The sequence below is a fragment of the Urocitellus parryii genome, chromosome 7, assembly GCF_045843805.1.
Source record: "Urocitellus parryii isolate mUroPar1 chromosome 7, mUroPar1.hap1, whole genome shotgun sequence".
Classification (NCBI taxonomy): domain Eukaryota; kingdom Metazoa; phylum Chordata; class Mammalia; order Rodentia; family Sciuridae; genus Urocitellus; species Urocitellus parryii.
Window position 1 is genome coordinate 152,816,128 of NC_135537.1, and position 143,668 is coordinate 152,959,795.

The following is a 143,668-nucleotide window of genomic DNA, read 5'->3' on the forward strand; positions in this document are numbered from 1 at the left end:
ACCGAGAGTCCTGTGGAAGAGGCGGAGAGGCTAGTGATGGACAGCACCCCCACACACACCCACTTGCATCGGGGCTTTAGCTTCCCGGTAACTAATGTAACGTTGTAATGCATAATTCGGTGGTCATTAATAATTGCTCAGTAAGTGTGCACTGGTGGTACCCGGTGCCACGCGAGTGCAACTTTTTGGCCCATTTTCGCAACTTGGTGATATCGAAGTGAAATACTTTCCTCCAAATGGGTTCGGTTTTTGGAATGATTCCGGCGAAGTGACGGTCACCGTGAGTCATTCCCTCCTCCAGGAACTTAGAAAAAGAAATTCCCTCCAGACAATTGGCAGGGTGGGGTTTGCGGCTGGCCAGCCCTGCTCCGATCCTTAAGACGTAGGGACTTTGAGCATTTGTTGAGACAAAATAAAAGATCTTGCTAAGAACGTTACCATTGCTTGGAGAAATAATCTTTATTAGCGATCAAGTGCAAATTCAAATGACAATGAGATAAGTTTGCCTGTTGAGTTTAAATTCATGCATATGTGAATCCCAAGTGCATGGTGGGATGGGTGCCTTGAGGGAAACAAGAGGAAGCTGACAAAAAGAGAAATAACAAGGCTTCTTTTAGTTCCTGCAGTAAGGAAAGGCCCAAGGTGAAATTCAAACACATCTACTGGGAGAGAAGCTGCCCTCCTTGGAGACTGAATCTGTGCATAAGGGGTGGAGGAATACTGTGCAGAGGCATAACAAGGAAAAGCAAGAAACAGTTTCTGGTGAACTGGAAGATAAAGGGGGGGGGGAGGAAGCGATAGGACAAAGGTCAAGGTTGAGGGAGGGGTTGTTTCTTGGTTGTGGGTTTGTTTCTTGGGGGTGTTACTGTTTTTCAGGGGTGGGGGCGATTAGACCGTCTTATAACCCACAGTCAAGCTTGGATTTTATTCTACTCAGCCCCAAAGGCAGTCATAATTTCACCTCTGGGCCTTTGCTCTTCAATCTCTTCCACCTGAAATCTTAAGGGAACTGCAGAGGTTATCCCATCGTCTCTTACTCAAGGAACTGGGGGTGTGGTTTAGTGGCAAAGGTTTTGCCTGGCATTCCTGAAATCATGGGTTCAATCTTCAACACACCACAAAAAATCATAAATCATCTCTTTCTCAAGTATCACCTCTATAAAAAATAAAATTGTCAACAATAAACACACAATTCCTCTTCCCTTGCCCCTTCCTTCTTTTTTTTTTTTTTTTAAATAGGCTTTACCACCATCTACTATCTACATTTACTTACGAGGCAGGGATTATTTAGGTCCTGGCACCTAGGGGCTGCTCAGTAAAAAATGTTTAGTGAATGAATAGGAAGCTACTAACGAAGGTTGAGAGTGACACAATATTAGTTCTGTTTTAAAGAGCAAGCTGTATCTGCTATAAGAAGAATGGATGAGAGAGAGGCCAGGATAGAAACAGAGAGCAGGCAGGAGGTTAGAGCAAGTGGGTCAGGTGGGCAATGAGGCTGGCCTGAACTAAGAGCCTAGGGCTAAGTGGCCCTGGGGATGAAGAGTCTGTTTTATTCTCAAGATATATTTTAAGAGTAGAGTAATAAGATCACTGGTGTTGCAGTTAAGGAGAGGGGAACAATGAGTGAGGATTCCTCTGGCTCGAGTTACTATATGAACTGAGAAGGGAGAAGATGGGAGCAGAGAAACATTTGTTTCATTTTGGATCTACTTAGTTTATGCTGTTTTTATGACATTCAAGTGCAAATTGCAGTTAAGTTGGATATGCAAGGCTGTAGCTCAGAGGAATAGTCTGAATGGGAAATACAAATATGTATCAAAAATCATGTAAAAAGGGGTATTTTAAAGATAGGTAATGCTTAGTGGTAGTGGAGGTAGGAAAGGGAAGAAACTGAGAAAAGGATATTCAAGGAATTAAGCCCTGGGAACACTGGCAGAAAAGAACAGGCAGAGGGAGGAAGTTAAAAAAGGGAGACAATGTTATGAATATGGTTATGAGAAAAACAGGTTGAATGAGATCAATATGTCAATCAAAGCCAATGTATGAGGACATGGGCAAGGCCTGCCAAGAAAAAGGATGAGGGAAGAAAGGAGTGGGTTAACTGGATTCAGAGGGAAAGTGCAAGCTACAAGTCAAAGCAGAAACAAGACCAAGATAGTGGCCACAAGGTCAAGGCAGTGTAGAGGGCAGAAAGAAGGTCTTACTATAAAATTAGAGGAAAGAAAATGAAGGTGACAATGTAAGGTGATCCTAAGAACTTGACCAAGAGGAAAAGATTGCGTGGTTAGCTTTCAACTTTAACTTCAGCTCAAGATAGGCAAGGTCTGTTTAAGGCAAGATATTTTTTTTGTTGGGGTAAGTGCTGGGGATGGAACCCAGGGTTTCTTGCATGCCAGGCAAGTACTCTATCACTGAGCCCCAAGGCAGGAATTTTAGGATGCATAAAACAGCTTCAAGGAGGTCTATGAACCCTCCTGAAGTTGTTCACATGGTATTTTAAGTATCATATGACATTTTTCTGCAGAGATTACTATGGATAGCTTCTCTCAGATTCTCTGATTCTGACCTTAAAAAAAGAAGAAACCCGTGAAGAGAACAAAACACTTTATCCAAAAAGGGAATGTGCTGATCAGAGGGAGGAGGTTTTAAAAAAAAAAAATGGAAGCATTAAAGGAGATATTGAAAGAGGAGGAGGAAGAAGAGACAGAGCCCAAGGGGCCTGTGTGCCTCTCTGATATGTCAGAATGGTCAATTAAGAACCTAATGCTATTATTCATTTAATGCTGTGTCTTGAGCCTTTCAGTCTGACTCTACACCCACCAAGCAGCCTTCTGATGATTCTGAGAGAGGCCGTGATTGGAACTACAAAGGCACTAGTACACCGGTGACTTTTTTGTCATTGTAAATTATATAAAGTGTCCTTTCATTTTCTACATCTGGTACATCTTGCAAATGTTTTTAGTGTGAGTCAGCTTGCAGTTCTGGGACTAGAACATGGGAAATTCTCTGAACCTGTTGTAAAGCTGAATGAGAGTTTGATGCAGGACCATGGGGAAAATTCTCCAAGGTGGACATCCCCTTGTAAGGCTGTTTACATAGTCAGCAGTTTATTTTTTTTTCTTTTCTAAACAGTCCTTCCAACTTCAGGATTGTGCATTTGAGAAATGTCCTACTTTTTCTATTGGAAAAATCTATGAAGAAACTTTTGAAATGCTAGTAAACTATCTCCTATCTGGCTATACACTAAAGGAGTCCCTCCCACTCACACCCCTCCACTGCACTCCTAATTTCCTTATTAAAATGAAGAAGCGGGGCTGGGGACGTGGCTCAAGCGGTAGCGCGCTAGCCTGGCATGCGTGCGGCCCGGGTTCGATCCTCAGCACCACATACCAACAAAGATGTTGTGTCCGCCGAGAACTAAAAAATAAATATTAAAAATTCTCTCTCTCTCTCTCCTCTCTCACTCTCTCTTAAATAAATAAATAAATAAATAAATAAATAAATAAAATGAAGAAGCAGTTGGCATAGTGAAACACTCCTGTTAATCTCAGGAGGAGGATCACAAGTTCGAGGCCAGCCTCAGCAATATAGTGAGTCTTTGTCTCGAAATAAAAAATTAAAAGAACTGGGGATGAACTTCAGTGGTAGAGCCCATCCTGGGTTCAATTCCCAGTACCGGGTGCGGGTGGGGTAAGGATACATTTGGTGAGGCCTGAGGTCCATGTGTGTGTGCAGGGGAGAATAAATGAACTGCTACTAGGAAAGTTAATGGGAAGAGTTGGGGGTGGGAGGTCGATAACAACATTAATGTCACTTAAGTAACTAATATTCAATGAGCACTTAATGCCCAGCACTATGCAAAGTACTTACCTTAATCCTCTACCAACCTCAAAAAGGTCTTACTATAATGTATTCCTGTCTCATAATCCTTAGTCACACAGCAACAAAGACAAGATTTTAACCAGAGCAAACAAACTCAGAACCCATGGATTAACCAGATCACTTTACTGTGGCTTAAGGCAGACTGAGAGATTCAGGAAGTTGGTTTTTTTTTTTAAATTTCATTTTATTTGGGGAGTGGGGTACCAGGGATTAAACCCAGGGGCACTTAACCACTGAGCAACATCCCCAGCCCATTTTTTTGTTTGTTTGTTTTTGAGACAGGATCTTGCTAAGTTTCTGAGGCTGGCTTTGAATTTGTGATCCTCCTGCTTCATCCTCTTTAGCTGCTGGGATTATAGGTATGCACTACTACACCCAGCTAGGAAGTAGTTTTCTATACAGAAATATGTCTGCTATGGGGAAAATGGTGTTCCCTAAAACAGATATGTTGAAGTCCTAACCCTTGTTCCCTCAGAATGTGTCCTTATGTAAATGCAGGGCGGTCACAGATGTTGAGGCATGGTGGAGTAGACTGGACCTCTACTTCAATATAACTAAGGTCCTTATAAGAAGAGACCCCACTCTAATACAGCCACCATGACTGAAGGAAGGCAGAGAGACACAGAGAGAACCTCAGGTGAAGAAAGAATTGGACTGAGGTCTCTACAAGCCAAGGAACCTCAAGACTGTCAGCAAACCATCTGGAGTTAAGAAGAGGCAAGGGAGCCTTCCCCTACAGGTTGCTGGGAGCATGGCCCTGCAGACGCCTTGATTTTGGACATCTTTTCTCCAGAACTGTGAGACAATAATTAAGTTGGTTGTTGTAAACCACCTATTTCTAGCACCAAACTTTGTTATAGAGGCACCTGGAAATGAATATAGTGCCCTTGTTTCTTGAACCATGGACACCATTTAGTTAAAGGGAATGTGCTATCAGTGGGTGGGGACAGTTGTCTGCTTTCCCTTTGAATTCACAGATCAGGGGCCCCACCCAAGTGGCTTTGATGAAGAGACCTCAGATAACTCCTACATAGGCTCTGGCACCATCACCACCACATACTTTTTGGGCATTTGTCAACTATATATTTGTGATCTTAATTCTAGCTCTGTTCCATGGCTGGCTGGCAGGGGTATGGTTGGCTATTTCCCAGGGCCCCTCTACTCTTCCCAGCTTCTTCCAATGGCAGTTCAGCTTGGAACTGGAGCATACGAAACTTTGTAAACTTCTTCATGCCAGGCAAAGTCCACTCAAAGCCAATCCAGGACCTTCAGTGACAGCAAAGCTCATCCAAGTAGAGAAGCAATTAAATGTGGGAGATTGTTACCTATTGTATTTGATTCTGTGGGAGATATCTTCTTCTGGTCCAATAGTTGGGATCCTCCCAAGGCCACCTGAGCATGCTGGATGCCTGTGTATGAATGTGGGGAACGTGTGAATCTATAAGAAATCTGCAATGAGCCTTCTCTAGGTGAAGTTTGTAATCTCTGTACTGTGTTTACTTTGGTAGTTTGAACACCTTTCTGTACACAGCAATCCAGAAATCTCAGATAATGTCAAGGAAATAGGAACTTCCTTGGAGATGAGACATTTAACCCACTCCCAGGAGCGATGGGCAGAGTACATTGCAAAATGGAAGCTCTAACCCTGCACCTAAATTCTCCGTTGTCTCCAACTTCCACATACCCATTGCCATCTCTCTGGAACCATTTATGGCTCATTTTAAAAGTGGCTAAGTTTCTTAGTAACCTCTGTCTCCTGTTTGATCAGCTAACAGGTCTCTACAACAGACTTGTCAGTTTCCCACTCAGGATGGCCACTAGCCCCTTATGCAAATTAGACAGCAGATACCCCATTTCCCAAACATGCACAGCCCTGTGGCAGGTGGAGTGTGGTAGGACAGTCTAGATAGCAGCCCCTGCTTGCCCTTGGGTTAGATGCCCATGTGTCCAATCCTCTGTATTCCTGCACTGGGACTGAATCCTAACAGGAAATAGTACTATCTACTGCCAACCAACCAGACCTCTTGAAGGTTTTGTTTGTTTATACTGAGGATGCTTTACCACCGAGGTGCTTTACCATTGAATTATATTCCCAGGACTTTTTATTTGTATTTTCTTTTTAATTTTGAAACAAGGTCTTGGTAAGTTGCTGAGGCTTGCCTCAAACTTGTGATCCTCTTACCTCAGCCTCCCAAGTTGCTGGGATTACAGGTGTGCACCACCACACCCAGGTGAGACCTCTTAAGGTTTTGTGCACCATGTTGCAACAGCTTCATTAATTGCTGCCAAAGACTTACAAAACACTGAAACTAATATCAAAACTAAAACATGTTTAAGAGAGTGGAATCTAGAAGTGAAAATCAGTACCACTTTGCATGGCAATTTGGCAAAATCTAGTAGAATAAAAGATTATATATATATATGCTATAACGGGGTAAGTGCTTCCCTGGGTGGAAACCCTTGCAGATCTATACAAATGTCCATTGAAATATTGTAATAACAATATATTGTGGGGCTGGGGATGTGGCTCAAGCGGTAGTGCGCTCGCCTGGCATGCGTGCGGCCCGGGTTCGATCCTCAGCACCACATACCAACAAAGATGTTATGTCTGCCGAAAACTAAGAAATAAATATTGAAAATTCTCTCTCTCTCTCTCTCTCTCTCTCTCTCTCTCTCTCTCTCTCTCTCTTAAAAAAAAAACAATATATTGTGATAAATAAGTAAATACATATATATTTCCATCAGCAAAAAAATGATTAATTATGGCATGCTTCTTTAATGAAATACTAAATAGCATTTAAAAAGCTACAAGTTTATAACATGGATGAATCTCAAAAACCATATTTATTGAGTGAGAAAAAGATGTTTCTGGTACAGAAAGGTGCAAACATTATGATTCCTTTTGTGTAAAGTTTTAAAGAATCCATGATACATTACTTATGAATATATGCATATGTTGAAAAACATAAAAACAAGCACAGACTTGGGCAAGTAGTTGTCTTAGGATCTTGGGATCGAGGATAAGGAAGAAAGGGAAGGACATACAGTCAACCCTCCATATCTTTAGGATCTGTATCCATGGCGTCAACCAAACAAGGATAGAAAACATTTTTTGAAGAGTGTGTCTATAACCAAACATGTTTGGACTTTTCCCTGGTCATTGTTTCCTAAACAATACAGTGTAACAATTATTTACACAGTATTTACACAGAATTCATTATTATAAACAATTTACAGATCATTAAAAGTGTGATGGAAGATGTAAGTTCTATGTAAATACTACATCGTTTTATATAAGAGAGTTGCGCATCCATAGATCTTGATATCTATGGGGGTCTTGGAATGAACCCCCTGAAGATCTTGAGGGCTGACCCCCCTCATTTCATGTGTTTTAGTTTGCTTTTTCCACTGCTGTGACTAAAGGATCTGACCAGAACAATTTTAAAGGAGGAAAAGTTGATTAGAGGGCTCACAGTTTCAGATGTTTTAGTCCATAGAAGGTTGGCTCCATTTAGAATGAGGCTGAACATCATGGCAGGAGAGGGTGGCAGAGAGAAGCAGCTCACATCATGGTGACCAGGAGGCAGAGAGAGAAATTTCACTCACCAGATAATACCCAAAGCCACGCCCCAATTCCCACCTCCTTCAGCCACACCCTGCCATTTCAGTTACCACTCAGTTACTCCCTATCAGGGGATTAAATCACTGACTGGGTCAAGACTCTTACAACACAATTGTTTCTCTGAACATTCTTACATGGTCTCACACGTGAGCTTTTGGGGGACACCTCCCATCCAAACCATAACACCATGCTATTGGAAAAGTATGAAGGGGACTTTAACTGAATCTTCTTAGTATTTTATTTCCTTAAAAGCATGATAAATATTTGAAGCAAATAAAGTTAAGGCTTCAGGGAAATAGACATATGTTTCTGTAGTCTCTACAGTCAAGTTGTATGATTGAAATGTTTCATGAAAAAATTTTCTCTTTGCAAAGTGAGATCCCTGGCATAAGGTGGCCCACATTTAAATCTGTGCAGCTCCACAGGAGTGTAACCTCAAACAAGCCCTATAACCTCAGCCTACTTCATGGGGTTGTTGTGAAGATTAAGTGAGATAATACATGTAAATAGTTGGCACAGTGCAAAGCACAATATATAAAACCATTATTCTTTTCCAAGGGCTCTTATCAATTAGTCAAGAGGGAGTCAAAATTAATTTAACAAATAAGCATTAAAGAACTATTTTATGCCAGGCCTTGGCTGAGAGACTGTGGTTACCAAAGTGAATTGTGGCCAGTCTGGTAGGGAAGGCCAGTGTGTGTGTAAGTTAAGGTCACATGCAGTGGGGTCAGAGTTGTGATAGAGGTGAGTGCTAGGTGGCATGACAGGTGGCCAATGTCAGTGAGTTTCACTCAGCCGAGTGAGGGTTAGGAAGACTGAACATTTTGCTGTTACTCTTTATTTAAATTTGACATTCACCAAAATAAGCCCTATTGCTTCTGTTGTCTTTATTGTAAAATAAACCACATCAACACTTAATGTGTTTTAAAACAACAACAGGGACAGTTTGTTTCTGCTCCACATGTCAACTGGGTGATTCTACTGGGGATGGATATCTAAGATGATGACTCTCCCTATCTAGTGTCCCAGCTGTACCATGGGGGGGTCGGGGTGGGGGGAAGGCTGGGCTGGCCAGGAATTTCCTTCTTTCTGTAGTCTCTCCAGAAAGGGAACCTCTTTACATATTGAGTCTCCAAGAGGGGGAAAGCTGATTCTGCTAGGTCTTAACAGGGGTGGGGGTGGAGTTCAGCAGCAGAGTGCTTACCTAAGCCCTGGGTTCAATCCCTAGTGCGGCAAAAATAAATGAATGATTCTGTAAAGCAGCTCAGTGTTCATAGCAGCTCAATTCACAATAGCTTAGCTATGGAACCAATCTAGGTGCCCTTCAACAGATGAGTGGATTAAGAAAATGTGGTACATATACTCAATGGAATATTACTCAGCCTCAAAGAAGAATGAAATTATGGCATTTGCCAATAAATAGCTGGAACTGGAGACTATCATGCTAAGTGAAATAAGCCAATCCCCCAAAACCAAAGGCCAAATGTTCTCTCTCGTATGTGAATGCTGACACACAATAAGTGGGGGATGGAGGAGAATAGAAATTCATTGGATTAGACAGAGGGGAATGAAGGGAGGGGAGGGGAGATGGGAACAGGAAAGACAGTAGAATGAATCAGACATAACTTTCCTATGTTCACGTATGAACACATGACCAGTGTAACTTCATATCATGTGCAACCTCAAAAAAATGGGATCCTAATTAGAATTATTTAATATGTATAATATGTCAAAATGCAGTCATGTATATCAATAAGAACAATTAAAAAACATTTTTTTAAAGTTACCAGGCCACCTCAGATTCAAGGGGAGGCTCAGTAAATTCCACCTCTTGATGAAAGAAACAACAAAGCACTCTGGGGCTCTTTAATCTACCACATCCATTGTATCAAACTTCATTTCCAGCCAATTTATGATTTAGAAGGAATCTAGGAAGATTCTAGAACTGCTTTAGGAATCAATGGTGTAAAATGTAGCAAGAACAGCACTGTTCAGACACAGGGTTCAGTAGCCCAGCATAGTGGCACATGCCTGTGATCCCAGCAACTTGGGAGCTGAGGTGGGAGGATTGCAAGTTTGAGGCCAGCCTCAGCAACTTAGTGAGGCCCATCTCAAAATAAAAATAAATAAAGAGCTTGGGGTGTGTCTCAGTGGTTAAGTGCCCTTTGGTTCAATTCCCTGTACCAGAAACAAACAAAAACCCTACAGGGTTCGAATTCATGTCTTAGTACTAACTCCCTTGGGCAAGTTATTAGACCTCTCTTTCCATTCTTTGCTCATCTGTAAGATGAGGGCCAGTAAGATTTAACCTCCCAGAATTCTTCTAGAAGTAGAAAGGATGTAGGAAAAATGCTAGTGGTGGTAGGAGAAATGGTCAGGCAGCACTATGATCTGCCCTCTTGTTATTATTAGGTTTCTTGCCTATTCTTTAAAAAAAAATTTTTTGAAGTTGTCGACCGACAGCACGCCTTTCTTTTATTTGCTTATTTTTGTATGCAGTGCTGAGGATAAAACCCAGTGCCTCACATGTGTTAGGCAAGTGCTCTGCTACTGAGCCCCAGCCCCAGCCCTCTTGCCTATTTTTTTGAGTGAGATAACGTGAGTGTTACATTTGAAGTCATGTTTTCTGTCTGTCCTGGGAAAACTCAGCATATCTCTGGTGCTGCCAGCGTCTCCCTGAATCCTCAGCAATCATGCCAAGGAGTAGGGCATGGCTCTGAGGATTTGTACAACCTTTTGGGAGGCAATTTAGTAATCATTAACAAGAGCCATAAAAACATTCATATCCTTTGACCCAATAACTAGATTTCCAGAAAAATGTTCCTAAGGGACACTGATTCAAAAGGAAAGCAAAATCCATATACATTAAACTCCTCATTGCCATTTTCTCTATGGCAACTAAAAATAAACTCACAGCTTAAATGTACAATAGCAAGAGGGAGGCTAACTAAATTATGATACAAATAAATATTTATTAGAATATTATATGATCACTGAAATGACTATTATCACTATATGGTAGTATGAATTTTTTTAAAAAATAAAAGGCTGACAAATTTAAAATTCAAAAATATCTGTACATATGAACAAAGATCAGAGTCCACATTATTGGAATATTTGTTTGGACTTAAATATTTTTCTTTAAAAAAATTCTTTGGCCAGGCCATGCAATGTAGTGCATATCTATAATCCCAGTAGCTTGGGAAGCTGAGTCGGGAGGATTCCAAGTTCAAAGCCAGCCTCAGCAATTTAGTGGGGGTCCAAAACAAATTAGTGAGACTCCATTTCAAAATAAAAAAATTTAAAAAGGGCTGGGGATTTGGCTCAATGGTCAATTGTCCCTGGGTTCAATCCTTGGTACCCTTGAAGCAGAAGAATCAGAAGTTCAAGGCCAGCCTGGGCAACTTAGCAAGATCCTGTCTCAGAAATTTTGAAAAGTGGTGGGGATGTAGATTAGTGATAGGGCATCCCTGTGTTATATCCCCAGTTGTACACATACACACATATACTGTTAAGGTCTGTAAATAAGTCAAAAATAACACCTGGTATTTTGCCAGAGGAATGTTAGAGTTCGTAAACAAGTCTGGATGGTGCCTGGCAAAATGTCAGAGGGAGTGGTTTGAGAAGTAACAAAAGTGAGCCATTAAGTGTGGAGATTCCTTATTGGTTGACTGATGTATCTAGTTTATGCTAATTAAGATAAGCTGTGCAAAATGTATAAATAGCTCTGTTGCCCTACAATAAAGGGCTCCCATTCCTGCTGTATCAACGTGCACAAGTTATTCGTCACCCCCCGGTTATTTTGCTGCAGCCGGCCTGCGGCAATATACAACACACACACAAACACACACATCTTCTGTGTTATTATTTTTTTAAAGAGAGAATTTTTTAATATTTATTTTTTAGTTTTCGGTGGACACAACATCTTTATTTTATTATTTTTTTAAATAATTTATTTTTCAGTTTTCAGTGAACACAACATCTTTATTTTATTTTATGTGGTGCTGAGGATCGAACCCAGCGCCCCCGCATGTCAGGTGAGCCCGCTACCACTTGAGCCACATCCCCAGCCCTTCTGTGTTATTTTTAAACTAAAATCAGAAAAGAAATTTAGGCAAGGGTGTATTGAAAAATGATTGATTAGGGTTGGGAATGTAGCTCAGTGCCAAGTGTGTAAAAATCCCAACAATGAAAAATTTATTTTCTTCATTAAAAAAAATTTATTTTCTTCATTAAAAAAAGACCATATAAGCCAGGCACAGTGGAGCATGCCTGTAATCGCAGCAGCTTGGGAAGCTGAGACATGAGGATTATGAGTTCAAAGCCAGCCTCATCAAAAACGAGGCACTAAGCAACTTGGTGAGAGCCTATTTCTAAATAAAATACAAAATAGGGCTGGGGATATGGCTCAGTAGGCAAGTGCCCCTGAGTTCAATTCCGTACCCTCCTCGCAGAAAAGACCATGTAAGAAATGCCAGAGAATAAATTGCAAAACTTAAAAAACTACTCCTGTTTGAGCCTCTCTATGGAACTTGTAATTTGGAAGGCCCCAAGTAGAGGAAAACCCACATTTTTTTTTTCTGAGCTCCAGAAACAAGTTTGATATACACCAGGGTGAGACTCACTGAAGACCTTCATCATTGTCCTTTCAATTAATCTAGTAAACATACTGTCTGATCAGAAATGGCAATAGAAGGGAAACTAACACAACCCGAACTTTACCCCCACGTGAAACATGCCCCTCGGTAGAGCTTTCACCTTTCCATTTATTTAGTTGTCCTCTAATTCATAGCCTGGGTACACAGTCCGGAATGCAGAAAAGACAGTTTTCAATAAACACTGTGGTTCTGTACAATGTAAGGAGAATAACATGGCATAAGAGCTGATGGCCTGAAGTTTAGCAGGAGGAGAAACAGAAGCAGAAAAAAAATGACATCTCCATCTTAGTCAAAAGATACTGATGGGGGCTGGAGTTGTGGCTCAGTGGTAGAGCGCTTGCCTGGCACGCGTGAGGCACTGGGTTCAGTTCTCAGGACCACATATAAACAAATAAATAAATAAGGGCCCATCAATAACTAATAAAAATTTGGGGAAAAAAAAAAGATACTGATGGGAGTGGGACACAGTGGCACATGCCTGTAATCCCAGAGGCTCGGAAGGTTGAGGCAGGAGGATCCTGAGTTCAAAGCCAGCCTCAGCAATGTCGAGGCACTAAAATACAAAATAGAGCTGGGGAGGTGGCTCAGCGGTCGAGTGCCCCTGAGTTCAACCCCTGATACCAAAAAAGATACTGATGGGAATCAAAAACTATTTCCCACTGTGACTAGTGTGGAACTGGTGTGAATACAGGAACTGGATGGGACTGTTATATATGGTCCTTCTTTTTTTTTAATAATGCTGGAATTAACTCACAGGAAGTTATTGTATTTTATTTAACTGATTGCTAAATTGTGTATATTGGGCTGAGGATGCAGCTCCATGATAAAGCACTTGCCTAGCATATATAAGACCCTGGGTTGGAGCCTCAACACCCCCAAATGCACACTAATGGGCTACCATGTAGTTCCATGATGAAATAAGCTTGAGATAAGTTTATCCAAGTTTGAGGGGTTTCTTTGCAGGATTTCTCAGGGCCTTTGTGAAATCTACAGAAAAAGAATGTGGCATACAGTATGAAAAGCTTCTCTTGGCTGCTGGGGTACTCTTTCAAAACACTTGCATACACCATTATGCTTTCCAATAAGAGCTAGATAAATACTAGTTATTAAAGCTCAGAAAATAAAGGTTATCATAGTCTTAGGTTTACATTACTTAATTTGTTTTTTTTTTAACCTAAGGAAAATTAACTTTCTTGTGAAAATTAATTCTATATTTCTACAGTATAGAAAATTCGAGTCTCCTCAGATTAACACTTAGAACTAATGAGAAAGTTCACTCAAGTTTCTGAACTCATATGCTTTCAAAAAAATTGCCTTCTGGCCTAGTGTAGTGGTACACACCTGTGATCCCAGTGGCTCAGGAGGCTGAGGCAGGAGGATCGTGAGTTCAAAGCCAGCCTCAGCAAATCTGCAAGACTGTAAGCAACTCAGTGATAATCCAGTCTCTAGGTTAAATATTTTAAAAGGGCTGAGGATGTGGCTCAGTGTTTAAGTGCCCTGGGTTCAAACCCTGGTTGGAAAAAAAAAAATTCAGGCATAGTGGCACATGTCTGTAATCCCAGCAACTTGGAAGGGAGGCTGAATCAGGAGGATTGAAAGCTGGAAGCCAGAGCATGCTACAGGGATGCTGCCACATCGATGTTCATAGCAGCACAATTCACAATAGCTAGACTGTGGAACCAACCCAGATGCCCTTCAAGAGATGAATGGATAAAAAAAATGTGGCATCTATACACAATGGAGTACTATGCAGCAATAAAAAATGACAAAATCATAGAATTTGCAGGGAAATGGATGGCACTAGAGCAGATTATGCTTAGTGAAGCTAGTCAATCCCTAAAAAACAAATACCAAATGTCTTCTTTGATATAATGAGAGCAACTATGAACAGAGCAGGGAGGAAGAGCAGGAAGAAAAGATTAACATTAAACAGAGACATGAGATGGGAGGGAAAGGGAGAGAAAAGGGAAATTGCATGGAAATGAAGGGAGACCCTCAATGCTATACAATATTACATATAAGAGGTTGTGAGGGGAATGGGAAAATTAACAAGGAGAGAAATGAATTACAATAGATGGGGTAGAGAGAGAAGATGGGAGGGGAGGGGAGGGGGGACAGTAGGGGATAGGAAAAGTAGCAGAATACAACAAATACTAATTGGGCATTATGTAAAATTGTGGATGTGTAACCGACGTGATTCTGCAATCTGAATTTGGGGTAAAATTGGGAGTTCATAACCCACTTCAATCTAATGTATGAAATATGATACGTCATGAGCTTTGTAATGTTGTGAACAACCAATAAAAAAAAAAAGATCTAAAAATAAATAAATAAATAAATAAATAAATAAATAAAAAAGAAAGCTGGAAGCCAGACTCAGCAATTTAGCAAGACTCTGTCTCAACTTTTTTTTTTTTTTTTTTTTTTAAGGCCTGGGAATGTAGCTCAGAGGTAATGTGCCCCTGGGTTCAATCCTCAGTACAAATAACAATAATAATAATAATTACCTGGTGTTTGTCAGGATTCCAGTAAAGTACAAAAAGCTCTCAAAGTATGTTAGTATAATATCAGGTTCTCTGAAGGGCCCGTGCAACTTATTTGTGTCTTTGAACCACTAGATCTCTTTGGATAACTAAGCTAGAAAGGGCTTTTGTTATGCTCAAAATTGCCCAATTTATTTTTTTAAATATGTTTTTTTAGTTGTAGATGGACACATATCTTTATTTTTTATTTGTTTATTTTTATGTGGTGCCAGGGACTGAAGCCAGTGCCTCACACGTGCTAGGCAAGTGCTTTACCACTGAGCCACAACTCTGGCCCCCTCAATTTAATTTTACTAAATGAATCATAGTAGATAGAAATGGCGGCCTCTTCCTTGCTTACAACAAGTCTCCCAATGACCACTTCTATGCTACTGTCTTTTTTCTTTTTGGTACTGGCCATTAAACCCAGGGCGCTTAACCATTGAGCCACATCCTCAGCCTATTTTATATTTTATTTTGAGACAGGGTCTCCATAAATTGCTCAGGGTTTTGCTAAATTGCTGAGGCTGGCTTTGAACTCATGATCCTCCTGCACCACCACACCTGGCTGTTTATTTTTTCTTTAAATAATAAAATCAACCATGAGGGCAAGAGACCCAGGCTAGGCCAATGACTGGCAATGGACAATAATAATAATGACTCAATATTCTGGCTTGTGATTGGTCCTGGCAATGGACCCATGAGCCAAGCTGGGTCATCCTTTCCCCATGTAGGGAAGAATAAAGCTCACAGGAAAAGAGCAACAGAGACAGGAAACCCAGAGCTTTGAACCCCTGGTTCTAGTTGCTCCTGCACTTTCCTGGTTGAGTATAGAAGCCAAAGGCAGTCCCCACACCCCTCTCTCTGTCTTTTTTTCCTCTTGGCTTTCTGTCTTGAAACCAAAATGTCTTACCCTAAGTAAGCAGGTAGAAGCTTCCTATGTGTGGATTCCCCAGGGGTCTATACAGACTCCACAGTAGTATAGTCAGAAGTTATTCAGGAAAAGCAGAATCACTGCATTTTATGGGATAATGAACTTATTACAGGAAAGGAGACACTACACATTTGCAGGGAGATCTGGGAGAAGGGAGGATGAAAAGAGGGATCTGCGAAGCTCTCACTATTGGGTCAATCTGAGGAGCTAAGCACATCCAGCCAATTTTAGCCAACACACCACATCCTTGCCTCCCAAAGGCAAGGCTTATGGGAGGTGGTGGGGGACCACCCCACTGTGTGGTTACTGCCTTTGTGAATCACTGTGAGCATCTGGCCCCCATTGATACATAGGACCAAGATAAATTAGCAAAAAGAGGTGGATCAGGAGCACAGAGCAAGGTCAAGCTGGAATCCATGGGTACCTCTGCACCTATCTATAAACCACTTCTAATCGTGTCAACATGCAGAGGGTCATGGCTGCAGTTTCTCCTCTACTTCCCAAATCTCACGCAAATTCCTCTTTTGCTCCACTCCTACCTGGCACCATACAGGGAAGGACATTCTGGGAAATGTAGACCTCCAGTTAAGTTGATGTACAAATTACTCTCGCCTTTATCCAGGCAATCACACACCAAGAACTTCATACAAAGTTTCTCTAGTTAAGAAGAACCAGTGTGGCTGGGGCTATAGCTCTGTTGGTAGAGTGCTTACCTCAAATGCACAAGGCCCTGGGTTCATTCCCCAGCACCACACACACAATAAGAAGAGTTGGTTGTGATACATTTGACTTTCTCACGGCTTCTGCAGCAGTCTGACTTTATACCTCCAGTGGGTTTTCTTACTGGGAAATTTTTCTCACACCCTTTTGATTCCTAGCCTCTGAAGCCCCCTTCTCTATACTTTATATTTTATTTTGAGACAGGGTCTCGATAAATTGCTGAGGCTGGCTTTGAACTCATGATCCTCCTTCACCACCACACCTGGCTCTTTGTTTTTTCTTTAAAGAATAAACTCAACCATAAGGGCAAGAGATCCAGGCTAGGCCAAACCGGTAGGCTCAGGGCCGATCTTGATTTCAGAAAGGAAGGTCAAGGATGTTTAGCCTGTGCACATGCATAGAGCTGGCTCTAGAGCCAGCTTTGACTTCTTGCGCCTGTCCTAGGTTCTGTTGGCTGGCTTCTGCCTCACTCCTCACTAAATAAAATATTTTATTTATTTTTTTTTTTAAGAAAGAGGAGAGGGAGAGAGAGAGAGAGAGAGAGAGAGAGAGAGAGAGAGAGAGAGAGAGAGAAATTTTTTAAATATTTATTTTTCAGTTATCGGCAGACACAACATCTTTGTTGGTATGTGGTGCTGAGGATCGAACCTGGGCCGCACACATGCCAGGCGAGCGCGCTACCACTTGAGCCACATCCCCAGCCCAATAAAATATTTTAAAAAGGGCTAAGGATGTGGCTCAGAAATTTTTCCTGGAGCAAAAATTTCCCTTTTGATGATCTGTTGAGCATTTCCTCCAGGTATTCCAGGATGAGGCTCCTGTCCTGCTTTGCCCCTCTCCATCCCCACCCAAGCCCTGCCTCTGAACTGCATCCAAGAGCAATGACACTGCTGCTACCGGCTGACCTCCTTTCTAATACCAGTGCCCACAAATTTGATTTCCAATTATAGCCAACACACCACATGCTTCAGCAACACTCTTCCTAGCTGTGTTCAATCCTACATTGTGTGTACAACTGACTCTTGTTCTTCAGAACCAAGAGGTCACCTTCCTCTAGTGCCTAGCCTCATATCACATATTAACTTCCTTCTTGACTTTCACTAAAGTTTAACTTTCCCCCCATGGCCAGGTTATTGCCATCTTAAACAGCTCTGTCAATCTTTCTTTCCCTTCCTCCCCCCCTGCTCCTTCTTCTTGTCTAGAGTACAAATGGGATTGTTTATCCCTTTAAGCTTCACAGCTGGATTTGACATTCAGTTGTATTTTATTTTCTCACTGAATTTCTTTTGAGTTTAATACTGAGAGCAGCAGCTGACTTTATTTTCCAACGAAGAAAATCATTGTGGCTTATTGTCATTTCTTAATTATGAAGGAAAATAGCTGCATTCCCAACCATGAACAAAGATCAACAAAGCTGGGGCTAGGGTTATTGATACCTGTGGTGTAGTCCCCAGAACCACCAAAAAAAAAAAAAAAAAAAATCCACAATACTGGTCATTCATTCAATTCATCTGTACCCTGTTGATACATAGGACCAAGATAAGATATTTAAGATACTGGTTCTGGCAAGATGGCAAACGACTGGATCTTTGGGGTCATTCAAAAGTGTTTTAAATGGAGCTGGGTGTGGCGGCCAGCACATGCCTGTAATTCCAGTGACTCTGGAGGCTGAGGTAGGAGGATCCTGAGTTCAAAGATAGCTTCAGCAATTTAGCAAGGCACTTGAAACTTAGTGAGACCCTGTCTCTAAATAAAATATTTTAAAAAGGGCTAAGGATATGGCTCAGAAAAAAAAAAAAGTTTTAAATGTGACAGTGCTAACAATGCCAAGGATTTTAATTTAAGGATTTTAATTTAATACCTGATCTGTTGCTACCCTCTGTGTACCTCTGGATATACAGGATGTCTACTTAATTGTCCTGCTCCCCAGATTCCATGTTCTGCCTGCCTAACTAGACCACACTGGGTGCCTTCCCAGGGCATATCCAGCCCTGCTGGGTGTGTCAAGTGCCAGATCCTCACCCCTCCCAGGGTGCCTTGTTTCTTCAGTGCTCTGGACTAGGTTGGCTAGGATGACCATGACCATCATTAGCAATAGCACATTAAGTACCAGATGTATTGACTCATGAAAATCACTTTAAAATACCTCTGCTTGCTCCAGGGAAATATATCAAGAGGTAATAAAGGTACAGATGAAATATTCTTGGATCATTAAATCATCTCGTATGAGCCATGCTAAACCCTAGCCAGTCAAGCAAGAGTATCATTGACCACATTTATAGCCATGGATTAGGCTTTAGTTCAAATGTATGAGCCAATGATACTTTCATGTGCTCTACAGTTCACTGGACTCCCTGGATAATCACAGGTATTACAGTACATTGAAATCTGTTTTATGGAAGCTGGAACTGCATATTTTTATTGCTGCAGGTGATTGCAAATTTTATAATCTTTTTTCTTAGGAGGTGTTTTTTACCTATTTAGAGCTGAGTCCTTGGTCAGGAACATACTGTCTCATTTTAATAGTAGACCCAAGAAAATGCAAAAATATTTGTTTATTTTATTCAATGAATAATTCAATGTTTAAATGACTCAAACTCTACCACTAAGAACATCATCAGAGTTCAGCTTCTTCTTCTTCTTCTTCTTTTTTTTTTTTTGAGAATTTTAATATTTATTTTTTAATTTTCGGCGGACACAACATCTTTGTTGGTATGTGGTGCTGAGGATTGAACCCGGGGCGCACGCATGCCAGGCGAGCGTGCTACCGCTTGAGCCACATCCCCAGCCCCCCCCCTTTTTTTTTAAATTGTTGTTTATTTTATTTATTTAGGTTTTTTTTTAATATTTTTTTTTATTTGTAGTTGGACACAATACCTTTATTTTATTTACTTATTTTTATGTGGTGCTAGGGCCTCACCTACCTCAGTGGTAGGCAAGCACTCTACCCACTGAGCCATAAGCCCAGCCCCAGAGTTCAGCTTCTTGTTTGCACTCTGAGGTTTTGGGCAAATGCCTATTACAGAGAACAGTGGGGAAGGACCTGAAACTGTGGAATGGAAATGATCTTTGGAGAAAAAGCTCCGTTTAGGGACTATGGGGTGGGGGAAGGAGCTTGCTGGTTGAGATGACCCTGAGCCAGGTTTGCCCCCTAGGACTTAACACCTTCAATTTGCTCTAGTTTTTCTCCTGTGGAATTTCAGTGTATTCTTGTCTCTTACTCTGGACGAGATGGAGTCATTCTCTTTTTCCCAGGCCCAACTTTGACTAGAGCCCCTGAAACCTCAGATCCTCCTTAGGACCTGTGGTAGGCCAAATGATGATGTCTGCATGGTACTCCCCAGGTCCTGTAAGTAGTAAAGAGGGCTTTGTAGGAGTCACCAAATTATGGATCTAGAGATGGGGAAGTTGTTCTGGATTACTGAACGGGTCCAATATGATAACAAAAGTCCTTAGAAGAGGTATGTAGGGGAGTCTATGTATGAGAAGGAGAGGTCAGAGTGGTGTAGGACCATGAGCCAAGGAAAGTGGGCATCCTCTGGAAAGTGGAAAAGGCAGGGCATGTTTCTCCAGAAGAAATGCAACCTGATCTTTGTTTTAACCCAGTGAGACCTACTTGGGGTTTTGATTTCCTGAACTGTAAGAAAATAAATTTTGTGTTGTATTATGCTATCAACTTGGGGTGATTTGTTACAGCATCTGTAGGAAACTAATACAGCTTCCCAGCCAGTACTGACTGGAAGATAGAGACCAAGCTTATCTAGAGCTGAGTCACCCAATATTGTCACCATTAGCCCCAAGTAGCAGTTGAAATGGGGCTGGTCTGGTGCCTTCAGTGTAAAATACACACCTATTGTAAAGACTTAGATAATATTTTAGACACATTGGTTTCAATAAATTACATTATTAGAATGACCTTCATTTCTTTATTTTTTACTTATGTGTTAAGGTGACCATTAGAACATTTTAAATGCTACATGTAACTTGCATTCTATTTCTATTGATTAGTGCTATTCTAGAGAATCAGATAATTCTCACGACTGGTATCACTGGGAAACCCCACTTGGTTGGTCCAGGCCTTCTGCAACCAGCTCAAATGGCTTTGGTTCCTTTTGAGGACACTGCCAGAAGGGGATACTGCCCTGAATAACTTGAACCTGTTTGGAATGGTCCCCAACACCTCGCCCTAAGTTTTTCTAACTTAAGTTTTGTGGGTTGGGGGCCAAGCTCAAGAAGAAGAGTGTAGAATTAAATTAGTCCTGGGGCTTGGCAATCTGCACAAATGAGGGACCTTGAACAACTTTCATTAGCCTCATGGTCAATGTGCCTCTGCCCTTTTCCCCAAATCTCACCTAGGGTGGCTCTTTTTCCCCACTCCCTAGCTTGCCAGGGATCTTACTCTCCACAAACCTCTTCTTAGGTCCTAAGACAGCATCCAAAGTGACCTCTGCCCTTAACCCAGGGAAGCAGGACCCTTGAGCTTCAAAGGACCCCACATATAACAAACACAAAAGATTAGAATTAACCTCTTAACAGGTATGTCAGGGTGCCGATCACTAGGGATTTGGCACAGCAGTCCTGGGCACATCAACATCCATGAATTAAACACTTGTTCTCATGGCTTATGCCATTCACATCCAAGAAATCGCTTCCCTGCATTCTAGCCCTGTGTTCTGGAAACAAAGAGGAATAAGCCTGGATGCCAGGAAGACTCAAAGTTGTGCTGCTACTGAGAGAGCTAGGCACTGCTTCAGAGCACAGGGAGGAGGAGGCATTTAAGAAAAAAGAAAAAAAAAGATGAAATAATTAGGTTGTCAAATCCTTCCTCCTGGATAACATGAATGCAACAGATTCTTGCATAACAAGGTATCATTCCTCAGTGGTGCAGGGTTCTGATATTTGCAACAGTTGCAAAAGACAGCTGAGGAATATTTTGTAACATTAAATAATTCATATGACTGTTAAGTTTCTGCACATGCAGGCCTAGATGCCACATTCATGAAGCATTTTCTGAATTGACAACTAGATGGACAAACACAATGCAACCAGATGCACATTGAATACTAAAATTATAATTTGGTGGGTACTGGGGCTGCTGAGGATTGAACCCAGGACCTCAAACATGCTAGGCAAGTGCTGTACCACTGAGCAACACTCCCAGCCCACTTGATAATTTTTTGAAAATATATTTAAATTGAAATATAGTAATTGTACATAATTATAGAATACAGTGTGGCTTTTTTAAATTTTAGCTGTAGATGGACACAATACCTTTACCCTATTTATTTATTTTTAATGTGGTGCTGAGAATCAATCGAACCCAGTGCCTCACACATGCAAGGCAAGTGCTCTACCACTGAGCTACAACCCCAGCCCCCAGTTTCACATTTTAATACACATATATAATGTGTAATGATCCAATCAGGGTAATTGGCATGTCTATCACTTCAGACATTTATCATTTCTTTGTGTTGAGAACATTCAGAATTCTCTGTACAAGCTATTTTGCAATAGTCATTGATTGTCAACTGCAGTTACCCTAAGGTGCTAGAGAACTTCAGGGATTATTTCCCCTACGCAGCTGCATCCGGGTATCCATAGCCATCCTTTCTCCAACTCCCCTCTCCCACACCCTTCCCACACTGTAGTAACCACTGCAGAATTATACATTTTTTACGAAATCTTTCAGATGGAATTTAAATTCACAAATTTAAATATAAATTTAAGCTTTGTTTAAAAACGTTTGAAAATGAGTGCCAGTCATCCTATCATCATGGAGATAGAAAATAGAGCTCAGAGAAGAAAAGGAGAAGAGGAGCAGACTGCTTACGTTTCTAAAAACAGGAAACCAGGAAAGTGAGGAGGTTTTTGCTGAGTATGACCCACTTAAAATCTGCAAACAGGGCTTTATGAGTTCTTTATTTAATGAAGATTTAATTACTAATTGTATGAAAATGAACAAAAGAAATCTTCAAACCCACAATTTGAAAAGATCAGATGAAATCCCTGAGACTTCATATTCTTTATTAAATGGAGACTTAATTACTGATCAAAACAATGAGAAGGGAACAAAGAGAATTATGCATAAGAAATTTATAATTCAGAAAGCCAAATGCAACTCTGATCTGTCCACTAATATATGAAGAGAAATTGCATTTATAAAAGCTGCAATTGAATTCGAACATCAAGTTTTACTCTGCTTATTGGATATTGAACCTGAAAAATGACTATCTCATCCTTCTGACAGCAGAAATAGATTTCTAGCAAAATGCAATCTGATTCAAATTAATAATTACAATTTTCCATTGCATGAACACAGCAAAAAAATTAGCATTTAATTTTATACCAAAATTATTTTACATAAAGAAATTATTTTTAAAAAATAGTTTTTATGTTTTTTAATATTGTGAGTACTGAACTACATATTTTTTTTCCTATTATCAGAGTTTTACAACAGATCTTACAAGATCTGCTTTGGCCAAATAAGGCATTTGTGTCTGGAAATAATTATGGTCTTGATATATATTTTTAAAAAGGGAAACATCATTTGCATACAAACAACATTTATGCAGTTACTAAAATTACTTTTTAAGAGATTAATAAACTACAAAACAAAAATAGTACTGAACAAAGGCAAATAACGTTATCATGTGATAGATGATACTCTTATAAATTAATATTAGTGACCAATATTTAATCAAGCATAATGATGTTTCTCATAGTAATGGCTGCTCTATACTTACGGAAAACAATGAAAAAATTCCAGTTTTCATAGCCATTACATGATACAAAAATGTTCAACTTGTAATGTGGGTTTTTTAAATGAATTACAGGACTGGGCACAGTGCCACATGCTTATAATCCCAGTGGCTCAGGAGACCGAGGCAGGAGGATCACAATTTCAAAGCCAGCTTTAGCAATTTAGCAGGGTTCATTTAGCAGGGTCCTAAGCCACTTAGTGAGGCCCTATCTCAAAGTAGAATAAAAAACAGCTGGAGGCCTGGGGTTGTGGCTCAGTGATAGAGTGCATGCCTTGAATGTGTGAGACACTGGGTTCGATTCTCAGCACCATATATAAATAAAAAATAAAGATCCATCAACAACTAAAATGAATAAAATAAATATTTTTTTAAAGAGCTGGGAATATGGTGCAGTGTTTAAGCATCCCTGGATTCAATCCCCTATCCCAAAAATAAATAAATAAATATCTTAAAAATGCATCATAGGGCTGGGGATGCAGCTCAATGATTAGCATGTTTTAGGCCCTGAGTTCAAGCCCCAGTGCTGCCAAATGAGACTCAAAATGAGACTTGGATTTAAAGAAAGAGAAGAATTCATATACAGCATATTTAGTTGGTATAAATCTCACTTAGTTGCTAAATTTAGCTAGATTATATTATAGATAAGTTATGGGAAACAAGTAATGTACATTATACCTGTTGATGAACTACCAAGGGGGAGCGGATAAGGAAATTAAAATAATTAGTATTTCATTGGTTTTACATGTATAGTAATAATTACATTCAGTTACCTTTGCATTTTTCTGGCTTTCAGACATACAAAACCACAGCTTTTTTAATGTTTTAAAATGTTTGTTTAAAGGAAGTTTGTTTTGTTTTTATGAAGCATGCAAAAGTAAGAAATGAGACCATATTTTATTTATTTGTCCATCTATTTATTTATTTGGTGGTGTTGGGGATTGAGTCTAGCTCTACCACTGAGCTACCTTCCCAGCCCTATTTATTTTTTATTTTGAGACAGGTTTTTTTTTTTTTTTTTTTTTGGTGGTGCTGGGGATCGAACCCAGGGCCTTGTGCATGCAAGGCAAGTAGTCTACCAACTGAGCCTTATCCCCAGCAGGTTGCCAAGCCTGGTCTCAAACTTGTGATTCTCCTTCCTCCACCTCCAGAGTCATTGGGTTTGCAGGCATGCACCACTGTACCCAACTATACAGTTTTATTAAACCGTTTGTTAGTTTTATTGTGAACGTCTAATTATTTAGACATTCAGAACCTGGATCTCCATTTGCACTCTTTCCCTGGCTTTACAAATACTGTGAATAGGCCCCACTGCCGCCCAGATCTGACTCTCTGAGATACTGAGGCTCAATTCAATGGGCCCTTTTTGAGTTTCCCATTCAGCAGAAGCCCAAACTACAGCCACATTAGTTTGCCAACTCCCAGTCACGTCAATTCCTGCTTCTTCCTCAACCTACCCAGGCAGTACAAGACACCAACAGATCATAGGATCAAACAATAAAAATCCCAGACTTGCCGGGTACAGTGGAACATGCCTATCATCCTAGCTACCCAAGAGACTGAGATAGGAGGATGGCATGGTCAAGGCCACCCTGGGCAACTTAGCAAGGCCCTGTTTCAAAATAAAAATTTAAAAGGACTGCAGTGTAGATCACACTTTCCTGAATACTGGAAGTCCTGGGCTCAATATTGGTGGCTCAGTATGCAGCTCAATGATTAGCATGTTTTAGGCCCTGAGTTCAAGCCCCAGCGGGGATTCCCAAAGGGGTAAGTCACAGCCTCCCACAAGGACTCAGAATACTCAGAGTACCTTACTGTCTTGGGAAATGGTCCTTAATGGTCCTTTTCTCCCACTTTGCCCAATCTTAGATAATCAGTATTTAGTATGCATTTGAGAATTGGTTACATGAGTCCTGTGGCAAGGAGAGGGAGATTTAGGTTTACACTAGTCTTTCTCCCTAAATCCTAATTGATAGATGAATGGATAAAGAAATTGTTATACACACATACACACCATATTCAAGCTTTTTTTTTTTTTTTTTTTTTTTTTTTGTGTGTGTGTGTGTGTGTGTGTGCTGGGGATTGAACCCAGGGTCTTGTGCAGGCAAGACAAGCACTCTACCAACTAAGCTATATCCCCAGCCCCCATATTCAGCTTTTAAAATGAAGGAAATCCTGCCATTTGAGACAACATGAATGTGGAGGACCTTGTGCTAAGGGAAAGAGGCCAGGCTTAGCAAGACAAATACTATATGATTCTGTTTACATGTAGAATCTAAAAAAGTCAAACTAGGAGGCAGAAAGTATGATAGTTGCCAGAGATTGGAGTAGAGAAAATGGGGAGATGTTAGTCAAAAGGTACAAAGTTTCAGTTGTAAGGTGAATCAATTCTGGGGGTGTTAATACTTAGCATAGTCACTATATTTAGTGATACTATATTGTTTACTTGAAATTTGACAAGAGCAGATTTTACTTGTCCTCCCCCTCCATCACCCCCCCACACACAACATAGTAACTATGGGTGGTAATAGAAGTGTTAATTAATTTGATTGAAGGATACATTACTTAATTTGATTGTGGTGTTCATTATATAATGCATATGTCCAACAAACCATATGGTATATATTGGATGGACACAATTTGGTCAATTAAATATTACTTACTTTAAAAAAAAATCAACTTTTTGGCTGACCAGGTGACTCATGCCTGTGATCCCAGAGAATTAGGAAGCCGAAGCAGGAGAATCGCAAGTTGGAGGTCACCCTCAGCACTTTGGTGATCCCCTCAGCAATTTGGGGAGAACGTGTCTCAAAATAAAAAAGGATGGGGCGAGGCGTGGTGGCGAACGCCTGTAATCCCAGCAGCTCTGGAAGCTGAGGCAAGAGGATCGAAAGGTCAAAGCCAGCCTTAGCAAAAAAACAAGGTTCTAAGCAACTCAATGAGACCCTTTCTCTAAATAAAATACAAAACAGGGCTGGGGATGTGGCTCAGTGGTTGAGTGTCCCCGAGTTCAATCCCTGGTTAAAAAAAAAAAAAAAAAAAAGCTGGGGATGTAGAGTGGTAGAGTGCTCCTGTATTTGATCCCCAGTAGCCCCTCCCCTTCAGCCTCCCCCCCCCCGCAAAAAAAAAAAAAAAATTCGACTTCTGCAAGCTCAAGAAACTAGAAGGAAAAGAAAAAGGGTTGCTCTGTCGTAGACTTCTCCAAGTTCTCCACGTACCTACAGTTTGGCTCACACTTCTCCAATCCCCCTGCAGAGACTATTGCTAGTCCACAGCCGCTTGGGAGCACCCTCGAGTTAGGGTTGACCTGTTCTTCCTGCTGCCAGGTGTTTCAGATCCAGCCTCAGGGACCTTTCACTTTCACTAACCCCAGCCAGGGAACTGGGCGTGTCCTCCAGGATTGGCAGGAAGCTGGCACCCAACGGTTAAGAAGCGAAACCGTGGCTACTCCTTCAAGGACAAGGTTGCTAACGTTGCGCAGCGCGCCAGCCTCCGTGGAGGCAGCTCCTAGGTGGAGAGGCCGTGTTCCTAAGGGCGGCTGGATCCTTATTTCACTCTTCCGGAACTCCCATCATGTTTCCTGGGTCCTCCCTTCACACCCCACCTTTGCAACTGTCGCCCTGCTGCAGAACAAGAAAACAAAGGCAGCAAGTGATGGTGACCTGCAAAAGCTAGATGGGTAGACTGAAGGGCACATTAACGTGATGGTGTATTTATTTATTTATTTTTGGAACCAGGGATTGAACTCAGGGGCGCTCCAACACTGATCCACACCTCCAGCCCTATTTTGTATTTTATTTAGTTATTATTATATTATTATATATTATATATCATTTATCATATATATTATGTTATTATATATTTTATTATTTTGTATTTTATTTAGAGATAGGGTCTCACTGAGTTGCCCAGCACCTCGCTTTTGCTGAAGAAGGCTTTGAACTTGCGATCCTCCTGCCCCAGCCTCCGGAGCTGTTGGGATTACAGGCCTGCGCCACCTCTCAGTCAGCGATGGTGTATTTTTGTGTTTCTCTAATTTTGTGTGTCTCCTTTTCTTTCTTTCGTTCTTTCTTTTTTTTTCCTTAATGTGCAATGAGAACTTCGGAGTCATTTAGAGAAATTCTCAATGTAGAGTCCTTCTAGATGGTAACAATTTTATTCCAAAGTCCGCCAACGCTCCCTCCTTTCGGTGCCGGAGATTGGCAAGGACTCTGTACCGCTGAGCCTCACCCCAGGTCCATTTAAAGTTGTCTTAATCAAATCTAACTTTGATGATGTATTTCAACAACTCTCCCTTTTTGAGAAATTCTGAAATGTCTAAAGTGGATTTGTCTTTCCTCCTCCTCCTCCTCCTCCTTCTTCTTCTAATAAATAGATTTTATTTTTATTTTTTGAGCAGTTTTGGGTTTAGAGAAAAATTAAGCAGAAAGTTCATAGGGTTCCCATACAACCCTGTCCTATGCAGTTTTCCTGTTATTAACATCTTGCCTTAGTGGGCTACTTTTGTTTCAATGGATGAATCAACGTTGATACACTATCATTAACCGAGATCTATAGTTTACATTAGGGTTCACTTTTTGGGTTGTGCGATTTTATTAGTTTTGACAAATACATAATATCATGTGCCCTTTCAAAATAGTTTTTTTTTTAAAGAGAGAGTGAGAGAGGAGAGAGAGAGAGAGAGAATTTTTAATATTTATTTTGTAGTTCCCGGCGGACACAACATCTTTGTTGGTATGTGGTGCTGAGGCTCGAACCCGGGTCGCACGCATGCCAGGAGAGCGCGCTACCGCTTGAGCCACATCCCCAGCCCCCGTCAAAATAGTTTCACTGCCCTAAAAATCCCCTTTCCACCTGTTCCTCCCACCTTCCCTCAGTCCCTGGTGATCACTGATCTTACTTCTGCCTTTCCCACAATGTCCAGGAGATCATATAGTGAAAAATCAAACAATATTATCATTTGCAGACTTGCTCCTTTCAGTCCTTAAGTTTCCTTCATGTGTTTTCCTGACTTGGCTCTTTTCTTTCTTCCCTCTTTTTCTTTTTTCTTCCTTCCTTCCTTCCTTCCTTCCTTCCTTCCTTCCTTCCTTCCTTCCTTCCTTCGGTTTATTCTTTTGCACTGGAGTTGAACCCAGGGGTGTTTAACCACTGAGCCACATCCCCAGTCCTTTTTTAAATATATATTTTATTTAGAGTCAGGGTCTCACTGAGTTGCTAAGTGCCTCATTGAGTTGCTAAATGCCTCACTAAGTTGCTAAGGCTGGCTTTGAACTCAGGATCCTCCTGTCTCAGCCTCCCAAGCTGCTGGGATTACAGGCAGGCGTGCACCATCAAATCTGGCTCTCTGCCCCCCCACCACCCTTTTATTTTAAATATTTTTTTAATGTGGTGCTGAGGATCAAACCCAGTGGCTTACACATGATAGGCAAGTGCTCTACCACTGAGCTACAACCCTAGCCCTCCCTTTTGTTTTAGTTGTAAAATATACTTAACCTAAAATTTACCATTTTAACTTTTTTTTTTTTTTAAATCATCACTTTGTTATTTTTTGTTTTTACAATGCTGGAAATCAAACTCAGGGCTTCACCCATACCAGGCAAGCACTCTAGCCCTGAGCCACATCCCCAACACCCCCTCCTTTTCCTTTTTTGAGACAGTGTTATGTTGTTCAGACTGTCCTCAGACTCCTGGGCTCGACTGATCCTCGAACCACAGCCTCCTGCTAGCTGGAACTACAGGTGCACACCACCATGCTCAGTCTTAACCATTTTTTTATTTTTTATTTTTTGGTGGTGCTGGGGATTGAACCCAGGGCCTTGTGCATGCTAGGCAAGCACTCTACCAACTGAGCTATGTCCCCAGCCCATCTTAACCATTTTTTAAAAAAAAATTTTGTAGCTTTAGATAGACAGCATGCCTTTATTTTATTTGTTTATTTTTATGTGATGCTGAGGATCGAACCCAGTACCCTACATGTGCAAGGCAAGTGCCCTGCCACTGAGCCACAGCCCCAGCCCAGTCTTGACCATTTTTAAGGGTAGAGTTCAGTGGTATTAAACACATGATATCACTCAAAAATCTTTTCCTTTGGTGAAAGCTTAAAGTCTATTCTCATTAAATAATAACTTCCCTCTCCCTTTTCCCCAACTCCTGGAAACCACCATCTACTTTCTCTTTAATGACTCCTCTGAGTTCCTCGACTTGAGGTGAATCCTGTGTGTAAGAGCCATGGTTTGCTCAACCCTTGTCTTATGGACATTCAGCTTGCTTTCACATTTTAGTTCCTGTGAATTGTGCTGTTAATGAACATGGGTGTGCCATCATCGTTTCCCCAGAAGTGGAATTGTTGAGTCATATGGTGATTCTATTTTTAATTTTTTTAAGGAACCTCCATTCTACTTTCCACAGTGGCTGCACCATGTTACATTTCCACCAACCCTGCACAGAGTTCCCATTTCTTTCTCTGTATCCTTACTAACAATGGTTTTCTCTCTCTCTCTCTCTCTCTCTCTCTCTCTCTCTCTCTCTCTCTCTCTCTCTATATATATATATATATATATATATATATATATATTTATGTAATATTCAGTCTCATGGGTCTGTGGTGGTACCTCATGTATTTCCCTCATGACTGGTGAGGTTGAGCATCTTTTCCTGTGTTTATGTCTTCTTTGGAGAAATGTCTACTCAAATCCTTTGTCCTTTTTTTTTTGTGTGTGTGTGTGGTGGTGGTGGGGGGTGCCAGGGATTGAACTCAGGGGCATGCAACCACTGAGCCACCTCCCCAGCCCTATTTTGTATTCTATTTAGAGACAGGGACTCACTGAGTTGCTTAGTACCTCACTTTTGCTGAGGCTGGCTTTGAACTCACGATGCTCCTGCCTCAATATCCAAGCTGCTGGAGTTATAGGAGTGCATCCCCACGCCCGGCTCTTTGTCCATTTTTGAGTCAGGTTATTTGTTGTTGAGTTTTAGAAGTTCTCCAGAAAAATCTGGATATTCTGGATGTGAACTCTTTTTTAATATGTGACTTGTAATTGTTTATTCTTTTCTTTTTTTTTTTTTTTTTTTGTCGTTGGAGACCAAACACAGGGCCTCATGCTAGGCTGGTGCTCTATACCACTGAGTCACATCCCCAGTCCAACACATTTCTTGAAGTCCAATATGTTTATTTTTTTCCTTTTTGACTATACCTTTAGTGTCATATCTCAAAATAAAAAATAAAAAGGGCTGGGGATGTAGTCAATGGTCGAGTGCCTCTGGACTTAATCCTAATACTACAAAAATAATGATAAATAAATTAATTAATTAATGGGAGTCCTTTATCTAGCAGCCTGCCTCTCCCACCCCATCTCCACGGAGAGAAGAAGGGTGCTTTCTCTGGGCCCTAAAGCCCACCTCAACCCCTGTGTGAACCTGGCTGTCACCCAGGTAACCACCTGGCCAAGTGCAGATCAGAACATGATCATGGGCCTGGGGCATCTAGAGGGCCAGTACTTCAGAAAGCAAAGTTCCACCTTGACTAAAGCAGCACTGGATAGAACCAACTCGAAATCCCCCAAAGAGCCCTGCCACGCTGGAATCCTCCTCCCGTCCCACCTTCACCTCCCCCCCCAAGGCCACCCCACAGACAAAATCTGATTCTGAATCCCTCCCATGTATTTCCAGTGGAGGCGTCACAGAAGCAAAGAGAGCTCACCCTAAAATTCCTCTTTGCTTGTCAAAGTTCTGAAAGGAACTCATTAAAGCTTTGTTAATGGGAGGTATCTAGGAGTGAGATTCTCTCAGGCTTCTGACCGAAGCTGCTCTAGCTTGGTGGAGATCTGAGTGGCTGTTGTTACAGTGCGAATCAAGTTTCATTCCTCAGCAGCCTTTTCAGCAACAGGAAAAACCCACTTGCTCAGACAAATTGTATCAAATGGCAAGATGATCTAGCAAGCTGTGTCCTCCTCCGTTTACTTGGGATGCAACACACATTGAGGACCAATAGCCAGACCGGGCTCCGTGGTGCATGCCCATATTCCAGGGGCTCCGGAGGCTGAGGCAGGAGGATAGTGAGTTCAAAGCCAGCCTCAGTAAAAGCAAGGTGCTAAGCAACTCAGTGAGACCCTGTCTCTAAATAAAATACAAAATAGGGCTGGGGGTGTGGCTCAGGGTCGAGTGTCCCTGAGTTCAATCCTTGGTACCAAAAACCAAACAAACAAGAAAAGAACTAACAGCCAGGCTGCAAATCACCTGTGTGGAAGACAGCCCAGACCTGGAAGATTTAATGTCTGTGAGTCTTTGAAAATGCCCTTCACCTGCCATCACAGATGCCTGCACCTGGCAAATAGTTTCCCACCCAACACAATAGTTCTTGTTGAGATTTTATGTATTGTGAGCTATGAGATGTGTGTGTGTAGTTTAAAGTGTTGCTATAAATTGAACACCCATATATTCACTACCAGATCTAGAACACCATGCAACTCCCCAGAAGCCCCTGTGTGCCCCCTTTCACATCCCTTCCCTCCGAGGAGTCCACTGTCCTAACTTAGGGAAATCACTTCCTTGCTTTTTTCTTTGCTGTTATGCTGTGTGTGCCCCACCAAACCAGAACCTGCTTCTGAACTTCATGTAAATGGAACCGTTGGGTTATTTCTTTCTCCAAACTCTTTTTAGACAAGGCGTTGAGGAGGCCTCTTGAGTGAATTGTGATGTTTTCCAGGCTTATGGATTCAGGAGTATGCTGTTGTCACAAAAATGACGGGCCTCAAGTCATATGGGCCAGCTTTCAGCCTCTTAGCTCAGCCATTTGGGGCAAGACCTTTCTTTTCATTATCCCACTGGACACGAGCACTTCAAGAATAAGAAGTGGGTCCTGGGGCTGGGGCTCAATGGTGGAGCTCTTGCCTAGCTTGCCAGTGAGGCAGTGGGTTCAATCCTCAGCACCACATAAAAATACATAAATAAAATTAAGGCATCTGTCCATCTACAACTAAAAAAAAAATTAAAAATAAAAATAAAAAAGAATAAGAAGTGCGCTTCATCTGTTATTCTGTCCTCAGAAGCTCCCAGGCTGGAGATGTGTGGAATCCCAAGCATATGAAGAAGTTGTGGTAGGATGAAGTGAGGCTCACAGCAAGCACTCAATACATGGTAGCTAGTCTTATCCCTGTCACCAGTGCTGTTTATTTGAAGATGTGCCTACCCCTCGTAGGGCTGCCAATGTTCCCCACTCCTGGTATTTTTTTTTTTTTTGTGTGTGTGTGTGTGCAGGGGATTGAACTCAGGGGCACTCAATCACTGAGCCCCTACCCCAGCCCTATTTTGTATTTTATTTAGAGACAGGGTCTCACTGAGTTGCTCAGGGCCTCCATAAATTGCTGAGGCTGGCTTTGGACTTGCAATCCTCCTGCCTCAGCCTCCCAAGCCGCTGGTATTACAGGCATGCGCCACTGCCCCCGGCTACAGTAGACTTTTACCATTCATGAGGCTTATTCCCATTACCTTCCTGAAATCCCCAATACTACCACAGCATATATTCACTCATGAAATAAAGTACAACTCAAAATTATATGACTCCTGGGCTGGGGTTGCAGCTCAGTGGTAGAGCGCTTGCCTAGCATGTGTGAGGCACTGGGTTCGATCCTAGCATCACATAAAAATAAATGAGTAAAATTAAGATATTGTGTTCATCTACAACTAAAATTTTTTTTTAAATTATATGACTCCTTAAGCCCTTAACAGTTTCATAAATAAGAAACACAGGCTTTATAAAGCTGTTAAAGTAAATATGGCTGAGCCAGGTGCCATGGAACACATCTGTAATCCCAGTGATTTGGGAGGCTGAGGCAGGAGGATTGCAAGTTTGAGGCCAGTCTCAGCCACTTAGTGAGACACTGTCTTGAAATAAAAAATAAAAAGGGCTGGGGATGTGGCTCAGAGTGTCTCTGGGTTCAATCCCAGTACAAAGAAAATTAAAAAAAAGTATGGCTGGACTAAAGCCAAAGCAATTTCATGGTTGTTTCTCTTGTTTGCATTGTACTCAATCACATTAGAAGGCTGAGCCATGCTGAGTATCACCCTTTTAATAAACCTGGAAGTTTGCAAGTTAAGAGTCCCGAACCTGTTCCTCCCACTATCTGCCCTACCTTGATAGCTAATTTCAAGCCAGAAAATGGAAAACCACCTGAGGTTGCTCCCTCTCTCTCAATCCCCACCTCCAAGCCAACATTGTTTCAGAAAGATCCTTGTAGCCTTAATGTAGAGGCTGTCTGCAGTGTTGGGTGGGGAGAAGATAAGAGGTAGAGCCATTTGCTACCTTGTGGATCAAAAGAAAAGGCGGGGTTGGAGGACAAAATAGGAAAAATAATTAAGCTTCTCTCGTTAGAAATATTGAGTTAGTGGTGCCTCTGAGCTATCCAAGAAAGATTTTTCATAGGCAATGAAAATGTCTCAAAAAAAAAAAAAAAAAAAAGCTGGGGGGTGGGTTCGGAATGTAGCTGAGTTGGTAGAGTGCTTGCCTTGCATGCATAAGACCCTGGGTTCAATCCCCAGCAAAACACACACACACACACACACACACACACACACACACAAGTAATGACTGTCAAAATATAATGCTGCTATCCATTGTTAATAAAACTTTTAGTCCATTTTCTATTGCTATAACAGATTATTGGAGACTAGGTAATTAATAAATAAAAGAGGTTTATTCTGGCTCACAGTTCTAGATGCTGAGAAGCCCAAGAGTGTACAATTGGCATCTGTTCAGTTGCTGCTGAGGCATACTGCTTCAACCCATGTGGGAAATTGAAAGGTCAAGGTCAAGTGTAAGAACTCATTCTCAGCAGAAAGACATTAATCCATTCATGGATGCTACCTCCATGAACCAAACACCTCCCCATGGTCCCCATCTCCCAACAATGTCACATAGAGGAATTAAGGTTCCAAGATATGAACGTTTGGAGACACACTCAAAATAGTAAAATCATTTACTCTAAGCTGGGTGTGGTGGTGCATGCCTGTAATCCCAGCAGCTCTGGAGGCTGAGGCATGAGGCTCAGGAGTTCGAAGCTAGCCTCAGCAAAGGCGAGGCTCTAAGCAACTCAGTGAGACCCTGTCTCTAATAAAATACAAAACAGGGCTGGGGATGTGGTTCAGTGGTTGAGTGCCCCTGAGTTCAATCCCTGGTACCGCCCCCCCCCCCAAAAAAAAAGAACATATACTCCAATCTCTATTTTCAGAGCACTTTATGCTTTTTAATTTCATCACATGTAGGTGGTTCTGTGCAGTATTTTCTGGTTAAAAGTGTGGGCCCTGACCACAGACTGGGTTCAGATCTCAGAGCTGCCACTTTTTAATTGTGTCATCTTAGGGAAGTTATTTAAACTTGCATTGCTTTAAGTTCCCCAGGTGTAAAAAGAGTAGAATAAACAGCCCCAGCTCAGGTTGATGATCCAATAAATCAACAGCTATAAAGCCCTTACAACAGGGGCCCCTCAATCAGGATGGCTATTATTCTGACTACTGCAGCCAGCCGCGCTGTCCTCCACTTCTGAGACTTCCCGTTGGAGGCTGCATGAACCCTCGCCTACACGGTCTTCTGTAGCGCCCCCCTTCTTGTCACTGTGGTTCTTACCTGTCTTATGGATGGGCTGGAATGCGAACTCAACTGGGGCCTTCTGGAGCCATCGCAGACGGAGCGAACATCACAAATGGCAGTCTTGGGTGACAAAAGCCTTTAAGGAATGTCTGGGGGAGGGGGACTGCTCACATTTTTCCTCCCCATATGGAGGAAAAAAAACTGTTTGATTCATTGCCAATGAGTTTGACTTAAGCTGGGTACAGGGGCGGATGCCTAGAAACCCAGTGACTCTGGAGGCAGAGAGGATCCCAAGTTTGAGACCAGCCTCAGCAACCGTAAGATCCCATCTCAAAATAAATAAATAAATAAATAAATAAGGGCTGTCGATGTAGCTCAGCGGTGGAGTCCCCCTGTCTTCAATCCCCACTATCAAACAAAATAACAAAGAAACCCACACGAACAAATGAGTTTGACATGATTTGTTCCATTTTGGCCAATCTAGGTTTCCCAGCAACTCTCAAAACCACTCCTACTGCTGACCCAACAGGGTGGCTCTGGTGGTGTTTGAACCAAACCACGCATCAAGACACCAAGGTGAGGCCACCCGGGCTTCCACTAACCCCCTGTAACCTTTCCAAGGAAGTCCCCTCATTGTCTTGCTTTTGCAGCTGAGTCTGAGGTACAGAGAATCTGAATAAGTTGTTCAAGGTCATATGTTAGTAAATAGAGCCAAACCCAGAGAGCCTGCTCCAACCTCATGAATTTAGGGCTCTTGCCAAGTTCCTCCTACCGGAAACAGGGGCCAGCCACTCTTGGGCAGATAATTAAGACACGTGCTTGGGAGACAGGCAGCCCTGCCTTCACCCCCAGCCTGGGAGCCCTCTTAAGGGCTGCCCTTTAGCTTGGCTTTGAGCATCACTTCTCCTCTGGAGACACCTGTGGCCTTTCTCTCCCTTGGGCCTTTCTCCAGGACTGGGATGGGAAACGGTGGGACCACGCCCACTGGGGGGCTCCTCTCCCCCCCCTCCTGTTCCCCACCCACCATCCACAGGCCCCTGCATCTGCCTCTTCCCAGAAAGAATGCACGCCCCACGTTCAAGGCAATAGCGAGCAGCAGGACTGTACTGAAGGTGCCAGAACAGAGCTGGGGTGTGTGTGTGTGTGGGGGGGGTGCTGAAAACTACAATTCAGTTTGATGCTTTCCTGCTGCTTGTCAGCCTGCCACCCATTTGCTTGGCACCCTCCTCCCTTGGCCTTTTCCCCATGCCTGGGCGGGAGGAGGTGACTCAGAGGTCTGTCTTCTCTCTTCCCCCTGTTGTTCCTTGCTCTCCCCAATTCCCCACCCCAGACACACATGGCCTCCTCTTGGAGCCCCCCATCCCCCAGACCAGGAGGCTTGCTCACAAATGGCTGGCACAGGCCTCTGCCGCTCTCCCTGTGAGGGGGTTCCTCAACAAGCCCCCAAGCCAGAGCTCTTTAGAGACTGGGAGGAATGGGAACAGCCAGTAAGGCCAAGCTGTCGCCTTGCTGGGGAGGGAAATGTCAGCTGCCTTTGCCTGCCCTGGCCTTTCCTCTACTTGCTCTTCTCTGAAGGTCACTGGTTTCAAAGGTCTCAGCAAATCTGTTTTCCCTCCTAAGAGGGAGAGGGGTTTGTCCCTGAAGATTGCCAAAGGCAGTGGCGAGAGAAACTCACGGAGCAATTACCTTGAAGAGCCTTCCCTGGTGAATAGGCTCTTTCTCTTCCAAGTTGGAAAATTCTCACCTTGTGCCAATTAGCCCAGAGGGCACTTGGAACTCTGCCTCTGAAACACTAAACCCTTAAAGGGAAAGTGGGCAAGGAACAAAAGCAGCCTTCCAGGGGTTGTGGCAGCAGCCTGGTGGCTTTAACACACACACACACACACACACACACAAATACGGTAACAAAGAGCTGTTACCCTGGTAGAACACACTGGAACATCATGTCAAATCCATTTTCAAAACAGCCATCCCTGATTAAACACACGACTTTTCTCCCAAGGGAACGTGGATTTCATTGCCAAGTTCTACAACCTACCCTCTCACTCTACAGAGGAAGTGCCCATTCTGAAAAAGACTTTCGAAATCAGAAACTTCCTGAAGTGTGTACATACATGGATCCTTTGACCAGCAGAAGGTGCGTCATTTATGATACTAACAGAATGGCCCAGAATGGCTGTATGTATGTATCTTACTAAGTACATTGGCCTTGGAGGCACTGTATGATTTTTTTTTCCCTTTTTTAATTTTATTTTTGAGACAGGGAGTCTGGCAAAGTTGCTGAGGCTGGCTTCAAATCTATGATCCTCCTGCATCAGTCTACTGAGTTGTTGGGACTACAAGTATGTGCTACTGTGCCCCTGTGAACTTGTGGGAAACAATAGGGCCACACCCTCTGGGCTCCCCTCCTTTGTGTTCAGCCAGGCTCCCTCCTATTCCCCTCCCATCATCAATAGCCCTGATGTTGATGCACTAGATACTGATACTGATGTTTACTACCAACAGATTGTGTGTGTGTGTGTGTGTGTGTGTGTGTGTGTGTTGGGGTGGATCCCAGGGCCTCACACATGGTAAGAATTTGTTGTGATGTTTCCATTCACTCCTGGCATGTGATCTCTCCTGACCGTGAGAATTTAGTACAACCCCAGTCTCTGCTGACAAATTCTCATGGTCAGGAGAGATCATATGCCAGGAGTGAATGGAAACGTCACAGCAAAATACTGCACCCCCTTCACTGCCCCCACAAGTGACCACAATTTTTTTAAGGAACAAAAAAACTTGATTTCCCCATCTTGACTTTTAGTAGATCCAAGCCCCAAAGCATCTGTGTTTTCCCCAGATTCAGTTCAGTTGTGCCTCGGTACATCCTAACACAACTTGGCTTGGGCTTTCTTGCCTTTAGATTCACATTTGTATTTTAAAATATTTTTCTCAGAGGTTTCCATTTCCTCGTCTATATAAAAACAGGGCTTGACTTGGACTTGAGCAAATTAAAGCAGGTTCCACTCCTAGGAGTGGCATTCAGTGGGCTCCCTGATAGATGCCAGTGCCACTTTATTTTTGGTGTCTCTTAAAAGGACCTTTTAATAGCTCTGAGTAGGGGCAGTAATCCTTGGAAACAAGATAAATGGGGAGAAGTCTGCTTCCCTACCCCTAACTCTCTGTGTTCCCTTTATAATTGAGGCAACTAAATTGGAGATTGAATGCTGTGGATCCTATAATTTTACTTGGAATTTCCTACTGTGGACACAAACTTTTTTTTTTTTTTTTTATGTTGAACATGTACAAAGTCTACCCTCCCAACCTGGTCTCAAAGTACACTTGAAATACTTTTTCCCTGTGGCAATTTCTCCAGGATTATAAAGAAGAGTGGAACCATGCCTTTCTCAATTTCTAAATCCACACTATATATTTAGTTAAATGCAAGGAGCTGTGGATGTAACCCAATGGTAGAAGGAATGGTTAGCATGTACGGGGCACAGAGTTCAATCCCCAGCACACACACACACACACACAGATTATTTAGTAATATTTAGGTTTACCTATAAGTGGTATAAAACTTATATTAAAAATTGCTCAACATGCTACAGGGACACTGCTACATCGATGTTCATAGCAGCACAATTCACGATAGCAAGATTGTGGAATCAGCCTAGATGCCCTTCAATAGATGAATGGATAAAAAAAATGTGGCATTTATACACAATGGAGTATTACTCTGCACTAAAAAATGACAAAATCATAGAATTTGGAGGGAAATGGATGGCATTAGAGAAGATTATGCTAAGTGAAGCTAGTCAATCTTTAAAAAACAAATACCAAATGACTCCTTTGATATAAGGGGAGGAAACAAGGACAGGGTAGGGACGAAGAGCTTGAGAAGAAGATTTACATTAACAGGGTTGAGAGGAGGGAGGGAAAGGAAGTGAGAAGGGAAATCGCTTGGAAATGGAAGGCGATCCTCAGGGTTATACAAAAGGACATATAAGAGGAAAGTAGGGGTAAGACAAGACAATACAAATGGAAGAAATGATTTACAGTAGAAGGGGTAGAGAGAGAAAAGGGGAGGGGAGGGGAGGGGAGGGGAGGGGGGATAGTAGAGAATAGGACAGACAGCAGAATACATCAGACACTAGAAAGGCAATATGTCAATCAATGGAAGGGTAACTGATGTGATACAGCAATCTGTATACGGGGTAAAATTGGGAGTTCATAACCCACTTGAATCAAACTGTGAAATATGATGTATTAAGAACTATGTAATGTTTTGAACGACCAACAATAAAAAAAAATAAAATAAAAATTGCTCAAGACAAAAATTTATTTCTGTCCCATGTACAAAGAGGAAAGTGGTACAAAGTGGAAACGTGAGTCTACCCCTCAAAATCCTCAGGAACTTGGATTCTTCTAGCAAATTCCCACAATACCAGATAGGGTCCTTATGTTCATGATCCCAAAGTGTTGCAACTACATGTTACCTAGAAAAGAGGTCGAAAAGAGTTAAAAAGTTTTCCAGCTATTGCTGGAGAATACTCTGTTAAATATCTAATTGGCCAGAACCTAGTCACATGGTCATACAACAGCAAGAGAGGCTGGGAAATGTAGTTTTCTTCTGAATAGTAGTATGCCCAGTTAAAAAATCTTTCTCCTCCCTCCCATTCTTCCTTTCTTCCTTCTTCCCCTCCCTCCCTCCCTCCCTCCCTCCCTCCCTCCCTCCCTCCCTCCCTTCCTTCCTTCCTTCCTTCCTTCCTTCCTTCCTTCCTTCTTTGTGGTACTGGGGATCAAGCCCAGTTCCTTGTACATGCTAGGCAAGTACTCTATCCTTAAGCAACACTCCCAGTCCTACCCACCCTTTTTTTTTTTTTTTTAAACAGCAAGTCTTTTTTTTTTTTTTTTTAAGAGAGAGAGAGAGAGGAGAGAGAGAGAGAGAGAATTTTTAATATTTATTTATTTTTTTTTTAGTTCTTGGCAGACACAACATCTTTGTTGGTATGTGGTGCTGAGGATCGAACCCGGGCCGCACGCATGCCAGGCTAGCTCCCTACCGCTTGAGCCACATCCCCAGCCCCCACCCTTTTTTTGAGACAGGGTCTCACTATGTTTCCCAGGCTGGTTTCAAAACTTCTGGGCTCAAGCAATCCTGCCTCAGCCTCCCATGAAGCAGTTACTGCAGGTATGTGCCACTGCACCCACTTGGATGCAATTTTAAGGGTTTTGCTAACATCCATCCAATTTGCAATGGACCAGAAGTCAGGCAGGTCTCCTGAGAAGCTTAAAACATCCCCAGGAGCACGTTCCTTACCAATGTGGAAGGATAAGTGAGGAGAGCCTGAAAAGCCACATAGGACCATGCTTTTTCCTCTGACCTTGCTCCTGATAAGAAGAGTTCTGAGGTGAGGGAAGTAGGAAAGAGTATGGGATAGGCCACTGTAGGAGGCAGCTTTTAAATGGCTCCTGGAAATGCCCACCTCCTGCTCCTGCCCTGTGTAATCTCCATTGTGGACTGGACGTATTGACTTATCCTTAAAGAATAGAATAGGTGATGGGTTTAGTGGCGCACACCTGTAATCCCAGCAGCTTGGGAGGCTGAGACAGGAGGATCATGAGTTCAAAGCTAGCCTCAGCAAAAGTGAGTCACTAAGCAACTCAGTGAGACCCCTGTCTCTAAATAAAATACAAAATAGGGCTGGGATGTGGCTCAGGGGTTGAGTGCCCCTGAGTTCATTCCCTGTACCAAAAACAAATAAACAGACAAAAAAAAAAAATAAAAACAACCCACAAATAGGTTACTGATGAGACATAACTTCTGAGGTTTGGTTAGACAGTCTTTCTTGTACTCTACTTTCTCCCTCTGACTCATATTCCTTGCTCAGAGGAAGCCAGCTGCCTTGTTGTGAGCTGCCCTGTAGACAGGTTTGCATGACAAGGGGTTAAGGGCAGCCTTCAGTTCAACAGCTCTGTAAGGAAATGACTCTTCCCAATCACCTTGTGGGTGAGAGTGGAAGCAGATTCTACCCCAGTTGAGTCTGAGATGACTGGGATTCTGGCCAACATCTGGATTGCAGCTCTGTGTGAGAGAGGATAGAAGACCCAGGTGAGCCACACCTGGATTCCTGACCCATAGAAGCTGTCAAATAAAAAATGTTCTGGGAAGGGCTAGAGCTGTGGCTCGGTGGTGGAGCATTTGCCTAGCATGTGTGAGGCACTGGGTTTGAGCCTCAGCACCACCTAAAAGAGTAAAATAAATTAAATCAAGATATTGTGTCTATCTACAATTGACATACTTTATTAAAATATTATCACATATATATTTTAATGTTAAGTCACTCTGTTACTGGATAATTTAACACATAGCAATAGATAACTAACATACCCATCAAACAGGATGTTCCCAAGTTTCTTTTGGCTTTATTTCTTATCAGGTTCATCTTGAATCAAAAGAACATGAATTGTGAGCATTTCTGCCATTAGGTAGCAAACACTCCCCCAAATGGGCCACAGGGAATAAGTTCCCAATATTTATTGCCCAAGATCCCAGCATTCACCTTCCTTGGTGAAAGATTACACAGACCGTAGAGATCCATCATATCCAGTCTTCCTGAACAAGAGCCAAGGAGACAAACCAAAAAATAACCAGATGAGCGGGATGGGTAATTAGATTATATAACTGCCTTCCCTCAAAGACGTAAATGAATAAAAAAAAACAAACATAGGAGACCAGGCACAGAGGTGTAAGCCTGTAGTCCCAGCTACTGGGGAGGCTGAGGCAGTAGATTGATGAGTTCAAGGTCATCCTGGGTAACACAGGCAACATAGACAGCAAGACCCTGTCTCAAAAACCAAAACCAAACAAATAAGTCAAACAGCAAATAATATATAAGCATAGAGGGGAAAACCCCGTAACTGAAATGGAGGAAATTAACACAAAGTACAAAAGATCGATGAGGAACTTTCCTTTGAAGATTCACACTAGGGAATTATAAATACTTTGCCTCCTTTCAGGGAAATTAAAGTCATTGTGGAGTCTATGAAATAAAAAAATTAAAAAGGAGATAAAAAGACAAGAGTAATATGGTGAAATAGCAGCTGGCATAATTAGGGAAGATGAATTAAGGAGAAAGATAATTGCAGAACGGTGAAAATGAAGTAGTGATGTTGAGAGTAGTCATGAGAAAAGGTACTTAGAATAGAGGGTAAAGGACAAAAAAAGTGGGGAAACAGATCCTTAAAATATTCAAATATACAATGGAAAATGTCGTCAAACTGAAGATCTGAACCTGTGGAAGAGAAAGCTCACTCCGTGTCAGGCAAAATTAAAGACTAGAAACATCACCAGGTGCAGCAGCGCACACCTGTAATTCCAAATACTCAGGAGGCTGAGGCAGGAGGATGGCAAGTTTGAGGCCAGCCTCAGCAACTAGCAAGATTCTGTCTCATACTAAAAAATAATAATAATTTTTAAAAAACGGCTGGGGTGTGGCTCAATGGCAAAATGCCACTGGGTTCAATTCACAGGATCAAAACATTGTAATACATCTATTATAATAACATAAATAGAAACATTAATGTAAATATCTGAAATTACCAATTTGCATTATTAAACAAAGAAGTTAACAGCATCTGGGTATTAAGATAAACTGTTTCAAGACTGAAGAAGAAAAGGCAAGTTGGTTTCAAATTTGTCTGCAACATTAGATGCCAAGGAGAAGGGGAAGCTATTGCTCAAGTTCTCTACCTGATCAAGCTATTGATCCCCTGTCTAGGTCGCAGAAAGACATCATCAAACATGCAGACCCCAGTCGTGGGCAAGTTTTAGTGCATTAAAATAATTAAGTTGAAACAACTCTATTAATCAGAATTCATTTGGAGAAACAGAGACGCACATCAGGTGTATTACTAGGGACTGGACTTCTGCAGTGTGGGGCTGCTGGACAGGCAGTCTCCCTGAGGCTGTCGTGGTCAACAACCTGTGTGGAGGTATCTGGGGCCAGCAGAGGGGAAAGTGGAGTGGGTGGGAAATGGAGACCAGGAGAATCCAAGCATGAAGTGGAGGTCCCAAGGGCAGTGCACAGGACGGAATCACCCAGGTCTTGGGCACATCTTTGCATCACTAAATGCACTCATCTGGCTCAGGAGTCCTTGCCTCATGGAATGACTCCAACTTTTTTTTTTATTGGTGCATTATAATAATACTGGATAGTAGGATTGATTATTGCCATAATTGTGCAAGCACATAATACGATCCATCTCATTCCCTAGTCTCTTCCCTTTCCCTCTCCACCTCCTTCCCCTGACCTGTTTGCTCTATTCTGACCTCCCTCCTATTATTATTCTTATTTATTTATTTCGGTACTGGGGATTGAACCCAGGGCCACTTTACCACTGAGACACATCCCCAGCCCTTTTTATTATTTTATTTTATTTTATTTTAATTTAATTCAATTCTTTTTGTGGTGCTGAGGATTGAAACCAGGTCCTTGCGCATGTGAGGCAAGCACTCTACCAACTGAGCTATATCCCCAGCCCTGCCAACCCTTTTTATTTTGAGACAGAATCTCACTAAGATGCTTAGAGCCTCACTAACTTGCTGAGGCTGGCTTTGAACTTTCAATCCACCTGCTTCAGCCTTCCAAGCCACTGGGATCATAGGCATGTGTCACTGCACCCTGCTATTATGAATTAGTGTATTATAATTATACACATAAGTGGAATCTATTGTGGCATTTTTTTTCAACATTTACGTCTTAGTTGTAGGTGGACACAATACCTTTATTTTATTTTTATGGGGTACTAAGGATCGAACTCAGGGCCTCACGCCAGCTAGGCGAGCCCTCTACTTATGAGCCCCAGCCCCTCCTTGTGGTATATTAGAACATGGACTTAGCATCATTTTGTAGATTTGTCCCTTGTACTTCCTCCTCCTTCCTTCTCCATCCCCCTCCTCTACTCTACTGGTCTCCCTTCTATCTTCACATCTTTTTCCACAAAGGGTCTGGGCCATTAGAAATCTAAATCAGATTTCATAGTCTTCCATTGACCTTCATCAGAGGACACTGAAGCTCTCAGGGGTGGACCAGAGGGTCTCCTGCATTCTTCCTCCTGGCCGCCATTGTAGACCAGCAACCCAATTTCCCCTGAGAGCCAGGCCAGGCAGAATCCTCACCTCAGCCAGCACTTTACCAGTTGATGCAGTGCCCATAGAGGCCAGATGGTGTCTTCAAGTTCCAGTTCAGTGGCGTTCTGCCTCCTGGTGAAAATATTCTCCTTCCTTGTAACCAAGACTTCTAGACCAGCACAGCTGAAGGACAGGGATGAAGAGCAAAGATTTCCTGCTGGATAGGGTTACTAGCGAGAGGGGTCACTCTCATTTTATCACCGGATTCCTGGATCATGCGTGATGGGTAAGGGAGCAATGTGGTTGTTGATTTAGAACCTACATCACTTTGGGGAAGATGATACCCCAGCCCTGCAAGGTCTCACCACCTAGCTGGCACGGTAACTGAAATTTTCAAAAAAACTATTTAACCATCTGTCAAGGCAGTTGTTTCAGGACGATGGGGACCAAGGTGAAATTGGCACGGTCCATGTGAATAAGCCCGCTGCTGCGTTCCATTTGCTGTGAATGCCTTGACCGTGAGGAAGATATTCTGCAAATCCATAGATGGTAGTTTTGGCAGAAACATGGTGGACAGGGAAGGCAAGTCTATGCCCAAAGCAAGCATCAATTCCATTAAGAAGCAAGTGTTGCCTCTTCCATAATGAAAGTGGTCCAAGGTAATCAACCTAACACCAGGAAGCTGGCCCGTCTCAGGCATATGAGGGGCTAAGTGTTGTCTCATCAGCTGGCAGATGAGGTACCCAGCAGTGTCTGTAGCCAGGTCAGCCTTGGTGAGTGGAAGTCCGTGCCACTGAGCGTGCACAATCTCCATCTCTGTTGCCATGGCCACTTTGCTCCTGAACCAAAGGACTGGCTGGAGAAGGAGGCTGACTGATGTCCTCAGACTGGGTCATCCCCCTGGCCTGATTATGACAATCTTCCTTTACCCTCTGGTGAGCATTCACGTGAGACATGAGTATCTCTATACTCTGCCATTCAGAGAAATCTAGCTTTGTATCGTCCTCAGATCGCATGTCTTAATTTTCAGTTGAGTTTTTCCCAAGACCCAGACTACCCAGCCAAACCAGCATTTGGTTCAGACCTATCCTTTTTATTTATTTTTGCAGTGCTGTGGATGGAACCTTCAGGAGCATGCACATACTCAGCACGCATCCTACCACTGAGATGCACTCCCAGCCCCATGCCCTAACTTTTTGTGGTGCTGGAATTGAATCCAGGGCCTCACACGCTAGGCAAGTTCTCTATCTCTGAGCCACATCCCCAGGTCCCAATGCACTGACTTTTAATTTTTAGGAAGGAAGAAAAGGTTGGGAATTCAATGTGTTTTAATTCAATTTTAAATTTTACTTATTTATTAATAAGTAAATTGGTGATTTACCAGAAGAACTTATAAGACTCAAAAGCAGGTTATGTTCACAGCTAGATTTTTCTTTCTTTTCTTCCTTCCTCAACAGTGAAGGATACACAGCAAAAGCAGCAGGAAAATAGATTTGCCTTGGTAAAGTCCAGGGGGACCCAGCACAGGCTTCTAATGTTCTTCCTCTCCAGGGCACACAGGACTGCTTGCTCACTAACAGTGAAGTTCAGAGTAAAGTCTCTGACCAAGGAATCCTGCTGGAGGCTCAGCCTGCATCCATGAGTATATAACCTGCCACATTCTGCAGGAACAGACTTTGGGTTTGGTTTTCCAAACCAACCTCCAATTATAGGACAGTCTCGGAAGTATCAGGTCCCTTGTGCAGGCTTTGAGCTGCAAATTAAAAATTAAAAGTCTCGCCAGGCGCAGCTGTGCACGCCTGTAATCCCAGCAGCTCAGGAGACTGAGGCAGGAGGACTGCAAGTTCAAACCCAGCTTCAGCAACTCAGTAAGGCCCTAAGCAACTCAGTGAGACCCTGTCTCTAAATAAAATACAAAAAAAAAAAAAAAAGGGGGGGGGGGTGCTGAGGATGTGGCTCAGTGGTTAAGTGCTCTTGGGTTCTCTCACTGGTACCAAAAAGAAAAAAAATTAAATTAAAAGCCCTGAGTTTATTATTTTAATTTCAGAGAAATGTGGCAATCCTTTGGCTAAACAATCACACTTTTACAAATTTACTGTAAGCAAACAGCAAGAAGGCACGTAGAGCTATAACCATCAGGATGAATAATCACCAGAGCACCATTTAAAATAGTGACAAACTAGAAATCACTTGTGGGAAACCACCAGGAATTTGGTAAATACACCATAGTATGACCACAAAATGGATTGCTCAGAGGCCATTAAAAATGTCACAGAAGAATTTATTGACATTAAAAGGTGTTTAGGACATATTGATCTCTGAACACAGGAGATGGTAAAATAACAATATAGCCATGATTCCATTTTTGTAAAAAATATAAATGTCTATATATGTAACCAAAAAATACCTGTGAGGCTAGATACTGAATTGGTAGCAGTGCTTACCCCTGGAAAGGGAGGGTATGAGTCTTTCTTTTGTTCTTTGCTTAACTGTATTTCCCACCTTTTTTAAAAAACAAATCATATCCTTTGATTTTGCAATCAGAAAAAGTCAATCTATGACAATCCTTCACTTTGATAAGAACAAATCCATTAAAAAAATGTTTTTTAAGAAGCAGAAATGATTCCCAAGCTGCCCGAGGCCTCGGCAGCTGGTAGGGGCCTTCACAATCCCAGCCTGAGTTAGATTCAGGGAGGAGCACAGCTTCCTCCAGTCCTCGGTTCGCTCCAGCGCCTCCAGGCCACGCCAGCTTCTCTCAGCTCGGTACTTCCTACTCCTGCTGTGTCACCAGCCTCATCATCTTCAGAGCCATGGCCCCTTGGTCAGAAGGAACCTAGAACCAAGCAGGATCCAAGTTAGTGCTCCTAGTGCCATTCCTGGGCTGAGGTTGGGGACAATATCCTGAACCCTTGCTCCCAGGAGGGAGCCAGCCCTGAGACAACACCAGTGGGGACAGCTGCACCTCAGTGCACCCTTAAAGAGAGAGTCCCTTTGGGAAACGACCCCTGTGCTGGGTTAAAGTTCTTCTGAGCTCCCCCTGTGTTGGGTGACAGGGGCCTGGAGAAGGCAGCGTAGGAAAGTTTTATTGCATTTGGGGCTGATCTGTTTCTTTTTTTCCCCCTTTTTTCCCCCTAGTGCTGGGGATGGACCCCAGGACCTGACGCAGGCTCAGAAGAGCTCTTGTACTGAGCTACATCCCAAGGCCTTATTGATTTCGTTTTTTTCCTTTTTTGTGGTGCTGGGCATTGAAAACCCAGGGCCTTGTTGCGCACGAGGCAAGCACTCTACCAACTGAGCTGTATCCCCAGGAGCCCCTTATAGATTTCTTTACAGGGGCTATGCTCAGGGTGCTGGGATCAGCCTGTTCAAGGAAAGAGGATGCTAAACATTTTAAAGAATTCTCTATGTAGACGGGATCCCAGGCTGGGAAGTGCATGGAGGAGAGGCTGAGGGAAGGCTAACAGGAGAGCCTTGAACAAATACAAACAAGACCCTTGGTGTGGGTGGCATCCGGCCTTTTTCCTGTTGTTTCTTTTGTTTTCCTTTAGCTTTTTAGAATAAAATGTAATCTCAACTCCCAAGGTAAGGCAGGAGGATCAAAAGTTCAAGTCAGCCTGGGCAATTTAGTGAGGCTCTATTACAAAATAAAAAGGGCTAGTGGTGTAGCTCAGTGGTAGAGCATCCCTGGGTTCAATTCTCAATCCTGCAAAAAAAAAAAAAAAAAAAAAAACTCTTTCCCATACACCACCTAGAAAGGTAGGATCACAGGCCTCAGTTTCTCCTCTACAAAGAGACAGGTAGAGCAGGTAGGTATTCTTCTGGGTCTGAAATCCTTGGTTCCATGATTCTCTCTGGTACATTTCTGTCCTGGAATTCCCCTGTCAATCAAGAGTCCCCAGGAGGCAAGGCATTTAATCAAATAAAGGGGAAGTGATAGGCGGTGACAACAACATTCTGTGTAAGAGTTATTTTAAGCCTGTCCCCAACTGGTCTGTTGTTCTAAATGTGACAAACCAAGAGGAAATGGAAGTAAGAGGTTAGCGCATGGAACCAGTGCTTTGCTCTAAGATTTCCTGCTAGCTTTAACCCAGTCAGCATGAAGGTGCCCAGATCCATGGAGCCATAGAGAATGCCCCTTATCCGCAGGCCCTGTGGCCTTGCTTGTCCTCTCAGGGGGAGGGCTACATTCTTCCCTTTAAAGGAAGCTGTCATCTCCTCCCTCACTCCTCATTCATGTTCTCCCACTTTCCACCTGGCTCTGGGGCCTGCCCTTCCACTGAAGCGCTCACCATGACGCTAAAGCCACCCTGGGATCCAGGCATTGCATTTCAGTTCTTGGTCTCACCCTGCTTTGGAAATGCCACCTGCCCGAGGTCTCCCTACTTCTCTTGCAGTGCCTGCCTCAACCTCACTGTGGCTCTTCTTCTGCTTTGTAATTCTTCAGTCAGTCCTGCTGCATCCTCCTCTGTTTCTGACTCCCAAACCTTCATCTCTAGGTCTTGACTGCAGACCTTACCTATTCGGTTTATATATGAAGCACTTGTGGACTATGCACTTGGCTGTTAAATGAAACTCAGCAGATGCAAACTGCCTCCCTGCCCCAAGCCAGGGTGCTGGAGCAGAAGCCAGGAGGCCACCCTTCATTTCTTTTCCATCCCAAATGATTACAAAGTCCTGCCAATGCTCCCGTCTTCTGCATGAGCAAATTCTTCTATTTTTCTCCCTTATAGATTGTCTGCTTCAGTCTTTTTCTATGCCCTCGGCTGTGAAGATGATTTCATAGACAGATCTGGCAATTGCCCTCCTTTGCTTGTCCCCTCCGTGGCCCCTTAACCTCTGAGCTCCTCAGGGTGGGGTGGAAAGTCCCCCTTCCAAGCTCACCTCTCCTCAGCTTATCTCCAGAGGCCTTGCTGCCTGCAGGCCCCGCTTGAGCATGTGCACACACTGCTCTCCTTGCTTCTCCTCTTTACCTAATTCACTCCTGCTCATCATGGAGGGGCCAAGCTTCTACACCCCCAAACCTGGGCTGGCGACCCTTCCTTGGTCCAATCCCTTCTCCGCACTGCTTACTCCATGCTATTAAGAGTCTACTTGTGCTGAGTGCAGTAGCACACGTCTGTAATCCCGATGGCTTGGGAGGCTGAGGGAGGAGGATTGCGAGTTCAAAGACAGCCTCAGCAAAAAACATGCCACTAAACAACTCAGTGAGACACTGTCTCTCAATAAATAGGTCTGGGGATGTGGCTCAGTGGTCAAGTGCCTCTGAGTTCAATCCCCAGTATCAAAAAAAAAAAAGAAGAGTCTATTTGCACTGGGCATGTTGGTACATGTCTGATATCTCAGTGACTCAGGAGGCTGAGGCAGGATTGCAATTTAGAGGTGACTTAGCAAAATGAAAAATTTTAAAAAAGGGGTGTATCTTAGGGTAGAGCAACCATGGGTTCATTGTCCAGTATCACACACATGCACACAAATCTACTGTCCTGACTGTACCCTAGACCATGAACTTCTTGAGGGTAGGGACTATGAACCATTCATCTCTGTGCTGCCAGTACTTATTATATAGCACAGAGTTTAGCACTTAGCAGACAACCAGATGTTTGCTCTAAGAAGTCTCTGGGGTCCCTCTGCCTCCTGCCAAAGTTTCTTAAACTCTTTTTCAGGTATGTGGGTGGGACAGGGATTTGGGGGCAGGACTAAGGCCTCCATAACCTCCCTCAACTCAAGAAAAGTCACTCAGTCAACAAATAACCTAAGGGAAGACAGTATGTTCATTTTGTAAGTGCTGCAGTATGACAGGCTCATGGCTCATCGCTGCACCCAAAGACTCCTCTTAACAAATCCTGGGGCCACCACTGCTTGGAGATGCTCCTGGCCTTCATTCTGTAACTCAGCTTGACAGAGAAGTAGGCTTTCACTTTCATTCCCTGAAAATGGCCAAGGAAGGCAATTCTTCCCTTCTTCCCAGACCAGGACAAATTAAGGGAAAAATATCTAATTAACTCATTTAAACCAAGAATAAAGGACACAGAGCCCAAAGTAACTCTCTCTGGAGGACTTACTCTTTAAAATGAGTTTATATTCATTCAAACCTAACAGGAATGAAACACTAATACGAGATGAGTATACCTTATCTGAAATACTTGGAAACAGAATTGATTTGGATTTCATATTTTGGAATATGTGCATGTACAGAATGAGAAATCTCAGAGACGGGACCCAAGTCTAAACATTGCTTATACACATAGCCAAAACTAATTTTATTTTATTTTATTTTTGGTACCAGGGATTGAACTCAGGAACACTGAGCCACATCCCCAGCCCTATTTTGTATTTTATTTAGAGACAGGGTCTCACTGAGTTGTTTAGTGCCTTAATTTTGCCGAGGCTGGCTTTGAACTTGCGATCCTCCTCCCTCAGCCTCCCGAGCTGCTGGGATTACACACATGCACTACCATGCTCTGCCTAAAGCTAATTTTATGCAACGTTTTCAGGGCACCTATATTCCAACTGTGTCTAATCATACCAAGTGTAAATTTTTCCATTTGCTATGTCATCTTGGAACCCAGCTCAGCATGATTTTAATTTGGAACAAAAGTTGGCTCTCACCATGTGACCAGCTCTTAGAATCCAGTAGAAAGCCAGGTTCTTGTAGGACTTGACAAAAGCAGATGTTTCGGAGGATTCAGGGTCACTGTACAGGGGCTTCCATTTCAGCTCATTGAATTTGGGCAGTTCTGGCCACTGCAGCTTCCGCACCCAGGCCTCCTGTCCTGGGAGAGGGACAAAGAGAAGAGCCAGGTATTAACACCTGGGTAGAATGTGTGGCGGGGGGAAGGAGGGAGACTAGGTCTTATAACTTGGTGGTTCCCAAATTATAATGTGCAACATAAAATTCTGCTGGAATCTTGTTTAAATGCAAATTCTGATTCACTGGTTCTGGGTATGGCCTTAGCACCTGCATTTCTAGCAGGTTTCCAGAGATACTCAGGCTAACAGTGAGAACCTAACAGCTATGAAGCTATTTTTGCCTCTGATTCTTCCACTGCCCTCAGATCTTTAGAAAGAAACCAGGGACCCCAGGAGGCTGACGGGGCTGTCAGGAGGACTGAGAAGGAGCAGGAATGAGAGGGGATGAGGATCACCTGGGCAGCTCACGGCAGAAAGCAGCAGCTCTCCAAGCTGTCCTTGGTGTCCTTGCCTACAAGTCAAAAGGCCACTCAATCCTGCCAGCATCAAGGAGACTCACGCCTGCCACATCTCGGGCCTCGCTGTGCCTGCCAGTTCTGAGACCCAGTCTCTGAGCCTCCGCCTGGCCTTGCTGAAACCAGGAGTGAGCACAGGCTGGCCAGCAAGGCAACAGGGCAGGGCTCAGGACCCCACAGGCCATTTCCCCTGGGCACAGGGAGTTGTTAGGGGGCAGGCATTGTCCTGTCCTTTAATCATAGTCAAGGGCCTCCAAACCTGAAGGGCCCAGACTTCTCTGAGGGGTCACAGCTGCATGCAGCTTCCCTTTCTTGAAGAGCCAAGGTCAGGGGGGTAGATGGACACAGCAGGAAAAGGCCTTCCTCTTGGCACCAATGTCACCAACCCCAAGACTCATGTGTCCATGACCGGTTCCCTTCTAGCGCAATCCATAAAACAGCCTCGATGTGTCCCTCAGCAATGCTTCCTACCGATGGTGTCCACAATGAGATCGAGCTGTCCATTATATATAGTCACGTTGACCCCGGCTTCCAGCAACTCGTCCACAATGCTGATGACCGGCTTCATGAAGTCCCCCTCCATGTTTAGGAAGACACTAGAAGATTGGGCTGCATAAGGGAAAGAAGAAAGAGGTAGAAGCTGGGAATCTACCAGAACAAGAGGTCTCTTTCAGCCCAAGCGTCTAGGAGTCACCCACCACCAAGGACCTCCTAGCAAAGGCTGAAGGACAGGTGCTCCACAGACAGGGCCCCACCGGGTCTGCAGGCGGTGCCTGAGCTGACTGAGTAGACGAGAAACCCGGGCAGCACACGTGATCCGATCACTGGGAACTTGTGATGACAGCAGATGCCATCTTTAATAGGAAATGGAAACCTGAAGGTGGCTTTGTGTAAGGAAACAGGGAGGCAAAGGCCCAGAAAACTCTAAGCTCGTCCACCTAGGGAATAAATTGTGTTTGGGGCCAATGTTATTCTTTCTTTTGTGCTGAGTAACACCAGGGCCACCTTCCAAGTCCTGAACGAGGCTGGTTACCTTACAATGAGCCAAACCAGAACTAAACCAGTTCACAGCTGGCCCACAGGAAAATAAAAGGGACAACAGACGCCGGGCTGGAGAGGAGCCAGGCAACCCAGCATTCCTGCTGGGTTATAGCCATCAGCAGCAGCATCACATTGGATGACTACAATAACAGCAGAGGCCACCATTTATCTGCCAGTCATGGTGCTAAGTGAGCATTTTATTGTTTTTTTTTTTTTTTTATCACTACCTTGAGAGATAAGGGGCCTTAACTTGGACAAAATTTTTTAAAAATGAGGCTCAGAGAGGCCGAGAAAATGCCCAGGGTCAAACAGCTTGTCAGTAGCCAGCTAAGACTTGAACTCAGGCCTGGTTGACACTAAGATGTAAGTTTCACTACAGACTGCAACTCAAGACTCTGGGGTATTGTCCAAGAACAATTTGTCCTTTCTTGATCACACACAGGCAGATATGGAGCCAAAGAGATGTTTTTGGTTTTATTTCCTCTTTCTATCAGCAATCATCTGCAAAAATATAGTCACCTTGCCCATTCACTGGGGCTAGGAAAAAAATCATCATGAAGATAAAATGAGGGTGGTGAGCCGAAAAGATGTGCTCGTGAGCGTGCCCTACACTTGGCCTCCTGTGATTCCCCATGTCGCTCTGTGGCATGACAGCTCTCTGCAGTGGTACCCTCCCTTTGCAGCTTCATACATATTCTATCCTTGCATTTGATCCAGGAAAATAAGATAACTAGGTCTAGAATGAGCCTTCTAGTGCATGCATGTTGGGATAAGATAGTCCATGATCCTGGACTATCTCAGCTTTTTGGCAGACGCCAAGGAGACACCCTAGAAAGGGGTCTCCTGACCCCACAGTCTTGGGGGATCTCAGATACAAACCAAACCCCCTCTCAAGGGGCATGGAATGTTTTTCCTCCAGAAACTCGAGAGTGCTGCTTGCTCAAGGCTTCCCTATTGGACTAGGCGGGGAACTTTTTGAGGCTTTCCTCCTGGCTCTGGTCTCTTGAGACACCAATATTTCCATACTATAGCCTTCAGACCAGAATGTGGTACACGGCTAAGCACATCCAGCATTGGGTGGTTGGGGAGGCTGGCAAGAGAGCTGGTCAAGATCTGACCAAGCCCATGAGCGTATCTGCATCCTTCAGAGGACCTCTGGCTGGACATCTCATCTGTGACCAGCTGCAGCCTTGGGCATGGCTTTTTTATCATATATATGTAAAATACATATGCGTAAAATTATATCTACCTATCTATCTATACACACACACACATACACACACACACACACGTATAAAATTATGGAAAATCCCAAACCATTACCAAGGTAAAGAGAAGAATATAATTCCCATATACCCATACTAGGTTTCCACAATTATTGACTCATAACCGATCACCTGCCATTTCTCTCTCCACCCGCTTCCCTGCCATCCCCTTGCTTTCCACCAAACTTGACATGTCATCGACTGTCTCTCCACCTGCTTCCTCATCTGCAAAATGTGGACAGGTAGTACTGTTTTACCTGTAACATACCATCGCCACCGAAACCCACTGTGCGAATTAAGACCTCTGATGTTGCACTTTCTTCCCTCAAACTCTACAAATCAGGTCACATAAGTACCTCCCCAGGAGATATCCTCAGGGATAATTTTGAGCTTCTTTCTGATGGGGCCATTCATGAGCTGACTTAAGGCATCTCCTTGCAGGTGTCTCACGTGGCGTTGAAAAAGACGGACTGAAACCAAACAGGGAGGCAGCGAGTCAAAGGACAGGAAACATGACCACGGGGACATCTTTCCCAAGCTGCTGGGGAAACTGGGCAGGAAGAGGGAGGTTTTGGGCTGGATTCACCCCGGGGGGGAGGAAGAAAGCTGGGAACAGAATGACAGAGGAGAGACTATTCGTGTTGATGACTGCATCCCGTGCACTGTGGGCCACTGAGATGATCCAGAACAGCCTGAGAAAATCTGCTGAGAAGAGGAATCTAGCAAGATTCCTACAGCCGTTCAGGCCTCTTATGAGGGAGGATTCTAGGCATTCTGCCTCCGAAGTGAACCTGAGTCAGAAAGACCACTAAATTCAGCTCTTCGGGGATCTGACACGGTAAATGGGTGGACACAAGCTGGTTCCCCAGGGGCTGGGAGTGTGGAGTGTAGCAGAGTGCTTGCCTAGCATGCGCCAGGCCCTGGATAGGATTCCTAGCATAGCCTAAAAAAAAAAAAAAAAAAAAGATAAAGAAGAGAAAAAGAAAAGCATATGCTAAGCAACAGAAGCCAGATGCGAAAGACTATTGTCTGATTCCATTTCTGTAAAATGTTCAGAAAAGGCAAACCAAGAGAAGCAGAAGGCAGATCAGTGGCTGCCTGGGGCCGGGTGTGGGAAAGAGAAGTGACGGCAGACAGACATGTGGGCTCTCTTTGGGGTGACAGAAATGTTCTAAAACTGGATCGTGGTGATGGCTGCACAACTCTGTGAATAACTAAAACCCGTTATCCACTTAAAAATGGGTGAATTCTGTGGTATGTAAAGTATATCTTCATAAAGCTTTTTAAAAGATGGGTTCCTTCTGGGATGAAGACTGAGGCAGGAGCTAAGGGCGCTAAGGTTCACTCACCTAAATGACTCTGGGTGAACTCTAGGCTTGACTCCATGGCAGACGTGGGATCGCTTTTAGTTAAGATGTTATAGAAGTTCACCCCATCTGCGTTCTGAAATACACAAGTACATTTGGCTGTTTTTCTTTCTTTTTTTTTTTTTCCCTATCATAAGGTGTAAAAAAGAAAGGCACATAGCCTCCAAGGATGGCTTTAGCTTTGGAAATTTACTAGCACCAGAGAGAGATGCAGCTCTAAAGGTGCAGAAAACAGCTGGGTCAGCCCACACTTCAGGGGTTGACGCCAAGCTCATCAGAACCCATCTTAGACACCACAGGAGACCACCCAGGGCCCGTGTCAGAGCTGTGGAGGCTCCTCGGCTGGTGCATTCTTCCCTTCTGGTACATTGGAGTCAGAATGTTGCTTGGCAAGGATCCAAATAAGAGTAGCTAAAAATTCGGGCACGGTGGAGCATACCTATAATCCCAGCAACTCAGGAGGCTGAGGTGGGAGGATCGCAAGTTTAAAGCCAGCCTCAGCAACTTAGCAAGGCCCTAAGCAACTTAGTGAGACCCTGTCTCAAAATAAAAAATAAAAAGGGGTGGGGATGTAGCTCGGTGGTTAAGCACCCCTGGGTTTAATCCCTGGTACCAAAAAAAAAAAAAAATCTCCAAACTTTTACACTTACACAGTCTTCTTAGAATACAGTCAAGGACAAGCAAGTTTGGCAGGCATTGGTGACTTTCTGACTCTTTAAGTGGTCACTACAACACGGCTCAGATCCGTCAGATTTATCATTTTGCATGTAATTATTTCAAGCTTTGTGGGGAGACCCAGAAGAGACACCAACCCAATCCTGACAATACCAGTCCTGGGCCCCTGTACCCATGGGAAAAAGCCAAGCCATGATGGTCCTTGAGCATGTCCTCTTTACCTTTTCAATGATGGTTTCTGCTTTCCCCCACAGCTGGGTGGCCTCCGTGTAGAACCCTTTATTTACAGCATCCAGGACTTGCTCCGCGACACTGGACACCTCTGCCAGACCTTTGTCTTCCAGAAGAGACTGGAATGCAAGCAAAGAACGAAAAGGTATCCTTTACTTGGGGACATAAATCTGGTGTTTCAGTGGCCAAGGATGGGCAGGAGAAAGAGTGGGAGGAAGGAGACAGGGGAGCACACATGTGAACGGGTATTGTCACAAGTCCCCCATCAGTCCTGGGGATCATGCATGCTAGACTGGTGCACTATCACTGAGCTACATTCCCAGTCCAAGTCACAATTTTTTGATGATGTGATAAATTCAGTAGAAAATTAACTGAATTGAGAAGGTGGGTAGGTGGGTGTTCCCTATGATCTTTCAACTTTGAGGTGATTTCCAATTTCTTATGCTACAAAGGGAGCTTAAAATTATGCTTCTTATATCTGTAAAAAAAATGAATAAGTGTGCTGATTTTCTTTGAATTTCTCCCCAAGGCCGGCGGTTGCTTAGAGTCTCTAATTTAATTTGGACTAATTGTCCCTAAGGAACGCTATCAACCATCTGTGCAAACTCAACTAGCTTCCTCTTTCTGGGGACAGGAGGAGGTCAGAGTGGAGAGGGCTGCGGGGCTGTTCCCCACGGAGGGTGCGAAGGTGAGAACCCACTTACTCACCATGCTGTACAGGTAAGGTCCCCAGGAGAGCACCGAATCTAAAGAAATGACATAGGTACAAATTAAGTGGGGTGTGGCTGTCTTCCCAGAGAAATGCCTCCTTGGCTTTCCTCCAAAGACAGGTGCTGGATGTCCAGTGGCTTCCGCTGGGAAGGCTGCTGAGCTCCCCAGCACCCACATAGGAGGTGGGAGGAGGCCTTGGTGGCTGAGAGGTGGGGTGAAGCTGTGGGGCCTTCTGATGACGTTGAGGGCTCATGGCACGTTCATCTGACCTGATACTGGCCCAGCAAGGGAGTCACACCCAGCAGAGTATCCTCACAGGCAGGCCAGCGTGAGTGGTGCAGGCTGGGATCTGACAGCCTAAAATAATCTCCTGCCCTCGTATCTCTGCTCCGCCGGTGTTTGCTCCTCCGGTGGGGAGACTCTAGCTAATAACTCAATTGTCTGTGGCTCTCCACACGATTTTCAGTTCTATTCCACAGCCACACTCAGAAGGGACCAAGGATGTGAGGGCACCAAACAGCCCAAGGAGACAAACAGGAGTAAGATAAACGCTTAAACAAAGAGCACAGTGAGCTGGCCCAGGTGAGTTCACGGCTACCTGGACACGAGGGGAGACAAGTGCCCTGGAGAGGTGCCAAGTAAGAATCAAGGACGCCAACACATAAAGCACTTTCGAAAATGTCACTGCTGGGGCTGGGGATGTGCCTCAAGCGGTAGCGCGCTCGCCTGGAATGCGTGTGGCCCGGGTTTGAGCCTCAGCACCACATACAAAGATGTTGTGTCCGCCGAGAACTAAGAAATAAAATATTAAAATTCTCTCTCTCCCTCTCTCTTTATTAAAAAAAAAAGAAAAAAGAAAAAAGAAAATGTCACTGCTTTGCTTAGAAGCCTTCAATGCCTCCCTAAGACCAAGTTCCCAAAGTCTGGGTCAAATAACCTCAGTTCTTGTGCATGTGAGGCAAGCACTCTACCAAAGGAGCTATAGCCCCAGTCCTCTGTGGGATTTTAATATAGGTGCTAGGAAAAGAATAGTTACTTGGCAGGGCGTGGTGATGCATGCCTGTAATCCCAGTAGTTCAGGAGGCTGAGGCAGGAGGATCACAAGTTCAAAGCCAGCCTCAGGAACTTAGTGAGGCCCTAAGCAACTCAGCGAGACCATGACTCTAAATAAAATATGAAAAAAGGTCTGTGGGGGAGGCTCAGTGGTTAAGTACCTGTAGATTCAACCCTGGGTACCCCCCTCCACAAAAAAGAATAATTTTTCATTGAAAACTTTGGGCTATGCAAAATGGATCCTATCTCTTTACTGTAGGACTTCTCAGAGTCTTTAATATGCCTGGAGACTCCAGGGAGGTGGAGCCAGTGTTTAGCACTTTCAAAACTTATGTGACCACAGAGCTCTCTGTAGCATTTCCTGGGACAGGTATTCTTTATTGTTCACCCTGAAAAATGCAGGCATCTCAGGGTATACCAGGTCCTCTGTGACCTAGCTAACATTCACCTCCCCAGTTTAAGCCTGAGCCTTAGTTTCTCGAAATACCGAATCATGGGCTGGGGATGTGGCTCAAGCGGTAATGCACTCGCCTGGCATGCGTGGGGCGCTGGGTTCAATCCTCAGCACCACATAAAATACAGATGTTGTAGCCACCGAAAACTGACAAATAAATATTAAAAAATTCTCTCTCTCTAAAAAAAAAAAAAAAAGAAATACTGAATCATTTATAATCCTCTAGTGCATCTCATTTTCTGCTTGATCTAGATCAGGGGTTGGCAAACTCTATAAAGCAAAAGATAGTGAATAACCTGACCTTACAGGCTAGCTGATCACTGTCGAAATTACTCAACTCTTGTCTGTGCAGACTCCAACAAGCCACACAACAGGTAAATGAACGGTGTGGCTGTGTTCCAATTAAAAAAATTACTGATGTAGGCGTCAGGGTCACAGTTTACCAACCTCTGATGTAGATCTGCACTGCCCAGAGGAACTTCCTGTAAAGCCAGAAATGCTCTGGAGCTGTGTGGTCCACAATGATGGCCAATAGCCATGTGTGTCTTTTTTTTTTTTTTTTTTTTTTGTGGTACTAGGGATTGAACCCAAGGGAATTCTACCACTGAGGTACATCCCTAGCCTCCCAACCCCCCCCCACCCAGCCTTTTTAAAATATTTTGTTAGTTGTCAATAGACTTTTATTTATTTATTTATATGCAGCGCTTAGGACTGAACCCAGTGCCTCACACATGCTAGGTCAGCGCTCTTCCACTCAGCCACAACCCCATCCCCCCCCCTTTTTATTTTTTATTTTGAGACAAGGTCTAAGTTACTGAGGCTGGCCTTGAACCTGTGATCTACCCTCCTGCCTTAGACCCATTGTGAATTGCTGGGTTTACAGGCATGAGCCACTGCAACTGGCTGGTGCATGTGTCTTTCAACAGGGATTTCTGGGAAGAAGCCAGTGAATGTGTGTGTAAGTCTGAGGCCAGTGATCTGGAAAATACTTGCTGAACCCAGACACTCTCATATTGGGAGAATGAGGAGCAGACAATCTTCCGAGTTTAGACTCTTGCAGTTTTTTCCCTCCGGTGGCTGCTTTACTTGCCCTGGATGGCGGCCCTACTTGGCACTTATCTTAACCTAGAGAACTCCTTGTAATTGTCCTACCCACAGCCCAGTGCCTAAATGACACCCCAGGACTGAGATGAATCGCTTCTAATTTCAGGACAAGTTGGATCTGGTCTCTTGGGTATGAAATAATGAACCACACCCTAGGGAGACTGACTGGGGTGACTACACAGGGGCAAGGGGATCTGTATACCCAAAGTCACTGGAGCTGCGACTAGTTAGAACCACTGTCCTGCAGGTTCCTATGTAGAAAAAGACTGTCTAGTGAACCTTTTCCGGTTCTCTTATTAACACTCTGCAGTGCTGGAAATGACGTCTGCAAACACAGGCCACTCAGGAAGCTTAAAGAAAACCAAGCAGCCAGGCTCCTAAGTCAGACCGAGGTGCAGTCAGAGCACAGTGCTACATCTGCTCCTGGGAGTGTGGCAGAAGACTCAGCTCCGTTCTGGGGAAGTGACGTTGAAGGACATTCACCGTGAGGCAAGAGGGAGTTTGAAGACTGTGATCTACCTGAGTGTGATATCAAATAGCTGGGATTCTTTTGATTATGTTCCCTTCTAGCTAGTAAAGAAAAAAGGTGTTCATGGAAATTAACAGTACTTCTATCCCAAAAAAGGAATGCTTTGGGGATGGAGGAGTGATACTTAAAGTACCCGTGGATGGGCAGATTAAGATCTGGACAAGCAATTGACCAAATTATATTATCATGCCGTGTGCATGTGTGGATATCTAACAATGAATTCCACTACTACGAACAATCCTAATGTACCAATAAAAAGTTGGGGGAAAAAGGATCCAGACAGGCAAATTCATAAAGGGAAATGGGTCATGGCAAGGAGAGAAGGTAGATTCTGAACAGAATGAACAGCCCTTAGAAAGCCACCAGGCTATGTTTTCTGGTCTGGCAAGGTAACAAAGCATCGTGGTTTAAGTGCATGGATATCAGCCCCTGCTGCCTGGGTTTGAGTCCTGGCTCTAACACTTAAGCTGTACAGTTCTAAGAAAGTTACTTAACCTCTCTGAGTCTCTCTTTCATCACATACAAAATTAGGATAATAGCAGCATTCATCCTGTGCAGCTTTTGTAACGATTAAATGAAATTAGCACATGCAAAGTTTAGTGCTGTGGTGAAACTGTGATTAGATCCCATGAGGAAGTGTGAGGACCAGCACTGGAATTCTGAGTCACAAATTACTCTTATCTGTGCTCCCAACAAGGATTGCTCAGTTATGGAACTGCAGCCCTCTGATGCATCAGACCTAATCAGCACCTTGTCACTGACGTGAGCTACAGAGCAGTGTCTGACAGGAAGCTGCTGGTCCTTGGGCCTCTGACCAAGGCTCCTGCGGTTTTGTGAAGTCCTATGAGGTCCCTCCGCCAAGAAAAAGCCAATAGCAGCCTTCCTTTTCAACCTAACTTGATTCATGCAATTTCAGTCCTGTCCTGGAGACGCCAGGCTGGAGGGCTAGAAATAACCACTCCAGGGAGCAACAGCACATCCCCAATCCACCAGGGACGTGGCTCTTTAACAAGCCAAATTCTCTACTTAGGGGGAAAATACTATCTTTGGTCAATTGTTATCTCTCTTCCAGAGACAACCCCTCTTCTGATTCCTAATTCTAAAGTTTGGTTTGTGAAAAGTCACCATTTGTTAATTTAGAATAGTAGTTTCCAATCAGCAATGATTTTGTCCCCCCTTGGACATTTGCTGACATCTGGAGATTTGAGGGTGGGGTTACTGGGGATTGAACCCAGGGGTACTTAACCTCTGAGCCCCATCCCCAGCCCTTTTTATGTTTTATTTAGAGATAGGATCTTTCTAAGTTGCTTAGCGCCTTGCTAAAATGCTGAGGCTGGCCTTGAACTTGTGATCCTCCTACCTCAGCCTCCCAAGCTGCTGGGATTACAGGCATGCACCACCATGATTGGCTGGAGATATTTTGGGATTGTCACACTGAGGTGATACTAATGGCATCTAATGAGCAGAGGCCAGGCCTGCTGCTAATAAATATCCTACAATGGGGCTGGGGATGTGGCTCAAGTGGTAGCGCGCTCGCCTGGCATGCGTGCGGCCCGGGTTCGATCCTCAGCACCACATACCAACAAAGATGTTGTGTCCGCCGAGAGCTAAAAAATAAATATTAAAAATTCTCTCTCCCCCCCCGACTCTCTCTTTAAATAAATAAATAAATATCCTACAATGCATAGGATGGCCCCTCTCAACAAAAAAAATCACTCGACCCCAAATTGTCGACAGCACTGAGGTTGAGAAACCCTACTAAAATGATTACTTCAGACAGCTGAAGCCACACCCCGGACATCTGCAAATAAACAACTCCTGTAGGTGCTCCAAGAAGGATGCTCAGTTGTGAAACCGTGTGCCTGAGTGGCAAGACCTGACCATCACCTTCTCTTGCCATCAACAGGATGGAGAGATGGAAACTTCACCCTGAGTGCTCACGCCAACATCAGGGTGGTAGAGGGGACAAGCTGACAACACAAATTCGTCCTCTGGCTGAGTCACACAGACCTGCCTCTGGATCCTCACTAACCACTCATTCTGAGTGCCAGAGGATATATTCCATCACCTCTGAGTCTTTCGGAATATCTCCAATTGCAAAATTCAATTCCTTGGTTGCGAGAATCTGAGAACTCAGTCCAGGGGTAGGTGCTCTGTCAATGCATCCTCACCCCACATTTCTTGGATGCTCCCGAGGCAAACACTTTCTGTGCTGACTTCTCCATGGACCCCCAGAAATTCTGCTGCCTTGTGCTTTGATCTGGACCACACAGCCCAAAGTCTGAGCAAGGGATGGGGCAGGGAAAGTAAAGATAGGCCTACAAATTCTGTACTTACCAACAGGGGAGATCCAGGAATCACCCAACGCAACCCCAGAAAAGTTGCACTTGATGGTCCCTTGCTGAATGGCCTGAAAGGGAAGCCAAGAAACACCCTCATGAGGGATCAGGGGCCTCAGCCCTTTCTCAAGGAGGCAGGCCTATCCACCGCCTTTTCTGAGCATGGAGAACTTCTGCCCGTCCTTTCCTAGATTCTCTGGCCATTGAAAGACCCAGGCACCCACCAAAGAGCAGGGGAGCTCTCCTGCAGCCATTGGCAAAACGAGGAGGAAGCGCCTGCTTCTCTCTCCTTTGTCACAGGGTGCTGGCAGGATGTGTGTGAGGTCTGTTCCTAGTTGTCTCTGGCAGGAACACGGTCACACCCCCCTCCCAAGAAGTCTGTGATCCTCCCAAGGTGCTTGAGATTAATGCCAAGTAGCAGTCACTGAAGGGCTGGAGTCCTCAAGGATGCAGAGGATGCAGGGGATGCCTTAGGACAAGAAACTTGGACCCCTGATTCTTTGATTCATTTAAATATGAATCTGTCCACTATCAGGAAATTGGAAATAACCTAAACATTTATCAATAAGATGAGCTACACAAATCCTGGTTATTTCCATGATGTATGAAAAATCTTAAAAAAAATAGTAAGGCTCTGTAAGTACTGATATGAAAATATCTCCAATATATGTTGTTAATGTTTTTAAAAAAGAGAAATACAGGACTGAGGTCGTAGCTCAGTGGTAGAGCGCTTGCCTAGCATGTGTGAGGCACTGGGTTAGATCCTCAGCACCACATAAAATAAATAAAATAAAAGTCCATCAACAATGAAAAAAATATTTGAGAGAGAGAGAGAGAGAGAGAGAGGAGAGAGAGGGAGGTACAGAATGATGTGTATTATACAAAAATGGGAAAAAATAATATACATAAATTTATGTAAATTAGTTTACACAGCATGCAGCATCTCTGGAACAATCCAGAAGTCCAGAAGCAGCTTAATAAATGTTTAATAAGTGCATTAGGGGAGGGGGACAAAGGCAAGACTGAGAGCTTAAATAGCATTCTTTTTATATTTCTTAAAATTTTTAATTATGTGAATATAAGTTACTCAAAGATCTAGGCAGGTGTGGTGGTGCACAGCTACATGTAATCTCAACAACTCAGGAGGCTAAGGCAAGAGGATCTGGAGTTCAAGGCCAGCCTCAAAAATTTACTGAGACCCTGCTTCAAAATAAATAAAAAGGGCTCGGGAGTTACCTCAGTGAAAAAGCACCCCTGAGCTCAATTCCCAGTACCAAAAAAAAAAAAAAAAGGCTATTAAGAGATCTAAAACAAGAAAACAGGACTGGGGATATAGCTCAGTAGGACAGCAGTTGCTAGGTATGCATGAGGCTCTGAGTTCAATCCCCAACACCACCATCTAAATAAATAAATAAACAAAACAAAACAAGAACATGGGGCTGGGGTTGTGGCTTAGTGGTTAGAGTGCTTGCCTAGCACATCTGAGGCCCTGGGTTCAATCCCCAGCACCACATAAATAAATAAATAAATAAACAAACAAACAAAATAAAAAAAAAAAAATATATATATATATATATAAAAACAAGAACACAATGAATAGCCTGACTTTGAACATCCGTATTAACGAGGAGGAATTATGCATTTGTTTGACTTTTCCAGAAGAAATTCATTTGAGTAATTTAAATAGTCCCAAGTAATAAGGGAAGTCTGCCTTGTAAAAGAGGGAACAGAATGATAGCACTTTGGAACTTCTAATGAAATCAATAGTCTAGATGAGAATTACAACCTGAAGTTGAAAAGTGGATGAGGAGCTGGACACCCAAAGAGCAAAACCAACTCTACTCCCATAACCTTCTGTTGCAGGGGTGGCTAAAAGGGTTCAACAGAAAGGTCCAACTAGACTGAGGTATTATGATATGCTTTCAGATTTGATGCAAAACAAATGCATATCACCTATGACAGAGGTCAGCGATATTTTTAATAAAGGGTCAAATATTAAATGTTTTCGGCTTTGTGGACCAACCAGCCTAAATTATAATTACTCAGCTCTGCCACTGTGGTGCTGATGCAGACATAGTAATATGTAAACAACTAAACATTCTAACAGAGCTCTATTTATAGACACTGAAATTTGAGTTTCATACAACTTTTCATGTGTCATGAAATACTATTCTTCTTTTGATTCCTGACCACCTAAAAATGGAAAAGTCATTCTTAGCTCATAAGTTGTACAAAAACAGGTTGGGGGCCAATGTGACTCATGGGTCATAGCTTACTGAAATCCGACTTTTATTATTTTCTATTTAAAATGATTACCCTGAGGGCTAGAGTTGTGGCTCAGTGGTAGAGCACTTGCCCAGCATGTGTGAGGCTCTGGGTTCGATTCTTAGCACCCATATAAATAAGTGAATAAAATAAAGCTCCACTGGGGCTGGGGTGGTGGCTCAGTGGTAGAGCGTTCGTCTAGCATGCATGAGGTACTGGGTTTGATCCTCAGCACCACATAAATGTAAGATAAAGATATTGTACCCACCTAAAACTAAAAAATAAATGTTTAAAAAAAAAATTTAAAAATAAAAAAATAAAGGTCCATCAACATCTAAAAAAAATTAAAACAAAAAAATGTTTACCCTGAATGCATCAAGCCTTTAGATAGAACTTCCAGTTTTGTAAGAACTACAGTGAATAGAGAAATAGGTTAAATAATTCCACAAAGAAATTGCCAGACAAAGCCAAGAAACATGACGTTCTGTAAGACAAACGCTCTAATCTCTTCAGCACATCATGGTCATGAAAATAGGGACTGTGCTAGAGGTAGACAGTCCTTGGGGACATCACAGCCAGATGTAACTCATGTGTATGGACTGAATATCGGCTTGGGCAAAGCAGCTATAAAGGACATGTTGGGACAAACTAATGAAGTCTGAATAGCTGAGATGAAAACTGGTTGAAACAGAAAGGTAAGGACAGAAGACTGAGGACCATGTTTTGGTTAAAATTTTTTTCATCTATACAGAAAAATATTTAGAAAGTGATATGCTAAGGTGTTTCCTATCTGGTAGGAAAGTTAAGAAAGTGAAGCTTGCTTCTTCTTTTTTTTTTTTTTTTTTTGGTACCAAGGATTGAACCCAGGGATGCTTAGCCACTGAGCCACATCACTAGCCCTTTCTATGTTGTATTTTGAGACAGGGTCTTACGAAGTTGCTGAGGACCTCACTAAGTTGCTGAGGCTGGCCTTGAACGTGCAATCCTCCTACCTCAGAGGATTTGCAGTCATGAAGCCACTGGAATTACGGGCTTTCATTTTTCCCTTGTACTTGCTGCATATTCAACCTCCCTTCCTCCCTTCTCTGTGTCTGTCTCTCAGTGGTGCTGGGAATGAAACTCAGGGCCCTTGCACATACTAAGCATTTGCTTCTATCACTTGTATCTTTTTATTTTCTTTCTTTCGTTTTTTTTTTTTTTTTAGTTGTAGATGGACACGATATATTTATTTATTTATTTATTTTTATGTGATGCTGAGGATCGAACCCAGGGCCTCACACGTGAGGGGCAAGCCCTCTACCACTGAGCCCCAGCCCCAGCCCGTCTTCTGACTTTCTGTGACGCCCATATATTGCTTCTACAGGATTATTTTTTTAAATAATTAATACATCTTTTTAGAAACACTCATACAAGCTCACCGTTACACAACTTAAACACAGAAGTCAGGAGAAAATGGGACTCTCTTACTTTGCCCTAATTGTGCCCCACACCAGCTAACTCTAGTTAATGTTTTCTTCCTGACCCATCTTTGCCTTCACAAGCATATAAATATACAGCATTCATAATAAACCATATGTAATAGATGTGTCTCTTCATTTACCAACAAGGTATCCAAAATTGTCCTACAGCTTGCCTGCCACAGAGCAAAGGGAGACTTCCCAGCCTCAGCCTGCACCGCTCTCTCCACTCTTCATGACTGCAAAGTGTCCCATCACTTAACGTGAGCCATCCTCCTCTGACAGCCATCGAGCTGTTTGCAGTTTGTGAACATCATGAACAATGACATAATAAATATCCTCTGAGAGACACATATGTGTAAGTATTTTTGTAGGACAGATTTTGGGGAGTGAAGTTATTGGGTAAATGGGCACCTACATTTCCAAACTTGATACATGCTGCTAAATTGCTCTTATTTTTAAATGACTTACCTCCATAAATAAATAAATAAGTAAAAAAGACTTAACAATGTCCATTCCCACCCAAAGCACACAAGGGTATTTATTTCTCTAACTTCTTACCCAAACTGGATGCTGCCAGTCTTTTAAATAATTGCAAATTTCAAGGGCGTGGCTTACTATTAATAGTTGAAGATTTTTCATGTTTGCAGGTGCTTATCCATATCCTTTGCCCATGATTTTACTAGGATATTCTCTCTCTCTTATTTTTTTTTTTTAAAGAAATAGTAGGGTTTTTTCCTCTCAAATTCCTGAAAGCTGCTTGTGAATCTTTCCATTTGTTCACTACAAAGGTTGAATTTTTCTTTTTAATATTTTTTTTAGTTGTTGACAGACCTTTATTTTTATTTATTTATATGTGGTGCTGAGGATTGAACCCAGTGCTTCACATATGCCAGGTGAGTGTTCTACCATTGAGCCCCAGCCCCAGCTCCTAGGATATTCTCTTTTAAAAATGGATTTATCAGGCTGGGGTTGGGGCTCAGTGGTACAGTGCTTGCCTAGCAAGTGTGAGGCACAGGGTTCGATCCCCAGCACCACATAAAAAAACTAAATAAATAAAATAAAGGTATTGTGTCCATCTACAACTGAAAATATTTTAAAAAATAAATACATAGAAAAATAAAATGGATTTATTGATATATTGATATGACTACCTTTTTTCTATTATATATTTGTACAAGTGTACATTTGTCTATATGTACATATTTGTGTGCTTGTGTTATGTATGCATGTGCATACATACACACATACATAAACACAAACACATACATATACCTGTATATGTATAATTGCCTATGAGGCCCTAAGAAGTTTTACATGTAGCCCAACAATGAAACTTTTCCTATGTGGCTTCTGGATGTCTCATTAGTTTTTTGTTTTGTTTGTGTTTTTGCTTTTTTTAGTACTGAGGACTGAATTCAAGGGTACTTTACCATTGAGCTACACCCCCAGCCCTTTTCATTCTTTGAGACAGGGTCCTGCCAAGTTGCTGAGGGCTGGCCTCTCATTTACAATCCTCCTGCCTCAGCCTCCAGTGTCTAACTGGGATTTACAGGTGTGCTCCACTGCACCCAGATGGATATTTTATATCACAAAGGAAAGCCTATCCTATCCAAGATTATAAAACTTTCTATTATTTCTTATAGTTTTATGTTTCCAGCTATTTTGCGTTTTAACATTTTCATGTTTGGATTTTAATCTATCTAGAATTAAGTTAAAATTTATACAAAGCAAGAATCCAACTTTATATCTCCATACCATTTATCAAATATTCTGTCTGTTCCCAATAATGTGAAATGCCATCTTTATGGATGGTTCCCATACATGTATGGTCCGTGTAAACATGCATACTTCACACACACACATAATATAATCTGTTTCTGATTCTTTATCATGTTGCATTCAATCTATTGGTCACTATGTCAGCTCCACAGTTTTTACTCAATATGTAGACAAACGACCTTCACTGTTCTTAAAGCTTTTCAAATATTATTCCAGACTTCACTTCACTCTGCATATATAAAATCCTACTCAAAGTACATTAATATCCTATTAAAAAAACATAATTAGTGTTCTTTCCAAAATCATAACAACAACAACAACAACAACAAATCCTCCCTGTTACCTTGTAAAGTTCTAGACCAATGCCAGCAGCCATTTTTCCTCCATAGGATTCTGAGAAAATGTAGAATGGAACCGTCTAGCAAGAAAAGGAATATACAAACAATGAAATAGCCTGACTGCTTCTAATTCACACAAATTAATTTAAAATTTTTATTGCTTGTCATGTCCAGGCAAAACAAATCTGCTTTTGTCTTTCTCTCCACATGGGATTGTTCTGTCTGATTAGCACATTGACTCCAGGGTCATTCTTTCACACTAGAGCCCTTTAGAAATGACAGAAACAGAAGCCCACAACCCACCTTAGGAGCAAAAAAGGGTTTATCTGAAATCAGTGGGGCACTGAACTCTTGGGAAAGCACACTTTTATTCGATGGATGTCCTGATGCGATTGCTAGCCCTTTACTTAGCTGCTCCAAGGTCTTTACATACCTGGAATTCTTTGTGGCAACTGAAGAAGGTCTTCAGGAGGACCATCATGTCAGAAGCCACCGTGGCGAGGTCCTTTGCATACGCGTTGCTTTTGTTCACATAACTGAAGCCAGTGCCCACAGGATTATCCACAAAGAGGAGACTGGCAGCCTGGAGCTGCAGGCCACAGACAGAACGAGATGGTGCAATCAGTGGACATTTCTATCATCTCACAGGAGCTCAGCAAATCCCACGTTATGACATCGGTCTTGCTGCTAAAAGGGGTTTTCAGAAAAGGGACAGGAACGTAGACAGCAGCATAGAAAGTGAGGCCAAAAGGAAAGACAGACACATAAATGGTGATCAAAGACTCTGAGCAGTCGCTTTCCACACACGTGAGTGCATGGAATGAATGTAACATGTGAGTGCAGGCAGCCCCAGGTGGTGCCCGACTGAGCAAGAAGCAGGATAGAAGAAGCAGGTCACCCAGGGTGGGCCCGGCAGAACTAGAGAGAGAGGAGGATGCGGTTCCCGTGGAGTAAGGAGGACTGGGAAAGGAAGGGGGGTAAGAACGAGGGGAAGGGGAAGACTGAGAACCAGAGGCCTCAAAAGTGGAGGAACGAGGCTCTTGGAGTCACAGTCAAGACATCAGGTGGACTGGAAGGGAGGACTCCCAAGCGTGGTCAGAGGGTGGGACCCTGGAATCTAAGATCACAGAGATGGCCAGCATGTTGGTAAGGACAGGGCCCCAGGTGTCCACCAGAGAAGGTTTCTAAAGGCAGATAGAGAAAAGCCACCAACTTGGAGAAGATAAGAGGAAGCCTATAGCTAATGTCCAAAGCCTCGGGCAACACAGACAGTGGGGACTGCCAACTCTGCGGCCCCCCCGGGAGAGGCTGCAGGACGGGTGCAACTGGGGGCTGCCATCCTCGTACCCAGGTGGTTTTTCGTGGTTTGAGATGACTGTCGAGGGGCCCGATTTCCTCAAAGTTTCCAAATCCAGTGCTGGAACCGCCTGGACCACCCTGTGGAAGAGACAGAAATCAACGAAGTAAACCTAAAGAAAATCGAGTCAAGGGGCTGGGGTTGTGGCTCAGAGGTAGAGCGCTCACCTAGCATGCTTGAGGCATGAGTTCGATCCTCAGCACCACATAAATGTAAAATAAAGATATTGTGTCCACTTAAAACTAAAAAAATAAATATTAAAAAAAAAAAAAGAAAAGAAAATCGAGTCAAATCTTAGTCATCACAATGGATGAGCCTGATCACTATAAACAACTTATGATTTAGTGATTGCTTGGTCAGTCTGTGCAAGATGCATGTCCCCGGCGACCCACGGGCTCCGGCAACAGGCTCTTGTGGTAACTTCTGAAGTCTTCCTCTTTGAAAGGACAGAGCTGGGCTAAGAGGCCCTCAAGGGAACCTTCCTGCTTCCTGATTCTCTGAGTTTGAACCTTGCCCCTGCACCGCAAAAGACTTTTCAAAAACAACTCTAACCCTTCTCACTTCAAAAGAAGCGCAGTAGGCCCTGAAGAGGGGATGTGGCTGGCCCTGGGCCATGCGGCAATCAGGGGCTCTGTGGGGATTATCTGGGCTCTGTGATGAACCCCTGTGGATAGACAAGGGCTCAGACTGAGAGGCTGCTTGGTCAAGTCAACTCTCTGGATATAACGGAGCAAATGTGCAAGTCCCAGGGCAGGAGCGCTTGATATGCGGGCATCCAGCAGCAGGGCAGAGGCAGGATTCTGCACTGAAGCTTGGGGACACTACTCTGTGACGGGCAGAAATTCTATGGGCTCTAAAAGGCTCAGGGAGGAGAAGAAAGGGGAGGAGGAGCAAGAAATGAAGGGGCAAAAGTGGGGGAGGTTGGGTGGGCTTTCTGTCGGCCACAGGAGATGGTCAAGGGAAGGGAGGGAGCCTTTCTGGAAAAATCTAGTGGGCCAGCTGAGTTGGGGGTGCATGACAGCATTATCAGTAAGGCCCAAGGCCTAGAATAAAAGGAGATAGCCTCTCTGTGCACAGTCGGATGAGTTGGAAAGGGAGAGAAGATGGAAAGGAGATCATTCCAGCCCAACAGAAACCCAGGCAGTTTGTGCAGGGAAATCTAAAGAAAAGAGAAGGGGGAGGCAGGGCTGAGGGCTGGATGGACAACGGCAAGAGACCCCCACAAGGAAAGGCTCCTCACACTAGTGCCGTGACTGTCACCAACCTTGCTAAGATAAATGGAAGGCCACAACTCCCCTCGATTAGAGGCACTTTGTATCTTAAGATTTCCCAACACAGCAGTAAAAAGTTCACAGTCCAGTTGGAGATGTTCATCTCGTGTGCTGACAGCAGCCACAAGAGGAAGGCTTCGACTGGAATATCCCACCACGGGGAACAGGAGTGAACCACGCCTGCAGGGTGGGCTATGCTGTCAGAGTCAAACTATGAAAACGGTGTGGCAACACTGAAAAATGCTTCCAAGGCAATATGCAACCCAACTTTTAGTCAGGATGGGACAGGATCAAAGTGAAGAGTCCCCCTTCCCTGCAGGCTCCTAAGGCCATGGGTAGGGTGTGGTCTTTAGGGACCAAATGAGAAGCTGGAGAAGCCAGCCGGGCTGGAGGACACTGCTGTTCTATCTGAACACACACAAGATTGCAAAATCTTCAGGATGGGGCACGACCGTGGTGGCCCAGGGCTACCCAGCGACTCTGAAATATGGTAAGTGTGTCAGTGGATCAAAAGAAGTGCGTACATGACTTGAAAGTATCCCTAAAATAGCTTGCTACTCCACTCCTGATGTGACCTCGATTCTCAAAGATCCTCTGGAGAAATCAGTGCGTGAGTCCTTGGTAGATGGCTGCGAGAGAACGCCTTTCATCTGAATTAATTGTTTCTTCTTTAATCATATATATGTATATTTTTTTCCTTTTCCCTTGAGCCTCTCGGGAAATGGAGAAGAGCAATCTTTGTGTCTTCAGTAGCTAACCTTTAAATAGAATCTCAGCCTGAAAGGTTAAACTAACTAACCAAAGGTCACAAATGGCACAGCCAGAGGCCGGAGGCTGGGCAGAGATTGTGGGGCAGAATCCCCCTTCCCTGCAGGCTCCTAAGCTCTCTGAGAGGGGGGTCTCTACCACTCAACTTTGGGGATGGTGACTTCAGATCCAAGCTGCTGGATTTCCTGATATTTTGAAAGAGAAAGGAAACGTCCTGATTTTAAAATCTTGGCAAACCGGTTCAAGTTGACCCAGTAGTCAACCAAAAGTTTCTGGAATCGGGTGTTTTTCAAATTGTTTTTCAGAGAGCCTAGAAAGTACCTGAGGGTGGCCAGGGACAAAGAGGAGGCCGGACACACAGGACTCAGCACCCCCTCCCACCCCAGCCTCAGCACTTCTGCTTTATCTGCTCTGGTTCCTGTGTGGAAGCTTTCATCTGTGGGTAAAAAAAGTTCTGCTGATTAACAAAAAGTTTGAAAACCATTCAAATCGCCCGGCTTAGAAAACTAAGGTTAGGAGAAGGGTAGGGTCTTGCCATGGTTGAAAGCGGCAGGAGGGCACTGAAAACCCAGGTCTCTGGCTGAACCTGCTGGGCTTGTCCCTGACCTGGCCCTCCCAGGTAAACATGCTGCACCCTCCCCTCCAGCTGCCCCATTGGGGCTGACACATGTAGCTTTCTCTTCTGAGCATTTTCCTATCAGCAGCCTTGGGCTGAGCCTCACCTGCAGCCCCTAGAGGAGGTATGTGTGCTGATCCTATGTGAGAAAGGCCCTTCTCTGAAAAGTGTCCATCTTCCCTTCATCTCAGCTGAAAATCTGCAGACAAATTTGGCAGACAAAGCCTGGGCACTGGGAAGCATTTTTGGGAGGAAGTCCCATTTGCATCCCATGGAGATAAGTACCAGCGTGCCCTATTTATTGGCCAACTGGGCCATGCCCACGTTTTTTCAGAGGCTGAAGCAAGACTGTTCTTCAACCCCTCCCTTGAGATTAGTCTTCCAGGCGTGGCTATCTCTAGACAGATATTACAGGAACCAGGAAGTACGTTTCCAGTAGTTCCTTGCCTTCAATCCTACAGTCAGAGCTCAAGGGTAAAATGCAAACACATTTAGGAAGAAGGGTAGGGCCTAACCTTCACACTAAGGTATAAAAGACTAGTAACAGTTCTTTGAAAAGATGAGCTTTTTCTGGGGGCGAGGTATTAGGGTCCAGGAGAAGATCCTGGGGAGGGGGAGAGAAAGGAAAAGGAAAGGTGAAGGAGGTTTGATGTATCTTGGTCTTTGCTTTAGAACCTTTCAAAACATTTCTATCAGTATAAAACCAAAGACATCATTAGTCAAGGTTCCTGCAACTGTCTGACTCAATATAAAAAGACCCTGGCAGCTGGGTGAGATGGTGCACATCTTAATACCCGTTATATCGGAGGCTGAAGCAGGAGAATTGCAAGTTTAAGACCAGTCTGAACAATTTAGCAAGACCCTGTCTCAAAATAAAATAAAAGGGCTGGGTGTGGTAGTGCACACCTGTAATTCTTGGGAGGTAGGAGGATCCCAAGTTCAAAGCCAGCCTTAGCAAAAAGCAAGATGCTAAGCAACTCAGGTCTAACTTAGACAGTTAGACCCTGTCTCTGAGTAAAATACAAAACAGGGCTGGGGATGTGGCTCACTGGTTGAGTGTCCCTGAGTTCAATCCCTGTACCCAAAAATAAACTAATTAATTAATTAATTAATTAAAATAAAAGGGCTGGAGATGTAGCTTAGTGGTAGAATATCCCTGGGTTTAATCGCCAGTACCACAAAAACAAACCAAAAAACCCTCAAAAAAGGCTAGACTCCCTTTACCCTCCAATTTCACCTCCTTGGCTATACCTTTTCCTCAATTTGCCTCAGGATGCCAAAGCCCCAAGCCTGGCTGCTGCACCAAACCAGAAACTGTTGATCACTGTGAGCCCTTAGGAATAAGCAAAGAGGCCAGGTACAGTAGTACACGTCTATAATCCTAGCAACTCAGGAGAATGAGGCAAGAGGATCACAAATTCAAAGCCAGCCTCAGCAACTTAGCAAGGCCTAAGCAACTTAGCAAGACCCTGTCTCAAAAAAAAAAAAAAAAAAAAAAAAAAAAGTTAGGGGCCTGGGAATGCAGCTCAGTGGTAAAGTGTCCCTGGGTTCAATCCACAGAACCAAAATAAATAAATAAATAAGCTGAGAGAGGGAGACCTGGTCTCAAGGTGAGGCCAGGCAAGGAAGTTAGTTTACCTGAAGCCACATGACCAGGGGCAGCTCTGAGAAGTTCTTGCAGGGGTTGGTAGTGTAATAAAGCCACCAGAACATGTGAGCATCCTTTCTGACGGTTACATAATCCCATGCTTCCTTGCCCTCTTCTGTGGGCCAGTCAATGACAGCTCCTGCAAAAGAGTCTCAAGGTCACTTTCCTGAAGATTGTCAGGTGATGTTCAGGTGAATTCCAGACCTGGTAGAGAGAGCCATGCCAGGCTACAAATGTCTCACAAACGGTTGGGATTACAGGCATGCACCACCATGCCTAGCTAATGTTTGAATTTTTAACAAGCATGAAGCCCTTTTGTTAAAAACAAGAGAGATAGTTACATTTTGATGGGGAAAAAAAAAAAAGCTCAAAATGCAGGATGCTTGTTTTTATATCCCCATTTAATACATGATTAAAGAGGCATCACAAATTAATGGGGCTAAGACTCTTCAGTATAAAGAAGTTTAGGTCCTTTCAAATATATTCCAAGTAACCAAGTGTTAAATTTTAAAATTAAAAATTAAAGTGTTTAAAATTTTAAAATTAAACAAAAATATACACAGGCAGTCCTCTCTATCCACATATCTTATATCCTTGGATTCAACTAGTTTTGAATAAAAAATATTTGGAGCCAGCAAGGCACATGCCTGTAATCCCAGCAGCTTGGGAGGCTGAAACAGGAGGATTGCAAGTTCAAAGCCAGCCTTAGCAAAAGCGGGGCACTAAGCAACTCAGGAAGTCATTGTCTCTAAATAAAAATACAAAATAGGGCTGGAGATGTGGCTCAGTAGTCGAGTGCCCCTGAGTTCAATACCTAGTCCCCCTCACCAATTGGGGAAAAAAACAACAAAAAAGTATAACAACTATTCACATAGCATTTAAATTGTGTATTAGTTTTTTTTTTTTTCAAAGAGAGAATGAGAGAGGAGAGAGAGAGAGAATTTTTAATATTTATTTTTTAGTTCTCGGCGGACAGAACATCTTTGTTGGTATGTGGTGCTGAGGATCGAACCCGGGCCGCACGCATGCCAGGCGAGCGCGCTACCGCTTGAGCCACATCCCCAGCCCGTGTATTAGTATTTTAAGTAATCTAGATATTATTTAAAAGATATGGGAGGATGTGTGTAGGTTATATGCAAATACTATATTATTTTATATAAAGTACTTGAGCACTTATGCATTGGGGCACCCAAGATGGATCCTGGATCCAACTGGATACGGAGGGATGATTGCAATTGAATATTTTTCTGACCTCTAGATGAGAAAAGGATTTAAGCAAACCCCAGAGAATATAAGGAAAAACATTAAGAGGTGAAGGCAGAAACTTGTTAAATTTCTACACAACAAAATTTCTGTACATCAAAAATTAAATTGGCCAGGCACGGTGGTACATGCCTATAATCCCAGTGGCTAGGGAAGGTGAACAGGAGAATCATAAGTTCAAAGCCAGCTTCAGCATTGGTGAGGCACTTAGCATCTCAGTGAGACCCTGTCTCAAATAAAGTACAAAATAGGGCTAGAGATGTGGCTCAGTGGTTGAGTGCCCCTGAATTCAATCCCCAGTACCCACCACCAAAAAAAAAATTCAATTAAATTGAAGAGCTGGGTGCGGTGGCGCACACCTTTAATCCCAGCAGCTTAGGAGGCTGAGGTAGGAGGATCACAAGTTTAAAGCCAGCCTCAGCAATTTAGCAAGGTCCTAAACAATTTAGGGAAACCCTGTCTCAAAATAAAAAATAAGGGGCTGGGGATGTGGCTCAAGCGGTAGCACGCTCGCCTGGCATGCGTGCAGCCCGGGTTCGATCCTCAGCACCACATACAAAGATGTTGTGTCTGCCGAAAACTAAAAAATAAATATTAAAAAATTCTCTCTCAAAAATAAATAAATAAATAAATAAATAAGACTTGAAATGTGTCTCCTCAGTCAAGTGCCCTGGGTTAAATCCCCCTTACCTGCCCCCTCCCCCGAAAAGTGTTGGGGATATATCGCTCATAGCTCAGTGGTGAAGCAATCCTGGGTTCAATTCCCAGTACCAAAAAAATAAAATTAAATAAAATATAAAGGCAAACAGGAAAGAAAGATCTGTAACAAATATACAAAAGAATAATTTTCCTTAATTATGTAGATCAATTTTTTTTCAGAGGTCATGGAGGTAAGGATCAGACCAAGGCCTCAGCATGTGCTCTACCAATAAGCTATAGCCCAATTAATTTTTTTTAATTTGGAGATATATATTTTATATATTTGTTATTTGCTAAATGAAGAGTAAAAATATATATATATATATTTTTTTATTTCCTTAAATCCTCTCATTCCAATTTTCCTTAGTTAACTTTTCTCTAGCATCTGCAAAATATGTATTGGAAAGGGGTAGGATAAATTACATTTTCTGTCACCTTTTGTTGAAGTAATAACTTCCAAATTACAGTATTTTTTTTTTCTCAAAGCCACTGAGTAGGTTAAAAAAAAAAAAGAAAAAAAAGATGATGAGAAGAATTCCCTGTGACTAAGTTTTTGCCTTCTTTTTCTTAAATTTCAGGCATCATTAGCAATTAAAACAAAAGCTTGTCCCAACTAAGGAAGAGATGGGCATAGATGAGGAGATGATGTTGTCTTGTAAATTAAAAGAATGAAGAAAGCATGGTGTCGTGCACGCCTGTAATTCCAGAACTTGGAGGCTGAGGCAGGAGCATCCTGAGTTTAAAGCAATTAATTTAGTGAGCCCTAAGCAACTCAAGGAGATCCTGTCTCTAAATAAAATATAAAAAAGAGCCAGAGATGTGACTCAGTGGTTAAGCGCCCCTGGATTTAATCCCCAGTACCAAAAAAAAAAAAAAAAAAAAAAGAAAAAGAAAAGAAAGAAAGAAAAGAATGAAGAAACTGGGCTTGGTGGCACTAGCCTGAAATCCCAGTGACTCTGGAGGTTGAGGTAGGAGGATCACAACTTGTGAGACTGTCTCAAAATAAAAAATAAAAAGGGTTGGGGCAGTAGCTCAGTAGTAGAGAGCCCCTGGGTTCCATTCCCTATAAGGGTGAGGGGGAAAGGAAGGTGGGGGGAGGGAGAGAGGGAAAGAAGAAAATCAGAAAATGCCCAAGAATATTACAGGTGTGGCTGAAAGGCTCTATATACAAGTAACATGAGATTATAGTCTCCTTGAAAATGACTGATAAAACCTGCGTCCCTTGAAAATGACAGAGATATTAGTTTCTTGAAAATGACAGAATTTCAAGTCCCTCCAAATCTAACCCCTGGCACTTCACCCTTCCCTGACAACGACCATTGTAAAATCTGGGGGAACATATTTTGCATTTCTGTGACCCAAGCTGAAGGGCCAGATAATTACCATTTTACAAAAGAGAAAACAAGAACTGTTAAGCAACTTGCCTGAGATCACAAGACAAGTTTGTGGCTAGTTCATATTCTCTGTTGTAGACTCAGACGGGGAGATATTTTGCTGAATAAAGTGAAAATCAATTTGCAAGTCACCGTATTTAAACACAAATTTGTTTTTGCCTGTTCCCATCAAGCAGACGAAAGGGCCGGTTTCTGGTAGGGCTTTCAGGGGTCTTTCTGACAGCCTACTGCAGGCTTATAAGACCTTATAACCTCATCTGGCAGCCCACCACACCAAAAAAAGGATAGTAGACTTTTTAGATCGTGGAAATCTCACAGATCGGCAGTTTCCCCCAAATCACACATTGGTGCACAATTGCGTATATCTAGGCGTAAGGGAGAAAGGAAGCATTAGATCATCCAGAGCCAGAAAAGGGTAGAAAAATACTTTGAACTGAAAAAAAGAAAAAAAAAAAAAAAGGCGAGGTTCAAAAGCAATATAAATTACTAAAGAATGAACCAGGAAAAGAATTTTGTTTTTAAAACCACAACCCCACTAGCAAAGTTTCACCCCTAGAGAGAAACAGGGGGGGTGGGTGTGCACCCGCTGCTGGTGAGCTTTTTGCTCGAACCTACCGGTGCTGAGGCCCAATAGCAGCGGCAGCAGCAGTAGCCACCGCGAGACAGGCGAGCTCCGCGGCGCCAGCTCCATGATGAATACAGCGCGGCAGCATCAGCAACAGGCTGGACCTGGAGCCCCACCACGTGACGGCGGTGGGCGGGGCCTGGGCGGGGCCAGAGCGGCCGGGAGGCTCGCTGCGTCCAGCGCGCCCTCTGCCGGACAGGCCAATTAGAACCGCTGCCCCGGCGCTGGGCCAGTTCTGCGCGCCTGCTGGCTTAAGTGGTTCTCTGCGGTTTTAGGGAGGAGGCATGTAATGTGTTTATTCTGCTTCAGTTGTGCACATACTGTACGGAAGTAACCAATGCCCCTCCGGCTCCACCCGTCTCTGCCTTCTTCAACAAAAGGCTGGCATTTTAAAAACTGCCACCAGACTAAGCCTGAACCAGCTGGTCATTGGAAATATGGGATTCCATTTTCAAAGATTTTTTAAACTATTTTCTTTTTAAAGTTACATAGATTGTGAACATTTTGTAAATGTGAAAAAAAAATGGTAGATCATACATAACCATTGTTGACTTCTGGGGTACTTTTTCATAGGGTTTTACTTCATCTTTTCAAGCACAGTAATAAAATGCTCTGTTTCTTTTCTGTGTTTCTAATTTGTGATCAACATTATTCCATATTGCTACCTTACCTCCAGGACAGTCATTTTAAGCCGGGGATTGGGGTTTTGGAAAGGGGAATGAAGAAAAAGTGGACCCAGAGATTGTGTGTGTGTGTGTGTGTGGTGTGTGTGTGTGTGTGTGTGTGTGAGAGAGAGAGAGAGAGAGAGAGAGAGAAGGGTCATTTTTATCTTAGGGGTTTACTGAATAACTCACCTTTCAAAGCTAGGAAACAAATACAGTAAAAGCTACATGAAGGTCAGATGTACTTCAAAAACTTTGTTTTAAAAGTACACACAGCAACCCCCTCCCCCAAAAAAGAAAGAAACCAAAGTAATGTACACTGTGGCCCTGAATCCCTGAATCTTGCTTCCTTCTTCGCTGGGGTCTCTCCCATGCCTCATAAATCTACACATTTGTTTTACTCTATAGCCTCTAGAAGGACACAGCCCAACTCTGTCCAGAGAAAAGAAGCATGAGCCCAGGTTCTCTCTTGCTTCAGTGTGAGATGGTTCCCAATGGGTGAAACGCCAAGATGCACCATCAGAGGATCATCATCTGGGGAAACACTTGGAAGATACGTAAAAGTTATACTTTAGAGCCAACACGGTAGCGCAGGCCTGTAATCCCAGTAGTTTGGAAGGCGAAGGATCTCGAGGTGCTTAGCAACTCAGTGAGATCCTGTCTCTAAATAAAACACAAAATAGGGCTGTTCTGTGGCTCAGTGGTCAAATGCCCCGTGCTCCTGAGTTAAATCCCCAGTAGAGAGAGAGAGAGAGAGAGAGAGAGAAGAAAAAGTTACACCTTTAGTAAAAACATAACTATGCTGAGTATGGTTAACTTCTAACTCAGCCACTGGAGAGGCTCAGGCAAGAGGATTGCAAACTTGAGGCCAGCCTTCGAAATTTAGCAAGGCCAGTCTCAGTTAATTAAAAAAAAAAAAAAAAAAAAAAAAAAGGATGTAGGTCAATGGGTCCAGCATCCCTGGGCTTAATCCCCAAAACAGCAAACAAAGCAATAACTATGTAGCAAGCACCATCCTAAACTGTGATCATCACCAGAGCTTCACAGGCACATACCACTCCACTACAGTTACTGTGTCAGGTAGGATTTCAACTTTTCACGACAAGAATAACATTATAATAAACATCTATATTTTTGCATGTAGTGTTTTTTCATATCAGGATTATTTCTCTAAAGTAAAATAGAAGTGATACTATTGTACAAAAGGCTACTGTGTTAGTCAGCTTTTTTGTCACTGTGGCTAAAATATACAACAAGAAGAAGTTAAGGGTGGCTGCGGAGGATATAGCTCAGTTGGTAAAGCACTTGCTTTGCATGCACAAGGCCCTTGGTTCAGCCCCCAGCAGCACCAAAAAAAAAAAAAAAAAAAACACAAACGCAGTTTAAGGGAGGAAGAATTGATTTGGGCTCACAGTCTTAGAGATTCAGTCTATGATGGGTTCACTCCATCACTCTGGGCCCAAGATGAGGTGGAGAATCATGGCAGAAGCTTGTGGTAGAGGAAGGTTGCTCAGCCCACGGTGTCTGGGAAGAAGCAGTGGGGGTTGAGGGACAGAGAAAGAGAGAAGACAAAGTACCAGGGACAAATATCAACCCCAAGGGTCCCCAGTCACCTACATCCTCCAACCATGCCCCACCTGCCTATACTTACCACCTAGTCCCTTTAATTTATTATTCCGTCAAATGGATTTTACCCACTGATTATGTTACAGCTCTCATAGTCTAGTCATTTCACCTCTGAACATTCTTGCATTAACACAGGAGTGTTTGGGGGACACCTTGTAGCCAAACCATAACAGGCTGCAATCATTATTGTCTAACTATATTTTTTAAGCCATGCAGCAGGCCTATTCAATAGTAATAAAGATACAGGTAAGATGTACCATCTTTAAAGAAAAGGGGACAATAAACACCATGTTCCTGGGTGCCCATTCTCTGTTCCCAAAAACCTAGCCAAGTTAAGAGAACACTGAGAACAAGACTGGACTGGAATATCCTGATACATGTTATCTCGAAGGACACCGGCTTTCTCCTGCACACTGGGAACCCGGGCAAGCTGATGTTGTTGTGGAAAGCTACTTTCTTATATGGACAGATGCTCCTTGGAATGCTGGTCAGACAAACAACCTAAGCAAGCCAATGCTGATGATGTCACTGCTCTGCAGCCTACATATAAAATCCTTCTCTGAGCGGGGACAGGTGGGGAAATGAGGGCACCGTGGAAATGATTTATGTACTGCTCCAAGAGACCCTGACCAGATAAATCACTTGGAGGGATGGAGGTTTTCTTTTCTGGAGCATTGTCATGAGGGATGGAGGTTCTGCTTGGTGAAGCTCTGTGAGGGACAAAGGAGCTGCTGGTTGAGCCTGTCACCACTGAACTCTTCTTGGGGCAGTCACTGATGTCTTGTAAGCATTACCCAATAAATGATCTTGAATGCCATCTTCAAACCCTCTTCTGAACCTTTCAGCAACCTATCCCAGTTGAGCTGTGGACATGACAGAAAGCAAGGGAGCTGCCTTCTAAAACCATGGTGCAGCCAGGTATAGGAGTACACACCTGTAATCCCAGTGACTTTGGAGGCTGAGGCAGGAGGATGGCAAGTTTGAGGACAACCCCAGCAACTTAGGAAGACCCTGTCTCAAATAAAAAATAAAAAGAATTGAGGCTGGGCATAGTGGTGCATGTCTGTAATCCCAGTGGTTCAGGAGGCTGAGGCAGGAGGATTATGAATTCAAAGCCAGCTTTAGCAATTTAGCAAGGCCCTAAGCAACTCGGTGAGACCCTGTCTCAAAATAAAATACAAAAAAGGGCTTCGGATGTGGCTCAGTGATTAAGCACCCCTGGGTTCAATCCCTGATACCAAAAAAAAAAAAAAAAAAAAAGCAAAGAATTGGGGAGGTAGCCCAGTGGCAGAGAGCCCCTAGGTTCTATCCCTGGTACTGTAAAATGGAAAAAAATTGTAAAGATTAATAAATAAAAGAAGGGAAGCTGTGTAGAGATAAAAAGCAGCCAAAGAACTGAGGCCAGTGCTGGGATGTAGCTGGGGGCAGAGCGCTCACCTAACATGTTGTGAGGCCCTGGGTTCCATCTCCAGCATGGGGCAGGGGTCGAGGCTGGATGAAAAGACAGAGGACATTTTTCTAATGAGAGAAAATATTTAAATGTTTGACAGAACATTTTTTAAAAGGTGATGCTCAGTTTGAACTTGATTGCATTTCTGTGATGGGAACTTGTTCTCTTGGAGCAGCTCAAAAACATAAAAGAAAGGCAGTAAGAGTGGGAAGAAAAACACTGGGAACGTGCCTCAAGACTGTCTGCAAAAAATAATTCATTTAGAAAGGTTTGGGAAACTGATGGAGATTGGTTGGGGGTTTGTTAATGGCCCATCCAGCAAATTCTCCCCTGTGTCTTCCCTTTGTGCTTCTCTGTCCTTGTACACCTGCAGGAGCTGTCCTGTCTGTATGGGATACCCTCCCACCAGATACCCTCCCACCCTTCCTTCCCCTGCACCTGCCTAGCTTCTGTGGCACCTTCAGCTGTCAGTTAATGTCTCTTCTCAGGGAAACTTTCCCCAACACTAGGTTAAGACTAGGACCCTTTTAATGGATCTTCACAGCATTCTGTACCTTTCTTTCATGATGCTCATCATAATTGCTTCTAAATAATTGTGCGTGTGGTTATTTAATTTTATCTTTCCTGCTGAGTTGTGGACTTCACGAGATTGAGGTTGAGGATCAAGTTGTCATTGATGTTTGACCAATTAGACTTTGACCTCAAGGTTGCATTTGAGTGTATCTTGGGAGATCCCAGCAGGCTTACTGCAAAATGCTTTGCCATGGTACTAGGAAACCAAGCAGTTATTTTGCCTTTTTCCAAATTTGGGATAAATTGTTCTTTGGGGGGCTGGGTTTGTGGCTCAGTGGTAGAGCATTCGCCTCTCACATGTGTGAAGCCCTGGGTTTGATCCTCAGCATCTCGTAAAAATAAATAAATTAAATAAAGGTATCATTTCCATCTACAACAACAAAAAATTTAAAAATTTGTTTTTTTCTATTGTGCAGAACCTGAGAGCCTACAAGTCATGGGGAAGTTGTTGGAGAACAGGACTTGGGTAGGTCTAGACCACAATGCAGGATCCTGAGCAAAACTGGTTGTCAACTTTAGGATTTACCAAAGGTGATATTATCCAGGGAAAGGGTTAGTCAGGCAGTGATGGGGCCAGATTTGTATGTCAGGCAATTTTGTTGTGTCAGTATGAGGAAGGTGATTTTCTTGTTCTTCGGGGCTAATTGCCACAGGAACTTCAAAACTCATATGGGTGGGGGGCGACTGGGGTTGTGGCTCAGCAGTAGAGCACTTACCTAGCATAGGCAAGGCCCTTGGATCGATCCTCAGCACCACACGAAAATAAATAAGTAAAATAAAGGTATTGTGTCCAACTACAACTAAAAAATAAATATTTTAAAAAAACTCAAATAGCAACGAATCCCAACATTATGTAAAATTATAATGCACCAATAAAAATATGGGAAAAAAAAACCCTCAAATGGACTAAAGAAGTTCAGTGATGATAAGAAAATATGAGAGATAAAATGTATTAGAGATCATTCTTAGGAGCCAGGAAAACTTGGAGAGCCCAGAATCATTTTTTTTTTGCGTCCCTCTTCCTCAGCAGTTTCCAGAAGAGTAATTTTGTGAGCTTTCAAAATTATATACATTTTAGGAACTGGGCTCAGTGGTAGAGTACGTGCCTAGAATTTCATGCAGCCCTATATTTGATTCCCAGAAGCCACCCTCATTCATCTCTCTCTCTCTCTCTCTCTCTCTCTCTCTCTCTCTCTCTCTCTCTCTCTCTCCACACACACATACTTTTAAGTTGTTCTTTAAGTGACAGTTTGAACTGTTCATAAAAGGGTGTGTCATGAATAACCCCAGAAGATTTGTGATGATGAGCTACTGTATCGACATTGTTTGGAGCCCTATTTTCAACTTTGGTTTCTAAAGTTAAATTCCTACAGGAATAATAACTGGAGGTTGCTAGGGGGGTTGCTATGGACCCTCACCTAGCCTAACTGAGTCTGGGACACTGGTGCAGCAGACCTCTCCTGTTATTTATAAACAACTCAGCAGGGTGGGTATGTGCCTAGGAGTGCTCTGTGGGTCCCGCCCGCTTCCTTAGGACAGACCTTAAGGTAGAGGCTGGCTTTTCAAAAATGGAGTCACATCCGTTTCTCAGAACTTGTACAAGGAATGTCCACCACCAGTCAGCAGTAAGGAGGGTTCTTCCCTTCAGGTGTCAACACAATCCAAGCAGGGAACCTAGACTTCTCTCCCTACCCAGCACTAATGAGGCAGTTTCTCCTGTCCCTGTCAGAGCAGTATCAGAGGAAGCCAGCAAACAGAATAAACAAGACTCAAAGTCTCAGAATGTACAATATCTATGCGTTTCCTTCTTGTTCTTTTCTCTCATCATATTCTAGACAGTTTTTGTGTTAGCTTTTCATTGCTGTGATCAAAATACCTGACAAAAACAACTTAGAGGAAGAAAAGTTTATTTTGGCTCACAGTTTCAGAGGTCTCAGTCCATAGTTGGCTGACTCCATTGCTTTGGGCCTGAGTTGAGGCAGAACATCACGGTGGAAAGGCTGGTGGGGAAAAGCTGCTCGGCTCCAGGAGCCTGGAGGCTGAGAGCAAGAGAGGAAGGGCCTGGGAACAGGTTTAGTCTGAGGCCACGCCCCCAGTAACCTACTTCCTCCAGGGATGTCCTACCTACTTACAATTACTACCCAGTAGACCATTCAAATATTACATCTATCAAATGAACTTATGCACTCACGAGGATACGGCTCTCATAATCCAATCTTTTCACCTCTGATCATCCCTGCATTGCCTAACACATGAGAATTTTGGGGGACATTAAAGATCCAAACTATAACACCTTCTTACATCAATATATCTGTAATAACCTCTTTGGAAATCAGATTGGGAAAAAAGATGGTATATCTGTACAGTGGAATTCTATACTCATGTCATATAGCTGTACTAATGTATTCAATCTAGTCCCTGTTGATGGGCATTGTTATGGTTTGGGTCTTAAATGTTCCCCAAAGACCCATGTGCTAAATGCTTGGTCACCCATCTGTGGTTCTACTGGGGGGGGGGGGTAGAACCTTTAGGTGGTGGTGAAGCCAGATTTACAGATAGGTGGTTAGTGTAGTTAGGTAAATCGGGTCTAATATCGAGTAAGATAAACAAAATGGAGACCATTATAGAGAATGGAGTCCAGGAAACCAGAGCAGCACTTGGGGAAATTGAAATGTTAATGTCCCCAAGGCTCTGAGCCCATCCTAAGGAAATGTTAATGAAGCAGCTCCCAGCAAACAGGGAGATGCTAATCAAAAACTGCCCAGATTACTCCTTCAGCTCCCCTATCCCCCACCTTTTGAGACTTCCCACCTGCATTCTACCACTGAAAGATAAAGGGAAACAGAGGACAGGAGTGTGGGAAAGCTGAAAGAAGACCTTAGCTATAAAAAAGGGAAGACCTCCCCCTTCCAGGATTCTGCCTTTTGGGTCCCCTTCTTCCTCTGGGGAGAAGTCTTTTCTGTCACAGTGGGACCTACTGGAGGCTACCCCTTGATGGAGATGTTGCCACCAGTCCCCTCCCCTGTCCTCTCTCTTTGCTTCCAGGTTGCCATGACATGGGAAGCTCTGCTCCACCATCCACTCCCTGCCATGATGTTCTGCCTCACCACAGACTCCAAAATGATGGAGCCAACTCATGCAATCAAAGGATCCTTCTGCCTTCCAGGTAGCTTCGACTACAGGCATGTGCCACCAGGCCCAGCTGCATAGATAGTTTTAAGAGACTCAAGTTCCACTTCTCAAAATTTAAACTTTCTCAGTGGGCTCTTTCCTAAAGCTGATTGCCTGGGAAAGTGTCTGTGTTCCGTTTGCTGTTCTCCCCAAAGAAATGAATCTCACTGGCACCCACTTCCCTTATTATTTGTTTCTATCAAGTATTAAATTTAGATGAACTTTAAGGGAATATGTACTGAATCTACTGTAAATAATGCACATACATAAAATCCAGTAAGATGTTGGACATCTTCATTTTATTGGGAGTAGCTCTTCTTTCTTAGATGTTGATAAGCTCTTCTGGGGGTTCTGTCAAATTCCTATTTATAAATATAACTGATTTTTTTCTATGAGATTTAATTGTTAATCTACATATAAGAGTTCACAAACATCTCTCTGTTCATCTGTCATGAATATATATACAGGTCTTTGATCATAGCCAGTGGGATGAGCTTAAATGCTACAATCCCCACTTTAATATAATTGTCATTTTTTACTCCAAAAACTTTATCTAATTTTAGATGTGTAAAACAGGCACCTCTAAGTGTAAGAGTGAGTGGTAAAATCATCACTTAAATCTCAGTAGAACCTTCCAGATATTGAGAAAGTAAATGGCTGGGTAAATATTCCTTTTGAAACTTGAGTCCCATTAATAATATATATATATATATATATATATATATATATATTTATTTATTTATTTATTTTAGTTTTCGGTGGACACAACATCTTTATTTTATTTTTATGTGGAGATGAGGATCGAACCCAGCGCCCCGTGCATGCCAGGCAAGCGCGCTACCGCTTGAGCCACATCCTGAGCCCCAGTCCCTTTGTTTTTAACATTATGGAACATGAACCTGAGCTGCTGGAGAACTGAAAAAATATATATTTTTTTTCTTTTTGGTACTGGAGATTGAACACAGGGGCGCTGAGCTGCATTCCCAACCCTTTTTATTTTTCATTTTGAGCTGCTGGGATTACAGGCCTAAATCACAGGTGAAAATTTATTTTTAAAAATCTTCTGAAGGGCTGGGGATGTGGCTCAAGTGGTAGCGCGCTCGCCTGGCATGCGTGCGGCCCGGGTTCGAGCCTCAGCACCACACACAAAGATATTGTGTCCGCTGAAAACTAAAAAAAAAAATCTTCTGACTATCCAGGCACTGTTGGGCACGCCTATAATCCCAGCAACAAGCCTATTTTTGCCCTAAGCAACTCAGTGAGACCCTGTCTCTAAATAAAATATAAAGTAGGACTGGGGATGTGGCTGAGAGCCCCTGAGTTTGGTCCCTGGTACCACTGCCCCCCCCCCCCCCGCAAAAAAAAAATAATAGTTTACAATCCATACCTTCCTCATGAAAATTAAACAGAAATTATATGTGAGAGACGTGGAAATTCTAGTTCAAGAAATAAATGATATAAAATTTCTGATTTACTTACTAGAAGTAAATGCCAGGATTTACTCTATTTGATAATATGAATGGTGGAGGATATCAAATGGGTACGGTAATTATAGTCCATTGGAGCCAGGCGCGGTGGTGCATGCTTATAATCCCAGCTACTTGGGAGGGAGGCTGAGGCAGCAGGATCATGAGTTCAAAGCCAGCCTCTGCAATTTAGCTTAAGCCCTAAGCAACTCAGCCTGACCCTGTCTTTAATAGAATATTAAAAAGGACTGGGGATGTCGCTCAGTGCTTAAGCACCCCTGGATTCAATCCCTGATATAAAAGATATTCCATTGGCTGCATAGAGAAGAGTGATTAATGGTTTATTTAAAAATATCAATATTGACAATACATTAGGAATTACATATTTTTCAACTCCATGAAGAATTGCTCAGAGGAAGTGTTTTCAAAAAAACCCACAAAACTTCTTTTACACATATGAGCGAATATCTTAGAAATTTCTCACCAGCCACTTGCCTAAATTCGGACCCTACACAATGCTGGGCAGGAAAGGAATAGAGACATTTCATGCACTTATCCCTAACCCTTGTCATGAACAAATCTGAATAGAATCAAACACCTTCCGGGTTCTCACGAAACCTGTAATAGCCATGTGCCACCCATAGGTGGCACACGCTAGCGACCCCGGGTAGTGCGGGGGGCGGGCCGTCCGAGCACGCCTCTCGGTAGCCCTGTGGTCTCTCTGGGCTTCCGTTGAGCACGAGCAAGATGGCAGCCTCCGAGACGGTTAGGCTACGGCTTCAATTTGATTACCCTCCTCCAGCTACCCCGCATTGCACGGTCTTCTGGCTTCTGGTCGACCTAAACAGATGCCGAGTCGTCACGGATCTCATCAGTCTCATCCGCCAGCGATTCGGCTTCAGTTCTGGGGCCCTTCTAGGTCTCTACCTGGAGGGGGGGCTCTTGCCCCCGGCCGAGAGCGCGCGCTTGGTGAGGGACAACGATTGCCTCAGGTGCGCGCGGCGCGGGGAGACGGCGGCGGGGCGGGCGGCTGGCCGGGGACGCGCCTGCGCACGCCGGGGTCGCCTCCGGCCGGGTTAGAGTGAGACTGGGGAAAAAAAAAATGCAAATGCAGGAACCCCGGAGATCCAGACTGGTCTAGTCAAGGCTGGGGCTGAGGAATCTGCATCCTAACTAGTGTCGTTCTCCGGGAGCTTCTGATTTTCAGGTGAACCAAACTTGGAGCAGCTCTCATGCTCCTGAACAGGGCAGGTGCTTCTTCCAGCCTTGATTTAGGGAACCTGCACCCCGCCAGGCACTGTGTTCCGTGCACATGGTGGCAAATGTCTGGGAGCCTGGCTTTCCTTGGCATACTCTCAGGGTCATCTGCCCGGAGACCAGGCGGAGAAAACACTCTTGTTTTCTTCCTAACGCTCCGGTTGTCCCACTTTAGTTCCTGTGCAGTATTCGCTGAGACTTCTGGTGGGCGACATTCTGTGTCTCACTAGGCGTTTTGGGTTCACCCAAATAGGTGTTTGGATCCTTCTCTTTGTGCATCAGGACACACAAGAATAATTTAAAATATGCTTTTGGAAATTTTAGAAAATGGTAGGTGAGTATCCAGGGGCAGTTGTAGTATGAATTGCCAATACCTCGTTGTCTCAGTCAGATAGTGAGATGTGATCATTCCAGTTCAGATTCTCATCTTGGACTGATTTGTCACCACCACCTCATTAAGCCTAAGCTACAGTGAATTTCGGAGTTGGGAGCCAGGCTACATCCTGTTGCTTGCCTTTTGTTGTTGAAAATTGCTTTCCCTGAAGCATGTCAGATTCACAAGATTTCTTCAGAACATCAGGGAATTTAATTTGGAATAATGACTGTATCTTTGAGTCTCTCTTAAATCAGGAATGCTATGACTTATTAACAATGTTCAGCTGTTTCAAATGACAATTTGAAATAGCCCAAATTTCAAAAAAATGTTCTTTTCTCTTTTTATTACTGTAATAGGCCTCCATTTGCTCTGAAATTTAGGGACCGATTAAATATTACGGTTGTAAGGAATGTATCCCCTCCTATTAAGTTTACTTTCCCAACTGTCCCCTGCCTAATAAATTAATAACTTATGACTGCTAGCTAAGTACAGTTATACTTCACTTAATGAATCATCTAGGAATTACGCTGTTTATAATGAAGTTCACAATGTCAAAAACAATGGTGAAAGTTGTTATAAGTAATAATTAGAGCACAATGGCAGGCAGATTCCTTCTAAATGCCCAAATGCATATGATGAGAAATCCTCTGCAGGGGCTGATAACAACGTTTCAGTGGTAGAGCACTTGCCTAGTATGTGCAAAGCCCTGGGTCAAATAACCAGCACTTGGGGGGAGAGGGGGACGGACTTCTGTAGCTGGCTTCAATGATAAATAGGGACAATCCTGTAGGAGAAAACTAAATTTGGGAATGTTTTGTTTCATGCTCCCTGAATCATTGTCTTCCCCTGACAAATTCACTTTTTTTTCAGAGCTACAAAGGAAACATATTCTCTGTTGTCAGTTACCTAATATTGTTGAAGCACACCCAAATACGTAGCTTTGTGCTTCTGAATACTATCATCTTGTGTGGTACAGTCAGTTAGATTGAATAGTTTGATCAACTTATACTGCTAAGTACAGAAGATGATTGAGAAAAGAGAGATCAAGCCAGGTGCAATGGCACATTCCCATAATCCCAGCTACTTGGGAGGCTGAGATAGGAGGACTGAGAAATTGAACCAGTTTGATATTTAGCAGTATCCTGTTTCAAATTTTATAAAAATTAAGAAGTCTGGGGCTATAGTTGTGGTAGAGCACTTGGGTTTCATCCCCAGTACTGCCACCTGCCCCCACAAAAAGGAGAGAGATCCTGGAACAAAAGTGGTCAGGGAATTGAGCAGTACCTTGAAGTTTGGGCATATATTAGGTGGCTAAAGTGCAGTTGTAGAGGCAAAAAAAAAAAAAAGAGGAGACAAGCCTGCTGATCAGAAGAATTCTGTTGGAGGTGCTGGGGAATTGAGAAGTCTCATGAGGAAAGGTAGAGCCAGGTTGTGAGAATCCTGAGAAATAATCTTTGAGGCCCCTCTGTGCCATTGTTTTTTCCTCATAATTCATTCTCTTAAACCCCAGGAATCTGACTGGACATCTGCACCCAGACTGTTGACAATGAGCTCCTGAAGTTGGTCTTTAGGTCCCATGAGAAGAGGAAGTGCTCCTTGCTTGGAGATCCCTGTGTTAGTTTGCCAGGGCTGCTATAACAAAATACTGCAGATGGATGGCTTCAGCGACAATGATTTCTCATAATATTGCAGATTTGGTTTCTTCTGAGGCCTCTCATTAGTTTGTGGAAGGCATCCTTCTCCCTATGTCCTTACATGGGCTTTTCTCTGTGTGCAATCCAGGTGTTTTTCTTTGTCCAAATTTCCTCTAAGGACACCAGTCAGATTGGATCAGGATCCACCCTAATGGCCTCATCTTGACTAATCACCTCTTTAAAAGCTCTGTCTCCTCATACAGTCACAAGAGGTACTGGGACTTACGGCTTCTACATATGAACTTTAAGGGGCCACAGTTGAGCTCATAACAGCCCCCAAAGAGGGTTTCACAGAGGTTTGGTTGCAGCAACTGGTTTGGACAGTCACCAGGTAGAAGAGAGCTTTCTTTCTTTCTTTCTTTTTTTATTTTAAGAGAGAGTGAGAGAGAGAGAGAATTTTTTAATATTTATTTTTTAGTTTTCGGCGGACACAACATCTTTGTTTGTATGTGGTGCTGAGGATCGAACCCGGGCCGCACACATGCCAGGCGAGCGCACTACCGATTGAGCCACATCCCCAGCCCAGAAGAGAGCTTTCAGTTGAAGTCATCCTGTGAGGAAATAAAGTGCACTCCCTCCTCTCTCACTCCCTCCTCTCTCACTCTTTCAAATGCCTACAGTATTTGATCAAATGTTAGAGGTGGGTTCTCATTTCATATTCCTGTAGTCAGTACAAAGTCAAACCTCTCTAAAGCATCTGTGACTCTGTGACTCACAAACTTTGTGCTTTTGGTCAGGTAACTTTTTACCTGTCTGAAGGTGGCAATGTGGCTGCTGCCACCAGCTGCAAGACAGGAGGGAGGCTGCAGGGAACTGGTGGGATCCAAAGGAATGAAGCTTTCCTATTTCACCTTCCTTGTTGAATTTCATGTTCGGTTGATGAGACAAGTTCATCAAAAATCCACCAATGTCTCTTTCAGAGGACTAACAGCGTTCATTGTATTAATGAAAATTAGAACTAACATGGATAGCACTTGTTTTGAGCCAGGCATGCTTTAGATATATAGTTCATTTGAGTACTATAATTATTATCATTATCCTCATTTTTATAGATGAGAAGGGCAGAGGTAATGGTTTTTTAAAAATTAATTACAGTGGCAGAAAGAGGATTTTTAACCCAGGCAATCATTTTGACCTTGGTAAGATGACAGTATAAGAAAGTAAGTGTCAGGTGGGGAAGATGGGCATGTCTATATTTCTGTATAATAAAATCCTAGAAGCAAAATTACAAATATAAAAGGGAGTATTTGCATTTTGATAATACCACCCATTTTTCCCTGCAAAGAGTTTGAATAAAAAGTGGAGGATATGTTTTAGAAGTTCCTTGAAATCAAATTTCTGTCATTGCTAATTAATTACCCAGGTAATTCACTTCAGTTTATAAAAGAACAATTGCATTCACTTTTGTTTGTAGAAGACAGCTCCATTTGTTGTCTATAGTTCATATAGAGAAATGAACATTACTAAAGCAAGCATACCCCCTGTAATTTGAGGGCAGTGGCACATGCCTATAATCCCAGCAGCTTGAGAGGCTAAGGCAGGAGATTCCCTAGTTCAAAGCCAGCCTCAGCAATTTAGTGAAGCCCTAAGCAACTCAGTGAGACCCTGCCTCCAAATACTCTATAAAAAAGGGCTGGAGATATAGCTCAGGGGTTAAGCACCTATGGGTTTAATCCCTGGTACTAAAAAAAAAGAAAAGAAAAAAATGGCAATCAAACAGACTTAAGGAGACCATTTCTTGTTCCCTGGGTGACATTTTGCCTCACTCTGTTCATATTTGTTCCTTGTGGGGAACAGTAGCTAGTGAGGCTGCAGTAATCACAAGTCATACTTTTCAGTCAGATACCTATACATGCAGTGTCTTAAGGAGGAATAAGGGTTGGGTATATAACTCAGTGGAAGAGCCCTTGTCTAACATGCACAAAGCCCTGGGTTCTGTTCCCAGGACCACAAACAAAACAAAACAAAAAAATGGGTGAGGTGATGCTTTAAAAAGCATGATGGTGTTACCAGCTCCAGGGAAAAGTATGAATGCTGCCTAAACTGGGTGCAGCATTTGCTGTCTTGTATGTAGGGACTTAATAAACTACAATGTTGGAGCAGGAAGTTGAGTAGCTATTTGAAGTTTGGGGAAGAGTTTGATCCTAATTAGTCATCTCACAATTGAAGCTTGAATCATAGCATTGCTAAAAGTTAAACAAATTAATAAAAAATGTCAAGGAAAAAAATCTGATATTCTGAAACTTATTCAATGTTAGATTCACAGGATGCCACACTAGATTGTGCCAGTTAAGAATGACTTCTTTGCTGTTAAATATTGAGGCCTTTAGAAGGGAATAGAGAGGATATGTTTTTATTTTTATTTTTATTTTTTTTAAGGAAAGGAAGGGAACTGATTTTTTTTTAAGAGAGTGAGAGAGAGAGAGAATTTTTAATATTTATTTATTTTTTTTAGTTTTCGGCGGCAACATCTTTGTTTGTATGTGGTGCTGAGGATTGAACCTGGGCCGCACGCATGCCAGGCGAGCGCACTACCACTTGAGCCACATACCCAGGCCAAGGATATGTTTTTATAATATAAATCCCTGGTCATTCAGAGTTTTATTTCTGTCTTTATTTTCTCCTGCTTGGTAGCTATTATTTTATCTTGATTTGTGGATTTCTAAATAGTTGTTTGTTGAAAAATAATTGAGGATTTTTCTCATCTACTGCTTTGAGGAGGTAAATCAACAAGATTATTGGGCTTTAAAAAAAATTAAGGAATTCGGGCTGGGGTTATGGCTTGGTGGTAGAATGCTTGCCTAGCATGTGTGAGGCCCTGGATTCGATTCTCGACACCACATAAAGATAAATAAATAAAGGTATTGTGTGTCCATCTACAACTAAAAGATATTTCTAAAAAAGTAAAGAATGCTTATACATATGCCCTTATTCACCAATTAACCCTAACCCCTAACCCTAACCAATTATACTTTATTTTCAAATATGACTGTTTCTTTCCCTGTTCACTCAGGATTAGCTATTGCCAGTTCATTGGGGAAAATTGCTATTCTATAATGAAATAATTTTGGATGCAGTGTGTATTAGTCCAGGTTCTCCAGAAAAACAAAACCGTTGCAGGATTTGTGCACAGAGAGACAGGGCACCAGTGTTCCATAGGAAGCAGTGTTTATTTTGTGCCAGCACAGACTCAGCAGATTCACATCCAAAGGCCAAGTTTCGATTGCAGCAGGACTTCCTCTCCTCCTTGCCTCCCATTGCATATTATCCCCTTTGTCTCCCCAATATGGAAAAATATATTTTGTGTGGGTATTCTGTACTATAAGATCATAAAGAAGTTACCACAGAGCTGTTACCACAGGGTTGCACGTGCAACCCGAGTGTGCCGCACCACTTTTCCTTTGTCTGGTGAATGCATATGTACATGGTTATTGAAGGCATCATGTTGTCTGACAGTCATGTGTGTACACACAGATCTGGCCTTGCTTTGCTGCTGTGCCTGTTTGGAGAGGGCTTCTTCCCCAAAACCAATAGGAAAAACACATGATTTAATATAAGGAATTAACTTACACAGTTGTGGAAGCTGAGAAATCTCAAGATCTGTAGTCAGTAAGCTGGCGACCAGAAGGTCAGTCGTGTGATTCTAATCCAAGTCTGACTCTGAAGGCCGGAGAAGACTGATATCCCAGCTTGAAGGGTCAGACAGAAAGCAAATTCTCTATGGCCCTTTTGTTTTCTTTTGGCAATTAGTGGATTGGATGAGGCCAACCCACATGTGGAAAAGCAGTTTACATAGTCTTACAATTTAAACGTTAATTTCACCCAGAAACACTCTCATAGACATGCGTGGACAAAAAATAATGCTTAAATAAATGTCTGGGCACCCATACCTCAGGCAAGTTGACACATAAAATTAACCATCACAAACTGTCATGCAATTTTATGGGCATCTGTCACTATTCCAGAGAACATAAATTGTGTAGTATTTCCCTAAGTTTAAACAAAAAATAATAATCAAATCTCATGTTACTTCTTATTATTTTTAAGTATATATTTATTTTTAATTGTCAGTTATTGTACATATTTATAGGGAACGATGATATTGCAGTACATGTATACAATGTGTAATGATTTGATGAGGGTCACTGGCATATCTGTTACCTCAGGCATATTTCATTTCTTTGTGTTGGGAACATTCAAAATTCTGTCTACTAGCTATTTGGGAATATTTGTTAATTGTTGTCAACCATAGTTATCCTATGGTGCTGTAGAACACTCTTCCCGGGATCTGATAATCACTATTATATTTTTTATTTCTTTGAAATCAAATTTTTAGCTTCCAAATGTGAGAGTATATAGTATTTTTCTTTCTGCAGCTGCATTATTTTAATTAACAGAATGTCCTCTAGTTCCATTCATGTTGCTGCAAATGAAAGAATTGCATTCCTTTTATGACTGGTCAATATTGCACTGCACACACATATCACATCTTCCTAATCCACTGATCTGTTGATGGGCACCTAGGTTGATTCCATATTTTGGCTATTAAAAATAAAATTTCATTTTTTAAAAAGCAACACATTCCAAAACAAAAATGGATAAGTTAGCAATTATTACCTTTTAGGGTAGGTAACATATATGTAGTGAAAGATAATGAGTTTTGAAGCTAGACAGGTTTGAATTGCTTTCCTGCTACTTACCAGCTGGGGATCTCGAGTAACTTACCTGTCTGAACTATAATTTTGTGGCTTGTAAAAAAAAACAAAAATGAAAAAACCTACTTTCTTGTGGTTTTGGATCAGAGAAAATGTGTAGAAAATATTTGAGACACGATATTCAGTAAGTAAAACTGGCCTATGAAAGTTGACCATAAGTCGTGCTATATGGGCCATTTTGTCAAAAAGAGCCTTTGTTTTCCTTAAGTGACATGACAGTTTTTCATTGCTGGTAGTGACCATTTGCAGAATCATCTCAGTGTATAGCTACATTCTGGAGACATGAATTGCTCACTCTAGCTTTCTCTCTTGTTTTTTTTTTTTTTTTTTTTTTTTTTTTGACAGAGTTAAGTTAGAAGAGAGAGAAATTCCTGAGACTTCTGTAGTAGTCAGTAATGGAGATGATATTCCTTTACCATCTAGAAAAGCAAAGAAGCGGGCTTATAAGTTGGAGGAGGATGAAGAATCAGAACTAGGTTGTAGATATTCAAAGAAGCAGTGGAAGAAGCAAGACAACAATAATATTAATGAGAAGGTCGTGGATCTGGAACCAAAAGCTGTCACAGAACAGACTGGGAGGAAAAAAGGCAAGAGAAAAAATAAAGCAACATGTTGCCCAGTGGATGAGGAGGAAGAAGACACCAAAAAGAGAACACAAAAGAAAAAGGAGAAATATGAAAATAAAAAACAGACCAAGAATTCCAAGTGTCCTAAAGCACAGATGTCAAAAGAGGGGATCACCCAGAAGTATAGTCCTCAGAAAGGTTCTGCTAAAAACAGTCTTGTGAAAGTCAGAAGAAAAGGTGGGGGAGTCACAAGTTCAAAAGACAGCCCCAATTCCTCCTCGGAGTCTGAGTCTAGTTCTAGTCCGGATTCGAACAGTGATGATATCAGCAATGTCACATTGGAGGTTAGAAATTCTTCAGAGAAACTATCAACTGAGTTATCAAAAGAAGGACCCTTTACAAAAAATACAGTTGTAAACAAACTGGTTGCAAAAGCTGCCATTACCACCAGCAAAGGCAAGATCAGAGCCTCATCTTCTAGTTCAGATTCTGCTTCAGATTCAGAGGAGAAGCACATTGTGTCCAAGAGCACTCCAGAGTATGCTACAGATTTCCTAAAGACAGTAGGCCTCTTTTCAGGAAGGGGCTGTCCAGGTCCAGGGCTGACAGTACAGACTCCAAGTTCCATAGGGTGGAAATTTTGGGAATCAAATACTAGCAAACAGGCTCCTGGTCCTCTTCCCAGTGTGTCTCTCCCCACCAGTTTAGGAAGAGGATGGGGGAGAGGAGAGGACCTTCTTTCTTGGAAGGGAACAAGAGGTCGGGGCATGCGAGGGAGAGGTCGAGGACGAGGGCACGCTGTTTCCTGTGTTTTAAATACTAGCACTGAATATCAGAAGCAGCAGCAATTAAATGAGATAGTAACAAATTCATCTACTATTATCCAGGTAAGTATTGTTTATTATGAGTTGACTACTTTCTCCATGGAGAAAGTAGTCGAAGTAGTCATGTCACGTGGACTCCATGTCATGTTCTCCCATTTTCTCACCAGTAATGAAGTCACGTGACTAATGCTGTTTTTCAGAATCCAGTAGCAATACACAAGAAGGACTATAGTCTATTACCACTGTTAGCAGCTGCCCCTCAAGTCGGAGAGAAGATTGCATTTAAGGTATATTTTAAAACAGCAACAATAACAACAAAAAAGGTTAGCTCCCCTTCCAAATAAACTTATTTAGCAAGTCATGTTGAATAATATTTATAAAAACCCTTTTCCCTGGAACACCAGTGTGACCAAAGTTTCATGGATGGGGCCTCAGACTGGTGAGGGTGGGCACTGCATGTTTTCTTCCAGGGGCAGGTTGGTAAGACAGAGGAGCCATGGGGATTAAGAGAGGATAAGAGAGAGGACTTGTGTACTCTAGGTTTTTTTCTTCTTTTTTAGCTTTTGGAACTAACATCTGATTACTCTCCTGATGTCTCTGACTACAAGGTAAGCTTGTTTATTTAAAAATAATTAATTCAGCTGGACATGTTAGCGTGTGCCTGTGGTCCCAACTGCTCAGGAGGCTAAGGCAGAAATAGCTTTAGCCAGGAGTTCAGGGCCAGCATAGGCAACATAGTGAGACAAAGTTGTCAGTATACTATTAAGATTAAAGTTATATTTAAAACTACTTGCTTGGATAAAATAGTTCTTTTTTTTTTCATTAAAGTCATAAAGTAGAAGATTAAATTACTTATCAAAGTGTGAACTTTTAAAAATCATCACTGTTGTTTGGAGTGGTGGCACACGCTTGTAATCCCAGTGGCTGGGGCAGCTGAGGCAGGAGGATCTCGAGTTTAAACCTAGCCTTGGCAACTCAGTGAGGCCCTAAGCAATTCAGCAAAACCCTGTCTCTAAATAAAATATAAAAAAAAGGGCTAGGGATGTGGCTCAGTGGCTAAGTGCCCTTGGGTTAAATCTCTGGTACAAAATTTAAAAAAAAAAAAAGATGAGTCCTATATTTTTGCATTCATCTTAAGTGCTGTTTTCTAGCTTGATCAGTTGATTTATTTAATTCTATTCCAAAGAAAATAGTCTCTCAAGGCCCTTGACCCCCACTGAACCTGGTTTTTAGAAGTACCTGTTGTCTATACTCAGAAAGCCTGGGTAGGTGCAGGAGGAACCGATTAGTTGGCTTTCCTCTGTGTCCCCAAAGACCACCCATTGTCTCATTGCCCACCAGCAACCATAGGGTAATGCCTCCTCTTGATGCATTTGAAAACCAGCTCCCAAATCTGAGGGACCTGGGAGGAAGGAAATTATAAACTTACCAGTAAGAAAGTACCTTCCTGTTTCAGCCTTAAGGGACTATACTCAGCCCTTAGGATGGCCCCGACAGCATCAGAAATGGGAGCCGCACCACTGGGGTATGGGTGGCCTCTCCTATTAAAAGCTGTGATAGCCAGTCCCTCCTGAGTACATAATCCTAGCCTATTTTCCTCCATTTCTCTTATTTAGTGACTTTTGATGACCTAGTATATTCTTGGCCTTTCTTTAAGTTCTGTAGATGTCTACCATTTATGATTAAAATATATCTATTTTGCCTCTGAATATATTTCAGTATATTCAGATAAATGATTATAAATCTGCTATTCTTATTTCCCCTACATGTTGATTTATTTTTAATGCTTTTTATTGAAATAGAATTGAAACACATAAAACTTGCTTTTTTAACCATTTTAAAGTCTACAATTCAGTGGTTTATAGTATTTTCACAGTGTTTTATATGTTGATTTTTGACTTGGACTTTTATTTTTGAAAGGAAGGAAAAATATTAAGCCACAATCCAGAGACCCAGCAAGTAGATATAGAAATTCTCTCATCCTTACCTGGTGAGTCTTTTGGAAAAGAATTTGAAAATTTAGACTCTTCATATCTACAATGGCTTCTGAATAGCATTAATATACAGAGATTTTCTCTTTCTCAGCTTAGCCTAGCACCTGTAACTGGCTGTGTTCACCACTCTGTCCACACCCCACACCTCTGGGGCCTGCACACCTAATCCTTGGATTGTGTCTACTAAGATATATTGGATTGGTTCTCAAAGCTGGTGGGCTACTTGTTCTTATTGTATTTGTGTGACTTCATAAAGGATTATATGAGCTGGTGAAAACTGATTTCAAAAAGAGTTATTTTTAGGAAACAATTGAATGCTGACTCAGGAGTATTACTGAAAAAAAATGCTATTAAATTATATATGAGTGGGTCAGCTATAAAAGATTGGGAAGACTTTGATAAAAGTCTAAGAAGGTTCTGTCCTTAGTTGCCTTGCAAAGTTTTGCATTCTTACATCACTTTAAAAAGAAAATCCTGGGCTGGGATTGTGGTTCAGTGGTCGAGCTCTTGCCTAGCATGAGTGAGGCACTGGGTTCCAATCTCAGTACCACATATAAACAAACAAATAAATGAATGAATAAAAAAATAAAATCTAAAAAGAAAGAAAGAAAATCCCAAAATTGGAACTTATAGACAATGTATTAGGGGTATGGTTTATAAAAGAAAGAGACATCTATTTAGTAAACTTAAGACCTACTTAGCTGTCTTTCAAAAAGATTGGCAAAATAAAATGTCTACAATGTGTGTATATACATATACTCTCACATTTTATTTTTTTGGTGGTGCTGGGAATCAAACCCAGGGTCTTGCATGTCTTAGTTGAGTATTTGCACATTATTGTCACTGGTTCCCTGCTTTGTCCTGATTAATCCTACCTGTTGTTCTGGATAAGACAGCTTTTATCACAAGGACCTTAACTTAAAATATGTTGCAGGGGTCCCTAACCAGAGAGCAGGGGAGTTGACGTTCTCTTTAGCAGACTCTAAAGCAATTAATTTTTTCCTTTTTTTTTTTTTTTCTTATACAAGTCAGTGAATGAAAGACTAAAAATTCCACCGAGCATGGTGGCACATAACTGTAATCCCAGCCACTTGGGATTTCAAGTTCAAAGCCAGCCTCAGCAAGAGCAAGGCTGAGCAACTCAGCGAGACCCTGTCTCAAAATAAAATCCAAAGTCAGGCTTGGGATGTGGCTCAGTGGTCAAGTGCCCCTGTGTTCAATCCCTGGTCGGAAAAAAAAGTGATAAAAAATTTAAAAGTCATCACCAAAAAAAAATAATAATAGTAAAAAGGGCTGGGGATATAGCTCAGTGATAGAGCATCACTGGGATCAGTATTCCGTATACCTAACTAATACCCCTCCCCCCCAAGAAAAGAAGATGACGATGATGACAATGACAGCTGGAAAGCCAGTGTAAGTTATATCTAAACATTTACTTAATATCACAAAAGGATTTTATTGAAAAACTCTTTTGACTGATTTCTGTCTATTGAACTTTCGAATCTTTCTTTCTCCCACTCCTTCCTCCCAGTACTAGGAACTGAACCCAGGGGCGCTCCACCCCTGAAGCTTTTTTTTTTTGACATAGGATCTTGCTAAAGTTGGTCTTGAACTTGTGATTCATCTTCGGCAGTCTCCTGAGCTGCTGGGATTACTGGCCTACGCCACCATGCCCGGTTTTTTCCATATTTTTAGTGGCGCGTTTTAGTTGTACATAGTGATGGGATTTGTTGTTATATTTGTGCATGCTATCTATCTATCTATCTATCTATCTATCTATCTATCTATCTATCTATCTATCTATTGGTACTAGGAATTGAATTCAGGGGCACCCAACCACCGAGTCACATTCCCAGCCCTATTTTGTATTTTATTTAGAGACAGGTTCTCTCTGAGTTGCTTAGTACCTTACCATTGCTGAGGTTGGCTTTGAACTCCAGATCCTCCTGTCTCAGCCTCCCAAGCTGCTGGGATTACAGGTGTGTGCCACCACTCCTGGCCTTGTGCATGCTATTTTTAATTTTGAGATAGGATCTTGCTAAGTTGCCAAGGCTGGCCTAAAACTTGCTATCCTCTTTCCTCAGTCTATAGCATTGCTGGGATTACAGGTGTAGGCCATGGGGCCCAGCTCTAGCTTTCTCCAGATGAGGTTTTATTTATAGAAATCCCTATTCTTAGGAATGATGGACAGAAGTTTGTGCATGGTCAAATTCCAGTGACACAAACCTAATCACTGCATGTCAAGTTGTTGACAATGACAATATCTAATTACAATTTTTCTTTTTTGGTGCATATGTATATGATACTGGAGATTGAACCCAAGAGCACTGTACCACTGAGGTATCCCCAGCCCTTTTAATTTTAATTTTTATATTTAGACAGTGTCTTGCTAAGTTGCCCAGACTGATCTTGAACTTGTGATCCTCCTACCTCAACCTCCTGAGTCACTAGGGTTACAGGCATGTGCCACCATGGCTGGCTAGCACTTTTCTTTGGGGCATCAAGAAATGACTACTGGGCTGGGGATGTGGCTCAGCGGTAGTGCCCTCGCCTGGCATGCGTGCGGCCCGGGTTCGATCCTCAGCACCACATACCAAAAAAGATGTTGTGTCCGCCGAGAACTAAAAAATAAATATTAAAAAATTCTCTCTCTCTCTCCTCTCTCACTCTCTCTTTAAAAAAAAAAAAAAAAAAAAAAAAAGAAATGACTACTGCTAGGTGTGGTGGCACACACCTGTAATCTCAGCAATTTAGCAAGGCCCTAAGCCACTTAGTATCTCCAAATAAAAAATTAAAAAGGGCTAGGGATATAGTTCAGTGGTAAAGTGCCTCTGCTTTCAATCCCTAATGCCAAAAAACAAAATAAACCAAACAACCCCCTGGGCACAGAGGCATATGCAATCCTAGCAACTTGGGAAGCTAAGGCAGGAGGATCACAAGTTGGAGGCCAGCTTCAGATAGTTAGCAAAACCCTGTCTCAAAAAAATTAAAAGGGCGGGGAATGTAGCTCAATGGTAGAGTACCTCAGTTTCAATTTCCAGTATTGGAAGACAAAAACAAAAAAACTACCTGTTCTTTAAGAAAAATACAAGTCGTTCTCAATTTACATAGTTCTGATATACATGAATTTCAGTTACCATGGTTTGGTTAAATATTAAGTAGTGTCTGTCCCCCAACAATACCAGGCAAGTATTTAGCATCAGTCCCCCACAATACTAGGTATGTTAACTGTAATTGTATACAGATAGTTCTTCAGTCCACAAATCACTGTGTAAATAACAGATGTGCCTCCTGATGAGTGACGAGTCACGTCACTTCTTTCAGAGTCTGTCACTGACTGCTCACTGTACATCTAACATTCTGTACAGATGGCAGATGGTTGTGCTGCCTCCTTGTCTCTTAGTGTAAAATCACGAACATTTTAAAAACATGAAAGCACAGTAGAGAAACAAAAGTGAGAATGCTGGACGCGCCCTCGCCTGTGTCAGTGGAGTCACAGGTGAAGTGGCTGACTGGGGAAGTCCACTCTGCCACTTTTGTGAACTTCCTGACTTACAGAAGGCGGCTGTGATGAAAAGTCCCAGCAGTGGCACCAGTGGAAAGCTTCACTAAGATTCCACACAGTGAAAAGGAAACGCTCAGAGCCACTTCTTGACATTAGAAGCTCTGAGAATAAAATGTTGAAAGCTGATCCACACCTCGAAGGGACTGTGATAGTCTGCCAGGCAGGGAAAAGCTGTGCCATCTGTATCGTAAGCTACATGACATGACGGCAGCATCGTTCCAACCGCCCTCGATAAGTTTCTTATGAAGAAATAAAGTGCTTTACCTTTTAGTTTCTAATGTTTGAAATAAAAATGGACTATAGAAATATTTTTACTAATTTTCATTTCTCTATATAGTGAGGGTCTTTGATGTTTTGATGACAATTTTGAAAAATTTCAAGACAACCATATTTTTTCCCGTGGATTGATAAGATAGTTTTGTCTCACAGGGTTTTTTTTTTTTTCCCAATCCCATACTACTGTGGGAGCCTGAAACCTGCCTCTGTTTCCAAATAGTATGCATATGTGATTTCTGGGACTGAATGACATTGTGTGTCACCTTGCCTTATTGAAACATATAAATTATCTTTTTGGATCATCTTGTGGTTCAATGTTCAGTTCTAAGATTAGCAGTGACAGTTCCTCAAGCTCATTTTAAAGGAAAGGTTGTTGATGAACGGTCAGGAAGTGACCATGTTGTGGCACTGGTTCTCTAAGGGTCGTCTGTGAGGAGCGCTCCCCGATCTCTTGTACACCCAACTTGCGTATCAGTTGGTGATTTATTTGTGACTGTTTTCCCAATGATAGAAATTCTCTATAGAGAAATATTTTAATTATTGAGAAATAACTTATTGTCTTTTATCCCTGCCTTCTGGTTTCAGCCTTGAAAGAACCTGGGAAATTTGATTTGGTTTATCACAATGAAAATGGAACCGAGATAGTTGAGTATGCTGTGACACAGGAGAGGAAGGTAGGCATGCTTCTCTTCTTGCCTTGTTTGGTCAGTCATTCTTTTTTTTTGGTCATTTTCTTTTGACTGGTAATGTGGGATATGGAAAGTGACATTGTAGCTTCCCAAATTGCTTATATTAAAACCATAAAGGGGCAGGGCACCATGGTGCACGCCTGTAATCCCCATGGCTCATAAGGATGAGACAGAAGGATTGCAAGTTCAAAGCCAGCCTCAGTAACAGTGAGGCGCTAAGCAATTCAATGAGACCCTGTCTCTAAATAAAATACAAAATAGTGCTGGGGATGTAGCTCAGTGGTTGAGTGCCCCTGAGTTCAATCCCCAGTACCAAAAAAAAAAAAAAAAACCATAAAGGATCTAGGCCATGGAGGCAGCTAGTCTTTTTTTTTTTTTTTTTTTTTTATTAAATATTTATTTTTTAGTTTTCGGCGGACACAACATCTTTATTTTTTTATGTGGTGCTGAGGATCGAACCCAGCGCCCCACGCATGCCACTCAAGCGCGCTACTGCTTGAGCCACATCCCCAGCCCAGAGGCAGCTAGTCTTTACTGTTGAGCGGCAGTAACAAGTGCCAGGTGCTGAGTTGGTGCCATCATGTACCTCAAAGTGCCTATGTGATAAGATACTCAAACTTTTGTTTGATAGTGTGGAGTTGCTTACAAGCATAGTTATATAGGGATTCCAGTAGAAAAACTTTATTGGCATGTACAATTCATAAAAAGTGCACATAAATGTATAGCTTGAACAATTTTTACAAATGATCATATCTACATAATCAGACTTAGATAAAGAAATAGAACATAGCTGGGCACAGTGGCACACACTTATAATCCCAGCACCTTGGGAGGCTGAGACAGGAGGATTGCGAGTTCAAAATCAGCCTCAGCAACAGCGAGGCACTAAACAACTCAGTGAGACCCTGTCTCAATAAAATACAAAATAGGGCTGGGGATGTGGCTCAGTGGTCAAGTGCCCCTGAGTTCAATCCCCAGTATGAAAGAAAAAAAGGAAGGAAGGAAGGGAGGGAGGGAGGGAGGAAGGAAGGAAGGAAGGAAGGAAGAAATAGAATATGAACAGCCTCTAGGAGCTTCCATCCTGTGCCCTTGCGGTCACTCCTTACTCCCAGAATTTTTATACTGTAGAAAATGTTTTCTTAAGACTCTTGTATTTGGAATGTTGTGAATCTTATTCTGGAAGTTTCACTATGGAAAATTCACATTTCATCTGAAACGTTAAGTCATGGAAGCACTAACCAAACTATATGTTTTCCTGTGTTTTTTAGGTGGATGATACTTTTTTGTCCCAAAGTGCATTTTTAGGGTTGTGATAGGATTGGCAGTTTGGTCCAATCCCCTGTTCTTCTTTATCTGCAATATAAGAGCTCTATTTATTTATTTATTTATTTATTTATTTATTTATTTATTTTTCTTAAAGTGTATTCCTGGAAGACTGCATTGGAAAATTGAACCTTGGAGGATTTTTCACTATGCATTTTTTTTTGGGGGGGGCACTGGGGATTGAACCCAGGGGTGCTTAACTACTGAGCCACATTCACTATGCCCTTTTAAACAAAGTCTTGAAGTAGAATACAGAGCCAGTAATTACTGTTTTTTTTTTTTTAGATGTTGATGGACTTTTATTTTATTTATTTATTTATATGCAGTACTGAGAATTGAACCCAGTGCCTCCCTCACATGCTAGGCTAGAGCTCCACCACTGAGCCACATCCCAGCTGTCATTACTGTTTTTGACACTAGATGGCTCTCAGTATACATCCATGTGGCCCAGCGTTAGTGATTACTTGTAAATTTTTGTTTTCAGGCAGCATAGAATAAGAACTACTAAGCTTCCAAGAAGGGCATGGGCAGCCTAGTGATACACAGTTGGCCACATCTAGCTCCCAAGAAATCTGCAGGCCACCTGTCCACTGGGGAAATCCTTCTGGCACTTGTAACCTCTTACTCCTTCTGCATTTTCTCAGTCCCTACAACCCCCAGTTGTAAACAAAAGATGAAATGTGTTTAATGTTAAACTTAAGCTACATTTTAGGGAAATGAATTCTTATGTCCTAATTAAACTCAATTTACTGGGACTCAAATTATTCCAGTTCTCAATCATCCTGCACAATAGAAATTTGCCTTCATTGAAGAGTCTGATGTCCATAGTACAGTCCAAGTTCATCTAGTCTGGGAGCCCCTGGACCAAGGAAGATGCTTGTCAGTTTTAATTTGCATGTCATAGATGTGTACTGAAACGTGTATTGATTGATTTGTAATGAGAAATATTATTCTACAAAGAATGAGATTAACCCTGAATGGTGGGATCTTGACTAACTTAAATTTTCTTTTCTTTTTTTTTTTTTTTTGTACTGGGAATTGAACTCAGGGGCACTCGATTACTGAGCCACATCCCCAGCCCTATTTCGTATTTTATTTAGAGACAGGATCTCACTGAGTTGCTCAGTGCCTCACCATTGCTGAGGCTGGCTTTGAACTTGATCCTCCTGCCTTGACCTCCCAAACTGCTGGAATTACTTAAAATTTTTAACTTACTAAATCCTATATGACCTCAAAATGAAGTGCTTAAACTATTTTGTATTTTTCCTCAGATCACGGTTTTTTGGAGAGAGTTGATTGATCCAAGACTGATTCTTGAATCTCCAAGTACCACCTCAAGTATAGAACATGTCTGAGGATGACCTTTCCACCTCATAGTTTATAAATGTCTTTTTTGTGAAAGTGACTATAACCTGAACTTTTTTTTTTTTTAAAGAGCATTTGAAAGTCTGGATTTTTTGTTATCTTCATTTGCCTGCATAGGGGGAAAAAAAAATCTACCTCATCATTTAAAATAATATGGGTGGTTTGTAGACCCCCTGATTTTTCTTCAAGTTGATTTCAGTTAACAAAAGTTAGAACTTGACATTCCCTGCAGACATTGTTACATCCCAATAGTCTGGTTTCTTCTCATTTTCTATTTTTTTGACCATTAAGTAGCAATCGTCAGTAGGAGTTTATAATACCAAGTACAAGAATGTGCATTGCGTATCTTGTTTCAATAAGTTTCATTGAGTAACATTTTAAAATATTAAAGCATGTTGCTTGAAATTTTTTAACATTTGAGTTGTTCCATTAAACATGGAGCATCTTATAAATTTCAAGTATGTTATACTTTCAAGTATGTTATACTTGAAATTGCCCAGAGTTAACAGATAGTTGGGTTTGTTGCAGACAGTGGGTTCAAGAATCCTTTCACATTTTCCTAATTTAAAAATTAAGGATTCTCAGGACCCTGTGTAAGAGCAGTGTGTCTGGAGGAGAACTGTGTTACCTTGGGTAGGGGATTTGCTGTGGGACTTAAGACCACAGAACATGTTATCTTGCTACAAGATGCCAGGCACCTGCACAGTGGGTTGGAGTGAGGATCTTGAACAGAAACTTCCTTTTTTTTTTTTTTCTGTTATTACTCAATACAAAGCAAAAATGGCTAAATATATACTGTGAAAAAGGCTTTCTTCTAACAAAAGATCAGATCCTCCTTCAGCTTTGCAAATTTTTAAATAAAATCATATTGAACATAATGTCCATGTTGAGTCGTGTTTAGTTGAATATTGCAAATTACTGTCTTGGTTAAGTAATGTAAGACATTGCACTTTTCCATAAAAACCTTTGCCTTCATCAAAGAGTCTGATGTTGCATAGTCCATCCAAGTTCATCCCATCTGGGAGCCACTGGATCATGCAAATTAAAATTTGCATGACATGGATGTGTATTGAAATGTGTATTTATTGATTGTAATAAGAAATATTACTCTAGAAAGAGTGAGTTTAACCCTGAGTGGTGGGATCTTGGCAGTGGGGTTCTTCATAACATAATTTCTTTCCAGGGTTTGGAAAACAAATTAAGATAAATAATCAATATTAATTAGATCAAAGAGAAGTGTTGATGTCAGGGTATATTTTCAAATTTTAATCAGTTTTGAGTTGCCCTTTTCCACTATAGTGATGGGTAGAGTCCACTAGAAAGTTGATGGTATCAATTTAGGATTCCTGACCAGCTTTGGGAGAAATAAAATATGATAGGTTAGAAAAATAAGTGCTTCACACCCAAAGAATTTAAGTTTGCTTTTTGAAATTTTTGTTTCATTTATATACAGTTGTGTTTGTATTGGAACACTATGTAAAATGTACATTTGTTTTTTACTACTTGAAACCAGAGATTTCATCATCATGTGATTCTCCAACTTGGAAGCTCTAAACTATACCACTTACCCAGGAGTGAGAGAGCAAAGGGGAGATGAGAAGGAAAGTACCAGGTACTGGTCACGGAGCAGATCTTTGATTGCTGCTTGGATTAGTCATCTTTACATCACTGGGACAAGAACAACTTAGAGAAGGAAACTTTTATTTTGGCTCATGGTTTCAGAGGTTCAGTCCTTGGTGGGCCAACTCCAAAGCTTTGAGGGAGGCAGAACATCATGGAGGAACTCATTGCAAAGGAAAGCAGCTGTGGCCATGAAGGCCAGGAAGCAAAGAGCTCTGCTCACCAGGGACAAAATATGAATCCCAAGGCACACCCCACTGACCTACTTCCTCCAGACACACCCTATCTGCCTAGAGTTACTACCCTATTGATTCATTCAAGTGGATTAATCCACTGATTAGGTTACACCTCTCAAAATCTGATTGTTTCATCTCTGAACATTCTTGCATTGTCTCATATGAGCTTTTAGGGGAGCTCTCATATTCAAACTCCTGGGCTTGGTACTCCAGAGGGACCATTCTAAATGAGGAAAGTAGTACTCAGATGCCAGCTTTGTTATTATAGAATTATACCATGGGTTTAAAGTAGTAACTCATCTAACTCCTCTCAACTCAGTGTTGAGTAACTTGCCAACTACCACCCAATTAGCAGAGGGTGTGTTAATCAAGGTACCTGTGATAAGATACCTGGAATAGACAGCCTAAAAGGAGGAAAGATGGATTTTGGCTCATGGTTCCAGAGGTTACAGTCCATGGTCACTTGACTCTATTGGTTTGGGCCTGTGGCAAGGCAGAACGTCTTGTCAGTGGGAACCTGTGGTAAAGGAAGCTACTTGGTGGCAGCCAGCGAGAAAAGAGAGAGGAAGGGACCAGGATTCCAGTATCCTCTATAAGGGCATGCTCCCAATGACCTGACTTTCCACCCAACAGTGGTTCCACCACCTCTCAATAGTACTTTCAACTGGGGACCAAGCTTTCCACACATAGACTTTTGGGGACATTTAAGATCCAAACTACATTATGCTATGGAGAGTTTATTGTAATTTTAGAACAATATTATTGACCCCAGGATGCTTTTATAGCTGATCTTAAAGTGGCTCTGTCCTAGGCTGGGTATATTGCTCAGTTGGTAGAGTGCTTCCCCTGCATGCACAAGGCCCTAGGTTCAATCCCCAGCAACACACACACACCCATACACACACACACAGAGTCAGCTACAGCCCACCTGCCTCACATTTCCCACTCTGCTGCCATTATCCTTGAGAACATAAATCTGACATTCTCTGCCCCTGTGGTTCAGTTTTGACCATCTTCAGATTGTCTCCTCACCATGGACTTCTAGACTGCTTTGATTCTGTATTAAGATGACTCTGGAGCAGCCACTATGATGAATGCGTGTAGTGCCAGCAATCTGAAAGGATGAGGTAGGGAGATCGCTTGAGCCCAGGAGTTTGAGGCTAGCCTGTGCAACATAGTGAGACCCTTTCTAAAAAATAGAGGGAGGGAAGGAAAGAAACTGACCCTTGATCAGTCTGATGCCCAACTGGGTCTTCTTTCTTTTTGTGAAACCCTCCAGCTCTCCTACTCCATGTGTATCACCAATATAGTTGGTCTCTGCCAGCCCTTTCTTGGACTCCATGGTGGTAACTTAATTTGTAGCAGTCGCCACCCCTAATCTCTGGAGGATATAAGACTTCTAATGGATGCTTGAAATCCTACTTGTACTATCTTTATTCCTATTTTCATGAACTTTTACCTTTTCACTTAAACACAGCACTGTATCTCTTTGGCATTCACAAATTGTCAGCATCACTACTTTGAACTTCAGTGCCATTATTAAGTTAAATAAGGGTTGTTTGAACACAAGCATAAGCACTGTGATACTGTGACAGTGAAGATAGGCACAAAAATTCTCTACAAAGCTGGGCACAGTGATACATGCCTGTAATTCCAGCAACTCAGGAGGCTGAGGCAGGAGGACCTAAAATTTAAAGCCAGCCTCAGTAATATAGTGAGGCTCTAAGCATATTAGTAAGACCCTGTCTCAAAATAAAATATAAAAAGGGATGGGTGCCGCAGTCTGGCTGGGCACAATTCAGGAGCCACTTGTCAAAAGAAACAAACTTTATTTTTAAAACTACAAACGCCAAACAAAACAGCTCCTCAGGAAAAACCCTCAGAGCCCAACTGCCACCACCGGCTTCCACAAGCCTCTCCACACACCAACCACCACCTCCCCCAATCCTCCTGCTCTCGAGGCCGATTGGCTAGGTCGCGTGGGCGGAGCCAAAGAAGTCCCCCAATGAGCAGTTCCGTAGTCTGAAGGGCAGGGAAACAGCCCAATGAACATGACCGCAGAGGAGCCAATCAGCTAGATGTTGCTGGGGCCACTGTGAGCCAATCATCAGCTGGCAGCTTGAAGGGCAGGGAAACAGCCCAATGAACATCACCGCAGAGGAGCCAATCAGCTAGATGTTGCTGGGGCCACTGTGAGCCAATCATCAGCCGGCAGCTGGAAGTTTGCTGGCAGCTGGAACTTTGCTGGGGCCCCTTTGGCTGTGGCTCTCAACATCTCCCCCTCTCTGTTTAAACAACAAGCATGTGGCTTAGGGACCGTGCCTGCCTTAGGTTGTCCAATACTACATATGGTCCTTACCCGTCTTCGGATGAGCTGACCTCAGGGCGTCAGCCTCCTGTCTTAGGTTGGTACCATTGTAATTGGATCTTACCCGTCATTGACTACCGGTCCAGTATACAGCCACACCTGTGGAGAGGTACCAGCGGGGGGATGAGGTTCTTTGCCTCACCTCTGTTGGCCCCCAAATAGCTGAACGATCATTACAAGCAGAAGGGAGGAAGATATACCAAATCAATACTCCAACACTACCACAAGTCGCTGCACCAACAGATAGTTCACAATGCATACAAGTGAGTTTACAATGCATACAAGTGACACATAGTTTAGGCAAGTTCTGTAAGCGGTTCAGTGATGGCTATTGCAGAAACTGTAGATTAGTTTTATCTTTGTCTTCACCGGCACAGGGATGAAGATAGGAATTCTGGCAATAATGGCTAAAGAAAACATTGTGTAACATTCCAGAAGGCACTAAAAGAAAACAATTTTCTTAACAATTTACATTATCTTCACTGGCACTGGGATGAAGATAGGAATTTTGGCAATAATGGTTAATATTAATAATTATGTAACATTCTAGAAGGCACTAAAAGAAAACAATTTTCTTAACAATTTACATTATCTTCACTGGCACTGGGATGAAGATAGGAATTTTGGCAATAATGGTTAATATTAATAATTGTGTAACATTCTAGAAGGCACTAAAAGAAAACAATTTTCTTAACAATTTACATTATTTTGAAAAGAATTATTAAATATAATGAAAAGAATAGGTGAAAGTAAACAAACAGATCTGTTAACCTTCTTAACAGTTATTTACCCAATTTAAATTAAACCATTTAAATCACGTGAATAAAAAAAAAATTTGGATCCATTTTTTTTTTATGAGCGCTCAATCATATATGATATATGGACATATGTACATTCAAACATATAACACAAAATACAAGTGTGCACACATAATATAATACATACAACACATAACATAATAGTAAAGGCCTTATAACTTTTTACAGGTGAAATCTCCATTGCAATGTTTAAAAACTCAATAGTCAAAAAAGAAAACAAATAGAACTGATCAGCAAAACATTAACCTAGGTCTGTATGAGCTCAAAAAACAAAATAGAACTTCATGATATGGGAAAGGGCAATAATAAAACAGATATTGAAAAAAGCATCCTGGTTCTGTCGCAGATATAAGGATAGCCAAATTGGAGTTTTGGATATCAGCTATTATTGATTTGAGCCAAATCATCTTCTTTTTGGTCTGTAGAATTCGCTTTAGTTAATCTCTCTGGAATCCAAATTGGCTGCTGTTCTCCCTGTGGAAACACACAAACAGACCCCCGACTCCAGACAATCACTGGGTCAGGATTTTAGTTAATCTCTCCGGAATCCAAATCGGATGCTGTTCTTCCTGTGGAAACATATAAACAGGCCCCCGACTCCAGACAATCACTGGGTCAGGACCTTGGTTAATCTCTCTGGAATCCAAATCGGCTGCTGTTCTTCCTGTGGAAACACACAAACAGACCCCCGACTCCAGACAATTACTGGGTCAGGACCTTTCCATTGTCCTGTTACAATATCTTTCCAAAGTACCTTGGGCTTATGTACATTTTTCGGACACATATGCCTTTCTGCAGCACTAAGTCCTGATGAATCCAAATTTAAAAAGTTTAGAGTAAAAAGGGTTATTTTAAGTTTATCTTTGGGGAATATATACCCCTTCCCAATTCCGTCTTTTTGCTTTAATAAGTACATTTTAATAGTTTGATGAGCTCTTTCAACTATGCCTTGTCCCTGTGGATTGTATGGGATTCCTGTTATATGAGTAATGCCAAATGATGAACAAAATTGTTTAAAAAAAGTAGACGTATAACCAGGGGCATTATCTGTTTTTAACTGTTTTGGAATGCCCACAGTAGCAAAATTTTGTAAGCAATGAGCTATAACATCTTTAGTTTTTTCTCCGGCATGAAGGGAGCCCATCAAAAATCCAGAAGAAGTATCAACTGTAACATGCAAATATTTTAATTTTCCAAATTCTGGCAAGTGTGTGACGTCCATCTGCCAAATATGGTTAGGTATCAATCCTCTAGGATTGACTCCAAGATTAACTTGTGGTAAAAAGGTCACACAATTTTGACATTGTTTTATTATTTGTCTAGCTTGCTCCTTAGTTATTTTAAAACGCTTTTGTAAAGTATTAGCGTTGACATGGAACCTTTTATGAAAATTTATAGCTTCTTCTAGTATAGAGAAAATATGTACGTCATGTGTAGTTTTATCTGCTAAATCATTGTCCAAACTAAGGGCTCCAGGCAATCCTGTATGTGCCCTGATATGTCCTATAAAGAATGGATCTTTTCTGTCCCAGATTAAACTTTGTATAGTGGAAAACAAAGAGAAAACAGTAGAAGAAGGGGAAATCCTACCAGCATCTTCAAGGGATACTATAGCATTAACTATATACTGACTATCAGAAAATAAATTAAATACAGAATCTTTAAACATCACAAAAGTTTGTAATACTGCATTAAGCTCTACCTTTTGAGCTGATTGTTTGGGTACTAAAAATGTAAAAGTTCGATCAGGTGTAACTATTGCTGCTGTACCATTATTTGACCCATCAGTGAATATATTTGGAGCATTCATGATAGGTGTTTTTCTTGTCATTTTTGGAAAAATTACAGGATGCAATGACCAAAAAGACAATAAAGGATTAGATGGTAAGTGGTTATCAAATGAAACATTAGATTTGCACATGATTATTGCCCAAGTATTTAACTCATTAGCTAATTCATCAATTTGATTCATAGTATATGGAGTAATAATTTTATTAGGAGAAATTCCAAACACTGCCTTTGCTGTTTTTATTCCTTTGAGTATTAATTGTCCTACAGCCTCAGGATACCTAGTAAGAATAGTGTTAGGAGAATAAGATAAATGTATCCATAATAATGGACCTTCTTGCCAAAATACTCCTGTAGGAATATTTTTTGTTGATAGTACAATAAATAATAAAGGCAAACTTATATCAATTCTATCCAAATGCATATTTTCCATATATGTTTCAATGATTTTTAATGCCTTTCTTGCTTCAGGCGTCAACATTCGGGGTGAATTTGGATCTGATGGACCTTTTAGGATATCAAATAAAGGTCCCAATTCTCCTGTTGGAATACCTAGATAAGGCCTTATCCAATTTATGTCTCCTAATAACTTTTGAAAGTCATTAAGTGATTTGAGTTGATCTACTCGTATTTGAATTTTTGGTGGACGGACCATGGTTGAGGATAATAGAACTCCCAAATAATTAATTGGAAAATTTAATTGTACTTTATCTATTGCTATCTCTAGATTATAATTTTTTAATAAGTTTGTAAGTGTGGCATAACATTCTAGCAATGTGTTTTTAGCTTTGTGTGCTAATAATATGTCATCCATATAGTGAAATATTTGTAGCTCAGGATTTTGATTTCTAAGTGGCTGGATTACTTTGTTAACATAAATTTGACACATAGTTGGGCTGTTAGCCATCCCTTGAGGGAGTACTTTCCATTCATATCTCTGATCAGGACCTTCATGATTTAGTGCAGGGATAGTAAATGCAAAACGTGGACTATCCTCAGGATGAATTGGAATTGAAAAAAAACAATCTTTAATATCTATAACTAAAACATACCAAGTTTTTGGCAAAGCAGACAACTGAGGAATCCCCGATTGAGCAGGTCCCATAATGTTTGCTGGGGCCCCTTTGGCTGTGGCTCTCAACAGATGGGGATGTGGCTCAGTGGTTGAGTCTCCCCCAAAAATTTGAGCCTCCCCAAAAAAATAGCAAATCAAATCCAGCAATGTGTAAAATGATAATAATTAAAATAAAATATGAGAAGATAATAAATTCCTGGATTTATTCCAGGAATGCATGATTGGTTTAACATTCAATTTGTGTAACTCACCACATTAACCAGATAAAGAAGAACCTATGAATAGTGTTTAAAAATAAATGTTTGGATAAATAAGAGCACCTCAATGAAAAATTGATCATGGTAGTTACAGAAAAAAATAACTGTTAGAACTCTTTGCACTCACTGTAAGCACATAGACGCACAAATGATGGAGGTAGAAGATGGGAAGCAAACCTCGGCTCAGCAAGCTTTTCTTTATTCAGTATTCAGTAAGCTAGTCAATCGGTAGAACCCTGGTGTAGTTCATTTTCAGGGCAGAAAATGGCGGCAGGCTGAAGCAAGGGTCTGGGTTACTTAGGCTTAATTTAGGGTGGAACAGGAGGGTAGTTCCTGGGGCTCATTGTATTGGGGTAGGCTGATCCCTTAGGGTTGGGCAGGAGTGTGAACAGGGAATTTCCCAGGGGTTTATTGTATTGGGATCAGCTGACCCATTGTGGTTGGGGGTCAGGTGCATATTCCTTTGTGTTCCTTAATTCTGGCTGAGGCCTGGGATTTTAAATGACCAAAACTTCCATTTTACCCCAGACAAGGCAAATGGGGGAAGAGCAGCAGATGGAGGAAATGTCCTTGGACTTATTCTCCATATCCTTCACTTAGGGCTGAGAATAAATTTGATTTTAAATTTCATGCGGCGCTAGGTGGGATGATGCATGCCTATAATCCCAGCAATTTGGGATGTTGAGGCAGGAATAGCCCAAGTTTAAGGCCAGCCTGGAAACTTGGCAAGATTCTGTATCAAAACAAAAAATAAAAAGGGCTGGGAATTAGCTCAGTGGTAGTCTCAGTAGTAGCTTCAGGGTTCAATCCCCAGAACTGCAAAATAAATAGATAGATAGATAAATAAATTTATTTCATGGGGGTGGGGGCATGGACACTATAGTCTTTTTCCATATATACAGAATAAAAGTCAACAGACTAGACCTGGACATCTGGATGTCTAATGACCATTAGATATCTCTGATCATCTTTTTGTGTGTGTGTGCTGATGATGGAACCCAGGGCCTTATGCATGTTTATATCACACGCTGTATCACTGAGCTACACCCCTCCAGTCCCTTTGGCCATCTTTTAAATGGAAACAAGAACCACTATCCTTCATGGAAGGTTGACAGTGGGTGGGTAGGTGTAAGCAACAATAACCAAAATGGTTTCATTACCATAATAAAAGTACAAATAACTGGGGTGCGAGCAGGTTTCACGGATCAGCTATGCCTTTTGCTCAGCAGCAGAGCAGGAATCAATCGAAGGGCTTACCTTCTGGGTAGAAAATGGCATCCATTACAAGGAAGATATAGGTTTACATAGGTTACATTGGGTGGGGGAAGGGTTTTAGTCCTTGAAGACTTTAACAGGATTGGGGCAAAAGGTTGCAAACATCTGGAACTTGTTTCTACTGGGCAGGCTTTTTTTTGTTTGTTTGTCTGTTGGTACCCGGGCTTGAACTCAGGGACACTCAACTACTGAGTCACATCCCCAGCCCTATTTTGTATTTTATTTAGGGACCTGGTCTAACTGAGTTGCTTAACACCTCACTCTTGATGAGGCTTCTTTGAACTTATGATCCTCAGCCTTCGGAGCTGCTAGGATTACAGGCATGCGCCCCTTACTGCACCTGGCTTGGTTTTTAATTAATGTTTTTACAGGCAGAGTGGAGGTTTCAGGATTCGGAGTCCTGTTCATCTGACCTCCAGGGGTCACTATGTTGACACGGGGACAAGATTAATACATGGTTTCACCGTTATGTCACTGAGAAATGGTTTGTTTATTGGAAGGATCAAAACTTTGGCTTCCGGGCTGGGGATGTGGCTCAAGCGGTAGCGCGCTAGCCTGGTATGCGTGCGGCCCTGGTTCGATCCTCCAGCACCACATACAAACAAGGATGTTGTGTCCGCCAATAACTAATAAATAAATAAATATTAAAAAAAAAAAAAACTTTGGCTTCCATCTCCCTCTCTCCTTCTGGATCACACACTGTCTTGGGGAGTTTATTAATTCCATATCCTTCAGTGGGTGCTACAACCACACCCACAATCTGACCTTAAATTTTATGATAATGGCATTGGTGGAAATAGTAGGCAAATTATATTTGCAGGAAAATGAGATTGTTTACTCCACCCAGTTTTCTGAACTTCCAAATACAGAATGGAGTAGGAATCCAGTAAGGATTGTTCTCCATCTGCTGGGTGGGATCATAAAGTTTCCTTGTGACCAATAGGGTCACATTGAACTTCAGGATGTTGTGCCACTGAAGTTACTCATGATAAACAAACACACCCTCCAGCCTCCATAGGCACCCCATTACCACCTATATCAATGTGCTTTGCATGAACTTCATTTTGTTTTTACAATGTCTCCACAAAAAGGTATTATTGGGCTCCCTGTCTTACAGATGAGGAACCTATACCTCTGGAAGGAACTGACCTCCCACTACATCCCCCCCTTGCTGAAAGAATTCCCCACGCAAAGACACTTCGCCAGGAGAATTCCAATTTTATTGCAAAAAGCTGTGTGCTTATATAGAACTAAAGGGGAGATGGTAGGACTTAGATAAATGGCAGGCCACCCGTTTATTGGCAAGTTCTTCCAGATATCAGCTCCGGAGCCCAGGAATTAGTTCTCATTGGGGCTAAGGTTCCCCGCCAGCGAGATTTGAAATTGGCGCCGGCGGGAGAGTTCACACGGGCGGGAACTTTTCGTGCTACTGCAGAAAAGAAGAAGGTAGGAAGAAGAAGTCCTTAGGCGCCATGTTGGGTTTTTTTTCTGGGGTACGGCTGCCGTTTATAAATTTCCCAACACTTGCTACTTGGTCCTCAGTCTTCTCCCTGTATTAAAAGGCTAGGCTTCCTGGTCAAGGTGGCACGCACACCTGATTCCAGTGGCTTGGGAGGCTAAGGAAGGAGGATTCAAGTTCAAAGCCAGTCTCAGCAATTTAGCGAGGCCTTAAGCAACTTAGCAAGACCCTATTGAGACAGGGCAAAGGACAGAAAGCGTAGAAAATGAATGATTGGGTGGGAAGATGGGAGCTAATTCAAAAGTAAGTAGAATACCTGCAGAACTCTTGCCCCTCCTTGCAACCAGTTGCCAAGTTCACCTCAGCCTCCAAGGGACTGATGGTTCCTCCCAGCAAGGAGTTGCTAACCAGTTCCCCTGAGTGGCTCCTTTTCTGACTTCTTTGGCAGGTGTGGAAAATAGGGAGACGTACCCACTGGGCAGCTCCTTTCCTGCCCTTTAGTTATGTAGGCAAGATTAGAGAAGGAGGGGGCATGAGAAGAAAGGAAATCTAAAATCCATGAAGGGGCACAGCACCCCCACTCCCTAAGGAACCAGCTCTGGATACGCCCCCCCCCACCAGGAGTCAGAGTCTCCCCCACCCCCTCCCTCTCCGGAGTCTCACCCGCCCTCCCCACCTCCCTCTCCTTCTCCCTATTCTGTTTCTTGAATAAAATTTACTTATTGCTCTTGCATTGGTGTTTCTCTGGTGTTGGGATCGAGGACCAGATCCTGATTTTCAAGACAATTTCACTATCTCAAAATTAAAAATAAATAAAAAGTCTGGGGATGTGGCTTAGCTCCACTGGGTTCAGTTTCTGATTTAAAAGAGAGAGAGAGAGAGAGAGAGAGAGAGAGAGAGAGAGAGAGAGAGAGAGAGAGAGAGATGACCAGCATTTATTCTTTAAGCAGTCAGGCTGTTGAATGCCTGTTACGTAGTAGGTCTTGGTAAATGTTTACCCCATGGAATTGAATACAGCCGACCCTCCTAGTTAGTTTCATTTTCTAATAAGCCTTTCTTAACCTTTCAACTGGGAAAGAGCATTCCACATTCTGGCCTGAGTCACCAAAGCTATCTCTCCCACGTAACTAGGCTAGAGGTAGATTTTGTAGTGTTTATTTCCTGGAAACTGTGCACTCCTCCCTTGGGAGGCAGCCTGTTATAGAAGGAAATGTTTGACTTTTGAAAACAGAGGCTGGTGCCAATAGCCATTGTTTTGGGCAAGTTATTTACTTCTTGTAAGCCTCAGTTTTCTCATTTGTATTATTGAATGAGGATAAAATAATAGATAGTAAAAGGACTAGGCAGTCAGGATAAAGGGAAACTAACTGGTAGATAGCACCTTCAAGGCCTATTTCAAATGTAAAAGACCTTGAGGCTTACCTGTGGGATCACCTCCAGCCAACTCCTTTGTCCCAAAGGGGGAAAATGGAAGGTGGGGGTGAACCTGGATGGATGTGAGCCTGGAGGGTAGCCCCGAGCCTTTTCAATATCTATTTTACAAAAGAATCTGCTCCATACTCTGCCCCAGAACCCTATATAAACTCCTAAGCTGGCATACCAGAATGTTTTTTTTTTTTTCTGCTATCAGGTCCCTCTCCCACATGGTGGGAGTTGTCTCACTTAAATAAATCCTGCTCTGTTTACTCTTCCCTTCGGTGATTTGTCCATGGATTTTATTCTTCAAGAATCCAGGGGAAGGGCCGGGGTGATGGCTTAGGGGTAGAGCGCTTGCCTAGCACATATGAGACCCTGGGTTCGATCCTCAGCACCACATAAAAATAAATAAATAAAGAATCCAGGGGAAATTGGCACCGCGGAGAATGGAGTCTCATCTCAGAACTCCGGCTTCATCATGAGATAATTTACCTGCCTAGAAGATTTACTATGAGACTCAAATGAGATACTGTGCTTTTGGGCTGAGTTGTGGCTCAGTGTAGAGCGCTTGCCAAGCACAAAAGAGGCACTGGGCTGGATCCCCAGCACCACATTAAAAAAAAAAAAATCTAAATGAGATACTGTGTTTTATCTTAATTTCCTAGTCCCTCATACTACTGTCTTCTTCCTCTCCACGCAGACAAGATGGACAAGGAAATATGAACAAGAGTAAGTGGGGTAAGGGTGCTGGGGAATACCTGACAAGAATTAGGGGAACCAAGCAGTTAGTGTAGAGATCAGCAGTCCTGAGCTAGGGTCCCAGCCCTGCTTTGCAAAAGTATGTAACCCTCCTCTATAGATTGGACATAACAACACCGTCTTGCAGGATTGTAAGGATTTTAGGAGAGAATAGATGTGACTTTTCCAGCACCTAGTAGGTCCCCCATAAATAGTAGTTACTATAAAATCAGGCAAGGTGGGCAGCTACCAAAGGAGGCAGATTTAAAAAGGCCGCTGAGCGAGTTTTTATTGAGATATCAGGATGGAACTCTTATCAGAGTGAGCTGGAGAAGGGTCTGAAGAGAAACAGCTTGGAAGCTCTACCGGACTGGACTTTTATGGGGCTTACAGCAGGAAGGGAAGGTCTTGGGACAGGAAAAGGTGTTTTTGGAGTCCCTTGTCCCACTGGAGTTGGTCAGGGGAGCTTGGCTGAACTCGGGGATTGGCCAGGGGGTCCTGATGACTGACAGGCATTAGTCAGGAGATCCCGGTGATTGACAGGCATTTCTGTTGGGTGCCTGATAGGCGCCTGATGTTTCTTTTGCACGTGGTCTGCTTTGTTGTAAGCTACCGCCACCTGAAAAGACCCCCGTTTCCCTGTCCAAGGAGAATCACACGAAACACTGGCTGCAATAAGCAAGAGGTGATTTATTGGGACACAGGTGCCTGCGGGTGCCCAGCAGAACCTCAGCCGGAGCTTTGGTGAGCTGGCACCCCGGGCTTGGGGATACAGAGATTTTTATAGGGTAAAGGGGCAGTTTTCGCGCACGGTAAACAATAGGTTTCTTATTAGTTAATTTTAAACCCAGCATATAGGCTACCTAAAGGGCAAAGTTGTTTTTCACTTTATGTTACTGGAAAAGCCACATAAAAGTTACATGTTAGCACTCTGGTCCTCCTGTTGCTGCTCATTCAGGCATGCCTTAGGACCTGGTCCTTTGTGCTTTCTCACCCGGTTACACCTAACTGATTGTCTGAAAAACACCTCTGGTGCCTGCGTAGGTTTGTGACATGCCTTGGTGGTTTTGCAACTAGGCCTGAGGTTGTTGGGCTGGGGTCTTTCACACCAACCTGACTTAGTCTAAGACATTTACCTTTTCCTTGTTTTTTGCTGTTAATCCTTTCATCCATTTAAAACACTAGCTAGGGGCTGGAGATAATAGCTCAGTTGGTAGAGTGCTTGACTGGCATGTACAAGGCCCTGGGTTCAATCCCCAGCACTGCCACAAAAACAAACAAAACACCAGCTAACTCTTCCCACTTTCTCTTCTTGGCCCCATCCCCTCTTGAACATAGTAGCTTCCTGTTTGTCCACAATTCCTACACCCAGGCAGGGGAGGGGGGAGCTAAAACATGAAGGAAATAATTCTTAACAATTGTGAGAAGACATATTTAGATTCGTGTGTGTGTGTGTGTGTGTGTGTGTGTGTGTGTGTAAAAGACAGAATATTTGTTAGACGTGGGTGTCTCCAAATCCCAAGAGAGCAAAAATGGGGATCTCATTCAGTGGAAGTCTCCGTGTGTGACTATGGCTCCATCAGAGCTCAGATCCTGGGATGAGGAAAGAGGAAGGAAAAATAAATAAATAATAAAATAAATAAATAAAAATAGAAAAGGACTGGGTCATTTAGCAGCTCCTACAATTACTCTTTCTAAAGGCATGCCTGAAAAAGACCAAGCTTGCTCTCGAGGGTGTGGGAGTGGGTGGCGACACCCCAGGTCGCCTGGCACAGGGGGCGACTTGCCCCAAGTGCCAGGTTGAGCGCAAGTTGGGCTGGATCTCACGGTTCACTCACGTCGGTTCATCCAGAGTGGCCACAGGAAAGGACCTGGTGGTCATCGGGACGTCCCCAAGCCCCTAGGGCTAAGCGAAACCCAGCGCCCCGCCTTCACCCCGCCGGAGGCAGGACTTCAAACCTCCGGGACCGCTGCGGAGTCAGCTAGACGGCCACTCCCACAGCTGCCACCTCTGGCTCTCCAGAGGGGACCCCCGCGGGGCCTGCCCTTGCGCCCCACGTGACTTCCTGAAAACCTAGGGCACCGCCTCCCTCCAACTTAGTTTCGTTTCCTCGGCTGCCTGGGGACGGTCTGTCGTGCAGCGGTCCCCTGCCGTGCTAGCGTGTCTCATCCGGTGTCCCCAGGAGCGCCATGGCGGAGCTGTTCCTGCTGGCGGAGGAGCTGTCGTGCTCCATCTGCCTGGAGCTCTTCAAGGAGCCGGTCACCACCCCGTGTGGCCACAACTTTTGCCGATCGTGCCTGGACGAGACGTGGGCCGTCCAGGGCAAGCCGTACCGGTGTCCCCAGTGCCGCGCCGTGTCCCCGTCGCTCCCGGAGTTGCGAAAGAACACGGTGCTATGCGCGGTGGTGGACCAGTACCTACAGGCCGAGCTGGAGCAGGCGCCCGTGGCCGACTGGACGCCACCTTCCCCTCCCGAGGTCCCCAGTCCCGCCACCCAGGTGTTCTGTGACCACTGCCTGAAAGCGGAGGCCGTGAAGACCTGCCTGGTGTGCATGGCCTCCTTCTGTCCGGAGCACTTGCGGCCACACCTCGAGAGTCCTGCCTTCCAAGACCACCAGTTGCAGCTGCCGGTTCGAAACCTGCTGAAACGAAAATGTTCTCGGCACAACCGCCTGCGGGACCTGTTCTGCCCCACACATGGCGAGTGTATCTGCCACGTCTGCCTGGTGGACCACAAGACCTGCTCTCCGGTCTCCCTGAGCCAGGCCAGCACCGATCTGCAGGTAGGGTATGGTCGTGGAGGATGCTCAGAGCAGTCTGGGCCTGCTGGGTTGTGGAGAGGGGCCACTGCGTCTTCTGAGGAGATATCTGGGTTTGCTAGTTCACAGCCATCTGGGTGACAGGCCACCTAGGCAGGTGCGTATCCCCAGTGACGTAGCTGGGAAATTATGTCGCCCTTCCCCTTATCCATTGTGGCCATCCCCCTGTTGCTCCCCCACAGAACAGTTTTACAGAAGGAATAATTGAAGTCACAGGTGTGGTAGCTTGTGCTTATCTGATGGTTTTTAGTAAGGGTTCTGAGTGTCAAAGAGGACCCTGGAGGTTCCCTCACTAAATGCTGGCAACCCCTAGGAGGTGTGTATTATTTGTTCCGTTTCACAGATCAGGCAACTGAGGTCCAGAGAAGTTAACTTAGCAAAGCCAGTGTAGCAAAGTTGCCAGGCCAGCTGGGACCCAGATTGGTTTGATACACCATTTGCAGTTTTTCCCTGGGGACTAGAATTCCAATCTCTATAGAGTTCAGAGTGGGGAACATTCTGGGAGGCTTGAGGTCACATAAGGAAAAGTCTTGTTGGGATGGAGAGTTTTGGTGGTCAGGGAGGGTGAACGGTGTTTCAGGAAGCCCCAAATTAGAGCCACTTGAAGAGCGAGTGCTCTTACACTATGGTGTCCATCCTGCTGTGTGACTTTGAGTGTGGAATTTGTCCCGGGACCTGCGTCCCCGCTGGTAAATGGAGGAGGAACATGGTAGACTCCTAAGGGCCTCTCAGGTCTATGATGTTTTTAGTGGTTTGGGACATCATAGGTTCCCCTTGAGGACTCAAAAGCAGAAGCTGAAGAAGTGTAAACAAACTTTTGTTATATCAAACTAAGCCCTGAAGTGTGGCCTGATTTCATCTCATTCTCCCAGCACTGTCAGGGAGAACAAGGCCTGTCCTGAGCTGTCCAAGAAGGTTTGAGACTGGGCGAACCTAGAAGGTGTGCAGTGCCAGGACTAAGGCCTGGACCTTGCTCCCTCTGACCACAGCCCTGCCCTGGCCTTGCTTGTCACTCTGGGTCCGAATGGGGGCTTCTTTGGGCTTTTTCCCTAGGTCTTAGCAACTGGGCCTCAAGGTATGTCTTTTGAATTGACCTCCCTTCTGGCATCACCAATTCAAGTTATAGATACCTGAGTCTCCACCTGTTCCCGGAAAGAACCTGCCCAGCCCTTGGAGCCAGGAGCCCTGTTTTGCTCCAGAGATGAGCAATTTGGGACAAGTCGCTGCAGATCTGAGCTTTGCTTCCTCATCTGCCAAATGGAATTGATAGCATTCCCGGTCCACCCTCAAGGGGAGCTTGAGGCTCCCCAGCTGGGAAATGATAAAAAGGGAACTGGAAATGCTAGGCTCGGAAAGTTATCGTGAGGGAGGCAGTCCATAAAATGATTTACTGCAGAAAACTCCATACATACTCTTAACATTTCTGTGACTCAGGACTGGGTAGAGGGGAGCATGCTGGGTGGACAGGGAAACCCCTGCATAGCAGGTTGCTCAGCTGGTCTTTCCAAGGTTCATGGGCTTATTGGTGCAGCCTGGTTCTGAAGAGGCACTTTTAGGAGGCAGAAAGCCAGTAGGGGCAGGAGGGCTTCTCAACCTGGCTACAGCAACTGCTCCCTTTCAGCCTTTGGGACCCTGAGTTGGAGTCTGACTCAGCTTTATGTGCCAAACATATATGCTTGGCTTTTTTTTTTTAAATCCCTAAAACAGGATTCTCTGCCATTTCCCACCCCCAAGTGTCTCTTTCTGTCTCTCTGTCTCTCTTTTTTTTGGTTACTGGGAATTGAACCCCAGGGCACTTAACCACTCAGCCACATCCCAAGCTCTTTTTTATATTTTATTTAGAGTCAGTCTCACTAAGTTGCTTAGGACCTCACTAAGTTGCCAAGGCTGACTTTGAACCTTCGATCCTCCTGTCTCGGCCTCCCGGGCCACTGGGATTATAGGCCTGCACCAGTGCGCCAGGCCCAAGTGTCTCTTTTGCTGCTGCTCACCACTGTTTCAGGGCCACTCCCAGCTGGGCATTGTTCCCAGCCTTGGGTGGCTGACTCGTGTGGGGTGGACTCAGGACTCTGCTGCTTCCTGTGCAGAGGAACACAAGTCCTTGACCTCTGCCACAATCCTCAGACCTTCCTTTATTTTGTGTGTGTGGTGCTGAGGATTGAACCCAGGCAAGCACTTTGCTAACTGAGCTGTATCCCCAGTCCCCTGAAGTTCCTGGGCCTCTTCCCTTTGCCCTGAAGTCATGTGGGCCCCTGTGCACAATGAGGGGACTGTCATATGTGTCTGGTGAATGGTGGGTGAATGGGGATCGGGGTGCAGTGCTAAGAGCAGCTTTTGGAGGTGAAACAGTTTCTAGCCCCTGGGTGTTCTGAGGTCTCCTCCAGCTCTATGAGATCAGATGTGCCAGGATTTGGCCTTTGGCCCTAACCCTATCTCAGTTACTGGTAATGTCCAGGTGGAAGAGCAGTGTAACAGAGGTCGAGTCTGAAACATTGATGGTGGCTTGGGCTTTCTGGGTTAAGTTCATGTGGCCTTGGTCTCTGCTTCCAGCCCTTACATGTGACTGTCACTGGGTTGTTCAACTGTAGATTCAAGGTCAGGTTCAGCCCTGAATATCTTTAGTGGAGTGGGAGAAGTGGAAGGAAGGGCAAAGTATGTTGAGCCAGCTTGTTGGAGGAGGGAAATGATTTCTCTTTTTCTAGAAGTTTCCAGCGTGCTCAGTTTCATAACGGGTCTATAACGTTAATATCAGAAACTTAGCTCTGCCAATTACTAGCAATGCCATCTTGCACAGGGCGCCCATTGCTCTGTGTCTCAGTGTCCTTGTCTGTGAAGGTTGGGTGATTCCTACCCAAGCCCCACAGTATTGTTCTTAGCTTTAAATGAGTTAATGTGGGTCAACACTAGAAGAGAACCCGACACACAGTAAACACACCATAACTGCTACCTGCAGTTATGAGGGTGGTGGCAGTGGTGATTTTTTTTTTTTCCTCCCCATTTCTGTGCCCGAACATTTGTCTGAGAGGAATGTAGGAGACTTGGATATTCATTGATGTAGGAGACTTACCGAAATAAATGAGGATGACATTATCTCCTTTCATGTGTAATTGAGTTGTTTCCGGAGGTGGCCAGGAGTCAAGCAATTCCAAACTAGCTTAATTCAACCTCAGGGCCTGAGCGATGGGCAGCTGGGCTGCAGACCCTGTGGGCTGGCTCCTCCATATTCCTAGCCTTGATGGTCCCAGCCTAGAGTGACCAGATGAAGTGTGGCTCTACCTTTGTTCCCCTGCCTCTCTGAAGCTGACGCAGGTTGCCCAGCCTCTTTCTAGAATTGGCAGATGTGTCCAGGGAGGACAACCACAGAGGTCCAGCTTACGACTCCGGGTTCCCTGCCCCAGGTTCATGGTTCGGAAGTCTTCCCCTGCTTTCCAGCATCTTTTAGCATTTTTCTCTCTTCTATGATATTTGTCTGCTTTTCTGGTTGTCTGAATGAATTCATCTGCCATTACTGAAGTGGCTGCCCCAGCTCCATCTGTCTCTGTGTGAGCCTGGCTGCTCGCTGTCTCCTTGCCTCGATTCCATCAGCTGTACAACGACGAGTAGTGAAGAAGTTCAGCATCCTGGATGCTGATCCTTAGTATGTCTTGACTAGGATCCTGGCACTGTGTGGGTCCACCCAGGAGCCCTGTAAGGCTGCAACAGTTGCATCTGTTTCATGGTCAAGGAAACTAAGTGGGAGACAGTTGGACCACTGGGAGTTAGGACTTGAACCTGTTTTTTTTTTTTTTTTTTAAATACTCATTTTAGTTATACATGGACACAATGTCTTTATTTTGTTTATTTATTTTTATGTGATGCTGAAGATCGAACCCAGTGCCTCACATGTGTGAGGCAAGTGCTCTGCCACTGAACCACATCCTCAGCCCTTGAACCTGTTTTATCTGGCTCCAAATATTTACTTCTTTCTTGACTGTACTGTCCCCCTAAAAGGATGAAGGGAGGCAATAAATAGAATTCTTCAAAGAAAGACTTGCGGTGGCAGAAACAGTGGGATAGATTTAGGGGATGGTTCCTGGTGTGGGGGCTGGGAGGGGCTGAAGAGGACCTCTCTCTCACCCTTCCTTGTTTCCTCTGCAGAACACACTGAGGCATAAGCTAACCATCATGTGCAATCATATCAGCGGGGCGACAAGAGCACTGGAAGATGTAAGAGCCAGGCAGCAGAGCTTGAGGGTGAGTAGCAGTTCCCCCCACAAACGACTCCCAGCCTCCTTTGACCTCCAGCAAAGACAGACAGGGCTCTGACCTGGACAGTGCTAGTTGCACGCACAAGAGTCAGAATTAATCAGCAACCTTGCAAAACAAATGAAAAGCTATGTGCCTGAAAAAGATGCCTCACAAGCTGCAACTAAGAACTACCTGTAAGCCCAACCAACATTGCAGGAGTGATTACAAATCAGGTTTAGCGCTAGGGACGTAGCTCAGTGGTAGAGCATTTGCCTAGCATATGTGAAGCCTCTGGGTTCAAGAAAAAATTTTTTTGAACAAGTAAAAAGAAAGATTAGATATTCAAAGACTCTGTCCCCAAGCCTCCTGTTTTATTGCAGCAGCTGTGAGTTCGTTAGATGAGATCTGGTTATAATAACAACTCTATTATGTACTAGCTTTTGTGGCCTGGGGCACCATGGCAGATCTTGGAGCCTTAGTTTTCCATTCTGATCGGTGGAATCACAACTCCTCACAAAAGATCCAGAATTGCACAAAGAGCACTTTGTTAGGGACTTGTGGAGAGAAGTGTGTCTTGGGTAGCAGCAAGACAGGAGGATCCCCAAACTCCAAGGCAGGGGGAATGGGTTTATGTGCTAAAGTAGGCAAAAATGGCCCGAGGCTAACTGGAATGCACCTGTCCTTTTGTAGAAACTATCACCATGCCCGACATCTGTTAAGTAATGAATGGTCTAGGGGGTTGGGGGCTGTAGCTCAGTGGTAGAGCTCTTGCCTAGGGTGTGTGAGCCACTGGGTTCGATCCTCAGCACCACATAAAAATAAATAAAGGTTTAAGAAAAAAAATGAATTTTTTTTTTTTTTTTGGTCATGCTGGGGATTGAACCCAGGGCCTTGTGCATGTGAGACAAGCACTCTACCAACTGAGCTATATCCCAGCCCTTAAAAAAAAAAATCTTTAAAAAAAATACTTAAGAGAAAGAAAAAAATCAATCTAGGCATTAGTGGCCAGCACAACATGCTCGGCTGACTACCTTAATGACTTTGACCCTTAGGGTTTGGGATGTGTGCCAAACTGGCATTTATTATGACCAAGATAACAGAAGTCACGTCAGGCTGGCTGTCTCCACTGGGTCCCCATTACATCTTTGTTATAGCCTAGAAAGGGGGAACAGGAAGATGACAAGTGGGTTTCCTTCTCTTGTCTCCTTTTAAGCAAGAGACACAGTATGGCACATATAACTTCCCTCATGGGAAAGAGCTTGGTTATATTGCAAAGCCTATCTGCTGGAGAGTTCGGGAAATGAAATGTGGGCGGCTTCGTGCCCGCCTGAAACTCCAAGGGTGTTCTCTTCCTAAAGGAAAAGGTGAGCATGAACATTGGAGCGCACTGGTAGTAGTCTGTCCCTCCCTGTGTGTTTGTCACATAGGATGCTGAGCTATTGAAGTTATACAAGATGGTAAGGCTCCTAAAGCAGCATAAACAAATACAATGGAAACCTTCCACATGATTTTAAATAAACATGAGAAACACATGAAATCATTTCATTTTGATTTTTTTTTTTTCCAGCACAGAGAATCAAACCCAGGACATTATATGTGTTAGGCAGGCACTTTGCCACTGACTTACATTCCCAGGATACAATTCATGCCAGGCACAGTGGTGCATACCTGTAATCCCAGCGGCTCTGAGGCTGAGGCAGGAGGATCATGAGTTTGAAGCCAACCTCAGCAATTCAGTGAGACCCTGTCTCTAAATGCAAAAATGAAAAGAACTGGGGGTGAAGCCCAGTGGTTAAGCATTCCTGGATTCAGTCCCTGGCACCATAAATAAACAAACTAATAAATAAAATGTGTTAGTCAGATATTTTGCATTCCTGTTTTGGGTTCTATGCCTTTGACCTCTGATGTGCATTTCAAACTTATAATACACTTCTCAACTTATACTTGTCACATTTCATTTTTTTTTTCCCTGTGATGGGATCTTGTTATGTTGCCCAGGCTGGCCTTGAATTCCTGGGCTCAAGCAGTCCTCCTACCTGAGCCTCCTGAGTTGCTGGGACTATAGGTATACATTGCTACACCCAGCTTGGTTTTTACTGTTTTCAAACAAGGCTGCTTAGGAACATTCTTTTTTTTTTTTTTTTTTTTAATTTTTTAGTTGTAGATGGACACAATATCTTTTTTTATTTGTTTGTTTGTTTTTATGTGGTGCTTCGGCTTGAACCCAGTGCCTCACACCTGTAAGGCAGGCGCTCTACCACTGAACCACAGCCCCAGCCCCTGAACATTTTTTTTTTGTACTGGGGATTAAACCCAGGGGTGTTTAACCACTTAGCCACATCCCTAACCCCCCCCCCCTCTTTTTTTTAGCTGTCAATGGACCGTTTATTTATTTATTTATATGTGGTGCTGAGGATCGAACCCAGTGCCTCACACTTGCTAGGCAAGTGCTCTTACCACGGAGCCACAATTCCAGCCCCCCCCCCTTTTTTTTAAAATATTTTTTAGCTGTCAATGGACCTTTTATTTATTTATTTATTTATTACCCTTTTTAATATTTTATTTAGAGACAGGGTCTTACTAAGTGGCTGAGGCTGGCTCTGAGCTTCTGATCCTCCTGCTTCAGCCTCCCGAACTGCTGAGATGAATAGGTGTGTGCCACCGCACCTGGCTTATGAACATTCTTGTGTGTGCGACTCTGGAGTAGGTGTCCAATGATTTTTCTAGAGTATAAACCTAGGATTAGAGCTGGGTCTGGGTTGCGAGCACTTCATATTGAGTAGGTGTTGCCCAGTGGCGCCCCAAGGCCGTCCTGCCAGTTTGTGCTCCAACAGGGTGCAGGCACGAGGACCTAGGGCCCTCATCCCACTGACACTTGGGACTGCAACCTTAGCCTTTTTGCCTGATGGGAGTCCTCTTGCCTTGGGCCTTTTAGGAGGCTACAAACAGGAAGATGGAGCAGGTGAGACAGGAATACACGGAAATGAAGATTCTCATTGAGGCCTCCGAGGCCAGCGCCACACACAAGCTAAAGGAAGAAGAGAAGAGGGCCGTCAACAAATTTGACTCCATTTACCAGATTCTCCTCAAGAAGAAAAATGAGATCCAAACCCTGAAGGAGGAGATCGAGAGCAGCCTGGAGAAGAGGGACGAGTTCGAGTTTCTTGAGGTGGGTGTGCCGAATCCTCTTTCTGCCAGTTTGTGCTCCCACAGAGTGCAGGCAGGATACCTAGAGCCCCCACCGGGGTGTGGTTACAGATGCACCTGGAGCATTGGAAGCATCCCTGAGACACCTGCTGTGTTCATTTTCTCGTTGAGCCACAACTTATCCCAAACTGAGGCGCTTAGGAGAATTTATATTTACTCTGAGTTTCCCTGGCCCAGGATCTGAGTATGACTTTGTGACTTGTCTGCTTAGGGTCTTTCAAGGTCACAGTCTGGGTGTTGGCTGGACTGTATTGATTTGGAGCTTAGGGTTATCTTCCAGGTTCACCTATTGTTGGCAGAATTTACTTCCTTAGAGTTGTAGGATTTAGGCCCCTATGTTCTTCCTCCCCCCACTCCCTTCCTTCCTTCAATTGAACCCAGGGACACTTTAACCACTGAGCCACATCCCCAGCCCAATTTTGTTTTTTTTTTTTTTTTTTTGTAGTTGTAGATGGACAGAATGCCTTTAATAAAGACAGGGTCTCACTGAGTTGCTTAAGGCCTCATTAAGTTGCTGAGGTTAGCTTTGAACTCAAGATTCTCCTGCCTTAGCCTCCCGAGCCACTGGGATTAGAGGGGTGAGCCACCATGCCCGCACTACTTTAGCGCTGGCTGTCCTCCGAGACCTTCTCTCAACTTTGCAGTTTATTATGTCAAGTCAGCAGGAAAATTTCTCCACCTAGGGAGTCCCCGTTCCTCTTTTAAGGGCTTTTTTAAAAAATATTTATTTTTTAGTTGTAGTTGGACTCAATATCTTTATTTATTTTTATGTGGTGCTGAGGATTGAACCCAGGGCCTCCCGTGTGCTAGGCGAGCGCTCTACCACTGAGCCACAACCCCAGCCCCTTTTAAGGGCTTTTATCTGCAGCTGCCTGGCCTGTATGAGAAAGGCTCGGTCCACATCTATCTGGTCCCCTTGGTACTATAGGACTCAACTTGGTGACTCTCCTTTCCCAGCGAAGCATCCCTGTCCATCATCAGGTCTGGGATTAGGGCTGCTTCTCTAGAGAGGAAAGGTCCTGTGTCTTCTGTGCTTTGACAGCCACAGCTGGCAGAGTGGACGTACCTCAGGAGACCTCTGTCCCAACTGAGTTTGTGCCACCCGGTCACACATAGGTGTGACCATACACACATAGGTGGTGTGGGCAGGCCACTTGTCATGTCTAGACCTCAGTTTCTCCATCTGTAAGAGGAGTGTCCTTTGAGATCTATTCTAGCTCTAGGTCTTAAAGGGGTACTTTAAAGCCTGGTGACCTTGGACCTGAAATTTGAGCAGGCCTGTTGGACTTCAAACTTGCAATCACAGGAAGCTGCTCAAGGAATCGGTGAGGACTGAGCTCAGGTGCCGGCTTCCCTGGAGCTACCTGCCCTTAACCTCTTGGTTTGTTGCAGAAAGCGTCAAAACTGCAAACAGTCTCTACGAAGCCAGTCTACATCCCCAGGGTGGAGCTGGACCATGAGCTGATCAAGGGTGTCTACCAAGGTGCCTTAGAGGTCAAAAACCAGCTAAGGCAGTCCCTGGCACAGTCCCAGGAGAAGAAGCCCGAGGAGCCCATCAGCTCAGGTAACTTCAGCAGCAACCACACAGAGCCCTGAACCGGTGGGTCTCTGCCTCGGAGTGGGAGAGGGGGCATGGTCCAGAGCTTGGGAGCAAGTTTCAGAGGTCCGAAACAGCTGCCTGAGATTAGAGGAGTCTCTGCTTCATCCTGACATCAAGCCATCCTTTTTAAAAGACTTGGGGGCTCTATGATCTGATGGGACTCTTTGAATGGGCTTCTTTTTGTCTGATCTTGAGGCCCATTCAGATGGGTTTTAAATGGGTGCTGGCTGGGTTGTCAGTGTGTTTGGTGGGGAAGTGGCTAGTTTGGGGGTCAAAGAAACTGGAATTCCCCCTTGACACCACTTTTCTTCCCCCATATCCAATCCATAGCCAGATTTCAACTCTTTTTGAACTCAGGGGCACTCAACCACTGAGCCACATCCCCAGCCCTATTTTGTATTTTATTTAGAGACAGGGTCTCACTGAGTTGCTTATGGCCTTGCTTTTGCTGAGGCTGACTTTGAACTCATGATCCTCCTGCCTCAGACTCCCAAGCTGCTGGGATTACAGGCATGTAGCACCGTGCCTGGCCTGTGCCTATTTCTTGTTTGGAGGTGTCTTGCTGTGCCCAAAGCAGAGCCTGGTACATAATAAATCTCTATTGTATAATCAGGGTTAGGCTTGAACTCTAGCTTGGCCAGCTGAACATCCTTACAGAAGAAATATGGAACAGGTGATGGCGAGGCTGCTTCGTGGAGGTTATTTGTTGGGGCCAAAGCTGTTGAAGCCTGGTCTGCAAGAGGAGGGAGGGGAGAGAGGAGAACTAGCAGGCAAGGAACTAATGCTGACAGAGACTTTACTACCTGCTAGGAGCTGTGGTCTCACCACGAGTGAGCCGGAGTCATCCCCACTGCCAAAGCTCAGAGAGGTCTCAGAGGTCGTAGAAATGGGTGATGGTGAACAGCCTTCACCTCCGCTACATTTTAAGCAGAGAAAAAGAGGGAACACACAAAACTGCTCCTTCTATTACCTTTTTATTCTCTCTTGCAAGTAATTGGATGAGGAAGTCAGAAATGGCTAGTTATGCTGGGTGCCATGGTGCACGTCTGTTTCCCAGCAACTGGGGAGGACGAGGCAGGAATATCGCAAGTTCCAGACCAGCTTCGGCAAGGCCCTGTCTCAAAAAATTAAAAAGGGCTCTGTGGCATGTGCCTGTAATCCCAGGGGATCCGGAGGCTGAGGCAGGAGGATCTCAAATTCAAAGCCAACTTCAGCATCTTAGCGAGGCACTGAGCAACAACTCAATGAGGCCCTGTCTCTAGATAAAATATGTTTAAAAAGGGCTGGGATGTGGCCCAGTGTGGTTAAGGGCCCTTGGGTTTAATCCCTATTATCAAGAAAGAAGAAGAGGAGGGAAGGAAAGAAAGACTGGCTGGCTGTATAAATGCTCTCTTCTCCCTCCATGGCAAAGTTGGCTTCTGAGGTTGGGGTGGGAGGAGGAGCCACATACATTCAGTCCTTCTCTGGCACAGATGACTCTGGAGACCATGGCACCCAGTCTACAAACAAGCCCTCGAACCCTGGGAAAAAGTCCTCACGTAAGTAGCCCCACCTTGTTCCTGGCGTCTGCATGGCTGTGACTGGCTGGTGCTTTGGCTGACACAGGGGTCATCACTCCTTCCAGATGGCCGTAGCTCATTCCACACCACCACAGGGCCTGGGGCCTCTGTTGGATACAAGTTTGGCTACAGACCCAGAGGAAGGGCAGTGCAGAGCTGCACTGCTGCAGGAGTGCTCTTAGCCCAGGAAGGAGGGCTTGTCCACCTGCATTGGATATTTGGGCTGTCTGGAATGGAAGGTTACCAAAGCTAGGGTTTGTTTAAAAACATTGGCTATACCCAAGTCCGGGCCTCTGGGCAGAGCCCTAGAGGAGATGAGATGGACCGTGTCCTGAGGAGCAGAGGAGGCCCTACCTCTCTCAGTCTTTGCTCTGTAATATGCTTCAGTTGTTTTATCATTTCTTGCCCCTTTTCAATATTGCCCCTCTCCTTCTCCTCCACTGAGCCAATTTGGAAAAATGACAGAATGACCCTCTAGAAAATTTTCAGAGCCATGGAAGTTAAACTCAGGAATGAATTGAAGTTCTTCTATGTTGAAAGCGGCTCAGAATAAACTGGCTGATGTGAGGGAGTAGGTAGGGAGAGAGCAGACCTGTCACCAAGTGTAAAAACACCTGAGAGAGGTGACTATCAGGAAGGAGCCTGTGCCTTGGGCTGCGTCCCAAGGTGCTGGTCTTTTGGGAGTGGGTTGGGGAGGGGTAGAGGTGAGGAAATGGGGCTCCTGAGAGAGACTGAAGTGTGTGGGGAAGGGGGCATGGAGCCATGTGGGGCCCAGGGGATCTGGCGGGGGTGGGGTGGGGGGGGTGGAAGCCATCCGGAGAAGCTCAGCCTGTCTGTATGTAAAGTATCCCTGGCAGTATTTTCCAGTGATGGGCAAGGTGACAGAGGGATGGATCCTTCTAGAAGCCCACTTGAATGTGCTCTGGAATCACTTGGGGTGGCACACCACAGATGGCTGGGTCTCACCCCTGCCCTTTCTTGCGGGTCTGGGGTGGGGCCCAAGATTTTGCTGGCGTTTTTTACAGGATACTAGGTGACCCAGGTACTGCTGGTTTGGGAACCACACATGGAGAATCAGGGTTTCAGTCCACTCATTTCCTATAGGCATACACTACAAACATTTTTTTTTTTTTAGGTGTAGATGGACACAATCTTTATTTATTTTTATGCAGTGGTGAGTGAGGATCAAACCCAGCCCCTCACATGTGCTGGGCAAGTGCTCTACCACTGAGCTACAACCCCAGCCCAAATATTTTTAAAAGACTGTTGTGATATTTGATAAGTTTTTATTTTGGACTGACTTCTTGTTTCTTTGTTATTTTAAGCTGTAGATAGACACAATACCTTTATTTTTATGTGGTGCCTCATGCATGCCGGGCAAGTGCTCTACTGCTGAGCTACAACTCCAGCCCCTTAATTTTTGTTTTGTTTTTGCAATACTGGGGGGTTGAACCTAGTGGCACTCTTGTCACCAAACTATACCCCCAGCCCTTATTTATTTATTTATTTATTTATTTATTTATTTGTTTGTTTTGGTACTGAGGATTAAACCCAGGGGCACTTTACCACTGAACCACATCCCCAGCCCTTTTTTATGTTTTATTTACAGACAGGGTCTCACTTAAGTTGCTTAGGGGCTCACTAAGTTGATGAGACTGGCCTTGGAACTTGCCATCCCCCTGTTTCAGCCTCCTGAGAGTATAGACTATATTATTTAAAGACAGGGTCTTGCTAAGTTGCTGAGGCTGGCTTTGAACTCATGATCGTCCTTCCTCAGCTCCTGAACCACCGTATTTACAGGTGTGCACCACGACACCCAGATCTTTAAAAAAATTAAAACATCCCAGTTTTATTTGAAGTGTTATGGCATTGTGCTTTAAGATAGATCAATTGTGAAATTGTCTTTTTCAGAAGAAAAGAAAACCAAGAAACACAGTAAGTTGGGTTCACCCCTCACTGCTCGACCTGACACTAGCGCTACTGCTGCCTCTGCCTCGTCCAGCCAGCCTTTCAGCTTCGGAGCCCCTGGACAGTCGGTGGAAATGAAATCATCCCCGGATGGTGCGTCATCATGACCAAGGGCCAGTGGGGTGTCCGCTCTGAATTTGCCCTGAAAACTGCTCTCTGTTTCCTCTCCCAGATGCAGCCAAAACCACCACCTTGCCAAGTGCCGTGACCATCAAGACCAAGGTGCTGGAAAACTTCTTAGCCAAGACCAGATCTGAGCTCTTAGAGTGTGAGTAGCTTGGTGGTGGGAACGGAAGAGCCGGTGAGGGGGTGGGTGGGTGGTGGGGATCCAACAATCTAATAGGTAGTATCAGGGGAAGATCTAGGAGTGAGAGCTTGAGGGGACCCCTCGTAATTCCCAGCTTGGGGTGGTGTCTTCCCAGATTTTGTTAAGGTCATCTTGGACTACAACACCGCCCACTACAAAGTGGCTCTGACCGACAACTACACCACTGCCTCCGTGGCCGACGTGCCCCAAAAGTACCGGCCGCACCCCCAGCGGTTCACGTACTGCTCTCAGGTGCTGGGTCTGCACTGCTACAAGAAAGGGATCCACTACTGGGAGGTGGAGCTGCAGAAGAACAACTTCTGTGGGGTGGGCATCTGCTATGGCACCATGGACCGTCAGGGTCCCGAGAGCCGTCTGGGCCGCAACAAAACCTCCTGGTGCGTGGAGTGGTTCAACAACAAGATCTCCGCCTGGCACAACAACACGGGGAAGACGCTGCCCCCCACCAAGGCCACGCGGGTGGGTGTGCTCCTCAACTGTGACCACGGTTTTGTCATTTTCTTTGCTGTCTCTGACAAGTTCCACATGATGTATAAATACGTCGTGGACTTCACCGAAGCTCTGTACCCGGCCTTCTGGGTGTTCTCGGCGGGTGCCACGCTCTCCATTTGCTCCCCAAAGTAGGCAGGCCCTTGGGCTGGCTGCCCGAGGAGCACCCAGGTGGGACTCCTTGGAGAACTTCCCCGAGTTCCCCGGGAGGATGGGGAGGGAGCGGGTGGGAGGGTGGGAGATGGGATGGGAGGAAGGAGGTAGCCAGGGGAAGAGGGTGGGGTGATTGTGTTGTGGACAGGAAGCTTTTCCTTCTACTTCCTGGTGCCCATCTGGGCAGGGCCACCTCCTTCGGACTGTTTCAGGACATCTCCAGGCTGCTGGGGCACCTGGGCAGAGTTTTGGGAAGTCAAGTCATTCGTGCCCCAATTGCTCTTGCGGAAGACATATATATACTACTCATGGCAGTTTCCTTCTTAGGCCAGGGGCTGACTCTTGCTCTCTGGGGTAGCCTTCTGTCTTCTAGAGTCATTGAATTTCGATATATATATATATATATATTTCTCTTTTCAGTGCTAGGGATTAAACCCAGAGCCTCGCACATGCTAAGCCCAGGTTCTGTCACTGAGCCACACACCCAGGCTGAATTTCAACATTATGTTTTCTCGGCTCTCTGCATGTTGGGCTCTGTCTCCTGGCTGTTACCTGTGCTGGAGGGAAATCATGGGTAGCTGGTCTCCACCTGGAGCAGAGTTTCCCAGAGAAATAGTGGTTTCCCTCCCGTGAAGGACAGCCCTGCTTCCCGCCTTATCATGTTCCCTTCATGACCCCATCCGTGATTTTAAAATCTTCATTTGAGGGCTGGGGGTGGGGCCCAGCATGAGAGCACTTGCCCCTGGGTTTGATGACCAGCACCCCCCAAAAAACAAGTTCAGTTGAACAGCCTGGGTTGAACTTGTGATTGAGGGAAGGTCAAGGTGACCCAGATCTACTTGGAATGGATATCGCTTCCAGCCTTAACAAGGGACATCTGGTTAAAAGCTTTGGCTGTTGCTGCAGAGCCTTGCTGGAGGCCTTGTTTCCTCCAATGGCCTGGGTTACACAGCAAGATGGACCCTGGCCTGGGTTAACAGAGGTGGGGTGGCTTGGCTCTTACTATGGCGTCTTGCCATGACAGCTCTCCTTGGCAGTAGTGTTCCCTCCCCCACAGTGTAGACATTGGACTGCCTGCTGCAGATGCCACTGTGGCTAGCTCAGCCACGCACCCAGCCACAGCAGGCATCTGAAGTCCGCCACCATTCAGGCCATGCATGGCTGCTGCATGGACCATACTCAGTCACCTGTTGGGGTGGCTACCTATGACCAAACGGCCTTTTAGCAGGCCCAGCAGGAGATGGCAACATTCCCATTTATTCCCGGCCATGGGTTAGAGACACAGCTCTGGCCCTCTCCTCAATCCTGTTGTTGACCTTGGTTCCTTCTGCTATCTTCCTCATTTGAGCCCATTCCAGATACTCAAATTGACCAGGTTAGAGGTCAGGAAGACTTGTTTGAGGATCAGGGGAGGAATGAGCTAAAGAGGGTCAGATAAGTGGCTATTTTCCCTGTAGTGTTTTATGCAGTGAAAATAACCCAGTATATTAAGGGGCAGGAGTGAACAGATTTCAGAATTTCCCCCAAACTCCTTATATCCTGCTGTCAGGATGGAAGTTTCGGCCCCCAAAATGTGAGGGGAGCTTCCTGAGTCTGGCTTCTTAAGAAGTTGCCATTGGGGAAAATAGGGACTCCAGACCTTATATATAGATATTTGAGAATTTTAACACATCTCAGGCCTTGTGCTGGAATTCCTGGGAGACTCCGAACAGCACTTGAGATTCCCGACAGATGTATGATCCATCATCTCCCAATGATCTCCATTCCTTGGGAGAAAAGATAATCATCTTAGGGAAGATATCCCTGCCATAGCTGGTATGTGTGACTTTCAAAGTTTTCTTACTGGCTGGGCATGTTGACACATGCCCGTAATCCCAGCGACTTGAGAGGCTGAGGAAGGAGGATTGCAAATTTGAGGCTAACTTGGCAAGATCTTGTCTCAAAGTAAATGAAAAGGGCTGGGGGTGTAGCTCAGTGGTAGAGCACCCCTGGGTTCAATCCCTAGTACCCTCCTCCCCCCAAAAGAAGTTTTCTTCCTTGCTACATAGAAGAAAAGTTCTTTGATGCTTCTCTACTTCAAAGGTGTTCACAAGTATCTTTGTTGATCTGGAGTCAATGCATACTTGAGAAACAGCTGGGCTCAGAGGAGTAGAAAGTGCAAGAGGAATCCAGGACTCCTGCTAGGGCTCTCCTCTGCAGAAATGAGGGGGTGCTTCATGGCAAATGAGCAGCAGGAGTCCCTCTGCATGAGAGCCATCTAGGTGACTAGTGCTTAGCTCTGAGATGTGACCTGAGGAGTGCCTGTTAGCTGTCCTGACCCACCCACTCCATTTGCTGTGGTAAAACTTTACATTATCCAGCCTTGCGGGCCCACTGCGTGCACTGAAGACCCTAGAGTGGGAGGAACTTTTGTATCCATCTGTCTTCTCATTTTTCAGATTGAGATGAGAAGGTAGCGGATGACTGTTCTGCATCTGTACTGTTCCATCATGGAGGAAATAACTCCTCACCTGTGTGATGGGGAAACCCTGGTATCCTGCAGAAGTATCCAAAATTCCCAGAAATACTAACATGAAATCAAAATCCTATCTTAGTCGGAGATACTGGGAACTGGCCTCCATCACCCTGGTCATGATAAACCAAAGGTTAAGGTCAGGTCTTTGTGTTACTCAAGACTGCCTGGCCAGTTATGTCTGTTTTAATTACTCTTCAATCAAACTGTGATCTGAATCTAATACTGATACGTTATCTCTTACCTGACTCCCCCACATCCTTACTGATTTTAATTAATGTCTGTCATTTTTTTTTTGAAAAAAAAAATTTAGTTGATTCTTTTTATGTGTGTAGGTGGGTATTAGGGATTGAACCCAGGGGCACTTAACCACTGAGCCACCTTCCCAGCCATTTTTACTTTTAATTATGGGATAGGGTCTTGGTAAGTTGCTTAGGACCTTGCTATGTTGCTAAGGCTGGTCTTAAACTTTTGATCTTTCTGCCTTGGCTTCCTGAGTCACTGGGATTACAGGCTTGTGCCACTGTGCCCAGCTTTATTTGATTCTTTAAGAAAATACAGCTAGGGGCCTGGGGTTGTGACTCAGTAGTAGAGCACTTGCCTCATACATGTAAGGCCCTGGGTTCAATCCTCAGCACCACATAAAAATTGTGTCCACCTACAATTAAAAATTAAAAAGAAAATACAGCTATAAATGGGGTTGAGACTGGCCGATGCGTCTTAGAAAATTTGAATGCAATAGAGTGGTGTTTGGTGTATATTTCCTCGCATCTTGGTGCAGACAGGTAAAAAACAATCCTTGTCCATCATACTGGACTGAACAGATGATGTGTACCATGCCTGAAGGCTACCACCAAGTGGCCCATTTGTCCAGATTCCACCCAGCCACTCCCAGACCTCTGAGGCCTGGATAAAGAATTCTCAGACTGATAGAATGTCTGATCTCCGCTTCCGGAGAATGCCAGGATCAATGAAAGAATAAGCCACACAAGAAAAATGGGTGAATGGTGTTGCGAATGGAGGGCTCACTGTTTTCTTCTTTCTACTGTTGCCTACATTTCAAAAAATTGCATAATAAAAAGTGAAACAGAAAACAGCCCAGATCATTTTGCAAGCCCTGTTTTAGTGGGTTTTAACCTTGTTTGGGTAGGAGGTGTGTATTCGAAGTTATTGTATATTAAAGAATTTAACTGGCTTTTCTTCCTGGTTACTCAGAGGAGGGATTTGAAATCTTTGGAATTTTCTGAGTAGGAGGAGTGTCTGTTATTCCCGAGCCCCTTGGATGGCACCTGAGTTTGTACTAAGAAATGAGATGACTCAGGATCTGATGAGAGGGTTGGGCCCTTGAGCCAGCTGACTCAAGGAGGGGAGGGCAGGGCAGGGGTCCTGGGGATAGAGTTCAATCATGTGGCCAATGATCCAGTGATTTACTCAGTCCTACCTACATAATGGAATTCCAGTAAGATACCTGGACACAGATGCTCGGTGGACTCCCGGGTTGAGCACCTGGCTGGGCTGGGAGGATGAGGGGCCCTGATTCCATGAGGACATGGCAGGGAAACTTTGTATTTGAGACATTCCCAGACTTTGCCCTGTATTTTTGTCTGGTTCTGATTTGTCCTTTGTAAATAAAATTGTAATGAATATAATGCTTTCCTGCTTCTGTTGTTACTCGACCCTAATCTTGTACTGCCTAGGTGAGCCAGCTGAATTTCTGCCCCCTCTATAATCTTTTTTTGTCTTTGAGGAACAGATACCTGTGTTCTAGTCCAGACTCTATGGGCAGTGACCAAGCAGACTCCATTTTACCCCGAGACTCCATGTCATACAAAAAAATGCTTCTCCCTTGGGAACACCCCGCCTCGGTACCCATCATGGCAGTTCTTATACAATGTAAAATTGTTCTGTTTTTGGTTCCCATTTTTCTTGGGCAATGTACCCTGTCAGAGAATGTTTGGACGTGAGTAAACATTTTTTCACTTGTACTTAACACAGGGTCATTTTGACCCACTTCCCCTTCTGCTTATGATTTTAGATCTCATGATGTTTGTTTCTGGCTTTGAATCATAGCAACAGCCACTTAAGATTAATGTGGTTTTTGGAATATAAAGGTGTGCTCTAACCCTTCGAGGAGGCCAAAGGGTGTAGACTTGCCGCCTGCCCCTGGGCCCTCCAGCTGCGGAATCCTGAACACCAGCTGGGGAATAAAGATGGTTCCATTTCCTGCTCTCAGACTGACTCAGGTGATTTAGAGTAATCTCACCATAACACCTGCAGGCTAGAAGTTCCTCTTCGGGTAGGCTTGCCAAAACTGGGTGGATCAAGACAACTGCTAGAATGATCCCAGACAACCTCTAACTTGATTTATAATCCCATTTGCATGCTAAATGACACCCCCCACAACTCACCATGACAGTTGACAACTGCCATGAGGATGACTGAAAAGAACTATGAAAGGAGGGAAATGAGGTGGTGCTGGAATTCCCGGATGGTCCTCAGCCACCCCCAGATCATCGGTGAATTTTGTTCCCATTTATTGGCTCTTCCTCTCCTGTCCTTAACCCTCTATCTGTAGCCTCCTGACCCCTCCCCTACTATTCGTCAGGAATAAACCCCTCGGGGCTCAATATGCATCCATCTTATTATTGGTTCCACATTCCCAGAGGGACAAAGGACCCCGTTTAGGATCAAATATTGGTGACACTGCTCTCTAGCGAATGACTCAATCTGAGGGAGGTCACAGTAATTTCCTGGCCTGGGATCCCTGGAGTGGGGCTGTCTGAAGTAAGGACCGTCTTGGGCTCTATCCCTCTCCTGTGGCATCTGATCTAACTCTGGGTGGCTATGGGCCCATTACTGCAGTACACCTGTCAGAACAGATGACGGGACCAGCTAGCTTTGAATAAGCCCCTTTGACCAACCTGTCAGAACAGTCTGCTGGTGTGGGTGTACGCACGCATGCGTGCGTGCGTGTGTGCTTGATACAGGGGATTGAACCTGTTATGGCTTAGATGTGGTGTCCCCCAGAAAGTCATGTGTGGGATGATGCAAGGTTTGGAGGAGAAATGATTGGATGATAGCAATAACCCAATCAGCAAATTAATCTGATAGGATTAACTGGATGGTAGGGGGGCAGGTGGGGTGTGGCTGGAGGAAGTGGTTCATTGGGGGCGTGGCTATGGGGTATATATTTTGTATCTAGAGAGAGGAATCTCTCTCCCCCTCCCTCCCTCTCTCCCTCTCCCCCTCCCCCTCTCCCCCTCCCCCTCTCCCTCTCCCCCTCTCCCCCTCTCCCTCTCCCCCTCCTCCTCTCCCTCTCCCCCTCTCCCTCTCCCCCTCCTCCTCTCCCTCTCCCCCTCCCCCTCTCCCTCTCCCCCTCCCCCTCTCCTCCTTTCTCCATTCTTCCCTCCCCTGCCCCCTCCTTCCTGACCATGTGAGCTGCTTTCTTCTGCCATGATGTTCTGCCTCACCTCAAGCTTCTAGGAATGGAGCCAGCCTTCTATGGACTAAGACCTCTGAAACGGTGAGCTATCAAATTTTCTTTCCTCCTCTATAGTTGTTCTGGTCAGGTCTTTGAGTGGCAGAAGCAAAAAAGCTGATTAAAACAGGATCCCGGTGTGCTTTACCACTGAGCTATATCTACCTCTTGTCCATTTTTTTTTCAATTTTTATTTATTTATTTTTTAATAACTTTAGTGTTTAGTTGCAGATGGACAATACCTTTATTTATCTTTATGGGGTGCTAAGGCTTGAACCCAGTGCCTCACACATGCTAGGCAAGTGCTCTACCACTGAGCCACAACCCCAGCCCCTTACTTGTTATTTTTCATGTTTTATGTTGAGACAGGTTCTTGCTAATTTGCGGATGCTGGCCTGGGACTTGGGATCTGCCTGCCTCGGCCTCCCGAGTCACTGGGATGACAGGTGTGCGTGCTGTTCTTTAATGTCCCATGTTTTCTTCTCTCTCATTCCCGCCTCCTCACTGTATCCACAAAAGTGCTCAGAATCTCAGTGACAGAATGGCCCTCCCATTCAGAGATAGCATTTCCGGTGGCCTGGGACACTTTCTAATTTCTAAGGACCTTCAAGGTATAGCTCAGTTGGTGGAGTGCTTCCCTCACACGTACAAGGCCCCAGCACCACACACACACACACACATACACACACACATACACTCACTCACACTCACACATACTCACACTCACACACAGTTCAAGGTAGTAATCTATGACTCCTCAGTAAAACACAGCCAAGCTGGGAGTGCTTGTGTGGGGGCGGGGGCTATTTCTGTGGTCTCTTGGAGTGGCCCACTGGCCAGGGTTCAACTGCCTCTCTCATGGTCTTCCATGTTTTTTCACCAGTTCTTCCTCCCTTCCTTCCTTACCTTTTTTTTTTTTTTTTTTTTTTTTTTTGGTATGGGGAGTTGAACCCAAGGATCCTTAACCACTGAGCCACATCCCCATCCTTTTTTTTTTTTTTGTTTTTTCTTGAGACAGGTTCTCGCTAAGTTGCTTAGAGCCCAGCTAAGTTGCTGAGACTGGCTTTGAACTAGAGATCTTTCTGCCTCAGCCTCCTGAGCTCCTGGGGTTACAGGCGTGAGCCACTCCATCCAGCCCCAGGTGGTCTTGCGATGTCTGTCACATCAGGAATAATGGATGGATCCCCAGTTGTCATTGACCTTGGAGTGCTAGGCTACTCCCATTGTATAAACTCCAATCCCAACACACTTATTTCCTGGAGCCTAAAACAGCAGGTCTAAGAGTGAAGGGGAGGGAAAAGAGGCACCGAGAAAGGCCTGTGGAAAGGGAGAACGTGGCACAGATGCATGAAAGAAGAAAATGGGGGTCCCTCTGCTGATCAGGCCTGACCGACTCCATCCTGGCGCTCTCTGACTCCATTCCAAGGCTTCTGTGCTTTTTCTCTGAGCTACTTCCTTTTACAATTATCTGCATTCCAGGAATAGGCCTGATGGATAAGCATCGCTCTGACAAAGGACTGAAACTACTTCTAAGCAACAGCCTGGAAGCACAGTTCAACCCACCATAGACATGATGAGACATCTCCCGGAGCCAGGCCAGTGATGCCATCTCAGAGCCGAGGTTGCCCCCAGAGCAGGAGTAATCTTCTCATGATCAGAACAGAACCATCCCTCCAGCCATGGTGACCTTTCCAGAGGCATACAGAACCAGTCCTGAGATAATGATCAACCAGAATGATGACCTGACCAGGATGACCTCCTCAGCAGCTATGCAAACCTCCTTCATTGCCCTTTTCTGTAAAACCACAAAGTTTCTGTCAGTCCCTGGAAGACAGATCTTGGGTCACTGTGCCCCAGTATCAGTTTGTCCCCGTGTGGCCGTGTTGAAAAACTCCTGAGCTGGGGATGTCCTTCCATGGTAGAGAACTGGCCTGGTATGTTGCAAAGCCCTGGGTTCCATGGGGAGAGAGAGAGAGAGAGAAAGAGAATGCTCCAGAGCCAGTTCTCCCTTTCTCACCCTTCACCACGACTCATCTCTTTGATTGGCATATTGGGACAAGTGGCCAAGTTTGTCTCTTGGCACCCCCAGGGCCTGTGCCTTTGCCCAAGGACACTAGTAACAGTGCTCGATTTCAGCCATGCTGTCTCTGTGACAGAGTCGGCTTTCACACCACTTGTTTGTAGAATTGATTTTGGTTGACAATGGCATCCTGAGAACTCACCCCCTAGTCCCTTCTCCAGGTGGCCTCCCCGTCCTGTGCCTCTTCGTTCTTGGGCTGGGGCTTGTAGGCGATTCCAGTGTGGAGGGAACATACTGGGTAGGTCCTCCTGCCTGGCGCAGCAGGGTGATCCCTGAACCTTGTGAGCTTCCAGTTTTCCTTCAGATCTTAACAGCTGACTAAAATCATCTTGAAGTGCTTCTGCTGTTTCCACATTTACTAAAAACAAACACAGAGTACAGCAGTGTGGTACACTGGGCGTGGTGGCACACCCTTATAATCCCAGTGACTCAAGAGGCTAAGGCTGGAGGATCACAAGTTCAAGACTGGCCTGGGTGATTTAGCAAGATCCTTTTAAAATACAATTTAAACTAGGGTTTAATCCCTAGTACCAGAAAACAAAAGCAAAGTACAGCATTGTTAGATGCCACCCTGAGCTGCTTACAGCCGACTCTGCCTCAACTGGTGGCGACATGAGAGGGGATTTCAGTAGAGCACAAGAATTCTGGGGCCTGATGAACCTGGGTTTGCAATCTGGGTCTTCTAACCAGCTGTCCATCTCTGGGAATGACTGAACCTGCCTAGGCAGTTTTTTAACTTAATTTTATTTTATTTTATTTTTTTAAAAGAGAGAGTGAGAGAGAGAATTTTTAATATTTATTTTTTAGTTCTCGGCGGACACAACATCTTTGTTGGTATGTGGTGCTGAGGATCGAACCCGGGCCGCACGCATGCCAGGCGAGCGCGCTACCGCTTGAGCCACATCCCCAGCCCCAGTTTTTTTAATTTTATTTTTGGTTCCAGGGATTGAACGCAGGGGCACTTGACCACTGAGCCACATACCCAGACCTTTTTCTGTATTTTACTTAGAGACAGAGTCTCACTGAGTTACTTAATGCCTTGCCATTGCTGAGGCTGGCTTTCACAATTCTCCTGTCTCAGCCTCCAGAGCCTCTGGGATTACAGGCGTGCACCACCATGCCTGGCTCTAGATTGTTTTTGTAGCAGAGGATGGAGCTACTGACAGAGTTGTGGAGCAGGATGGGTACAGGCCAGGAATGGGCTCTTGTTCCTGGGTGTTGAAGAATAAAATACCTGTGGTGTGGAACCAAGGCAAGTGTAGAGGACAAATTTTATTAAGAATAGAGACAGACTTCTCCAAACAGAAGGGGCTGGATGTCCATAGGAGGAGGTGAGATTGCTTTCCTATAGGC

General features: G+C 43.6%; 3 protein-coding genes and 2 long non-coding RNA genes across 6 annotated transcripts; 4 read left to right on the top strand and 1 right to left on the bottom strand.

Annotated features, from left to right (window-relative positions):
- The first annotated feature begins 35,569 nt into the window (after positions 1–35,569).
- LOC113195721 (uncharacterized) lies at positions 35,570–38,322 on the top strand. The gene is made up of 3 exons (XR_003302438.2): positions 35,570–35,792; positions 36,683–36,817; positions 36,944–38,322. It is a non-coding gene; the product is annotated as an uncharacterized LOC113195721 (long non-coding RNA).
- Positions 38,323–46,055: 7,733 nt separating this feature from the next.
- On the bottom strand, positions 46,056–77,348 carry Scpep1 (serine carboxypeptidase 1). Its single transcript, XM_077800677.1, has 13 exons — positions 77,243–77,348; positions 73,262–73,410; positions 68,959–69,048; positions 68,045–68,200; positions 67,617–67,691; positions 61,768–61,840; positions 56,288–56,325; positions 55,570–55,698; positions 54,656–54,749; positions 53,663–53,776; positions 51,472–51,609; positions 50,405–50,568; positions 46,056–46,628 (listed from the first exon to the last, which is right to left on the bottom strand). Exons 1-13 carry the CDS (start codon positions 77,316–77,318, stop codon positions 46,566–46,568), a joined length of 1,359 nt encoding a protein of 452 aa, XP_077656803.1. The 5' UTR covers positions 77,319–77,348; the 3' UTR covers positions 46,056–46,565.
- Positions 55,640–57,015, top strand: LOC144255780 (uncharacterized). The gene is made up of 3 exons (XR_013343938.1): positions 55,640–55,724; positions 56,214–56,299; positions 56,770–57,015. It is a non-coding gene; the product is annotated as an uncharacterized LOC144255780 (long non-coding RNA).
- A 9,595-nt stretch (positions 77,349–86,943) lies between the features above and the next one.
- On the top strand, positions 86,944–105,680 carry Coil (coilin). Of its 2 annotated transcripts, none has more exons than XM_026407357.2 (7): positions 86,944–87,192; positions 94,588–95,695; positions 95,833–95,919; positions 96,193–96,240; positions 97,553–97,622; positions 102,053–102,141; positions 104,751–105,680. In XM_026407357.2, the coding sequence occupies exons 1-7, from the start codon at positions 86,948–86,950 to the stop codon at positions 104,832–104,834; spliced, it is 1,731 nt and encodes a 576-aa protein (XP_026263142.1). In that variant the 5' UTR covers positions 86,944–86,947; the 3' UTR covers positions 104,835–105,680. The 2 variants fall into 2 exon arrangements, with proteins under 2 accessions (XP_026263142.1, XP_026263143.1); XM_026407358.2 differs by having other exon boundaries at positions 94,666–95,695.
- A 14,347-nt stretch (positions 105,681–120,027) lies between these two features.
- Trim25 (tripartite motif containing 25) lies at positions 120,028–134,309 on the top strand. The gene is made up of 8 exons (XM_026407332.2): positions 120,028–120,678; positions 124,852–124,947; positions 127,877–128,110; positions 129,541–129,712; positions 131,221–131,286; positions 133,219–133,368; positions 133,448–133,543; positions 133,698–134,309. Exons 1-8 carry the CDS (start codon positions 120,085–120,087, stop codon positions 134,225–134,227), a joined length of 1,938 nt encoding a protein of 645 aa, XP_026263117.2. The 5' UTR covers positions 120,028–120,084; the 3' UTR covers positions 134,228–134,309.
- The last annotated feature ends 9,359 nt before the right edge of the window (positions 134,310–143,668 follow it).

Excerpts from the sequence above, each read along its gene's own strand:
- Scpep1 (XM_077800677.1), bottom strand. The coding sequence starts at position 77,318 with ATGGAGCTGGCGCCGCGGAGCTCGCCTGTCTCGCGGTGGCTACTGCTG. Across the intron at positions 73,411-77,242 it reads GCTATTGGGCCTCAGCACCG|GAGCTGTCATTGACTGGCCC; the intron begins GTAGGTTCGAGC and ends ACTCTTTTGCAG. Across the intron at positions 68,201-68,958 it reads AACCACGAAAAACCACCTGG|CTCCAGGCTGCCAGTCTCCT; the intron begins GTACGAGGATGG and ends TGTGGCCTGCAG.
- Coil (XM_026407357.2), top strand. The coding sequence starts at position 86,948 with ATGGCAGCCTCCGAGACGGTTAGGCTACGGCTTCAATTTGATTACCCT. Across the intron at positions 97,623-102,052 it reads AATTCTCTCATCCTTACCTG|CCTTGAAAGAACCTGGGAAA; the intron begins GTGAGTCTTTTG and ends TTCTGGTTTCAG. Across the intron at positions 102,142-104,750 it reads CTGTGACACAGGAGAGGAAG|ATCACGGTTTTTTGGAGAGA; the intron begins GTAGGCATGCTT and ends ATTTTTCCTCAG.
- Trim25 (XM_026407332.2), top strand. The coding sequence starts at position 120,085 with ATGGCGGAGCTGTTCCTGCTGGCGGAGGAGCTGTCGTGCTCCATCTGC. Across the intron at positions 129,713-131,220 it reads CGAGGAGCCCATCAGCTCAG|ATGACTCTGGAGACCATGGC; the intron begins GTAACTTCAGCA and ends TCTCTGGCACAG. Across the intron at positions 133,369-133,447 it reads AATGAAATCATCCCCGGATG|ATGCAGCCAAAACCACCACC; the intron begins GTGCGTCATCAT and ends TTCCTCTCCCAG.